Source organism: Argiope bruennichi, chromosome 1 (assembly GCF_947563725.1).
Source record: "Argiope bruennichi chromosome 1, qqArgBrue1.1, whole genome shotgun sequence".
In the NCBI taxonomy this organism is placed as follows: Eukaryota; Metazoa; Arthropoda; class Arachnida; order Araneae; family Araneidae; genus Argiope; species Argiope bruennichi.
This window is the reverse complement of record NC_079151.1, coordinates 90,104,093-90,248,271: the sequence shown is the minus strand read 5'-3', so window position 1 is coordinate 90,248,271 and position 144,179 is coordinate 90,104,093. Positions and strand designations below refer to the sequence as shown.

The 144,179-nt window shown below is 28.4% G+C and overlaps 1 protein-coding gene across 1 annotated transcript; it reads left to right on the top strand.

The window, feature by feature from the left end:
• The first annotated feature begins 45,316 nt into the window (after positions 1–45,316).
• Positions 45,317–120,631, top strand: LOC129965768 (testisin-like). Its single transcript, XM_056079945.1, has 8 exons — positions 45,317–45,650; positions 92,395–92,545; positions 108,614–108,916; positions 110,916–110,992; positions 111,734–111,819; positions 114,502–114,782; positions 115,984–116,141; positions 117,766–120,631. The coding sequence occupies exons 1-8, from the start codon at positions 45,648–45,650 to the stop codon at positions 117,919–117,921; spliced, it is 1,215 nt and encodes a 404-aa protein (XP_055935920.1). The 5' UTR covers positions 45,317–45,647; the 3' UTR covers positions 117,922–120,631.
• Positions 120,632–144,179: the final 23,548 nt, after the last annotated feature.

Below are 144,179 nucleotides of genomic sequence, written 5' to 3'. Positions count from 1 at the left end.
GTGACTAAACATGGGCAGGGCAAACAGTGGCTTACCGACACGTGTAGAGGTAAGAAGATATAAACGAACGAAAACCAAACTTAAAAAATACTATACGCCCTAAGCATTAGTACGTTTATGTATAGGAACAAAATAATACTATGCTCTGAAGCCTTTTTTATTTGCTAAATAACCGGGGATAATAAGGGCACAAATATTATTAAGGCTATCCTAAAGTTAAAACAAGATTTAAATTTGCCACCATTCGTGCAATAAAATGTTGGAAACTATATTAAAATATCATTTGACAGTTGAGCGTTACGCGATAGAACAACGTGTTAATGCAAGATTTAAATTAAATAAAAAAAACATAGTTTAAAAAATGTTATATTCTTATTGAATCGTAAAGCAAACAGGATAAGATTATGTATGGAATAACATATAGGAAAAATGGCTTCCATGGTTTGCTTTCACATATAACTTTTGCCCAAATTTTCCATGACCATTTTCCATAAATGTGGTTGCATTTCGTTGATGCAGCGTTGAATTTCCTCCTTCAATGCACATGTGTTTGTGGGCTTTTTGGCATAGACCTTTGACTTCAAATAATCCTATATGGTGTTAACCCACACGATCTAGGGGGCAAATTCTCAAATTTTCGAACTGTGGCCGCTAGACTTTATTTTTGAAATATTGTTCCATAATGAAAACACGTTATTCTATCGTGTAGCTCTCCTATTTTGCTAACCTAAATTATCAGCTGCCAAATAGTTTTTTTTAATAGGGTTGCCAACACTTTACTGCAAGAATGGGGGCAAATTCAAATCTTACGTTAATTTTGAGACACCCATTATTATGCCTCAGTTGCTGCTTACTTTGCTGCGCCAATGGAAGTGAATAATTTCATTGATAAAAATGTGAATTACCAATCGTAATCGGATACAATGATTGAAAAGTGAATTTAAAAAAATACTAAGATTGAAGAAATCAGTCATCAAAGGAAATATTATTCTTAAAGCATAGTGATTGCGATATCATAAAATATTATGGAGAAAAAATCTTAGAAAATGTAGGATTCAAATAATTTGGAATATTAAAATTAGCCAAAAAATCTACGCTAACATATTTTTTTTAATCCGCATTGAATAAAACCGGATTAATTTTTTTTTTCTCTTACAGTGAGTGAAGTTTCCCTTTGGATGAGATATGTGAATGCAGATTGCCATTACTTACGTTTTGACGCAAAATGCGAAATGAGCGCAAAATGTCAGCGAACGAAATTTTACTTTCTAGTAAGCTATCGACACTTTTTTTTCCCCATTTTACTTTGTCGGATCTCCGTCTCATTTTTCTGTTCTCGTTATAACAAATTGCTTTGTTTCGAAAACGACTGGCGAAATTGAAACGAATTGCTCTTCTGAACAATAGTGGTTCTTGATGGAAGACAAAGAACATGGCTTTGGGAATTGTTTTGAAATTTTGCTTTTTCGATACTAATCACGATGATAACGATGCCATGTGTGACTGCCTGCGAGTTTTGCGACAGGAGTTGCTTCCAAATTATTTATTATACTAACATGCATTCTTTCATTTCAAAGAAATTAATATACTTATCATGTCTGAATTAGCTGCAGAAGAAGGTGATCTGATTTCTAGAGCACCTGTTAATTCTTTGAATCTGTGAGAATATGGCACCCATGACTGCTTAGGAATTCTATGGAAAGAGTTTTTCCAAATTTTATATCGATATATATTCTTTAATTTAAATGAAATTAATGATTTTTAAATCTCTGATTATATCTCAGAATTTAGTTATTGGGTTCCAAGAACATCTGCTAATTCTTATTTGGTTTCAAGAACATCTGCTAATTCCTTAGTCTGTGAGTATTTATGAAATTTTCTATTAGCAATGGAGGTTTTAGATATAGCAATAATTCTTATTAATATCAATTCTCTTGGAATGTAAATGAAATGAATTTGAAGTAAATAGTTGTTATTTGTTTTTCAATCTACCTATGAGGATAATAATGTTGAACGCGTTACTCTTCGTCCAGAAGAGAAAGCAAGGATTTCGAATATTCAGACCGAAACGAATTTTTTTATGAACCTTTCTTTTACGATCAGTTTCATGTCTAATAATATTTACTTTTTCGTATGTAAAACACAGGAACAAATGCATTAAAATCACTAGAAAATTTAAATCGTCAGATCAAAACGAATTTTTTTTTTAAATATTCTATTCTTATGTATGAGTCACAAACAATTAGTTTTGAGCTGATGATTTGAAATATTTGATTTCTCTTTTTGTGTTTTGCATACAAAAGAATAAATATTATTAGGCATGACACTAATCATCAGAGAATGATACACACACACACAAAAAAAAAATTCGTTTTGATCTGACGATTTGAAATGTTTGTTTTCTCTTCTAGTGATTATTACGTATCATTCTATTATGAGAAGTTTCATTCTAATGATATCTATTATTCTTTGAATCATTCTCTCTTCTGTGAATCATTCTCTTATGATTAGTTTCATGCTTAATAATATTTACTCTTTTGTATGCAAAACACAAAAAGAAGGATATTATAATCACCAGAAGAGAAATCAAAGATTTCAAATCGTCAGACGAAAATATATTTTTTTCTAAATCATTCTCTTATGATTGGTTTCGTGTCTAATAATATTTGCTTTTTTGTATGCACAAAAAGAAAAAATAATATAATCTTAAGAAAATTCGATCACAAAATTTGGATGATCACCTGTGTTTCATACCTTAATGTATTAGTTCCCTTCAACCCCCCCCCCCCCCAATTTTGAAATTGCCTGAATGTCGGTCTGCCTTTTATTAACTCGTAAGGAAATAGTAGAATGAAATTTAGTGTATGTTCTACACATCAAATTTAAAATATGCATAGAGTTTGGGCGAAACTATTCACAGAAATTTTTGTATCGTGCATGCATATACGATAACTCAAAATACAATGAATTAAACGAATAAAATTTTATGTATAGTTTTATCACCAGAATGTTAAATATATGTCGAATTTCTTTCGTTCGAATGTGTTTTGCTGAAATTATTTGTTTAAAAAAGAATATTTATATAGCATAAAGGTATAGTAAAAATAGCAAACATATCAATAAAATATTGGTCATGATTTTAGAACTGGCCTTACAATTGTTTCTAATTTTCTTTTGTCATTAGTTTAATTTTTTGAAGTCAAGGTAAACAGGATTCGAAATGAAACACATGCTTTTAATTTTTATGATTAATAATAGTTTTGATTATATGCGAGGCATGCGGAAAGATTCGTATGCTTGATGTTTTAAAAATTGTATACTTTCTTTTAGTACTATTGCAACATGAATTTTTAACATGAAAGAGTATTTTGTAGATTATTTCTCTTCATAATTTCCATTTTGCCGTATATCTATATCCCGTTGGAGAACTCATCTTAGGTATGAGGATGAGAAGTTGCTTTATGAACAAGTAAGTTCTCACTTCCCTAGTGGGTATAGAAATTGTATGGGGATGAGAAGTTGTCATATTAATAAGCAGGTTCTCGCTTCCTTAGTGGGTATAGAAATTGTATGGGGATGAGTGCCTCCATATCAATGTCAGGACGTGCCTATTCGTAGGTGGTGGGCGAAAGAGCTGCAATGAATTGCAAATGGGGGTCATTTTGCTCTTTATTGCCGTGGTCACTTTTCATACTACCCTGGATGTTTTGTGTTTTCGGGGTAGTTTATTTTATGGTTGCCGTTTATCTGTATTTGTATTAAGTAATGTATATTTGTATCATCTATTTATCTACCAGAAAACTTGAAGAAGATATGAAATCTATTATTGTCTCTTATTGTAGAAATTATAAAGCTTTTAATATTTTTCAACAGATAAGTTAATTTAGTATCAAGATTTTTAGTGCCAAAGTTCGTAGCACAACAAATTTACAAATTTATATTTTGATACTTTAACTAGCTTATGCAACCAAATATATGAATCAAGGATACATGATATAATGGAAGTAGGATATCTTCCGTTGTTCAAAGTAAACCTTTAAATGTCTAAGTTTAATATTAAATGGTAGATTATCTCCCGGAAAGATATTCGGTGGAAACTGGCCCACATTCGTATTTCATTTGGAGGAAAACTTTAACAACCAGATTGATCGCAGCAAGTAATTGTTATTGAAGCATATATTAATCAAAGAGTTTTTGCCCTAGTTCAGGACAAAGCCAAAGGACAAAACTCCTCACTTTTCCTTCTTCTTTATGTTTCTCAACCAGACCAAATAAGATATAGTCCGTTTGATTACAATTCAGATTCTATCTGCAAAATATACTTATATTCGCTGAAAGATCTGTACTGCAATTTAAAAGCATCTTTTTGGTTTTATGTTCTTGTAAATATTTTTTGCTTTAAAGCAACCTTTAGAAAATGTAAAAAACAATTTTATTTCAAAATTGCTGCCAAGAATTATGAAGTAAAATAAATAAATTTTTAAGGTCTTTTATTTTATTAATAATTAATTTTTTTCAAATTTTAAATAACTACATTATTAACGGACAAGGAAGGGTTACGCTGAATAACTTCAAAAAGTCTAAAACATGTTCAGTATTGAAAAACCCTGTTTTCTTAGGGATTTAATTTATGATTTAACTTTTTTGTCCTTATTCGACTAAAGAATACATGAATATATTTATTTTGTTTTAGCAAATGCTGTTTTGTTATCATTTATTTTGTTCACATTTGAAATTCCAAACCTTTTCTCTTTACTTTCCATTTGAACGATTTTTCAAACTGTCAAAACATGACAATGGAAGTTATCATTTGTTTTAAGTTCGTTATTTATGATTATCACGAGCCATTTTAGTAGACATTTGAGTTTATTCTAACTAGAAAGAAAAATCACGAATTTCCTTTATTGTTAGTTTCTACTCAATTTTTTCAGTGTTCCCATTTTCTCCTTTAAAGTCTGTTATCGTATAACAAATAGAGAGGATTAGAGAATATGCCTAAGAATAAATTTTGCATTTTATTTTTTTCTGGTAATGTAAAAATGTTTCTTTTTCAATCATACGCATCTACCCATTCTTACAATTCCTTTTGCTGCAAGGAGTATTTTTAAATGCCTTATTTAATGTAGAAAAGTCAAAATGGTCGAAGGGGTGTAACATTCCCCGTTTCCCAGTACTGATAAGACATTTACAGCCAGCTGTGTCGTCGCTGTTAATTACTGAACTCCTCGAGATAGCCAGATGGTGGATCTTTTCACCTGAGTGGTTTCGCATCTGTTCATTAGCGACTACAGTGAAAGACCACATGTGGGAATTCCTCGCCCAAGAGATTTTGATAGTACCTTCAAAGAGAAATGGATGTCCAAACATCGGGATTCTAAATGTTTCACATTGTGAAAGGATTATGACAACTCCGTGTTCCAGAATAGTCAGTTATGAAATGTACATCACTAAAAGTACCTTCCCACCATCAACTGACGCCGCTGAGGGAGCATATTGCTGAACCCCGATTGGCCGAAAGCGAGCTGAAATGACCAATGTAAATTAAGAGACGGAGATTGTTGCCGAAATAAAGTGCGGAGATTTTTTTTTTAGGGAGAGGAGAAGAAACGAAATGCAGGCAGACTGTTGGACTAAGCGCACCAGTTCAGAGTCCGAGAACTACCCCTGGAGTGGTCGTGTTGACTAACAACTTGTTAGTTCCCTGTGGTGTTGTTTCTCCGTATTGATGGAGAACTGAGTTTCAAGATAAACCTTCGACTTCGACTGTTGTGTCTCCTACTACAGGTGTAAATAACTATTTATTTAACCAAGATTAGAACAAGTTGTTCTTTTGTATTTATAGGGCTGTAAAATAAAGAATTGTCTGGAAATTCTGCTTCGTTATTTGATCAGTCTGGATCAAGACATTACAGGGGGGTATCTTTGAATCGGGGACTGAGTGAATAAACTGGAAGATGGTAGAATAGAGGGGGGGGGGAGGAGAGCAAAGAAACATATCATTGAATGTAAAAAGTACATTGGATATCATTTTGTTTTACAAAATGCAATAAATGCATTGTTGAATTTTCGTACTTAAAAATAAAAATACAAATAAGAACTCTGACGAATTTAGCCTGCACCAGGCTTCGATTACTAGATAAAATTATATCTTGAGCCCTCGATTCTGTGGTTATGAATCCGGAACGTTGCAACCAAAAATAGCGCTTATTATTAATTAATCAAATTCATTAAAACTTCGAATCCATTTTATCTAACAATATAAAGGTGTTTTTTTTTAATTTTCTGGTATAAATAGCGTAGAGAAAATATAAAAATCGACAAAAAAATTCGAACTCGAGATTTTGACGAATCTTCCCGTTTTAGACCTCTCTGAGTTCGAAAAACACATTTTTGGAAAATGTCCCTCCGCCTGCCTGTGTTAAAGATAACTCAAAAACGCTTTGAGCTAGATGGTTGAAATTCGGTATACGATCTTTACACCAAATTTGTACATTTCTATCAAATTTTCAGTAAATCTGATCAGAGGATGTTCCAGCTGTTCGAATATTAGTTAGCACGATAATTACAAAACGAAGAGAGCTAGCTAAATAAGATTCGGTATATAGATTTAACATCTACAGTGTAGACACCTATCAAGTTTTGAGCCAAATCCAACAGGGAATTGACCGTCTGTCGATCTGTATTTTCAGAAATATATAAATGCGATAGCTCAAAACTGAAATGACTTAAATATATCAAATTTGGTATGGAAATTTGTGACTACAAGGGCAGCTTTGTGTCAAATTTTTGTTTCAATCGGTTCAGAAAAACATATCTAAAATAAAAATTCGATTTTTGGATACTATTAAGCGTATGATTAATTGCCAAATAACTAGCCAAGGATTCCTTACTACACTTCGCTGAATTTTTTTTTAATGAATTGGAGAATCTTATCAAATAATCTTTCGATATTTTACATAAATCATGAAATATAGTCTGAAGCACATAAAAATCATGAATGCTGAAAAATTATTCTTTTTTTTTTTCTACATATTTTTTAGAAAAATCAAATCTATTAATTGAGATTTAAACTCTTTCAGTTTAAAACTAAACTGCAGATTTTTAGAAAAAATAATGGAGATTACGGGAAGTTAGAGGTATGTGATTGTGTAAGGTTTCTAAAAGATAACAGTTACATAATTATTAAAATTTGAAGCTTAAAAATACTTTATTGGTAAAAACATTAAGCTACGATCAAATGGTTTCAATGAAGTTTTTCGCAATCAATAATCCAGGCGTACGCCAGTCGCCGAAGGCGGCTAGTTACAAATAAAATATATTAAGTCACTTATTACAGATTAATCAAAATAAAAATAACAAAAAAAATAGAATCTCAATTAGTTAATATGTTACAAAATTAGCATAATAAACTGAAAGTTCTTTTTAAGTATCAGCTTAGAGAAACATGATCTACTCCCACACAGTAATTCCAAGATAAGAGATTAAAATGTCATAACTGTATCAGTTAATATTACCTAAAAAATCCCTATGGGGAAACAAAACACGAAATAAAATTCCATCAGACGACTTTAAAAGCACCAGTGTTAATCCTCCTTTGAAAACATCCTCCGGGCAGCAGAAAAAGTGCTTATCACACTCCATCTAGACTCTACACGGTCCACTTGTTATCAAAAGATACAAAAACGGAACTTATCCCGTTCTTTGAATGCGAAATCCAATGAAAAGTTTTAATGGCGAGATTTCAGATTACACATGAAAGGCATCCACGCGATGCTGGCAGAACTCGGAAAGGAAATCGAAAAGAGACATCAGGAAAATGAAAGAAAGCATTCGGAAAACGTCGAATTCCTCAATAAAGACTTCAAAGGAGAGACGGATACGTTCGAAGTGTCTATTAATACCTTGCCCCGGATTTCCTGCGTCAATGGATAGTTTTTTTCCTTATGAGACTTTAATGCAATGGCTTCTTTTCTCATTACAGATTGTTAGAAGTGTTTTCCTCGAGCATGGTTGATACGATTTTTTTAAAAGCTCATGCAAAATAAAATAAAAACTGGAGTGTTCTCTTACTCGCATACTCTCCAATTTAGGATATAAATCTTTGGCGTGAATCTGACGTTTTTACTGAATCCATCGTGCTAATATACATTTTGTAAGCCTTTTTTGTGCCCAAATCAAACCAACCGAATTTCATCGATTCAACTTCACTTATGAGTTCTTATATTTTCTTAAAAATGATTTACATTAATCTCATAAGCCCGGGGGGGCACCTCGAAATGAGGATGAGATGATTCCGGCATGGTGGTTGGACTCGCCACCTTGGAGGCTACACAAATAGGTGGGGGATCTGACTCCTGACGGGGATCTGAAGGATGACGGGGCGTACTTCCTTCGGGGAGGGTTGTACCGTGGCCGGTGATGGCTCTTAGGACTCAACCACAGTTCCCGCCAATGTTGCTGTTGCGGCGGTTCGGTCATTCAGTTTTATGGTTTAAATGCGTGTGCCTTCGTGGCGGGTCGGAGAGTCAGATGGCTGACTTACATTAATCCCATTTATGAGTTATTAGATATTATTTAAAAGTCTCGGCAACAGATGGACGATATGTTAATAAATTTGGTTCACAATTTGATAAGAATCTTTATTTTAGTTGTTTAACTTGTGTACCAATCTTATCTATCTAGCTCTTTGTATTTTGAAATTATCAAGTGCACTTGTAATCATACACTAGAGAGAGACAGATTTTCTCTGAATGAATTTTGTCCAAAATTTGATAGAAAGTTACAAATTTCGTAGTAAGGCAAAAACCTAATTTAATTCATTTAGATTAAAGCATTTTTAGGTTTTCGTGTTAATAGACATGCAGACAGACATAATTCCAAAAATGAGTTTTTGTGCTCAAGGAGGTCTGAAATGTGGAGATTAGTAAAAAAAAAAAAAAAAAAAAATGTCATTTAAAATTTTTGACCACTACAGTACTGTCAAACCTTGCTTAATGTGTTTCTTGTATAACGAGCAAAAAAAAAAAAAAAAAAATGTAAAACAGTTACTCGCTTAGCGAGCGATGTTTCGCAGAACGTGAAGCACGTGCTGACGAGACACTGTGACGTCACATTGGTTTGTATCAATCTATGTTGAGCGTTTGTTTGAAGCAATATCTAATTTTGCACGGAAGAAGCAAACATTTTTGAAGCAATAACAAACAAAAAAAATTCCAATTTTCTGTGACAAAAATTGATCTAGTTATGAAGCTTTGAATACATATATATTTAAATTTTAGGCGATTTTACACTTTTTCAATAGTTATTTCGAGCTAAATTTGCGATCATCGCTCAATGCTTGCTTGAGGTTGCTGTTGATCGGATTGACTATAAAATTCGGGCATCTTGAACTCAGTCAGTTTTAGTCGAAGAAAAATGAAACTATTTTTTAATTTAAAATATTAGTGCGTCAAAAGCATTTTACGAAATCTGACAGGACTGAGATTGCATGCAAATTTGGACATCATAATTTTTTTTCAACAGTACATTTGTTGATTCAAATAATGTTAGACATAATTCCTTACGTCATTTAAAATATTTTTCCAAATAGAAATATGGATCTATTTAGAATGATTTAGAAATTAGCTATTTGATCATGATTAGAGTCATAGGCGTTATATATAAAATGAGAGTAATTATCAATATTTTCTTTTACAACATGTTCATGTTATTGCCATAGAAAATATACAATAAAATTCCTCTGCTATTTAAAATAATTGCAATTTTTTAAATAAATATGATAGATAGAATTTGCAAAAAATTAGGAAGACTTTCTCATGTAGAAATAAGTTTACATATATTTTATCTTTCCGAATTAACATTGATACATGACTTCATTTGAAGCGGAAATAATTTAGATTTTATATTTAGTTAGACTAAAATTTACTTCTGCTGACCATAGAAAGCTTAGAATCTAATATAAGATGGAAAAAAAAACTTATAGAAATTTTATATATAGATGAATTAAAAATTAAAAAAAAAACAATTTTATGAGTAATTTTTAAGATTTTTTTTTCTGTAGAACATATATTTATAAAATGACAGCCATTTAAAACCTTACACTTTATGAACTCACTATATAAAAAATGGAAGATTAATAATTAAAAAATAATAGAATTTAGTACAAATCTGAATTCTTCAATACTTTAGGACAAATAATCTATTGTTTCTCTCTTTTGCATCCAGTTTATTTAAAAGCTATGCTTACTGCAAAATTTCAAAGCATTTTCCTCTTCGTCCAGTAAAATGTGCATTTCCCATTGATCCAGTTGGTATTCCTGTTGCTTTGCGAGTTGAAGTGAAGGAACTGAACTCTAATTCTATGATAACTTTTTCATATTTTATGCCCTTTATTAATTTCGTTTTCAAGCATCGATATGAATTAATTGATTAATTGAATCGATATGATTATTAATTATCATATTTTCTATATTTTCTATGTAAGTTGAGTATGCCTCTATATTTTACTATGCAAGTTGAATATGTCAATACATTTACTATCAAGTTTACTATCAATGTAAAAAAAAATTTCAAAATTTTTTTTTTTTTACACTCTGGGAAAATAATCGAAATTATCCTGGATAATCGAAATAGAATTATCCTGAATATCGACTATTTATTTTCAGTGGCAGAACTTTTGATGATTTTAATTTTGTATTATCTAAGAAGAATCAAAATTGGTACAATTCAGTTTTAACAGCGACCAAAAGGCACCAATAAAAAATTTGACAAAATTATAAAAATATATTCAACGTACAGTTATAAAAATATCCCATGCTATAGATTTTGACCATTGATATCCCCAAATTGGCGATTTTTTTTTGGTGATTTTTTTGGTCGCTGTCACAATCGACAAGTGCCTTAAAATTTAAGATTATTCTGTTTAAACCTAAACCGTCTGAGCCTTTTAATATTGTATTAGTATTGTATCTATGATTTTTTTTATTTTCTTTTTCAAATGATGGTTTAAACGTCGTAAGGTTTACAAAATATTATAGGAAGGCACATTCATTTTAAAAGAATTTTGTAAGAAAGCTTATGCTGCAGAATTATTTATTTGCACAAGTAATTTCACCTTCAAAAATTACTCTTGGTCAAATTGATCGAATAACATTATTTCGAGAAGTCTGAAGCAACACTGATTTAACATGTTTTCAGTCACATACAAACAACAACAACAACTCTTATCAGCGTTTGACTTTTGATTAATGGCAAACAGTACCAAAATTACTTAAAGAATCCAATCATGGCTGTTTGACAAGTTATTTTTACAGTTTCTAAAACACATTTGAGTTATTTTCAAAATAACTCGAGCGATTCGAAAACTACCTGATTTTTGAAGACAACGGAAAATAAACAAAAGTGACCATTCCACATAATGATATGACTTTGATTTTTTATCTATATAATAAAACACAGGGAGCAATTATGAAGAGTAAATGGTCATGCAAAAAGGGGGGGTGTGGAATGTAACGCAGGCGTTTTTGTGGTCAATTTCTCGAGTGAAACACCGAGCTGTTGAATAACACTGGGTAATTTCTTTAAAAAAGTAAATTCGTGTTTTTTTTGCTTGATATTTTTTTATTTGTTAGATAGTAAATTTCCCTTTCGCAACTGGCGTGTGAACAAAACAGGTTCATTGTACGGTTTTCACTTCCGGGATTATGATCCAAAGTCTTTTTCTTGTTCTGTTTTCTTATTCAATTCACAAGTTTTTCTTTTTTTTCCCTTTTGGTTTTTCTGACTGTTTTCTTTTCAGGAAAAATATATACATATATGTTTAAAGAAATAAAATAAATTATTCTGTTTGCGTTGTAAACTGATTATTCTTACTCTATGACTTTTAAAATACGACCTTCACCTTGATAGTTGTACTAAATTCTGAATTGGTTCCTTAATACACCCAAATATGTTTAAGTCGAATTTATTGAGAATAAGAGTTGATTGAATCATTCAAAATTTGGTCTTCATTTCTCTGTAGATATCCTAACTGCTGCCCAATTTGATGCTCTTTAAAGCCAAAATAGGTGCTCCTTTTGAAGAAAATCATTTTAGATTGATAAATGAGCAATGTCCACTGTACTCAAAATAATTCTGAATCTGATTTGAGAAAGTAATTACAGTACAATCCCGAGTATCCGGTCTAATGTGGCGGAAGGGCAGGCCGGATAACAAAAAAAAAGATAGATAGGTCAGAGTTCTATGAATTCATTTCTTTGCCCACCAATGCCAGAAGACAAAGTTTTTAAAATAAAACTCACTGTTATAATAAGAATTTTCTCACTTCTTATTGAGTACTAAGCCCTCTATTTATCTCAATGTGAAAACAGCCACGGCCCGGTGAATAACAGAAGTAGTAGGCGGTAAAGTGTTGAATAAAATAGATAACTGGTAATTTATATATGTTTATATACTGCACTGCACGTTTCAAGAATTTATTAGAAAAAAAGTAATTTAAAGAGTATAAACTGTTCACATTTTAACATAAATTCTGTAATGCCCAACTTAAATGTAGGAAATATAAAGAAAGTATTAACTTAAATCTTAGGCCTAATTCTTAAGAAAATTGGCCCAAACTGATTTTATTTTTCACTGATAAATAATTACACAGATGTGAAAAGGTGACCTTAAAATAAGAGTCAAAACTTACTGTTTTTAGGTTATGAAAAAGTCCTTAATAGATGATTCAATAGACGAATTGCTTTCTTTATTTAATTATGATGAAAGAAAACTATGCCGGATAGTACTGAAGCCGGATTGTCGAAAACCGGACACACGGGAGTGTACTGTATTAACATTTAGTATATCATGAATTGACTACTCCAACCCGACTTGAGATAAACGGAAAATCACCGGACTGACACGACATAAACACTAGCGGGAACTATAGCTGAGTCCTAAGGGCCCTCTTCGACCACAGTACAACCCTTCTAGTGAGAAGTACGTCCCGTATCTATGGGAGGCAGCCAACCCCCACCTTTTCTGTACTCACCAGGGTGATAAGAACCAACCACCATACCGGAAGTCTCCCATCCTCATTTTTGAGCCCCCCCCCCGGTAAGAGAGAGATGATAGATATCATCTACATCTGAAAAATCTATCATATCAATATATAGATGATACAATACAAAAGAAAAATAAATGGGGATATGTAAAATAAAGTATTTTCGCTCTGAATATGACAGTTTAACTTGTTACAATATACGATCGTCGTTTTCTAAGATTTTCCATTATGTTTTCCTATTGGCGAAATTCAGACCTTCAGTTTGTTGAGAATCAGTTAGTAAAAATAGCTTCATGAATTGACTCGCAAGCTAAAAATGATAAGCAAAGGATGATAACTAGTGGGAGTAAAATTTAGTATAAATAATTAAGAACTTTTGTAAATGAAGCATTGTGTTTCATTATTTATTTGTCGCTCATATATATTTACGATAATGGTTTTTCTATCAGTTTGTACTTTCTTGCATAAAGAAAAGGAAAGTATTAAAATCATCAAAAAAATCATATCTTGAAAATTTGATGATTTTTCTCCTTTCTAGAACTTTTTAAATTCGTAAAACCTTTTTTGAAATCATGTCGTAATACAAATGTGAATGTGGATCAAGATATCTGAACTTAAGCAAAAATATTTTCACGAAAAATAAATAAAACCAAAAAATATTTCAAGAAAATAATTTGGCATCTAAGCGAGTGTATATTATCGTGAGGCATCTAAGCATCATTTGTGACATTCAGAGGCATCATTTGGCATCTAAGCGAGTGCATATTATATAAATAACATCGGGAATGTTATTTATTTGCACGTTATCTGAATTTTTAAGCTCATTTAGGTTTAAAATTACCTCTGAATTTAATTGAAAGTGAAAACCATGTATGCAATAAACGCAACTGCCGTGCGAATTTCCAATTTTATCTCCTTTGATGAATAAAGAGTGCTGCTCATTATCAAAATTCTTGAAACTTTTGATCAAATCGTGGGTGATTTCAGAAATGACGACAAATTGTAGGAGGAGTTATTATTTTATAAACAGGTGAATTCGTCAAATTTTTTCCCAACCAATTATTTCCTAGTCAACACCAAATATCACCAGATATATGAAATTAAACATATATCTGAAAATCTCAAATTATCTAATTGAAAATCTTTACAATTAAAACGCGAGTGAGCGTAAGCTGTAATATAATGAATCTTTTGAAAACTTTGCAAAATGATTGCTTAGATTGGTTGATGGAAAAATTAACTCCAGAAAAGCACATCAAAATTCAATTTTACTCCATCCTATTTTATGTATGCCTGAAAGCTTTAATACGTACAAAGGAAAACCTTCACAATTAAAATGCGAGTGAGCATAATCCGTGATATCTCTTTCAAAAATACTGCTTGGCCTGGTTGATGGAAAAATTGCTCTAGAAAATCATTTAAAATTTCATTCCTACACCACCTGATTTTTGTATTTTGGTACTTTCTAATATGAAATGTTTGTCCCCAAAACGAAAATACAAACGTAAGTCAGATTTTAATTAATTGGTAGGAAGATTTCACTAAAATACTATTTTTGTATAATAGATGTAGATAAGTCGACAGTGTGCACACGTGTCTGAATCAAGAGAAAAATAATTTTGCTTTTCAAGAATAAATGAAATAAATCTAAAACTTGAAACAAACATTATAAGTAAATATTAGGACCGTTCATGGCTTCGGGAAGAAGCTATTTTAGTACCCAATAATGAAGATGTTAAGAAAATAGGAGAAGTTATCCTTAAACAGTTACCAAGAAATTCTACTACATACGTTACTATTGACACTATGACCGTTGAAGAATGAGCTGTTTACTATCCTACTGATTTCTTAAATTATTATTCTTCTACTTGGAATGTTACAATATATATTAAATCTGAAAGTTTGTGTGTTATGAAACAAGTTTATGAACTAGCAAACTTATATTCCATAAATTTATTTAACTACTTTTTCAGGTAATTGATAAGGAAGAGAGCTTTTACATTTCGATCATTTTTCTGATACAATTAATAAAGCTGAAGAACAATGTCTTGATTTTGCTAGTATCAGCCAAAAATTCCTTTCTTTTCATGCAGTCAAGTATATATTAAATGTTCTAGAATAGAAACTCCCACAAAACTTTACATATCTTTAAACGAGCAATTCTTGTATATATATATATATATATATATATATATATATATATATATATATATATATATATATATATATATATATATATATATATATATATATATATATATATATATATATATATATATATATATATATATATATATATTTGTAGGTCTCAGGAATGACTACTATTTTAGAATCACGAATATTTAACTACATTTAGGACGGACAATTACATTAATATAAAGGAAATGAACATTAAACAGATTTCGTCGAATACGTCACAGGATTAATTGACATGTTAATATCGCAGTCATTGCATGGCAATATTCGTCGTTTCGTCAGCTGCATTCATCGTCTCACAGCTCTCGTCCAGACCTACATCGCGTCTTTCGTTCAGAGACCCGTCCAATCTGTACTCCGTCTAACAAGCATCACAACTTGTTGGCCAGAAGATGGCGGTCGTCACCAGGCGTTCGTCACTGCATATATATATATATATATATATATATATATATATATATATATATATATATATATATATATATATTATATGATTTGGATCAAATTTTATATTTTGATAAAGTTTAGCATTTTTAGTTTATTTATATAGATATCTCTCCTGAAAAAACGCTATTTTACACATTTTTTTTATAACTAAATACTGACATGTGGCTATACATGAGTTGCGTTAGAGTATTAGCGATGAAGTAGTGGCTTGGGCTTCGGACTCCGTGAATTTTTCTCATGTTCGATCCAGCGTATGCAATTCTATTAAATTTCGCTTGTAACTTTAAATAAGCAGTATAAAAGAATTTTTTTAAATGATTTTAAGGAGAAAAAAATATTCTGAGGGAAGTTTCGTTTCCCAAGTACTTCTTGCGTACAGCCGACCACCCCACCACCAATGAACATAGCAGTATCGACAGGAAGTACCGTTTCCCAAGTACTAACTCTAAATGGCCAGACTAATGCCGCTCAATGTATAGTATATTCAATTGTAATATCCCGAGATTTATAGTTAATTTTAATTAGGCATTATTAATTGGGGACCTTTCAAAAAGTGGACGTTGAAAATTGTATAACGTAAAAGTTTATGCGTTAAACTCTTTTTAAGATTCATATAAAATAGACAAACGCAGGTGAAGCCATGAATACAATGGCAAGAAAATGATAAAATAAACATATCCATGCCGCGTTACGCAAACGAATTTCGTAAAATAACACTGAAATTGATTTGTCGGTAAATATAAACGCACTTCCTGATAATATATCATTCGAATAAAACAGTTTCCGCCATAAGACAATGTTTTCAGGCAGCTTTTGACTGCTTTTGTTTACAATCGATGCGAATAAGTGCTGTAAACAAAATTTCCATAGTATGTTTATTAAACAATCTATTTCTGAATCTCTAGTTACAAACATTTGCAATTGAAAAAATTGACTAATTTTTGCTAGCAGAAAAAAAAAGAATAAAAAAAAATTATTATTTAAACAGAAGTGAACAGAATACGCGAATGCGTTTTTCTGAAGCCCTTTAAAAATATGTAATATAATTAATATTTCCTCTTATTTATAGCTTATGTCATCACATCTTTCAATCATTAAAAAAAACTAAAAATATTTAATAGTTTAAAGAAATTAAGAGATTTATTATGAATGTAACCTAATTAATTAACTAATTAACTATGAGTATAAACGATTAATCCATCTTTGGATTAATCGTTATTATCCGACATAATCGTTATAACAGTTTTTTTGAATAAGTGTTTTTTTTAATATTTTTTACTATAAGGATAAGTATTGTTTCATTTCAAATAAACATAGTTTACTTGCCCGCGTTTAAGCAAGCTGTTATATTCTTTCAAAATATTTCTTAAAATTTTCAAAACACCTAATTAAAAAGCAAAAAAAAAAAAAAAATAGTAATTTTAATTTTTATAACATGTATTGATTTCAAAATTAAGAGAACTGCACAATTTCTTAAATTTCTAATACATAATAGCAAAATATTACATCGAACTTGAAATACAGGACGAGTTTAATCGAATCTACTAAACGAAGTTTAGTTTAGTTTAGTTATATTAACGTCCCGTTTGAAGCAACACTAGGGCTGTATTGGGACGGACCTCGTAATTTTGAACCTCGGTCAGATGACGAGGATGACACCTGAGCTGGCACCCCCCTCTCCACACCACACCACACCTCTACTAAACCCCTCTACTAAGTATGATAGAAGAGTGTGATATAAGAGTCCATGAAGATCATGAAACACTAAAACTGTACAATCTCTCACCATTTGCAAGTTATAGCGGATAAAATGAATATGCTACGAATCAGAAGTAACCCTAATTTTAAAAGCTTTTGACAGACACCTTTAAAAAGCACGTATTTTGATAGAATAGGTGAAGTTCTGTAAGATGACACCATTTTCATCAGGATATCTAGATTTAAAACCTTGATACAAGCGCCGAAGGCTTGACGAAATGCAAAATAGAATTATCGTTATATCCAGCAAATAGCTATAATCTATGAAATTCTCCAAAAAACGTGTGGATTCCATCAGTTTTCTAATAATAAATCATAGTAGTGTTCTATTTCAAGGTAATTTAATCTTGCATTTGCAATATATCAAATCGATGTTTGTCGAATAGTCATATGTTGAAAAATCAACACTAAAAAGATTATGGATAAATGGAATATATATGCAAATCATTCAATCTTAATTCTTATGGATATGTGGATGTTTGTTGATCTGTTTCCATTCAACTGAACTTATAACTTAATAAAAATGCTTCTTTTCTTATTTGGCTTTAACATTTGCTTTCTTAAAACTAACTGAACCAGTTGGTTTAAGTTGGACAAGAGATTAAAACCAAAAGTGACATTGGCATCTAGCCAATTTTCAATTTTGATGAAAGCGGACTTATATGAGCATTTCAAACGAAAAATAAATTTCTTCAGACCTAAAACATCGAAATAGTTATTTAGGCTCATTCGAAAGCTGATGGAATAGTTTTGTATATTTAAAAGATTGTAACTTGAACGGTGTTCAACATCAAGAATTTTGGCGACAATTCGATTTTTCATTTTGCCAAAATGGCGAATCTTGAAGCTCATCTTTAAATTCATATATCCTGATGAAAATGGAGTCATCTTATAATATTTCCCCTTTCCTTTCAAAATAGTGTTTATTTTACATGTAGATATTTCAAAAACTTTGTAAATCAGGATTTTATCACAATTTGTAGCATATTTATTTTATTCGCCAGAACTTGCAAGTGGTAAGAGATAAGATTGTTACAGTGTATTATAATCTTCAAACAAAATGAGACTTTGTGATAAACAACAAACTTCATGCTATCAAACCCCATGTGCAATCTATTCCCTCATTAGCGAACAGTAAACCGATTCTGTTTTAACTTGTTTAAGCATTGGGCACTCTAGATTCATCAATATCCACTTATTTCTAGATGAATAATCATCATTGTGTTAGCAGTGTGATTCTAAAATGTCTGTCCAAGATGTATCGTCAGATTGCCCGTATTTCAATGCTCTGCGTTTGCATTTTTTTCAAAGGTCTATCACTCCATTATCTTTCTTGCCTGATGAGACCATCATATCCACTCTTTACATTTTTATAGTCCATGAAGTTTTAGCCATTTATTTAAGTATTGATTACGCTTTAGAGTTTCTTCTCACATTACCTTCGATGACCATTTTAAAATGATGTAATTTTATCTATTGTTTTGGGCAGCATAGTTAAGATCATGGCCCTTGCGTCTGAAAAATCCAAACAATTTCTTTCACAGATAAATGAGTCATGAAAGTTTTAAAAACATTTTTGAGTGATTAGCAAAAGAAAATATATCTCCACAATATAATGGAATCATTAGAACAGTATTTGATAAATTAAATTTAAAACGCGGACAATATAAATAAGTTTGGAAGGTTATATATCTATAAATAAAAGAAAGCAAAAAAATTGATTACTGCTTGGAAATGTCCAGTAGATTGTTTGGATTTGCTATAAACCGAATGAAAAGAGCAGAGAATAAATTTCATCAACAATAAAATGCCAAAGATAAAAATTATAAACAAAAAGAAGCTTAAGTGATGGAAGAGGCTAAGGTAGATTAACTAATAATAGGATATTTTTGCTGTTTTTTGCGTCAGAATGAATTTATTTCATTATAAAATCGTAGCAGAATAACCATGAAAGAAACCTTGATTTGAAAGCGAATTTTAAAAAAGCGCCTTTGAGATGCACTGATTTTAAGCAAAATATACATAAAATATTTCGAAACCTGGAATAAAATTTAATAAAATAATTCAGTAGCATATGCCACAATGAATGAAAATATGTAAAAAAGTGTAGAATACTCATATCTTTACTTTTATCTAACTTCTAGATGAAATGAAACATGACTTAATTGGAAAATTTTTAATTCTAGCATGTTACTTTGAAATTAAATGAAGAAATGCTGCATTAAATTAGAATACTGCATTTAAAAATTTAAAGATAAAAATTTAGCTTTAAGCTTCAATAAATGAAAATATTTCGAATTTTTATGAAATTTATCTTTTTTGGAATTTAATGAAATTATTTAACTGTAGAAGAATTTTTAATTAATTATACAATGTTAAATACTTTAAGTGCATAGTTAAAAATACCCATGGCTCTAGAATCTCCTGATGGAAAAATACCCATAATAATTTATGTATACTTAATAAATATGACATGCCACATCTAATCCTGAAATTAAAGTTATATCTTGGTTAAGATCATTGAAGGAATCTAATATACGTAAGATATAAAGTATAAAGTCACTTAATATGATCTTTATAATATAATCTTTTTTTACAGAAGAAGAAAAATAAATTATTTAAAAATTAGATCGAGCGAAGAAATTAATTTGACTTATATTTCAACAAATGAAACTAGTGTTGTAAATCGTACCTAAAATTAAAAAGAAATGGTGAAAAAGTGGGCAAAATTGATAAGTAAAATATATAATTCCAACAATGGCCGTTTGAATTTTAATTTAATGATTTTTTTTTTGAGAATTTGAAGTGATAAAAGATCCAACTTCGTGCAAGGTAATATTTTCACGTGTTATAACTAAACCCATTGATATATCGCTTCATTTTGGATTAATTAAAATTAATTCAAATATCGAATAGTCGTTTTGAAGTGCATACTCTCATCTTTCAAAGTATTATATGCGGAAAATTTAAAATTTTCGCCTGTAATAAAAGACAGAAAAACGATGCATTTTCACTTTTAGTTTTTACATTCATAACTGTAAACAAGCATTAAATACAGACTGCTTTTTCATCCGAAAACCTTCATAATTAGTTGTAATAGTTTTTTTTAATTTTAAAGTTTCATTTGAAAATTATTCATGAAATTTTGCATTCTTTGCTTAAGAAATGTTCGATATATAAATAATCTAAAACGGATTTAGATAAGAAATTTGAGCAATTGTATAAAAGTTTTGATATATTTAAGAATATAAAATCAGTATGCATTCTATTAATCACGGGATGAATACGCTTGCTGAAAGCTTCGTTGCTGATGGTCTTGGAAGAACCCTCTGAAATAATTACATCACATAAAATACATTTTTAATTTTCTGATATTACTTTTTAAAATATAATTTCAAATGATTTTTCATATGTTAACCGATTTTTTTAACAATTACCTTTATTTTTCTTATTTATTTTTCATTGTATTATTAATAAATTAAAATTAGTCAAAACATATAATTATTTTGATTAAATATTGATTTAAACTATTTAATTATATTTTTATTAAAAATTGCCTTTATAATTTCTACATTACTTTTTTATAAAGATTTTAATTAATCTGTTTGAATAATTAACATGTATTGACCAGTTACTAAGGCCATATTAGTTGAAAGGCATATGTATCATTGCGTTAGCAAAATGTTATTTGAGAAGGGGGGAGGTGTGTGGGATGCTATTTTGTTATTTGTCCTTGGTGCCATTTTATGTAATTACGCCTCTGCCATCTAAGAACATCTTGGACAAGTTCAATCTGGTTTAGGTCTAGACATCATTCAAATCATTCAGTCAAATTTTTGGAATCAATCGCTGGCATAGTTCTGTGAGGAAAATGCTCAAAAATATTTCATATATTCCCAATTTGGTTTAAATCGGAAATCATTCTGTTCAGTTAATAAGACAATTATCTTTACTTATACGATTAGAGGAACTAAACTTCATGAAAATCAATTGAGTGCCGATTTCGACGGCGAAAAGATGACCAATAAATTGTAAAATATTATCCCTATACTTCTGAACAATTAAAGAAAATCTATGAAATGTAGGAAAAATTCATTTGACACTGTTCGAATATTTGTTGAGCAATGTCAATAACAGGATGATCTGTCAATAATGGTATAGTGAGCAGTTTCATTTGAAATCTTTTATCCACTTCGTAGTAGCGTATTTAAATCTCAAGTCGCTTCAAACTGTTTTTAGTCAAGTCTTTATCATCGTTTTCAAAACTATATTTCGACTTTTCACAAACCTTCCAAACAGCAATATTTTTACAAAACAATATTTTTTCCTCTAGCAACATGAGGAAGAAAGATTTTTTGGTGTTGAATGCTGCAATTTTTAATATTTCTGAAACTGCTTTCTAATTAAAACTTGAAACTTTTTCTAATTTAAGCAAAAGGTATAGCTTCTCGATCGAAATATAATTATTAATTTTCTATTGAACACTTTTCTCCTGATTCCATATAATGAAAAATTCAACGAAATTCTATCTTTCAGAATGAGCTTATATGAGTGCATGTGTTTTATATGAGTATATATATGTCAAACAGAAAAGAAGAATTAGAGAAGAATTTTTAAATCGTTGGTAATGTAAACAGAACTTGACGTAAAATCCAAACTATGACAAAATAATTTCTGCTGCTATTTCAAAGACCGTAACAGGATAGCAATATATGATGTGTCGAGACTTGGTATTTATTTTTAATTCTCACCTAAGACTAAACAATCATGTTTAAAGCTAAGTAATCTCATTTTTTCAGACATGACTTTTAAGTTGTTCTGTTCGATATATTAAAGTAATTTTTGTCTGCACTTTTGAGTTTCCTGGTACGTCCATCGGTAGAAGCAATCCATTTTCTTCTATATCCCTCAGGACATACATACAAGGAAGTTCAAGGGTAAGGAAAAAAAAGTCAACAGGTTGTCTCGATAGCATTTTGGATATCTGCTGTGGTTTAACCAATTCATTTCTCAATAAAACGACAAGATTATTTTCTTATCCTCATTACATATATTGCTGTTTTCTGGAAACATTTTTTTTTTTGTTCAGTAAAAAAATTCCGACGACTTTCACCTTTTTTAAAGCAAATTTATCAAATTCATAAAAAAAAAGAAACGTTAGTACCTATTTAATAACATTTTGCTTATATAATAAATTACTTATTATATAAGTAATACTTACGAATGCTTAATCTAATTTACCCATAAGAATAAATATTAATAATTATAGTAATTACAATTTCAAAAGGAATTATCTAGAATTCATAGTTGAATTTTAATAGTAGAAAAGTTCATGATTAGATCTACGAAATTAATTTTTAATCTAAGAAATAATTTTTTAACCTTTTATTCATAGCATATCCTTTAGAGACATAAACTGATAATATTAACAATTACCCAGGAGAAGCTGTAACGCTTCTAGCTGTCTGACATCTTTCTAACCTTTTTTGGCATCTAATCACTCAAGCAGTTTTTTTACATGTGCAAATAAAACTAAGCATTAACAATTAATTATGGAATCTGCAACCTTCACGTTTTATTTATATTTTTTATTAAATGTCAATAAGTTGAAGTTTGAAATTTTTTCATTACTGTTCTTTCTTGGATTCGAAAACAAACCACGCTTTTACGCATGCGTTAGACTGAGTTTATTTAATCAAAAGAGGGGTGAAAGGAAAGATGGCAGGATGTTTACATTTAACAGTGAGATAAACTCAAATTATACACAAATTTAAGAGGCGTAAAAACTGCAGATAACTCGTAATTTTGTCAGAAAAAGATTTCAATTCACAATAAAATACTTTAGAGCAATTTTTATTTACTATAAGAAGCATATACATTATGTTATGCTGAATAAATGAGAGATTTATGTTCTTAAAATTTGCTCATTAACATTTTTTTACAAAATAATAAAAATATTTTTTTAATGTTAAAACATTTTTTATTTTTATTTTCTATTGAATTTTTCGATAACATTTTAAAACTAACAACGGTAGATAATTTCGATCACATTGAATAACATTATGTCTGGGGGCACGGTAGTGCCCCCGCCAAGTCGAGCAAAAACAAGCGGCACGGCCGTACTATCCTTTTCTCGAAGCAGTTCAGACCATTTTTGAACCTCTATAACTTCGTTGTGGATAAAACTAGAAGCCTGAATTTTCAGTAACCAAGCAGGCATTATATAAACATGGTATATTTCAAATTTCATTAAATTTGAACCAGTAGTTTAAGAATTATAACTAGTCAAAGTTTTTGAATTTTGTCACTGGCTGACTGACTGACAGATCATCAAAACTCTAAGGCACTTCTAGCAGACATAGAAGCTTCAAATTTAAAATACAATTAGAGTTTAGTGTATAAATCAAGGAAAAACTAAAATATTCGTGTAATAATGGACGGATCAATAAATTTCTCGAAGTTTCGAGCATTATCCATTTTGTCGGCAAATTCGACGCCAAGTCGCCAAATGGTCGCCAAGTTTGTCACCAAGCTCTGGCATCACTGGATCGGCATCCGGCAGCATCCAATACAGATTACTATAAAACGGTCTTTCGTATGATGACACTATTCTCGCTGGGAAAAATTAATTAAATCTCAAAGTTACAGGTTTGTAACAATATCTAATTTGAAATAAGTCCATTTGAAGCTGTGGAAGCTGCGAACGCAATGGATGACTTTCAGAGAATCAATCTGGTAGAAGAAGAGCAAACTTATCTTCAAAGTATGATCGCAAAACTTAGTGTCGATCAAAAAAGAGTCTTCGATATGATCACAAATAAAATGGACACAACTGATAATAACGCTGACGTTTTACGATGTTTTGTGAGTGGAACTGGTGGCACTGGAAAGAGCTTTTTAATAAAAACTCTGAAAATTTAGGTTAAGACGTATTTAAACAAAAAAAGTGGCAGTTAGTGCTCCAACAGGAATAGCTGACTATACATAGAATAGATTGACTATACATAGACTATTGCAGCTGCCTGTAGAACACAAGCAACACCGAAGTACAAACCACTTTCTGATGAAGTGCTCCAAGTTCTGAGATCAGATTTGAAAGTAGTAGTGTTGTTTATCATAGACGAAGTGTCGATAATATCCAATGTTACTTTAACATATATCATATATTCATTTACGCTTATCTGAAATATTCAACACAAGAGACGATCAGAATGGGTGGTTTGGAAAAAAACATCTTGTAGTTTCGGAGATCTCTTACAGCTTCCGCCGGTAAGAGAAAAGTCACCTTTTGAAAAACTATCAACTGCTGAAACTAACAAGTTGTTAGGTTCCCTCAGTGTACCGAATCTGTGGACTGAACTGTTCATATACGATGAATTTACAATTAACATGCGACAGCTCAATGATTCTGACTTTATTGAAATGCTAAATAGAATAAGATTAGGTGTGAATACACAAAAAGACCGCGACCTACTCTCGACTAGATTAATAACTCTCAAATCCAATTCAAATGAAAACACATTAATTGAAATAATTGAACAACTCTCGAAACTTCCTGATGATACAGTTTGCTTATTATCTACAAAAAAACATGTGTCAACAATTAAATACTGCAATGCTTAACTCTCTTCCACATCCCAAAATAAAACTTACAGCTGTAGATAGCATACATTTCCTCAGATACCTAACAAAAAGAGCTCATGAATGCATATGACTGCAGGTCTGGAAGAAAACATAATTATAAAAATAGGAGCAAAAGTCATGTTAAGGCGAAATATTGACGTGAGTCTTGGTTTAGTTAATGATTCTATCGGTATAGTGCAAAGAGTAAAGGTTGATCCGGAAAATACAAAAAATAATTAAGAAAATATATATTACATTTAATAAAGAACATGTTCACGAGCTTAGTCCGGTCAAAACTAAATTTGAAATTATTAATAGAGCTTATCTTCATCGCCAACAGTTTCCCATATGTATAGCCTATGCTATAACTATACACAAAAATCAGGGCCTAAGTTTAAATAAAGCACTGATGGATATCGGTTCTGCAGCATTCACATCCGGTCAAGCTTACGTGGCATCTAATCTATCTAATAAATGTCGACTTTGGAAGTATTAAAGCGCAGGAATCCTCAATTTGTGAATACAATAGACTAAGAAGCATTTACCGTCCAGACTTGTAAAAAATTGTAACATCAAAGCTTACGAGAAAAACCCATAGAGACAGGGACTGGGCTTTGAGAAAAACTGTAGCTGAATCTCAAGAAATAGTACCGGAAAAGAAAAAGAGGAAGACTGCATACAAAAATAAGAAAAGGACTATCTACAAAAAGAAATGAGATGCCATCAAAAACGCAACTTGTAAAAAAAACCAAGTCTCGCAACTCAGTTCTTCTATCGTAAAAAGCTGTGAGATCCATGTAATACCAAGTCGGTCAATTTATTCAGTCCCTACCTAAGGGTCCTTCTGTCTTAAGTTATTACGTAATTAGCTAACCTAACAACATCTTATAGTGACCATATCAATATTAAAAAACTTTTATGGTTTAAATAAATAGATTGACTTGGCAATCGCACTAAACAATCTAATTTAATATAATATGTTAATGTAATCTAATTTAATGCAAAGATACATTGTGTTTTCATGCGATGGTCAAGTCAATCTATTTATTTAAACCATAAAAGTTTTTTAATATTGATATGGTCACTATAAGATGTTGTTAGGTTAACTAATTACGTAATAACTTAAGACAGTAGGACCCTTAGGTAGGGACTGAATAAATGGACCGACTTGGTATTACATGGATCTCACAGCTTTTTACGATAGAAGAACTGAGTTGCGAGACTTGGTTTTTTTTACAAGCTGTGTTTTTGATGGCATAAAATATTCTTCATGCCATTTCTGAAAGTTATTTATTTATTTATTTATTGCTGCTTTATTTAGCCATATAAACTATCAATAAGCAAGTTTGAGTTAAAATAATACAGTCAAAACAATATAATACTCACATACACGTGGAAAAAAACTAAGTGAAAAAGTATTTAATGGGGCGAAAATTAAGATCAAAGAATGAACCTTAGTTTCCGAAAATATGATCATATATATATATATATTCTGCAGAACTATTCTTTAGTTAATTTGTGACAATGATAGATTTTAGATTTTTTTTAACATAATAGCAGCCCATCTAGATCGGAGTATCTTCTACTAAACAAATAATGCATTTTTGTCAACTTTTAGATCTTAGATGCAGTGTCAAAGTCAAATCAATGGCAAATCAAAATATAAGTAAGTTAATTTTAAAAATTAAAAAAAGACTTTAGCAATTGGAAAAACTTTTGGCTAAAAATTAATATTGATTTTTCAAAATACTTTGTGTACACCATAAGCGTATTTGCCATTCATTTTTAACTCTATTTTGTGTGATACATTTCATTTTAGTAAATAATACACCAAGATATTTAAATTTTATTATAAGTGACAGCAGGAAATAAATTATTTAAAGAAATAACTTTTATTTTGTAATTTTCAACCATTTCATACATATATATACAAGATTATTCTGTATAATGCAATATATTTTCTGTACGTGTGTCTGTGTACGTGATTAATTAAAAATTCGGTTCAAATATAAAATCATGTCATTTAATCTGAAATGCGGAATCTTTTTCATTGTGTTTGACAGCGAAAAAAAGAAATGCATTTTAACTTTTGACTTTGACTGTGTTTTAATATTCTATTGTTTTTAGTTTTATTTTACTATTTGTATGCATAAAATAAATTTTTTTGCCTTTAAAAAGAAGAATTTTCTGTTCTGCCTTAAGAATTATGGAAGTTGACGTCAGCTTTCAGAAAAGAATCTTTATTTAGAACAATTATAGCCAAAGAAAATAAAGATGATTTAATCTGAATTTTATTTTTAACAATCTACCGCAGTTTGACCTATTTTCCGCATTTCACGCTATTTGGAAGAAATGCAATAAAGCAATTTTTGAACGGCAGTTCTTTGTTATATCTCAACGAACCATTTAGACTTTCACTGTGGAATAAAGATCGAAATCTTCCAGACTGAAATCGGAATTAAAATGAGAATCAACATTTGAAATGCAGCGGAAGAAAGATTTCGAGAAGAATTTTTAAATCCTCATAATCTTCTTTGTAGTAATCCATTTCTTTGTTGATATTTCTCCGATATTTCGAAATTCATTTTAGAATTTTATTGACGCCATCTTTAATGCGAGTTAAGCCTAAAACGACGAAAACAAAATGGAATACAGCACCTACAACTTTCTTTTTCCATCAGATCGCTTGGGTGCTTTTTAAGGCTAATAATAATGCGCCCAGAAACCCTAATTTGAGGGAGAAAGGCATTTTCAAAACAGATTTGTTTAGTATTTATGTTACATTTTGAAGAATTGTTTCCCAGCGCTATTCCTTACACTATATGATTTTCTAGTTCACCTGCATACAACTTGCTTTTGATGTTAACTTCATGCGTCGGAAATTGTTTTATTACTTTTTCCAACATATTTTCTTAACATTATCATGCTTTGTTTCGTCAATTTACGATTTTTTATTATATGTACTTCGACAAAATTATTTTTACAGCAGACGGCTATTTTTTTTAGATTGTAATTTTTGAAATACCTAGCTATAGCTGAGCGAGAATCAGAAATGGCATGCCATGAAATTGAATTAGTATATCTTAGTTTTCGCTCTCAGTGATGCATGTTATATTGATGAAAGAGTAAAAAATACTTATAATTTTATAGTTTCATTTGTTTTAGTGCAAAGTGATTATTTTGTAATTTAACAAATACCTCTTTTTTTAAATAAAAATTCATGAGAAAATATAATGAGCAGACACAAGTTGCATTACATATAACTTATGTCTGCTTCCCTAATTTTTTACAAGACTGCCTTAATTTATTGCATTTTTTTGTGATATTATCTAAAGTATTAACTTTCAACAATATATAATAATAATACAGAAAAATAATTTTGTCATATCATAAAACCAATATACAAATTTTAAAAAATTTAATACTTTAAAATTTTTAACAATAATAATTTATGTATTTACTTTTCACATCAAAAATTTTTGTATTTAAATATTTTTTTTTTATTAGAACAACACATTTATTTTTACTTTTTTAGAAAATCAATAATTATTTTTTTCCAAAAATAAATCTTTAAAATAATTGCCATTTTAGAATTCTAAAAGAGAATTATGCTTACATAATACGTATAAACACACTATTCCCTCTTTAATCAGGCTTTAAAAATCTATATTAATCTATATTAATAATAAAAATGAATGTTGGCGCCCGGCCGCCCAGACCTTTGCCTTACAGCTATCAAATTTGAATCATACATACTTTGAAGAGAGAGAATGTACACTTCGAAATGATTTAGAAAATTTTATTTAAAATCTTAATTAATTAAATTTTAATCTAAATTTTGGCGTTTCTCCATGATAACTTCTGATATCATCACATCAAAGGAAAATTGATTTTTACATCAACTTAAAGTTAAAAAAAATATTTTTTAATGATGCCAAAGTTTTAACCTATAAATGAAATAAACAATAAATTATATGAAATTAATTTTATAAATTTTTAAATAATATTTCAACCATATTTTTCAACAAATGATTTCGCATAAAATAAAAATAAAATTTCATCTGCTGGAGCACCTTACGGGTGAAAAATTATTTTTTATCAACGTTTTGCTATTAGTTTTACAAAAGTTTAAGTTAAACGATTTACTTAATCATTACTATAAACCAAACATAGAAAAGTGTAATTTTCAGCACGTGTTTGCATGAAATAAAATAATATAAAATTGATATTTTCTGAAAAATTAAGGACAAGAAAAAAAATTACGTGTGACCTTTTTAAATACCCATATTATTAATTCAATAATTCATTTTTTAAGGCAATTAGATAGTTTAATGAATATAGGATATTTACTCTCAACAAGCCCAATAGCTAGTTTCTAAAAAACTTAATAGGCTTATACATCTAATAAAAAAGTCCAAATGAAGTAAATAATTATGCTTTACGTAGTTTGAATCAATAAATGTTGAATTACAAATTTTATATTTTTACTCAGATTTTCTGTCCTGTGAGTACTAATTGATAAAAAATATTCTTGAAGCGCTAATATTTTAAATAAAAAAAACTCCACTCTTTTGTGATTAAAACCAACTGATTTATGGAAATTGAAATATCATTATTCTGTAAAAAAGCGATTTTAGACTTCTACATCGACTGTCTTGAAGAAAATAAGTCAGTCAGCGAACAAGGTTTCTCCCAAGTCCGATTTGCATAAAATACTGGTATTCAAAACTTTATAATTCGGTCAGACTTGATCGCAGAAAATTGAAACATTAGATTGTCAAGATTATTTTAATAAATATGATTTACAGAATTAAAGGGCTGTAAAAAATTGTATCTTCATAATTGTTTTCAGAAGTACATTTATTGACTAAAATAAAAAAGAATTATTGCTGGACACATTTAAATTTTTTAAAAGTAAAATTTAATTTTATGATGAAACAGATAATTTTTTATTGAAATTTTTTTGAAATATTGATAAAATTATAAAAGAATATTATGTAGTGCACTTAAAATTTCAATGCTGCAAGATTCGGTTTTCTGCAGTTATATTTTTAGAAAACGCGTTTTGTTTCAGTAAAAATGTTTTTGCATTTTTTGAAGTTAAATCATTTTTACTTCAATTTTAAGTTCACATTTTACTGGAATTGACAGAAAATTAGAGAGATACATAGTGCGCTGAACAATATATCTTAAGACTTCTTTAGTACTATGAGTTACATGACTATCAAAATTTGAAGCTTAAGAATATCTTGCTGAAGAATCTATTAAGAGACCAAGTTACATAAAATATATAATTGAAAATTTTAGGCGAGAATTAATCGTCAGTTGGTCGCCAAAGGCAGCTAGTTTCAAATAAAGTACCCAACCAGTTAGCAAATTTTTATAATATAAATAAGTTATTTTGATTAAATAATGATGCAAATTTATACATAGGAGATTCGCTGTCACAATTTAATTATGTAATCTATTGCTCATTTTCCAAAAGAAAAAAAAAGACTTGATATCATAGCAAAGAGTAGGACAGCGTGCAGCTAGATGCCACATGAACGCATTCAATTTCATGTTAAATGCGTTCATTACTCATAAGAGAATGAAGTAGTCTAAGAAGTAGTCTGAATTAGATTTGATGGAGAGATTTCCACACATTTGCCAAATTGAGTCACATCTTTTAGCAACAGAATTATCTTTACTTCAGTTTGTGAGTTTTATTTCTTTTGATTCATGAATTCTTGAATACATTAGGCTTTTGTATGATTTTTTAAATACTTTAGATTGGTGTTTCTTCTGTTACAAACGCTATTTATTAGATAATGTTCTCTAATTTAATGGTATTTGGGACAAGATAAATGTTTCCTATTTTCTCTCAAATCTAAATTCTTTCTAACTGGAGATCAATTATATATTTTTACGCGTGCAGCAGAAGGGGGAAAAAACTTATCAGACAATGGGTGGCAAACTCACACGAGACCAAAACGTTTTAAAAGTTTTTTTTTTTTTTTTTTTTTTTTTTTTTTTTTTTTTTTTGTCTCATTACTCAACCAAAGCAGAAAATTTCTTTTGAGAAAAGCAAAACAAATACAAACACTTAATTTATCAAGGAAGGTGTTTCAAAGTGTTGAGATTATCTCCGATAGTCCGCGATCTCACGACATATATTTAAGTGCCTTGATTTGAATCTTAATGAGGATTAAAACCATGACTCTGTTTCCACGTTTGCTTACTAAGTTGATTGTAGTTGCCAGTGTGCATTGTCACTGCGCTTATGTGCTTAATTCGTTAAATCTCGATGTTTCCAATTGGTATTCGCACAGTTTAATTAAACGGCATTTCAAGCAACATTACTTTTATGGAATATTGACACATAATCTCGGTGCCAAGCGAATTCTCTTTAAATCCTTATCTTCTCTAACTCAAGTTTATAGTTAAGTGATTTCTGTAAAAATTATGATTTAGTGTTACTAAATAAAAATTATGATTAGTTATTTAGTGCTAACTACCTGTCTCAAATTCCAATTAGTTGCTGAAGACGTCATTTTTACATTCTCGTGTTCGAAAACAAAGCACTGTAATCGTTAAAAATTCAAAATCGGGATTTTGACGAATCTTGAATTCGAAAAGCAGATTTTTCCCATCATGCCTGTCCGTTTGTCTGTTAAACACGATAGCTCAAAAATGATTTGAACTAGATGGGTGAAATTTAGTAAATGGACTTTATGTCAAATTTGTAGATTTCTCTCAGATATTTGAACAAAATCTATTGAGAAGAAATTTGTCTGTCTAAATATTCGAGTGTCAGTGAGAACTATAACTACAAAATGTAAATAATTATATAATTAAATTTCATACACAAGTTTAGCATCTAAAATGTAGATTTTAAGGACATTTTGAATCAAATTTCTCAAAAGGTTCACCGTTGCTATTTTCGTATGCATGCAAATTCAATAACACAAAAGCGAAACGAATTAAATCAATGAAATTTGATATTAATTTTCTGACTAAAATTGTAATTTTGTGTCAAATTTTGGTTTAATCGATCTGAAAAATGGCTTCCAAAATATATATTTGACTTACGGATGTTAATGTATTAAGCATATGCCAGCGATTGCTCTCCAAAGATCGCACAATAGATTCAGTAAAATTGCTAACTTCATACCAAAAATCTATATTTCTCAACTATTGTTCGTCAATGCATTGCAAGGCATTCGCGGCATTATCCAAGATCCATAAATTTTTCTATGGGGGAGGGGGATAGTACCTTAAGTTTTGGGGGGATCATTCCCACTAGATTCTTTAGTTTAGAGATATCGTTCTTGGTTCGGTTCTTCTATTTATCTTACTCGAATTCATCTCATCGATGGGTAGGAACCTATAAGAAATAAAGTAATGTAATAAAGTAAAGTAACGACTTTAGGACATAAAAATCATAAATCGTTAGGCTTTCACTGAGATCAGTAAGTGTCCATTGCATTAACTTTCTCAAACAGCACAAAGAATTCGGGTTCAGACTGCGGATTAATACTGTTCAATGTCTTAAACGACTTTGTTTGTTAAAGTAATCATTTATTTTTTACTCTGCTATAATTAAGAGTCCGATGCCATTCTTTCCAGGAAATATGAATTCAAAGGTATGCAGTCAGTGAAAGCCATTGACACATATAGCATCTAAAATATTTGAATGCGCTTGCTAAAGTATATTTTTAAGAAAATTTGTGTTAGAGACAAGAATAAAATATTTAAAAAAAAACTATTTATTTTTGCTTTATAGTAAAAAGGTATCTTTGTCCCATAATATTTCAGGGAAAAAGCCTTCAGACATATTGTTGTTTCTTATAGCAGTTGCTATGGACAAGACCGCTGTTACGAAGACAGCGATTTAAGCCGGTGGGGGATCGTTTCTTGTTTCTATAGTAGCGCCAACTAGGGCTAAGAGTACGACTTTACTACTCACGCATCACTCATTCCTTTGCACAACCCCTTTTTACAGGAGGGCACATTCACACATCTCCCAGATAGAACAACGGAAGAAGTACCATGCCCGAACCGGGACTCAAACCCAGGAAGCCCAGATCACGGGGAAGACGTGTTACTCCTATGCCAGGACCCCGTCTGATATGACGTCTTGATATCAGAAATATATTATTCCTATGTGAACAAAAGAAAAATATTTACATCTAAGTTGGATTATTCGTTGTGCGGTAATCTAAACAAATTAATCAATGAGAGATGAATACAGTTACTTAACAGTTCGTTGGAAAAGAAGGAAATTTAGTGAAATAACTATTGAGAAAATGTTTTAATATGGAAACGCAGCATTTTATCTGAACAGTATTTAATTTACTATCAATTGTACATCTTCACACAAAAGTGTTTGTACCAAAAAAAGTATGAAAAAGATTTATACACCTGATGAAGACAACGTAATTGTCTTTAATAAAACAAAGTGATTTACAACAACATTTAAAAATTTATATTTACTGCCTACTGCATTTAGCTACATTTCGCAGTATATTTCAAGGAAGTGATATCATCCTCCATTTTTATTTTTTTTTATATTTGAAGTAAACAAAATATTGTAATCTTCAAAAAATTCGAACTCGTGATTTTGACGAACCACCGCCTTCCAGATGTCCTTTAGTTCGAAAAACGAATGCCAGTATGTCTATGTGTCTGCCTGTGTAACTCAAAAATTAATAACTCAACACTGCTTTGAATTTGATGCAAGAAATTTGATACATGAACTTAAGACCAAATATTTTTGTCAAACTTTGAGCAAAATCCACTCAGAGTCTGTCTGTTTGTCTGTATGTCTATATGAGTACAAGTGTACTCGATAATTAAGAAGTGTAAAGAGCTAGATTGAATAAATTTGAAATACAAGTTTAATATCTAAAATGCATATTCTTATCGAATTTTGAAACAAATTTGTCAAAGAGTTCACCGTCTGTCCGTCTGTACGTTCGCATGGGTGTAAATACAATAACTCATCAATGCAGTGAATAAATCAATGAAATTCAGTATAGAATTTTGAATCAAAATTTAGTTTCAATCGGCCAGACTAAAAACATCAAAAACGCATGCCCGATTTTTGAGCATTTGTATATTAACCTTATGCCAGGGATTAATCGCCAAAGATCCATATTTTGTGACTTGATTCGCCAATGTCATGTAAGTCATATGTGACTTTACCCATAGGCGACATTTTATGGAGGGGTGGGAGTGCAACCCTTTCTTGAAGATATTGAGAGAAAATTTCCAGAAGAATACTTCTCTAGTTTGCTCCCTGCTTTTTAAAACGGCGGAGGAACGTAAGTCACATCACTGACTCTCCGACCCGCCCGAAGGCACACATACAAAGAAAACTGAATGACCGGACCGCTGCAACAGCAACATTGGTGGGAACTGTGGTTGAGTCCTAAGGGCCATCACCGGCCACGGTACAACCCTTCCCGAACGGAATACGTCCTGTCATCGATGGGAGGAGCCAGATCCCCCACCTTTTTGTGTACCCTCCAGGATGGCGAGATCTAACTATCATACCGGAAACATCTCATCCTCATTTCGTGGTCCCCCCCCCCCCTTCGGGGGTTAGCTGAGGAGCGTAAAATTTTTTTTGTTTCTATTTGTGCCAACTCATACTCAATTAATATATGGCCACAGAAATTTAAATTAAAAGTCTATTACGTATCTTGCAAAACAATTCAAAAAAGAATATTAAAACATAATGTAAAACAAGGGTATTTTGATGATGATCTATTGTGACTTGAATTCCCACAAATCGATTTCTTTAAATTTAATTGCTTGACTTTCTAAGAGATGCATAACAGAATATCATAAAGAAATGCACATTAAAAGTGACAAATCAATGTTTTATTGAAATGTTTATTATTAAAGTAATATTATTATTATTCCAAAACTTACAATGATACAATATTTTAATAATTTAGAAGTTTGACTATTAACCATTCAAAGACAAAGTGCAAATTCCAAGTACTACATTGTATTACAATTCGAGCATCCGAATATATGACAGTTTATATTACACACAGTATAATTATTTATTGTAATTGAAATTCCTTTTAACATTTTCCTTAACAAAAATATATTAACGTTTCCAAGCAATTGGCGCGATTGGCGATTTTAGTGTTTATCAAAACTCTGAAAATAAATATTGTACTGACCAATAAACATAAAAAAAAATATTGTTTTCCATAAAAATAACAGATTAAGAACTCTATCTTGTTATTATTGCATCTGACCCCAAACGCAACGCATGCAAATCGAAAAAATGTACAAAAATAAATCACTGAGTATCATCTTTTTCCGCGATGCTATGCTACAACAACGACTTGACAATTTTAGCAGCGAATCTTAACTCCAAGTCTCAAGGTTAAAGACATGGAAAGGATGGATCAGCAGATGGAGCGTTGACCGAAAGAAAATAATTATAAAAACTCTTTTTCCATCTCCACTTTGTTAAGCAGTCTTTTTTGCAGAAGAAAACTTTCGTAATCAGAACCATGACGAAAAGTGAAATCATGGAAAACGATTTTATCTGAGAGCATTCTTCGATAAGGAAATACTTGAAACCTAAAACCCAAAATATTGTGCTTCTCTTTAAGTTATGTAATTTTTTTCCTCAATGTCACTAAATTGGTTGATACAGTTTTTGGCTGGATTTTACTAAATTAGGTCTCACGCATTTAGCATTGCTTACGACGGCTAAATTTAAATTTATCTATTTTTTGTTTGGTAAATGATTGGCGCTCATTATAGTCTATTTTCTCAATATTGTTTTTTTCCCATATTGGTAATGATAAAATTGCTTGTGTATAAATAGAATTCTATTTTATTTGTATTAGAAGATTGATATTGAAATTTAGAGGCAAATTTTATGTCTGCGTGTAAAGATGATTGTTTAAGATAAAAAATGAATGCTTAAGGTGGATGTTTACAGTAAACTCAACTAATGAACACGCCCAATATCTTAAACGTCTAAATTGAGGGAAGCTAAAACCATGACTTGTAAATGACATGCCATTTTTTTTCCTAGGGTATCTTTCTTACAAACTGATTATTAAATGATTCCGCGATTTCTTGAGATATGTTTCAATTTAATCAAGTGATTAAAACCAAATTCCCGAAAGCGCCCAAGACGATATTTTTCAATCAAATCTGAAATTTTAAATGAACGCATTTATTGAGCCCATGCGTTCAAATTAAACATGCTTTTTTTTTCTGTGCCATCTGATAATTGCTGTACCATAGAAAATGGGTTGTATTAAAGAATTAGATGGTTGGTTGGGTTTTTTTGGCGCAAAAGCCATTTTTGGCTATGCTGGGCCAAGCATTAAAGAATTAGAAGAATAATTGATGAAACGATGCCTTTTTTCTGTCAATTTGGATAAGTTTTATATCGAATACCACAACGTTGGGGGCCGCGGTGGCCTGATGGTAAGGTCTCGGCTCCTGCTCCGTAGGTTCTCAGGTTCGAGACCCGATTCCGCCGACGAACCGTCGTGTAAGGGGGTCGGTTGCACGTTAAATCCGTCAAAACCAAACGTACTCCCTCTGGCATGGCGTGGCGTGGAGAAGGTGGCGCCAGTTCAGGTGTCGTCCTCATCATTTGACGGCGGTTCAAAATTACGAGGTTCGTCCCAAAATAGCCCTAGTGTTGCTTCAAACGGGACGTTAATATAACTAACCGCAACATTGGATTATTAAAGTTTTAAAATTCAGAAAATTAATCAAGTAAATTAATATCTTTTTCTTTCAAAATTTCAGATTTCAATAATCACTCAAGTGTGAAAATGTTATAATAATGATCAAAATTAAAATGTTTAACATTTTGCGATAAAAGTAACAATAACAATTTTTATCTTTCTGTTTTGAGACAATCGTTGATAAGTAATTAATTGAAATTATGACGATAAATATCAACTATTATTACATAGATTGTAATTGTATGTTTATATTTCAAATGATTTGCATAAATATTGCATCGAAAAAAAAACGAAAGATATTTCTTACACAAACGCTCAATTAATAAATATATTTAAATTAAGAAATTATGTTTTTATAAAAATTTGTGCTCTAAAAAATTTTTAAATAATGTCATATGTTTATCCGAACTTTAATTGTGTAACATATATTATATAAATAATGATTAAATGCTTATAAATAATAAACTAATCCCAATAATTTGTATGAAAATTATATCGCACAATAAAATTATTTTTTTTTTTTTTACTAGCGTTGATTTTTTAATATTTTTAAAATTAAGAGTTGATGTTTTTATATAAATTTACATGACTAATTCTTTAAATTAATAGTTTTTAAAATTATGAAAACTTTATTCAAATTCTAAAACATATATGCAGACTGCGACTGTACTTGAAACTCGTAGGTTATTGGGATTTATAGCTACAATGGCTGTTATCCCCCATTTACAGATGAAGTTTCAGCAAGTAAGCAGTTGCGATGATATGATTTAGTTGATATTCGAGATTCAAAAGTTCCAGTGAAAAGAAGAGGTACAATAAGACGGACAGTTCCCGCAACACGGAATGGTGAATAAAGAAAAGAGACACAAAGAATGTGGTCAGTAAAATTAATAGATGTTGAAGTGCTTCAGTGCTTGAAAAGAAACTTACAGATTGATCTTGTTTGCAATAATTTTACCCAAAACATTTTTGAAGGAGATATCTTGCTAACTGTAGAAAAGTCCACAACTTGTCTTTATAATATGTATACTTTTTGCACGAGAGAATTATGTGTTCAGTATCATTAATACAATTACATTCATGACAAAGGGAATCATTTTGGAGATTAAAAACTGCGACTGTATGTTTATGGTTACTTAAATGATTCTAGTAGTTTGTATAAAAAATTTATCATAAAGACGACATACGAAACATTTGCTTTCACCAGCATTAAACTGTTAATATTTTTAATTAAAAACGGATATCTCTATACAAAATTCTGCTCCAGATAATTTAAAACTATTATTTTTCACTTTCTCGTATACGAAGTATAGAGAAAGTACAAAAATCATCAAAAAATTCGAACTCTAATGTTTTGACAAACGAATCTTCACGTTTTAAAAGTTCCTGATATCGGAAAAACACACTTTTGGAAAATGTCTGTCTGTGACAAAAATAACTAAAAAACGCTTTGAGTCAAATGAGTGGAATTTTGTACAGAGGCTTAAAATCAAATTTGTAGATTTCTGCCAAATTTTGAGTAAAATCCGTTCAGAGGAAATCTGTCTGTTCGCCTGTTCAAATATAAATTAAAACGATAATTGCAAAACGAACATAGCTAGATGGATAAAATTCGGTGTATAAATATCTATATTATAGACGCCAATCAAATTTTCAGCGGATTCCAACAAGGGGTTGACCGTCTATCGGCCTGTACTTTCAAAAACATGTAAAAGCGATAACTCATAATATACTATCAAAATTTATATACATAATAAAATATAATAAAAATATCAAAATTTATATAGGATTTTGAGATTTTAAGTGTAATTTTATGTCAAATTTTCATTTCAATTAGTTGTGGAGAACTAGTCTGGAAAACAAATTGGATTTTTGGATACTTATGACCACATGCGAGAGAATAAATAACCAAAATACGCGACAAGGAACACGGGATAGATTCAGTAAAAATGCTAACTTCACGCCAAAGGTTAATTTCCGTTACTATTGTAGTCAGTTCCATGCAAAGTACTTATCGTGAAAACATCTTTGCGAGAATGTTTTGGAAAAATCCTGCCTCTGGTTTTCAAGGGTTAGCTTCCGTTTATTCTAATTTCAACATCTGCATAGATAATGAATGAATATATATGAATAATGAATTAATTCGTATAAAGATTGTATAACATTACGAAATCAGAGACAATTTTTATTGTTGCCACTGAGTGTTTAACGTTTCTAAATTAAGAAGATTTTTCCGCTGTTTTCTTACAATATTACATGGAATACATTTTTCGCAACGAAAAATTAAGTTTTCTACTGTTTTTGACTTTGACTAAGAACAATTGATTCATTTTACGAAAGTAATGACCAACTTTTAATAGGATAATAATGAGCTGTTAAAGATACCATTAACTGGAAAATGTAATGAAACAATAAAAAAAATGTCATTAAGAATTCATTGCTTTCGCCAACCTATTTGAGGTCTTGATCTACAGTTTGGTTTTGTAGACAGTGTATTACGATGGATTGTGTGAAAATATTTTGCTTTAAATAAGCTCGACTGGATAAACTAGGTTGATCTGAAAAGCCGAGATCAAAACTGTATTATTGGTAAAAAATTCTGTACAACCTAATATTTATTTGAAAGTTCATTTATAAAAAATAATTTTTTTGATATTTAAGCAAATGAATGCTTATTAAGTTGATTTATCTTTAAAAAGATATTAATTAGAATTAAGTCTTCTCAAAAAAATTAGTAGTTAATTTAAAATAAAAAAAAATTAACAGGAAAAATCAGTTTAAAAAAGTTTAAAGACGAGGCTTCTTTATTTTTACTTCAAATTATCTGAAAGTTGATAATATAAAAAATAAAACAACAAAAAAAATCTAAATTTTATCAATATTTCCTTTTTATCATCAAAATTTTTTTATTTATTTTAGTGCTAATTTTTAAAGTTTTTTGTTGTTGTTAATTTTTTAAATGAATAATGTTTGCTTGTTCAGTCTGTATCTATTTTCTTTTAATAGATTTATTTATTACTTAAATTTAAGGAAAGCGAATTTACTAATTACTTCTGGTTTCTTAAATGAATTTCAAATCTTTAAACATATCTGAAACACCTGCAAAAATATCTTTTTGTGATATTCTTTCTTAAAATAAAAGATTATGATAACGTTCAAATCATTTCTACAAAAGAAAAAAAATATGAATTTCCAAAGTAACAAATCTACTTAAATCTTTATACTGCAATTTCTGAAATTTTTAACATAGTAATGTTTATAAGTTGCCATATTATTATTAAATTGTGACATGCAAGATGAGGCATCTATCAATAAAAAGCGTTCAAAACAGGCAGATCAGGGACGAAGCAATACGAAATTTGATAGTAAGTTATTTTTTGTGTAATAAATGCACAATAAGAAAGAGATTTTCCATATTTTAATTAAAATTTTAACTAAAAATCAATCAAAATTTCAAATAGCAAAAATTTAGCATATTTTGGTGTATAGTTTTAGAGCACATTATTGCCCAAAATAATTTTTACACTATTTTAAAATTTACATTTCTAAAAATGGTAATTTAATACTTTTGAAATGTTTTCTTGATTTTCGATAATTATGAAAAAATTATTTTTGTGCAATGTTTCAAGAATATTTTCCATTTTGTTTTAATAACAGCATATATACGCGCACTTTTGTGGCAATATTAAGGAAAATCTGAGCTACTTATCTTGACAATGTTAAAGTTGCCATTTGCGATGTATCTTTTCTCATACTCTGTTATAAATAGAAATTTTTTTAAAAAATGCTCAAGAGCGCATTCTTCTTATATCATACTAAAATAGAATTTTTAAAATTTTGATTTTTTTTTTAATTTTTAAGAAAACATTGTATTTTCTATAGTGAGTTTTTTATTTTTTTGCGGCCCAACATTTTTTTTCCATCTATAAAACAAATTTTTGAAAAAAAAACAACTTTTTTTTAGTATATATTAAGAAGCACTACGAACATGCCACAAACATTTCACATTTATGAAGAATAATTTTCATAAAAAGATAGATCGAGTATAGAAATTCTGATTTTGAGGAAAACATATTATGATTATAAATATATAATCCTCTGCCTGTTTTGCCCCATGCTTAAAATTGTTAAAATTCTTTTCAAATTATCATCTGTCGTCTGTTATTTAAGTCCCTTATCTTTCCTTAATTTTTTTAATTGTTTGTCAATTAGAATAATTCTTAATTTTAATAGAATTTTTTATCTATTATATTATCGATTAAAATTATTATCGTCTCATTTCATTTTTTAAGTCCTATATTTAGTTCATCTCAAAATTTCGATTTTTACTTTTTTGTGCGCGTAGTATACAGAAAGTCTAGTAATCCTCAAAGTATTCAAACTTCATATTATGGCTAATTTCCACGTTTTAGACTTCTCTGAATTCGAAAAACACATTTTTGGAAAATGTCCGTCCGCCCGTCTGTAATAAAGATAACTCAAAAATAATTTAGGCTAGACAGAGGGAATTTGGTACAGGGGCCTTCACATCGAATTTGTAAATTTCTATTAAATTTTGAGCAGAATCCATTAGAGGAAGTTGTTCGAACATGATACTACAAAACAAAGAAAGCTAAATGGATAAAATTTGCCACTGGCATTTGCCATCTATAGTGTAGATATCCATCAAATTTTAAGCCAAATCCAATGACAGGTTGATTGTCTGTCGATTTCAAATTTTCAGAAATGTATAAAAGTGATAACTCAAAAAAGCTCTGAGTTAAATATAAATATGGTATGGATTTAGTGATTATAAGTGTAGCTTTTTAAGAAATGCTTGTTTCATTCAATTGGCAAAAACGTATTTAAAATACACATTCGAATTTTGGAATCGCATGCCAGGGCGTAATTGCCAAATAACTCGCCAAGGATGGCCCAATAGATTCAATAAAAATGCTAAATTCTCGCCAAAGGTTAATATTTCGTAACTTTCGTACACCAGTGGCATGTGAAGCATTTTCTGTTTATAACACCTTTCTTAGAGAGTATGCGAGAAAGTTTTGGAGAAACAAGCCCGATTGGCTTCATGCTGACTATTTATATAGCGACGTAGCTTTGTATAGCCCAAGAAAGAAACTCTACTTGAACAAAATGGTCTTTCGAATACGATTTCTTATTACATTATTTACGTTTTTGATTGGATTTTAAGTAATATCTTGCAAGCAATTTTTCAGAAGCAAATAAACTGCTGAAATTTTGCTCCATGTATACCGCAATACCAGCAGATAGTTTATTTTTATACAGATAAACTTGCCAAGCAATTCTGCCTGTTTACAAACACAAAATATGTATGTACCTGACTATCATATATATTTTTTCTTTGTTTTTAACTTTACAATAGATTGTTGGCAATTCTGATTATTATATATGTTAAAAAAAGATTTTTTATAAAGATAAAATATAGATGAGGTTTCGGATATACATCAATTCATTTTTTTTGTGCACATTATTTTTACTGTAATTAAAAATAAATTTCCAACAAATCAATCCTGAAACATTATCATGCTATGAAGTTGCGACTAAAAGTTGAACGTCCTTTAATATTTTTATTAGAAGTTCATTGTAACTGACAAAAATTATGTATCAACGCTTAAACAACGGTCTAGCGATTCCGCTCTTTAAGAAATCAACTGCCTCAAAAAATAACTTTACAATTAGAGATTTAATTAAATTGAAAATTTCTCTTTCCCTGTGTTTCCCCGATGCGTAAATTAAAAGAAATGTGAATCATTTACCTGTCTAGAGGGAGCAATGACACTTTCGCTTATTGTAAATTCAATAATTGAACAAACAACAGCGATTTTACTTGTTATAATTTTTTTTGTAAACTACTGTTGGGGGGGGGGGTAATCCCACACTAAGAGTTTTAGGGGGGGGGGAACGACAAAGAAGGGTAATTTTAAGGTAACACATTTTTGGCGGTTGTTTGATCTTTTAAGAAAGTTTTTCCGTGTTTCCTATATGAAATAAATTTAAATTTAACAATAATTTTAAGCAAATTTTTTTAAAAAATTGCATAATTACTTAAGAACTATCTAAATACTTAATTGCATTGTTTACTAAAGCTGTCGACTTGTAAATTTATCAGGTAAATACAAATAGAACTGGACTACAACCAATATCTGCAAGCAAATCTGAAAACATAAAAAAAGTTCCGATAGTAATTTTTTCAAGTTTTATTCGTATTTTGTTTCATTATAAATAAGTTAGAGTTAATTGCAAAAAAATTAATTATTCTGTAACTACTGCAAAAAAATGTCGGGGACCTGCAATTCAATCCTAAGTTATTCTTTATTTCAAAACCATATAAAAGTCCCTATCATACAAAACTATATAAAACAATCAACATTTCTTAGCCGCTGGAGGCATATAAGTAGAGCCAAAAGAGTTGTCCGGATAACGTTGTCCAATATTTGATATAGTTGTTATTGTTGCGTCTTATGGCACTTTACAAGCCCGCTGACAATTTTTGTCAGCGATTTAAGCCGAGTGAGCGCCTCTTGCTTTTTCAGTAGTACCAACTAGGGCCAAGAGTGCGACTTAGCAAATCACGCGTCACAACCCTTTTTACGGACAGTCCAAAAGATGTTTGATGTTGGACTATGGTAATAAATTCGATCAAAATATACGGTGGTTTTGAAACATTAAATTATGAGTAAACACTTTAAATTTTAAAACAGCAACAAAATTTGAATTCAAACTTGGCTCAGCTATTTTTAATACTAATGATATTTTACCTGATAATATGCAAAAGCTAGCAACATGATAATAATATGTTTTATGGAAAGGAAGAAGTTGTTCAAACCGCTCTACAAGACAAATAGCTGATTTAGAGTTATCCAATTTTGCACTGGTTAATTTTAGTAATGCAAATACTTACTAAGAAACAGCCTTTCAAAAATTTTAAAACATTTTTATTTGATTAAAAAATGTATCGAAATTTTAATACATTTTTTTAATAATTTCGGTGCAAAAAAATTATACAGCAATAAAATTTACCAAAACATTTGTAGTGGTATTAGTTTTATTTTCATACAATTTTTTTCTGAAGTGCTGATAAATTTCAAAAATGAGTATGTTAAAACACCAATACTTTTAACGTGTTTTTAATTACTGCATTTATATTCATAAATATAGAGGTGATTTTACCTTCACGTGTGTACATGTTATCACTGTTATTTACATTTTAAAATTTATTAAAATTAAACTGAAAATATTGTTGATGTTTGGGACTAGAGGTTTGAACCTCCTTAATTATTATTATTACTTGATAAAATATTTCTTCATGTATATTATTTAAAGTTGGGAATTTTAAAAGTTTTTATACTTAAGAATTACTTTCATTTAAAAAATTCTCTCTATATATTATTTGCTTACGTCGATGTCTAAAACCTTTTTATTAATATAGTGTGAAAAGTTGTGCCAATTCATGTCATTATTACATATATTATCTAAGAATAATTAAAAATTATAAAATCTATCCTAAAATAGCCCTTTTATTAACTTTGAAACTCAAGATCAATGCAATTAAGCAAGGAATTTTCTTGTAATAATGTGAATAATATATAGAGAGAATATAATTTGAATTTGATTTGTAAACTACTATTTAATCTAAGAAAGGAATTCTGTTTTAAAATTCTGAAGTGTTTTTGTACACAGCTTTAGTTTTAAGATTAAAAGCTTCGGAAAGTTCGGAATATTTGAGTTCCCCGCGAAATGTCTTATCAGATATCTCTAAAATCTCATTGTTCTGGTTATGGTAGTTAATAGATTATTGTATTTAATTTTTAACAAATAGAAAAATTAACAATGCCATTTTCTGGGTTTAAGTTTCTAAACATAAATAAAGGCGACTAAACTGACAGATACCAAAATGATACTATTTTTTTATATTAAGAGGCACTTAAAATTTTCTAATTAAATTAATTTATTATATATTTTTAAATATTTGAAATAATTTTCCATCAAAATTCCACATAATGATGGTTTTCTTCGTATAATCGTTTCTTTTCAGAAATGAAAAAAAATGAGAAAAAAAGCATATAATTCTAGAAAATGGAATTTTTATTAATAATTACAGATAGCTTATAGTTCTTAGCCAAAGAGTTACACTATTTTACAAACTCACGAAAAATATTATTACAACTAATCTTGAGTAATTGTTGTAACACTTTTGAATTTTATGTTTAATTCTATGGGAACTGATAGATTAAAAATTAATCCAATTTTTTCACAGCTCATCAATTACATCAACCTATAATTTCTATAACTCATAAAAACGCTGGAGAGAAAAGCGAAGTGTCCCACCACCAGGCCACCCTCCAACGAATGCACCAGTTGGGAATATCGTTTGGTTCCTCGCGATTGGTTCCTCGACGCGCGAAGTAGGCCTCTCACTTCTTAGTTTATTTCATTTGTTCTTTGCGACCACCGATAATTCCGTCAACGAAAAAGGAGGTCAGCCGGGGAGCCGCACAACTCCGCTCGAGCAGTTTGTCTGTAGCACAAAACGATATTCTCCGTCAACATGGACATCCACGTCCGTCTCGGGTGACACAAGGGGGAAAAGAACACCTGCTCTTGTGTTTAAGAATTATTTATTTATCTTTTGGAGAAAATATTCTGCAATCGAATGTTTTCTCTGGTCACCGAATTTGAACTTTTGGATATATTTGGCAAGTGGTTATGAAAAAGAGTAACAGCAGAAGAAGAATACTTCAGCAGTGCGCGGTAATTTTGAAAAAGCGTTTCTAGTGTTTTGGAGAAAGTTCCTTTAGGTTTCATAATTCATTGGAAGAAACGTACGCAAAAATCAGGATCTAATGGTAAGCTTTCGTTTTATAAAAAAATTACTGTAATGTTTTGAGCTGATTATAATAAGTACTTGATTAATTTAATCTAATCATGCATCGAATTAAGAAAAATGTTTGGGTATAATTATATATTTTTTCACGTGATAAGTTAATAAATACTTGAAAAAACATATTAACAAAATATAAAACCTCTGAGATTGATTTAAACTTGAAGTTTTTGATTTAAATTTTGATAAATATATTTTTCAATTTTTTTTAATTACTGAAGACTTGAAACTTTTTAACAATCTGACAAATTTCTTATTTTGCTGAAATTGAAAAAGAAATTTCATTCAGCCTCAATTCAATCCAATAAATTATTTCTGTCATGAAATTCTTTTTCTATATGAATAAAATAAAACAAAGCCTCTAAAGGTTTTTTTTTTTTTTTTTTTTTTTTTTTTTTGTAACAATTTGAGGCAAAAAAACTTTTCCTGAATAACAAAAGTTTTTTTTTCTTACTTCATGTAAACTAAGATTTGCTGAAAGTAAATTTAGTTTTTGTTGAGTGAATTAAAATTAAATTAATTGGTTAATTGGCTTCAATCATGGAGGATTTTTTTTAATGTTTAAGCTTTATTATGAATCTCAGCATGGAAATAGGTTGCACTAAATTTTTGCAGAAGCCACAAATATTTTCTGTAATGCAATTGCCATAAAAATAAGATACATTTAATTTCGGGTAAATAATTAATTACTTCATTTTATAATTTTTTCTTTGAGTAATTTTCCGAATTTGTTCTAAATATAACCTCCTATGCCGCTCATTGTCTTAATTTTACACATAATCTCAAAATGAGTTTTGTTAAAAAAAATAAAAAAAAGAAATTATACTGAATCATTCTTTCCATTAAATATCTAACTTTGTCATAGTTATGTCAAAAATAAAAAGATAGAATATAATTTTATTTAATTAGTTCATTTAAAAGCTTTTTTAAATTAAACAAATTAAAGGAAAATTATTTAATTCATTTCATCATTTAGGCCTCTTCTAACTATCCAGAAATTCTGACACTATATACAAGAAATATAACGCCATTTTTATATTTTACATTTAGTATTTTGATTGATGTGGTTGTTTTGTTAAAAGCAGAGTTAAATCAAATGCCTCTCGATTTTGTAGCAATTGACTGAATGTAAAAGTATGGAAAATATGCATAAAAATGTTTTGCAAAGTTCTAAATTCACTATTTAAGATTCAAAAATTAAATAATGCGTTGACTACGTGTGATTTGTTGCATATGTAATTTAATCAGGTTATCACACAATTCATTTTTAATTATACTTGATATATCTCAGATATTTGTCATATAAGAACTTGAAAATGAAACTTTGAAAATGAAAAAAATGACTGTATTTGATTTCTGATGTCAGAAACGGTTAAAACAAAGTAGTTTAATAGCATTTATCATTTTTTTTTTACTCGCAAGGAAATAATACATAATAATACCGAACAAAAAGCATATCGTGAGGCATATAAATTTAACATGATACTCGCCGCTGTTAAATATGTCTCACAATTTCTTTTCTTGAGAACTTGGCGATGAAGGTTATGCCAAATTGCTTGTCAGAAGCTGAGAAAGAATTACTCATATCTCACTTTCCTGACCATATTTTTCTCTCTCCGAAAGACTGATATTTACGATCCAGCTGCAAAATGTCATTGTTTTCGATGAATTTGATTAAATGCATTTGGTTGCTAACAATTTAGCTGTCTGATATATATGTTTTCAGTAACTATACCTGGCTAACCGATGTTTACAGTTTTGACAGTTGTCTGAAAATCACAGCAAATTTGTTAGTCATTGTTTTGTTTTTATTTAAAATAGATAAATAAAAATAAAACATGACAATAAGAACAATTCAGTGCGTTTTGGCTGTTAAAAAGCCTTTTTTTTGTTTACAGAATATCTTATTATTTATTTTTATATTGAGACCTTAGTCGAACCCTGCTTTATATGAAATTAGATAATCAAAATCCTTAAAAAATACACAAATGGTAAATTCTGTAAGGTTTTCTGCATTAAATTTGTATACCAGTTTACCAGAGAAGCGTAAATAATTTAGAGGATACATATATGTCCTTACTTTTTAATGTTATATTTTTATAAAAATTTAAAAAAGCTAGCTTCCTATTATTCGACATGAATTAGTAACTGACCACAAATATTAAGGTTAAAAAGTACAATTGATTGTTATCAGAATTTCGTCTATTTCGTTAATTTTCTGTTTTATCCTAAATATATTGATCATTGCCATCAACAATTGAATTTTAATTCCTATTGTGTTATATTAACAGACGGCCTAGACATAAAATCAATATTTAAAACCATAATTAAAACTTATATAAAAATTACTTAAAATTACTTACCATTAAAAACTTATATAAAAACTAACTAACATTTCTAAAATATATGCATTTCTATTTATGAAATAATAAATAAATATATATCTGTTTCTTGTGTACTCATTTATATACAAGGCTGTTATAAGGATCTATAACTTTATTTATAATTTTTTTAATATATTGTTCTTTCATTTAAAGTACGAATGCATTTTAAATAAATCATCACACAGTAATTCCACTGAAACAAGTGCTACATTTCCATAAAATAATTTCAAACGCATTCAATATATCTTTTAGAGTATTCTTTGGTAAGCTAATTGTCTTAACGTTTTTGATAAGACACACCAGCTATCCATTAAGACGGATTACTTACATGCGCAAATGATTTTAAGCGTTAACAAGAAAATCACCATTTCGTATGTAGGTTTATGTTCAAGGAAAGTGTGACGAACATGCATCTATTGTGCATGAGCTAAATGAAGGATTATTTTTTTTATGAGCAGCGCTTACTTTTAATTATTCGGTCGGATGTATTCAGGTTTATGTATTTTGTCATGGAATCCAATCTTTTAAAAAAATTCTGCAATTGAAGTTCTCAGTATATTTTCATAAAATTCGAATCGAATCGGTAGGGATATAGATATAAAATTGAATTGAATTATAAAATGGAATATTTTTGTGAACAAGTTTGGATATACTTTCGCATTTTTAAAAGATGTTGGATTTGTATTACGAAAGAATGATTGATTATTGCTAAGTAATATGCTTTAATTTATAGCTGTTGAAATCTGATTTGTAGTATGCGGTTCTAATATTGTAATACTAAAATACACTTTTAATACAGATATGCTAATATAGTATTAATAGACTTTGAATAATATTACCAACAAGCAAGCAATTTTGCTAATTTTTAAACAAACCATTTTCCTTTTTTTAAATTCTAGTTTATTTCATTTTTTGTATGTTAAATGAACCTTTAGAAAACTTAATCATGCTTAAATGTGAGTGTATTTGAGTAAAGAATGTACGCATTCTATCATTCTTTTGATTAAATGAACACTTGTTACTCGCTGAGGTATATAATAAACAATTAATAGTGTGATTGTTTAGTTAAATTAAAGTCATGTCCTGATTTACACGAATGATATCTTGGTACGCCATCGTAATTTTAAACCATGGTAAAAATAAAACAAAACAGAGTACAAAATTAGAGGGTTACTTTAATCCTCAAATTTCCGTGCCACTCCAATGGGGCTTTCAATATCTTAATATAATTATGTTATATTAAATATCCATAAGGTACAAATACTCATTTTTCTGATAGCATAAAGTACAAAAATATTTTTTTGTTATTTTCTGCAACACCACCTTCTGCCGTTTTTCACTATTTAATCTAACCAAATTTTTACTAATTGAAAATTTTCCGAGTAATAAACTTTTCAATTAGTTAGGCTTTAATGAATTCTAATGGTATCCAACTTTCTCATTATAGAGTATAAGTATTCCCATAGATAAATTCCTATAGTTAAAATAAATAATATACTTGGGAAGAGAACGATAAATTTATATTTTGATATAAGGCTCGTTTGGCAAAAATTCTAAAAAATAACATTTAATTCTTATCCAACTTAGAAACTGAATTATTTTCTACGAATAAAGATGAAATATTTAATTGAATGTCGAATTTAGCTTAAGTAGAAAATTAGTAGTGTAATTAGTAGGAATTTAATTTTGATATTAGTTTACAATGAGAATTAATTTAATTTAGTAGAAGATATTTTAAAATGTACAAAGACTTGCAATATCCAGGAACAAGAATTTACACATTTTCCCTGATAGTGGTCAAGAAAATGCATTGGTATAGAATACCAAGAAAGAATCGTAAAGTTGAACAGTGAAAGTGCTTTTTATAGCATAAAATTAGTAGAAATTAACCTGGTAAAGTTATAGGATTTGCACTTTATAGCTTCAGAATATTTAACAGAATGAGCTGTGTTAAGATAATTTCATCTTTATAGATAAATGTTTATCCTTTTATTTGATTATTTTTCATAACATTTCACATGTTTTATATGAATTTAACAATAATTTTTCTTTTATTTTTTTTCAAATTTATTTTATTTCACCTACCAATTTTCTCATTGTTAAGCGTTTTCCTCCAATTTATTAGTATTTTTCTCCCTCGATACAATATTGTGAGGGTTACAGATATATAATTTAAATTTAAAATGTTTTCCATAAATTGCAGATAGCCATCATTTCAATATCTATCAAACTTTCGACTTACTTAAAAGCATAATAATTTGTGGCTTTGATTAAATCATAAACATTTTTATAATTTACGTTTCGAGAAATTTAAATTTGAATTTTAAATATTATTTATATTCTAATGTTAAGAATTTCATATGTAGTTGTATTATAAACTACTTTAGTAATATAAAAAATTGTTAAATTCATTGCAATAATAATTTTAATAAAGGTTATCTATAACGCAATAGTTTACATTATATTTTAATTGTAAATCATTGTATTACATACAACTTTTAATAAAATAAATAATCAAATCAATAATATCAATAATAATAACAATATCGAAAATTAAAATAATAATAATATCAAAAATTAAATGAAAATTATTCATAATACAATGATTTATAGCTTTCCGAAATTCAAATAATTGGTGGTAATAAAAATGTTTCACAATTGACAATGTATTTAACTATTTCTCTCGTAAATATTAGTTGCTGTTGAAGGGAAAATTGTTTTACAGCACTGCATATATCACGGTTTCTTTATGAAATAGTTTTTAGAAAGGAAGAAAATAATGCACCACTATTAAACTATTCCACCGTTTATTAAAACTGGAAATCGAAAAAAAAAAATATTGAGAATTCCTTCAACTTTCTCACATATTTCTTTAAAAGAATGTTACTCATAACATGAAGTAACTTTTTAAATCCAAGATTTATGCAGTCAGAATCTTTCGATAATAAACAGTACAAATAATTCTAAAGTATCTAAAATATCAGCTTCCAATGGATATTTTGCAACAATAATTTTGGAATTTTTTTTTCATTAAAATTAAGTCATCAATCATTACATATTAATATATCATCATCTCATTAATATTAATTTGTATATTGTGCTTTGTTTCTGATCTCCCCAATTAAAAATATTTTAAAGAAATGATTCATTAGCTTACACGCAAAGAAATGCTTGGAACTCTTGTTCTATAAATTAATTGGCAAAGCATGTATAGCTAAGTGTGTCATATCATAATAGTGCAGGAGGTTAATGATATTTCATTGCATGGAGTATCAATGGGAGTGTAAATTAACCTTGTAATTAAAAATTCACATAATGTTTTATGAAAACGAATAATGACAAGCTATTAATAAGATATATGTGAAAATATATTCGTAAATATACCAAAATTTTGAGTATCTCCATATTTTAGTGAAGAATCTATTACGTATTTTGGAAAAATTTCATATTACTGGGCTGATTTGACTCAAAATTCGATTTTCTTTTGCAATTTTGATGCACAGTCCCTTGCTCTTATAAATTACCGTGTTCAGATAACTACAGAAAGATGGATATAATCCCCAAAAGATGCCTTACCTGCATTCTGAGACATATAAAACGCCAACATTTATCAAAATCTCAAAATGGAATTTTTTGAATGGTTATAATACTTTCTCCAGTTTTATACTCATGAATATAAATTAAAAATAAGTGGAAGATAGACATTTTTTTTTGTGTGTGAAGGAACTGTGTCGTAAACAGGAAATTCATTCAAAATGAGCCTGTGAAATATGAAGTCCCGGGTTGTAAACTTACTAAAAGCAAGGCCAGGAATCATAAAGAATTATAATACAATAGTCATAAAATTTCGTAAAATCATTTACTAAATTTAAGAACTGCTTTGCAAAACAACCAAGAACAAACGTGGTAAATGAAATGACGTCCTGGTTTAAAAACCTTTTGCTTAGACTTACTCTACTTTAAGAATGGGACTCCGCAGTATTGTAGGCAATTTTCGCAAGCATGTGACAATTGTTCAGGCTTAAATCAGTCTGTCAGATCATGGTGAGGTTATATTCAATGACAGTAATTACGCTTCCATCTTGAACTTTATTCTGTGATGAAAGAGAAAATTTAATAAACTCAAAAAAATAAATAATTGATCATGATATTTAGATGAATTTCTTCATTACAGTTTCTTTAAAAGAAATGAATTGCACTATTTACACAAAATTTTTCGATATCTATCAAATTTTGAACAAAATTTGTCAGCAGAAGTCTACATGCTATGAATACGTTTATTCGAAATCTAAATGTACTAGATGGATGAAATGTGTATATGATTTTATGGCCGTATTTGTAGATCTGCATCCATTTTTCGGATTTTATATGAAATTAAGGGATCGTCTATCAGTTAAAACAGTTAGATGAATATGAATGCGATCGAAACTCAGAACTCAAATTTGTTATTTGCATAACTATAGGAAATCGTATCAAATTTTGTCTGAAATCCATCAGATACAAATTTGTCTCTTTGTTTGTGTACATGATACACGATAATTTAAAACTACAGCGAATTAGATGGTAGCAAATACGTCGTGTGCCTATAGGATTTTAGATAGCTGTCAAACTTTGTACTAAAACCATCCGATGGTTGATTCTTTGTGACCATTATTATCCGTGCTTATGGTGTTGTTTCTGAGGGCACTTGTCATAAACAAGCCCAATGACTTTAGAAGTCAGTGACTTTAAGCCAAGAGTGAGTTTCTTATTTTTCAGTAGCGCTATCTAGCGCCAAGATTACGACTTAGCTGCACACACGTCACAAGCCTTTTTACGGGGCGGACATTACTCAAGCATTTCATTCACTCATCTACAGATCGTAATTTAGACCTATATCAGAGAACGATTTCCCCTGATTTAGTACCACCAGTGGTATTACTCTCGATACGGAGGACTTTGTGAGCACGATGGATTTTATACGTGCGCAGCCACCACACATACTGAGAGTCTTCGGTCGACGGGGTTCGAAATCGCAACCTAAGAGACGCGAATACAACCAGGTTATCCCGGCCTTTTCCGTGCTTATGCGAATGTGATAATTCAAAAATGAAATTAGATTGATAAATGATGTATCTGCGTGGTTTGATACCAAAATTGTGGATTCCTATCGCATTTTGGATCCAATCGCTTTATGAGAAAAGGTCCAAAATGTATACTCCGCATAAAAACAAATAAATTTGGTAATTGAAGTGCGTTAAAAAGGTTCCGAATCAAAAATTGTATCAAAATTTGGAGCTTAATGAGAGGAGGTCCAAAATGTTTATCTGGCTTAAAAATGCAATTTTTAGTATATGAAATGTTATAAACTGCTTCCAAAATTATAGATCACTATCAGCTTTTGGATATGGCCACTTAAAATCAACAGATATAAGATGCGTATGGTTGGACCTATGTAATTGTGGGAGTTGAGGATATTTCGGTTGATTAAAGCACATCGATTTGAAATTATTTATTTGTTTAGAATTCAAGAAAAATTGTGTGCACTCTTAAATAATCCAAAATATCGATTTTTTTTCTTGCATACATTCATAAAAAACGATACGTCCTGTATTATAGATATATATTTTAAATATGAATGTATATAATAAATGTGTATGTTATGGAACTAATAAAAAACATATTACTGTAATTTAATAGCGTAATAAATGAAATCGTTTCAGCTGATTTTTTATTATTATTTTTTTAAGAATCGCTTAAGATTTGTGACCTGAATTATTTAAGGCCTTTAGAAATTACCAAGAAAAATTCTTAAATGACTAGTCATTCACGGTCTGTCTAACATACTATTACTTCAGAAGCAGTAAAAAATGAATAAGAGCTTAAAATTACAATTTCAACAGTTTAAATTCCCCGTTTATGGCGGAAAACTTTAATTACATCACGTACAAGGACGCTTTTTTTTATTATAAACAGTCCTTCTTTTGCGACCAGTTTGTTTATTTGGAATATTAGTTATGTTCAATTTTAATTTAACCTGTTATGTATAATTTGATCATGATTCATTCAGCAAAATATAGGGTGTTCATTAATTATTGTCGGGGTTTCCGTCGTAAATTACAACTCAAAGAATTTCATTAATGATATTAAAGTGTAAAGCTTGCACAATTTGCACTTTGTAGGCATTCAGCTGAAGGCGATTATGTATTCGTAAATTACAATTCAAAGAATTTCATTAATGATATTAAAGTGTAAAGCTTGCACAATTTGCACTTTGTAGGCATTCAGCAGAAGGCGATTATGTATTCGTAAATTACAACTCAAAGAATTTTATTAATGATATTAAAAAGATTAATGAATTTGCACTTGGCTGCCCTTCGTGGCTCGTAACACATCGTGACGAAATTCGATTTCCCTCCAAGTGTTCTCCAGCATTTGTGGGGTCACATTTTGGATCACAGTAACAATTCTGCGAGTCAGTTCATCAAGGGAGAGCACAGGGGTCTTGTACTCAATGTTCTTGACAAACCCCCATAGAAAGAAGCCCAGCGGTGTTATATCTGGTGATCTCGGAGGCCCTGGGATTGGTCCACCTCTTCGCATTGTTGTCACGTAAAATTCTTTGAGTTGTAATTTACGAATACATAATCGCCTTCAGCTTAATGCCTACAAAGTGCAAATCGTGCAAGCTTTACACTTTAATATCATTAATAAAATTCTTTGAGTTGTAATTTACGAATACGTAATCAGTTTTTGCGTAATATTTTTTATTCGAAAGTTATGAGGTACGGAAACCCCGACAATAATTAATGAACACCCTGTATTTTAAATATATAATTATGATAAACACAAAAGTCATATTATTTGAAAATCATGTTGTTTATTGTGTGCATCAGCCTTTTTAATGGAATCAAGTCCCATTATATTGCTGCTTTTGAAAACATAACTCTCTGAATAATCTATTATCTAACTGAATGTTGTTTTTCTCAATACTGAAAATTCTCCTTCTTCATTAGCAGCTGCTGATGACGAATCAGCTGGTTCACCGAGAATATTGATTGTGTTTAATTTTAATAAATATCTTATACAGACTTTATTATTATTTTAACAGCCTTTCAGCTGTTCTCTCCTTTATATATATAAACCATCCTTTCTATAAAAATATTTCGCAAAAGTATCAAGATTTTCATTGTAATTAAATAATTGATTTTTTTCTGACTGCTACAATAGAATATTGTTATAAATTATTTAAGTATATCGACATTTTTGAGAGTAATTCAAGCAGTATAATAGTAGAGATTAAACTAACTTTTATTATAGAAATGGTTTGATAATTTATGTTAATTGTGAATGTGTAAAATGTTAGCAAAATAAACTAAATGCAAAATGATACTACAAATCTTAATTTTCATAAAAAAACATAATCAATATGAAATTTTTAATTCTGCAAATAATAGGTAGTTTTACTTTTAATTCAAAATTTTTAATTCATTTTTAATGCTTCATAAAAAATATTTTCATTATCTTACAGTTAAATATTATGAAAATAAAAAAAGAAAATTATCAAAGAAAATTATGGAAACAAATTGGAAGCACGATTAAAAAAATTCTAATTATTCATATTAAATCAATTCGAAAATAAATTTTTAGCATAAAGCATAAATTTTAAAAAATAAAATAATTTTAGCATAAAGCATTTAAAGCATTTTTAGCACTTTTGTACATTCGAAAAGGGTAGTACTCCATAATTTTTTCCGATCCCATTCTATGACAGGATTTTTTATAATATATTAAATGCACTACATAGATGCCAAGATTTGGATTTATTTTATAGCTTAAATTTTAATATAAGTTATCCAATACTGATAGTTATTTTCATTAGATATTAAAAATCAAAACAGATGAGCCGTTATAAAAATTCAAAGAAAATTGCAATTGTAATCTGAATTAAAAATTACAGCAAGATATAACTTGGTAAAAAAAAATGAAAGCAGAAAACAATCTTTGAAGTTCTCTACTTTCAGTAAATTTAGTACTATTTTATTCAAAACGCCGTCTTCACGATAAAAAAAACATATAACATTTCGAATTTATTTCATAATTTTAATACAATCTATTAGATATTTGCATCTGCTTTAATAAAACATTAATTTGTCAAAAATTCAAATTGATGAAGCATAAACAGGAATTTGATTAGTAAAAATGTAAATAACTGAAAATGTGTTTTTGAAAAAAATGTCGAATTCGATCCACTTCCTTCTTGCCGAAATGGTCATATGTGTGTGAATTTTTCACGCAACGATGCGCAAGATTGGTGATATTTAAAACCATCGGCCGCCGACACAAAACAACAAAGAGCATGACTTTATTTAACACGGATGGATTCCTCTATTGCTCGCTATCGAGCGTGCATACACTGTAATACAAGAGAAAAGCACGATGTATTTGTCAAAGGCTTAATGTCATGCTCTAGTGTGAATTTCGAAATTTTGACGAATATTATAGAGAATGATATTTATTTAAGTATAGACTCTATAGAATCTATCTAATTATGTACGAGTGCTATACAAGCTATTCTAATTTTGTATGAATACTATATAATATACCTAATTTTATCTGGATGTTACAGAATTTTGAGAGTTTTGTGAAAGTAGGAATCAACATAAATGCATGTGAAGATTTGTTTTATACTTTTCACCAAAATCTACGTTTTTATCATATTGATTACCCTTTGATATAGAAAACAAGCTTTTTTCACGAATTTAATTAGGTGGTATAGAAAAATAATAAAATAGTAAAGACTAAAATTATACAAAAATAAATAAGTAATTTTTTTAATGATATTGTTTTATATGGTATGGTAGAAAACAATTTCCTATGTAAAGAAACATAATAATAACTGTTTAATATCAGGAGCCTAAAAACTTCAGTAAAATGTTCATGTTTTTAAAGATTTTTCAATAAAAAATTATCAAATGACTATTCATTTCCAGTGAATAATGTGTTAAGTAATTATATATATATATATATATATATATATATATATAATAATATATATATATATATATATAATATCTTTTAATTTCCAAAATTACATTACAAGCAATTTTTTTTAACATTATAGCGTTTCTAGGGTGGGTACTGTTTGTAAATTACGAGATGCTGCATACATGATGCAAAAAACATTCTTAACTCTTAACCGAGCAGATGTTTAGACCTAGAACCACTAAATGTGGCAAGTAATTATTACTTTAGTAGGAGATGTTGAATAAGAACGAGCTTTTCGATATTTTATTTAGGTTTTTAATTAAGAAGTAATCAAAATAATCTTTTTGCTCTGTAATTGTGGAGCATTTATTGCACAAAAACTGTTCCGGTTACAACAATTTAAATATAAAAAAATAAATTTTTTTAAGTAATACTAATTTTATTTTTGTAAAATTTATCTATAATTTTAATATTTTTTAAAAAAAAATATTTTTGGGAATATTTGCAATTGTCATTATTTTGGCTATTGGATTTATACTCATGTGTTTCGGGACGAAATTATTTATATTTTTTGTGTCCACATTATCGCTGGTTCTTAAAAGAAAACCTTTAAAATAAATAAAGATATGAATAAAGTTTAAAACATTATCAGGCTAGTATATTTCTGATTAAAGGTTCGATTCTTCTTTATTATATTATTTTCATTTATTTTTGTAAAAACGGAAATATACAAATAAGATTATTTTAAAATTGCTCAATTATGTAGTTAAAAAAATCAATGATTTTGTTCTTCAAAAATGAATTAAAATTTATTTTAACATACATGTTAAAATATGGCTTAGTAACCAATAAAGCTTAAAAAATTAAAACGTATGAAAACAACGGAGTCCCCGTGTTCTCTCTAATAAGTTACGGCAAAGAACGCATTATACTTTAAAAGAATTGCCTGTTATGCACAGTCTGCTATTTTCAATAATCTCATAAAACACGAATCCTTAAAAATGTCCAATGGCCCGAAGGTGTTTCATTATTTTTAATTAATAGACCTCAGAGCTTTTAAAAGATTATAACAAGATTAAACAAAAAGCAGGATCAGAGATCGTGATCTACGAGCGGAAACAAAAAAATATCAGAAAGCAAGCAGACGGAACGCTTTAATCTCGTTATTTTCTGAGATCACACACACATCATCAATTAAGTTTACACTGTTCCGGTACTTAGTTAGATCTTTTTGTAATTCTGTAATGCACTTCCTGACTGACGAACTAGTAGTCAGCGGGTATTGGGCAGCAAAGCTTCGCAGTGTTTCCTTATTGTAGCTGAGACCAAATTTTCCTGAATTTATAATCGTGGAACTCCAAGCTGTACCTTTCTCGAAACGGAAAAAAGTTTCTTTGTTATTTTTTTTTTTTCATTGTTTGTGACACATCTAACTTGTTTCTGAAACTCGTTGAATTTAGAAATTATTAAATTGCTTTATTGTTAATTTAAGAAGTTTATTTTTATCAATCTACAAAGCCATTACACAGTTTGATAGAGGAAGTACAGTTTTCTAAAGTTTGTATTGCAGATAGCATAACTAAACTATTTAATTATGAATAATTCTATCGTCAAATGACGCGGAAGGTTTATTTCTAGATTAAGTTCTATTAAATTTTTACGAATTGTTTCTCGCATTTTAATATGCTTCATTTGTATCGATTATATCTCATTTACCATAACAATAAAGCCAATTTATGTATCATGTTTTAATCTGCGTATTTAAAATAAGTGACAAAACCATACAAATACCAATTTCCGATATCGCCAACTCTTATTTTATTTTAACGGTTAAAAGGTCAGTGGACTTTGAAATAAGCAAAATCGAAGAAAAAACGAAATTTTCTTTCTATTGTTTCAAATACATGTTTATATTCAATTAAAATAACATTATAAAATGTATTGTCCTATAAAATGAATATTTGAAGGATATACAGAAAAGTTGTACGGATTAATGTTTTTTTTCTCAAAACGATGTTCTAATTAGATTTAAATATCTTTGAAATGTTTCTAATGTCTTAATTTTTGAAGATTTAAATAAAATTGACGCTGAAAATTTCCTTTAAACCGTAAAAGAATAGTGAGTAAACATTTTATGTTTCGAGCGGAATCTTTCTTTTTAAGATTTATTTATTTTTGTGCAATAATATTTTTGGAAGTTATTGCGGGAAAATGCCAAATTTTGGCTTAACATTTTACGAAAGAAAATTCTAATTAAAATAGTAGTGGTAGAAAATCTCACAATCAAATATTTAAGGAAACAATGAAAACGGCTTGAATTTCAAGATAAGAATGCAACCTATTGGTGGAAATAAGGTTAAAAAATTTTTTTTCTTTGAAATTGCTAAAATTTAGCAAAAATTCTCATGATTAGTTAATTAGTATCCTTATATAGACAATTTTTTAAAATTTTGAAAAGATGTAAAATTTTTATTTTTATTTCTGTTCACTATTATTCTTGGAAGTTATTGCGGAAAATTGCCAAAATTTGGCTTAGTTTTTAACTAATGAAAATTCTAATTAAAATAACATTCTTATTAAAATAAAAATTGCTCTTATGTGCACATTCCCACTCTCCAAGGTATTTATGTCCTAAATTTGGTAAATGCAGATCAAACATTCTGCCTTGTAGAGCGTCTACACACACAGACACATCATACATTCATCTCTACGATTAATAGAGATAAAGACATCATCAATTGTCAAATTTTGGAGCAACCTTTTAGTTATTAATATGGATTTGGAAATTTTAAAATGATACTTTGTAATTTCTCGCCGTACTGTACTGACATGATGCCGTTTAAGATGTGATGTAATTTAAATATCAGGGGGACTTTGAGTGGACTAATTTTCTTTTAAACTGCTTACTGAGTTAAATATTTATTTGATTGCCAGAACCTATACAATTTATCTCAACCTCAGTGAAAACGGAAAAACTTTGGGAAAATCTCGGAAATTTAGCTACGCTTTTTTATTTTATTTTATTTTTTTATTATTTTTTGCGCAAGTCTAACAAAAGAAGCGGCATAGAATAACGTTTTAAAGTGAGATTTTAAAGATTTGAAATTTTCATTTAAGGGAAGAGTAAAATTTATTTTATTTGCTGGAAGCAAGAAATAAATGACAGAATGAAGGTTTTTGCAGTAACGGAAATGGTAGAGGTTCTTCAAAACTCACTGTATTACTATATAGAATTCATCTTCTAGTTCAATATAATAATACTTGAAAATTAGATGTAATGATCTAGAAGCCATTATCATAATTTGAGAATAATTAAAAGCATAACACTTATTCAACATTCATGGAAAATCTTCTAAAAGGTTGGATTTTGTCTGATAAACATTTCTAAATAAGATATCATTAATTAATAGATATAAGAATTTTGCTTTAATATTCGTTTTTATCCAGAATATTATTATGAATGATTCAACTATAGAATGAAAAGATTAAAATAATATTCTTTTTCTTTATTCTTTTTGATTTAATCACGTGGTAATGTAATGTTTATCTAAACAGAGAGAAACTAGACAGCTGTCTATCGTCATTAGCATAATATGGTAAAAAAAGAACATCAAACTTTTTGCTTATGGAAATTGAATTTTGATGTGCTTTACCGTTGACTCTTATCTAAAACAGGTTGATAATTGCTAAAAAGAGAAAAGTATAAACTTTTATAAGAATACGTTGTCCGAGCAGCAATATTTTTTTATTTTGAAGTATTTAAAATCAAATAAAAGAAGGAATTTTTCCACAAACAAGCAATTTTCAAGTCTATAGTTAGAGATGTGCCGGATTTTAATGCCCGAATGAGTTCGTGCCAGGAGTCATGCAATAACTTTGACAAAATGGCCCCCAGTTGTTGTTCTTTTTCTCATATTAATAACTTCATGGTTGTTAAATAATTGCTTTGGTAAAAAAAAATTATAAAGCATTCACCATTTTAGATCCAGCTACATCAAAATATATTTTCAAAACCTTTATATGAAAATGTGTCTGTACTTTAAATTCATTGACGTGCTTTATGTTTCCTTAACAATATAAAATATTTTTAGGCACCTGATTAAACTATTTTCCTTGAGAAATCTGATGCAGAAAAGCCAGATATTGTATGCTTCGAAAAGTTTAAAAAATGAAAGTTAATGCTGAAAAAGCATATTATTAATTAAAGTACTATTAAGTTTTTGAAAATATTTTATAACTTATATAGATGCTTTTTGATAAACCTTTGTAGAAAAGACCGAAATATGGAAACAGTGGTACTAGATTTCGACTTAAACTAGAAAATTGGAAAAATAACAAGATGGCTGTTCTGTGGTTTGAATAGTTCTACATTAAAAATACTATGAAAATATTTTACTTTTTTCAACATATTTATAAAAAAATATATTGATAAAAAGAAGCTTTTATTTCTATTGTAAAATGATTTGTGTCACTGGGATACAGTTTAATTCACAATGCAACCACCAGAGACACTTTTAATTTTTATAAAAAAAATTCAAAAAAAAAATATTTTTCTCTAATTATAAGTAGTTATTAAAACCACATATATTTCTTTTGTAAAACAATAAAAAGTCATGCATTCTATGTTAAGAACGCAGTTATGATCAAATCTTTTTGTATGCAAAAACTTTTTAATTCCAGAAATTTGAAATTATTCTTTCTTTTCTTTTTATTTGTTAACACCTTTTATTATTTTTTTCACCTTTCATGCCGTGTTTCTTTTGTATATGTCTTGTTATAGTAAATTTCATAACTATAATTGTAACTGTCTATGCCATTTCTTTAAAAATATGATTCATCGACATTAATCTGAAAAAAAAAAGCTTTGAAATGATAATGCATAAAGTGCACAGCTAATTTAAATCTAATTAGTTAGATTTGCATTTAACTTAGAATTTGTCTATTAGATCAATACTTAAATTAGAATTTATTTATAAAATTAACATTCCAGTTAATTCTTTAAATTACTGAAAATCGAATCTCGGAATTTTGAAAAAAGTGAGGCATTAAGAGCTATAATAATCTCGCATTTCGGTTTCAAAATTTCACTTCATACAAATATCAGGGAATTTTTATGTTAAAAATCTAAGATAAACATGCCCAATTGTTGCCACAATCGTATAACGAACTTGTAATCTTCAAATTAACAACCCTAAAGCCCATGCTATCAAGTCAAATTACTGCATCTAGCCTGAAGCCTAAAAGATACTTCAGGTACATAAAATCGATGAAAATGTATATCAAAAGGTAATCTTTATCGATAAGGAAGTGGGTAACTCCAATTTTCTCTGAAAGGCAAACAGTGCTTTTACATATTTGAGCTGATATGAATCGTATAAATTCTGCAACATTGCCAGCTGGTTATGTTAATTCACTTTTAGATTAATGCAAATTCGTTAACTTTCCCAATTTTCTTCAAAAAAATCAAATGCATTTTTAAAATTCCTAAAATTCAAAGCACATAATTGGAGCTTTTTTCAGATTTCATTTTTATATTTCCTTGAAATAATGTTGTTGTAACTGGATAACGACTCCGTCTTCGAAGATGTTTTGCTCTTGTAAGAATTCGAGGCATGACGGGCTCGTTTCGTTTGGCATTGGCTCTAAATATAATTGTTATGAGTAGGAAAAAATTGTTATTTTTTTAAATGTATAAATGATATAAGTGATAAGTTGAGACATTCTTTATGGGGCTTATTTCGTGTCTTTCATAATGCATGCTTTTCAAAAGTTGATTCCTATATTGATTGGGATAATCCTTTACAACAGTATTTGTTTGCTAAAGCAAATTATAACGTATTTAAAATATATCGACCGTCCAGGGTAATTATGGACCAATGCATGATTTCGAAACCATTGGTAGGTAGTTTATTTTATTGATTATATTGTGTGTACCTATAGCGGCATTACTCCGAAATAAGTCCATTGAACAATAATTACAAAGGAAACGAAAAATAAGAAAACTCTTCCCTAAAAATAGGATACAGACACATGCTGATATGATAGTGGTAGGCATGTACCTCCAAATGTAAAAATGCTCTAATTGATATAAAAAATTCTATAAATGTATTGTTTAGAAAGTTAAAATAAATTTTTATACAATCATCCGTTCTTATATTTAATCACATTTAAAACAATTTTATTGGAATTTCTTTCTTGTAACTAAAAACTGACCGAATAATGAAGTTTTGAATCTCATGATTTCAGATCATTTCAAAAGCCACCTCAAGGGAGATTTTCCAGTCAATTAATTCAGCTTCCTTGAAGCGACTTTAATTGGCCCAAAATGAAATTTTGGGCCAAAAATCCTAATTCAACCAGTTTTAGTCACAGTAAGGGAGGAGTTTTCTTTCGTTCAATACATTGCATGCCATATTGTACACATGTATGCGAGGTACCATTTTTTGAGGGTTACATCAAATACATATGTGTGACGGGAATTTTGCGACTCTACAGCGCATTATATATGGATGTATGATATTGTGGTCTAGAGAGGGAGAATTTTTAAGTATGGTTTTGGTAGATTTAAAATAATGAAATACCTGAGCGTCATGTCACTCATGTGAGAGCAAAATTTAAATAAGCTAAAAGTAGTTGATAAAACTAAAACAATTCAAACAAATCATACATAACACAATATGTTTGATATTAAGTGAACGGACTCACACAAAAAAAATGTCGTGGCCCTCTGGGAAATATTACCCATCCGACAGTAGCGGGCAATATGTTAAAATTTTGTATTTCATAAAAATTTTACAGAATAAGACCAGGAAACTATAAAAATTTAAACTTTATTATGTTTATAGCAGTACTTTTATTAGCTGAAACAATGCAAAGTACGTAAGTCAATCAAAAAATTAATAACATTTTTTCGCAAAAATTTTGAATGAAATGCATTTTTAATGAAATAAAGTGGCATCACTCTAGAAATTCATCTGTATCGTGTAAAGAAGCAAGTGACAATTTTAGTTTGTCTGATAATCGGTCGCAAACATATTTCGGCAGCTGCAAGTGGCACCCAAATTGGAAATGCTTGCAATGGGATAGAATGCGTAATTTTATTGAAATCTGTCAGCAAGTGCATGGATTTTATGATGAAAAATCTTGTGTCACGTTAGGTTAATTTTAGGTTAGGTTAGGTTAAGTGGAGCATCATGTTTGAAAATGGACGTACAGATATTAACGTTAATGAGAGCTAGGGTGGACTACCAACTGCAACAAATTCTCAGATCGCTGTTCCCTTGAATGTTGTTAAACGGGATTTCTTTGCAGAAGGTGTGATAAAAGCTTTGTTGTAATTAATTTCTTGATTAATCCTCGTATAATTCTCTACGCCACATATCAAATATACATTTTTGATCTCTACTTTTAGATAGATTAGATCCAAAATTTGACACAAATCTACATTTACGAGCAATCGTGTTCTCATACACGAGAAAATATAGACTGAACAGTCAACCTATGAATTGGTTTGAACCAAAATTTGACTCAAATCTCTCACTTTATTTATAAAACCAAATCAAATTTCTTCTGAAGAACTCATTGCACTTTTATGTTACCGTATTACGAATGAAAGACAGATAGACTTCTCGTAAATATTTATGAGAAGTCATTCCTATTTGTTATCAAAATTTAATTGAAATCTATAATTTTTATGTAATTTCAAAAGGTTTAGAAAACCATATACAAAACATGAATCGAAGGCAAATGAATGTTCATAAATAGGCTAAACACTCTCTGATGAAAATGCAATATAATTTGAATGTCGCCGATGTAACCAAGAGAAGTCACATAGAGCAATTATTATGCATTTAAGACTCTAAACAAAATTATACTTCAGCATTGTATTCAGAATTTATTTTCTTCCTGTCAAAAGAAATTAAAAAATATCTATTCTTGATTGCTGTCGTAATTTTGAATAATCTCAGTATAAAAAAAATACAATCGTGTATAAAAATTTTACTTTTGAAGCTGCAGGAAGTAAAAAAATTAGATTATTAAAAAGCACTTTATTATATCTTAAAGAATTAAATTTGCAAAAATTCCATATAATTATCTGCTGGATACGTTGATACATATCAGATTGTTATAAATTTTGTGATTTTCTTCCTTAGTTTCACAATATTTCCTTTTAGTAATCAAACCCAATTCAGATGCAAACTTGAGAACAGCACTTTATTTCCTATTCATATTTCCTCATTGACGCTAATTACAAGTTAACATTTTTCAAATATTTCTTTTTATCTATTTGCATCCTTGTCACAGCCGCGGTAATTATAAAAATTATCGAGAAGGAATGTATTTCACTGCGCAAAGAGAATTAAGACTTGTAATAAGGAGTACATTAAATGCCATTTCAACATTAATGTACAATAATATACTCGAAATAAGAGGAACAGAGATTTGAACTGCAAATCGTCATCTGAGCGCGGTTCAAAATTACGAGGTCCGTCCTAAAATAATCCTAGTGTTGCTTTAAAACGGGGCTCTAATATAACTAAACTAAACACAAAAAACTCAGAATAAGAAGACAAAATTCCTTCACTCTTATGATGTGAAAATATGAAAAATGGGGTATTAGCTAGCTTATAAACTAACCACGGTTACACGTTTGCCCCAATCTGTTCTTCATACATTTTTAAAACAAGATGTTAATTCATATCAGCTTTACTCAGGATGATAAAGTTTCCTGGAATATATTATAATTATTTTCATTGAAAATAAAAAAATGAGTCGTAGAATTGCGGAAAATAATTTAATTTTAATGCTTTACAGGTGAGGACACTACACCGTTTTTAAAAGTGTAGGAAGTGAAATCAACTCGATTAATCCTTTCTAAGGCCATGTGAAGGATACTTCCCATACAATTAATCAATCTTTAATGAGGCATGTGTTCTCACAAATTTTTCAATTCAAAATCCTAGGTATTTCAGTTTCTTATCTCACACGAAATGCTGTGTCTTGATTTTTTACTTAACTATTAATTAACCAAACTAATTAATAAATCTAATTGAATTTATCTAATATGATAGATGAACGTCTTTTCTTAAGCCAATCTCAACCTAAAAATATTTTAATATACTATGATTAGAAAAAAAATGGCTTTTTAAAAGATAAAAAAATGAAATTACTCATATTTATACTTGTAATTAGTTACCCTAGTAAACTAACAATAAGATATAAATTCAAGTAGTCATTATAAAATATATTTACAATGAAAACGGAAATTGTGGTATTGTTTAGTTTAAATTTTATTTGAATCTTGAATTGTTGAGTCTAAATTAGTCAGTTGAATCTTGAATTGTTGAGTCTAAATTAGTCAGTTGAATCTTTAAAATAAATTAATCTTGTCTGACATTTCCAAATAGACGGTGTGACGCATTGAATGAATATACAAATATCTATGCTCTTACAGAAAAAATTGGTTTAAAAATGCCTTGATGAATTTCACTCAAATAGATAAATTTCATAAAGAAACAAATCTGCCGTCATTTCGGCGTTTTTCTCTTAAACTATTTTGTTTTACAATGGTGAAACAAAACATCCAATATGAGGAAATATATAAATTTGGACACTGATTTCTTTTTTTCTTATCATTGAGACAGATATAGATGTCGGCCATAAAAAATGTTTTATTTTCTATAAAAGTTTGAGGTAGAACAAAAGCAACCCTTCGGAAACAAAGCATCAGAGTTCTGAATAAAAAAAAAGAAACAAAACAACCTGGTAGTAATTTCTCTAAACGTTTAGCCGTCAGTTTATTTCTTCCTTCAGGTAACCACTGATCCATTTTAGGAAGCATCGTTGGCGCGTTTTTGAAAACTTCCTTCCCTATTACGAACCGGAATCGCCGGAAGAATTGATTTTTCTACTAAACGTTTAGTCTAACGAACTAATTTGGTCATACTCTAGAATACTAAATATTGCCATTGTATGTAAATATGGAGAGTAGATATATTGAAGACTTTGGAAGAGTTTTATATTGTTGAAATATTAAATATTTCTGGAAGATAATAGCTAGACTAAAGATCATCTCATTTGTATTAAGCAGAGGATGCTATCTCAGCAACGTGAGTTATTTTAGGACAAAACGTGAAGTCTAACCTAAATAAAAACGTAAACACACGCCTTCAGTTTCTTGTTTGTTCCCGTTGTACGATTCCGTTTTTGTGATTCTAAATAACGTAAAATGTAGCGACTTTACATTATTCCTTATAATATTTCGTTCTGTTTTTTGTTCATTTTTTTTTTTTTTTTTTTTTTTTTTTTTTTGCATTCCTCCGGTGCAACTTTGAAAGTTATAAATCAGGAGAAAGCAGGAGAATGAAGAAAAATATTCCTGTCAATATGCCTGAAGGTCAAAGTCAGATTCTTTTTTGTGAATGTTAAAAAAGTAGATATATTAATGAATCGACATATTAAAGTAAAGGTATACACTACACGATTTACAGTAAAGGTATACACTACACTATTTATAGTAAAGGTATACACTACATTGGATCTGATTGAAATCAAAAACTGAATCTGCAATTCTCCAAAATCGAAGTTCAGACTACTGTGGGGCATCATATCTTCGGAAAATTAGGTAAAACAAAATTAAAAGTACATTACAATGTTTTTAATATGCAAATAGGGTTATGGTCTCTTAACTTCTAAGGAATGGTATATTTCTAACCAAATGAATGTAATATAATAAATATTAAGTTATTCGTCATGTTGAGGCTATTCATCATTAAGTGGAGGTTATTCAATTTCAACAATCTTTCAATATTCAACAATTACCAAATAATAAGAGAGTGAAATCTTCGCCTTTTCACAATCATTTCGCCTCTCTTTTAGTTAGATGTCACCTTCACGAACTTGTCTGAATCTCTCACCCTTTCTACAACATTTTCTTCTCTCATTCATATTGACCAAATTACTTGAGTTAAGTGATTATAAAATAATATGGGCAAAATGCTCTAAATATACACACAGTTTTAAATGAGAAATATACATACGAGAAATATACACACACTTTTAAACGAGAAATGCTTCTGGATTCTAGGATTCTAGAAACTGTTATAGGAGAATAGATACAAAGATTTTAAGGAAGTTTTCCAAAAATAATCAGGATTCATATCCGATTTATATCAGAGAGTTCTTTAAGAAATTTTTTTTGTAATAATAATCAATAATTGTCATGTTAATGTTTTGTCATACCACCAAAAATTGAGCCTAATGCTGGTAAAAACTTGCTCAATTACCTCCTTTTTGAGTTCCTGATTGAAGGAGAAGACACTGATCATCGCACTTACTTAGTTAATATGTTTGGTTTATCGGTTAGACAGCCACAGGATCTTTTCATGACTTAAACTGCAACCAATAAAATGGCTCTATAACTTATGCATAATATAACGCTTATGCATATTTATTTTTATTTTGTGCCACAGATATGAATGATTTTAACAATAAAAAAGGTAAAATCTGTTCAATAAAATAATAAAAGATGTTTCATTCAAGTTCATAGTGAATCTTTTCTTTGGTACAATTTGTTTTAATCCTTCTTTCCTGTTAGAGTAATTAAAGTAGCTGTTTTTATCCTCATTTTCTTACAAAGCGTTGCTGTCATGAAAACAGCCTTTGATTTAATGTACACTTAAATTCATTCATTTGGCGTTTATAGGAAGAATGAATTGAAAATATAATTTGCACCTTCGGCAAAGTCTGTTTATTTCTTTCGTTACCATTTATTTTCGTTCCCAATGTTGTTGTATTCATTTTCTTACAATGCAATTCTTATAAAAATAGGACGTCATTTGATTTCACGTCATCCAGGATCATACAATTTCGCACCATCTTCTATTTTTGGATGAAAATATTTTATTAAACAAAAACAATATAAAAGCATGTAAATGATTCATCGGAACAAGTTCATGGCAATGAGGAAAAAATTTTTTTAACGGAAGCATCAAATACACTTTATTCCAAATTCTTTAAAGTATGCAATAGGTAATATTGAGCCTATGATTTTACAAGTCCTCTTTGAGCACACATATGCCGGTTCACGACATTCGGACTGAGAACAAAGCAAATAAAATGTGAATTTTATGAAACCTTTATATCGTGACGAAGACAGAAGGAGAAAAAAAAATCACGTTTTCAGATGATCCCTGTCGTCTTATTCCTCTCATCATTTTGTTCCACTATTTATAAAACTCAAAAAAGTGGACCATGATCTTAGTGACACCAAATTAGCTAGTGTCATCTGTGAATTTGCAAAAACGCACGGAAACAATGGAAGTTGTTCTTCCACGGGACATAAATGTCTTACACAAATGAGATGATGACATTGCGGTTTCCTTTTCTACTAATTATTTTATTTCTTTGTATTCATAATCTAGTGAACTAGAATCTCTAAAACATTGTTTAGTGTGGTATAGTAACAGAAAAAAATCTATACAGTATTTTTCTTCGGTTAGCTATGCTACTAACCTAGCTATATTCCAGAGAACTAGAATCCCTAAAGCCTTGTTTACGGTGGTTAGTGTGGGATAGTAATATAAGAAAAGCTATACAGATTTCTTCTTCTGTTAACTATACAGTTGTAAGCTTTTCTTAAATTAGTGTTGGATGGTTAGATAGATACTCATTATTAACAAAGTTTGAAGGATCTTCAGATTTTTACCGTATTGATATAGTTTCAATAGATGCATTTTACACATCGAAACAGAAATCTTCCTTATTATCTATTCATGATTGAAAAATCGGAAATCTCATTCAAAATATCTCTCATATAGTTTCAAAACGGGCAGTTGACCAAACTAAGGTAGGTCTTTAATTGTTTTAAAGAAAAGATTACTTCGATGAATTGTTTGAAATTGAAATAATATGTTTTATTTCATTTAATAGAATTTATTTAATTTTACTAAATTTATATTATCAATAGTAATTATACATCTTTTCCTGATGTAAATTTACGTCTGAATAAAATTATAAATTATTAACTCCAATTTGTGAATGAAATACGCTGATATAAACAGAATATTATATTAAATTTAGTACACATAAAAATTTTTAAAATTCTTAAAGACAAATTTTTATCTTTTAAAAATAAATTTTAAGTCAATTATCACCACAAAATCTTACTTCTGTATATTTTGTAAATTAAAAAAATTTTCTTTCACACAGAAGAATATTTCATCTATGCCGACAAACAGTATGTTTATTTAATTCTACTTATAACTTCCTTTCACTTTTTCAGGACTACAATAAAAATATCATATAGCATATATTTCAAAAGCCGAGCTATTTGTTTTAGAATATAAGATGTTTAAAGTATAAAAATTGAAGAGTAATTTTTTTTGAAAAAAAAAACCCTCTAAGCAAATATAATATACAAAGACAGCATGGGTCCACGATAAATCAAAAAAGAAAAAAATCTTAAAAATGAGAATTCTATGAGCAACAACATCAATTAAACAAAGAATAGGAAAAGAAATATGATTCACAACTTATTTTTATTAAGCTTTATATAGAGTTTCATCTTTAATATCTTATTATATTTCTCATTTCATTTAGAAAAAAAAGTTATAACGGTGGCTGTCTTTTTGTGCTTTCGTACCTATTGTATCCGTTCATACTCAGAATTGACGTCATACTATAAAATAAACAAGACGTGTAAAACCAAAGTACAAGACAAAATTCCTTCACTCTTATGATGTGAAAATATGAAGAATGGGGTATTAGCTAGCTTATAAACTAACCACGGTTACACGTTTGCCCCAATCTGTTCTTCATACATTTTTAAAACAAGATGTTAATTCATATCAGCTTTACTCAGGATGATAAAGTTTCCTGGAATATATTATAATTATTTTTATTATATAAAGCCGAGCTATTAATTAAAGCCGAGCTATTTGTTTTAGAATATAAGATGTTTAAAGTATAAAAATTGAAGAGTAATTTTTTTTGAAAAAAAAAAAACCCTCTAAGCAAATATAATATACAAAGACAGCATGGGTCCACAATAAATCAAAAAAGAAAAAAATCTTAAAAATGAGAATTCTATGAGCAACAACATCAATTAAACAAAGAATAGGAAAAGAAATATGATTCACAACTTATTTTTATTAAGCTTTATATAGAGTTTCATCTTTAATATCTTATTATATTTCTCATTTCATTTAGAAAAAAAAGTTATAACGGTGGCTGTCTTTTTGTGCTTTCGTACCTATTGTATCCGTTCATACTCAGAATTGACGTCATACTATAAAATAAACAAGACATGTAAAACCAAAGTACAAACTTTGGGGAAAAACATGTTACCATTTTGTCTACTATCTAAAAATTACATATTTATTTTCTTATTACAGATTAAGTTTAAAAAATGTTATATACATGTAGAAAGTAGGCTTAGATTATTATTGTTCAAGTATACACGCAAAATAATTGCAAAAATATTATCACAATCTTTACATATTTTATTTTGCATCTAACATTTACTGTCACATTTTTTTTTCATTTCTTTATCCATATAAAAAGTGAAACAATTATTTACCTGATTTGATATATGAGATCATTTTCAAAATTTCATATCAGCTTTTGCTATTTTATCAGTAAATATAAAATATCTAAAAATTCGATAAAATATTTAAAATATAACTAACAAACAAAATGACGAATTAAAAAAATTCAAAGCATTTTTAAAATATATTTTTATTTTAAAATATATTTCTTTTTGCAATATATTTTAAGCAAAAATGTGAACATATTTAATAGCATTTTTCAAAAAAAAAATCATCCCAAATATAGTTATATATTTTAATTTCAATTATCAGAAATAAAATAAATTTAAAACAAAAATAATAACATAAACACAATGAGGAGAAAACTAATGAAATAAACAAGTCCATTAGGTTACAGTCTCTTTCATTATTTTAAAATCTTGCTTTTTTTTAAAAAAACAAATCTTTTTCAGTTATTTTTTGGCATTAATAATTCTATGAACAACGAAAATGATAAAAAAAAATATATAAAAGAGGAAAAGGGCAAAAAATGACTCAAAATGTAAGAGAGGTACAGTCTGGGGCTGCATGACAACCACCTTCGGAAACATTAAAATTGGCTGATAGAAGAGAAAACAAAAAGCTGCTTTTCTCCCAATGAGTTTAATGGTGGCTCGGTAAGAATTTTTGCAGCTCAGATTTGACATTCGATCAACTGTTCTCTCATGCCCATGGTTAAATTTGTTCTACCATATTGCTTATTCGTTATCTCTTGCTTGTAGTTTTATTATTATTTCAGTACTGATTTCATACTTCTCCAAAAGAATCATATCTGTTTAATACATGTTCATTTTCATATGTTAAAAATCATTCATCGAGACAATTTAATTTTATTTAATAAAATTCACATGATCACATTTATGTGCTACTCAGAATTAATTTTTTTAAAAATTATAGTATATTTATTTTCTATTTAGATTTTTTTGCAGTAATAATTATTTATCAGCTGACGCATCAGCACTGCATAAATAGGTATCTTAATTTTTTAATTCCATTTACAGATATTTTACATTAATGACTATTTATAAAGTTAATACTATTTTAAATGTTGTATGAATTTTATGATTATTTTTTATACCCAGAGTCTAAAAATATTTTGATTAAAATGCTCAGATAATCATTTAAATAGTGGAATTTAGGCAATTAAAACTTTTTAACTGGAACGATTGGAAAGTGAATAAATTTCATTTCTCTATTTTCCTAAGGCTTCTTCGTTCATTGTTTGGTTATTCCTGCTCTACATACTGAGAATGAAAATTCTACAACAAACAATAGAAAACAAGATTTATTTCCTTGTGTGATGATTAAAATAATTAGACAATTTTTTCAATTCAGTGATTTATTTGATGACGATTTCAAAGGATTTCACTTGTTAGCGGAGGATTTAAAGCGATGGCGCAAGTTGTTTTAAAATTTTTCTATTGTTTTTCTTACAACTGAGTGTAGCACATAGGAAATTACAGAAAATAACTAAGAATCTATGTAAATGAAATTTAAAACTAACAATTGCGAACAATTTAAAAATTTCAGATTTTCTAAAAATGCCCTACTTAACCAAAATGGCAAATATTTTAAAACTCCCTGTAGTTTTTCTGTAGCATTATTTTACGAGACCGATTTATGTTGTTTATGAATTATAACAGTAGAAGAAACCATGATGTTGAATAAGAGTCCTGGAGCAATTTTTATAATAATCTATCTTCAGTTTAAAAATCTGAAATAATATAATTATTTAACTAGCAAGAGAATTATATAGCAACCTTGAAATAATTAATAGCTCGCTTGTTCAGCCGATACATAAAGTGCTTTTTCAAGGGGGTGGGGTTCCTAAGCCATTCAGTTTCCTTCATAAAAGATGTAAATGTATTTCATGAGGCCAAGCCATTGAAATTGACACAATAAGAGTAAACTTTGGAAATAATCAATCTGGCATTTGAATGTTATTGCGAGAGTTAGAGTTGGTGAAGAAACATTTTCTCGCATATTCTCTAATAAAAATAATATTTTCCATCCCTTGCATAAATCTATGGATTTTGGGGAATGTCTAGCATGGCTTTGCCAAACAATAGCTACAAAACATAGATCTTCGGGTTGAATCTAACCATTTTCTAAATCTATCGTGTGATCTTTTGAGATTTTTTTTTTTTTTACTAATAATTCCCTGGTAAGCATTAATACTCAAGTAACAGAAATTAGAATATACAATGTGGACATATCTTTTTCCTTTCGATTGAAATCCAAATGGTGCATAAAACTATAATTGTAGTCACACGATCACACACCGTATTTAAGTCATTGTGGTTTTGAGTTATCACTTTTATATGCATGAGAAAATACAGACGGACAAACAGTCAACCTTTTGGCATATTTGGATCAAAATTTGATATGGATGGATGGACTTTAGATGCTTAAACTGAGCACTGAATTATATTTGTCAAGCTCTTTATTTATTTATATAGTTATTGTGACCACTTACACTCAGACGGCCGAACAGACAGATTTTGCTCAAAATTTGACAGAATCCTACAAATGTAATGCAAAAGATATATACTAAATTTTATCCGTCTAGCTTGAAGTGTTTTATCGTTTTCACAAATAGATAGATATAATTAAAAAAAATGTGGGCTCTTTGCGCTCAGGAACATCTGAAAAGTGGAGAATCATCAAATGTTCCAGTTCTAATTTTTTAACAGTTGCAATAATTTCTCTTTGTTCGCTTTGTGTACAAGAAAGCAAAAGAGGGACGTAAAGACGGAACAATTGACCGTGTCCAGCTTCTTTATTTACATTTGAAGAAACTTTTTTCTTTTGATTGATGAGAATGGTAATTGCTTTAAGCTATTTCTGAAAGCAATTTACAGTATTAAACAATCAAAATATCAGGTTATTGTTTTTTTAGATTTTTGCCTGTTTAGAGTCTAAGAGTGTTATATTAAGACACTGTTCGTTTTGGTAAAACGCTTGAGATACTATTCATTCTGGTAGAGTACTTGAGACAATATTCGTTCTGGAAGAGAAATTTCAAAGTAAATAAATTCTTTATTTACAAAAATAAATAAATAAATAAAATAAAAATAAATAAATTCCTTTTTAAACAGATGCCAACCTCAGAATTTTGTAGAAAACATAAAACTATTGTGGAAATACCTATATTCATAATCATTGATCAATAAAGAGGATATACAGGTATATAGTATTTATTAACATCCCTACATTGCATATTTCATGCTGTATGAAAAATGCACAATAGAAAGTCTTTATGTGGTAATTCTAAAATTTATTAAGATGATTTTTGTTTCTAAAAGATATAATAAAAATGACCGCAATTAATATTTATACAAAAATTAAAAAATAATAATTTAAATAAAAAACTATTAATGATTACATAATAAGATCATTTACTCTTATTCTGATCAAATTTCTTCATAATAAAGAGGTTCTTTACTTAATCATGTAACGGATGCAATTTTTTTTAGATACTTATTTAACATTTCAATTTTTCTTTCTTATAGCTTACATTTTTCTGTAAAATATTCCTGTTTTAACTTTAATTTGAATAAACTTGATTGAAAATGTAGATATTCTGACAGATTCCTTAAAAAACGGATAAAAATTCCTTATCCTGTTCAACTTAAGAAATATTTTTAACAAAGCCGAGTATTAAATTGATAAAAATATTATCAGATTCCTTTTAAAAAATCCTTTAACCTACTCAACTAAATTTTATATTTGTAACAAACTCTGTAACGGTTATAGAAGCGAAATAATCAACTTAGACTCAGAAACGAAACTTAATAATCTTCGATTCCCCCAGGGTATGGTTCGAATAAATAACATTGAAAATTTAAAAAAAAAAAAGAATTTTAGTTCTATATATGCCTCCAAGACACAAAAAAGTAGTCGGATGACTATTATAACTGTTTTAAATGAAACCAGTTCGGTTTTTCAACTTTACTTTAGGAAGAGTTTATCTTTCTCTCTGTCCCTGTGGGAAAAATAGGGCACCAACCCCAACCTAAGTAGGTCAGAATGCGTCGGCAGTCGTTTTCCCCGACCTTGGCATTGAGGGCAAACGCCCGCAACGCCAGAAATAACGACCAACTACCAAAATAGCGAACTGAATCATGTTCCGTTTTTAATGATCGGGTAGCGGAGAACTTTTTCTGGATATGAAAATTAATTTATTCATAAATAAATTTCTTACGTTCAGAGAAGAACTGCATTTGGGATGGACTGATTGCGATTCAGGAATTAGGATGAAATAATTAAAATAAAATTCTTTCATTCTCTTTTTACAGGATTTTATTAACAGCATATTTTATCGGTTAGCACTCAGATTGAAGTACGCGTGCTCTGATTTTTAAAGTTATTTAGCAGGTAATTAGTGTACACTTTGCAGGAATTACGGAAACTTAAGGATATTTTTTATTGATTAGATTTTTTTTGAAAGAATACTGTTATATGTACAGCATGTAAAAGAGCAAATAAAAAATAATAAGTATCTACTAAAATATAATCTTGTTTCTATAAATGTGGTTAAATATTTGTTCAATTAAAAATACCTTTTTTAAGTTTATATGAAAAATATCCAAAATACATTGAAAAAAATTGCTATCCTATAAAGAGAAGACCTAGTAAACGAGTAGTTAAAAAAAAATCATATAGTTTCAATATCGTAGGATTAAATTCCGTGATTAGATTTTTTTAAGAGAATACTGTTATATCTATATCATGTAAAAGAGCAAATGAAAAAATAAAAAACATGTATCTAATAAATATAGATTCTTATATTTATAAATTTTGATTGTCTAAAAATTTGTTGAATTAAATATACCTATTCAAGTTTATATGAAAAATATCCAACACCATTGGGGAAAAAAATTGCTGTTCTGTACAGTAAACGAGTCGTTAAAAAAACTAATTTTAATTTCGTAGAATTAAATGCATCATAGAAAACAATGTATAAAAGTAGAAATAACCCACATATACCTCATTGTTGGCAATTAACATGGAAAAGAGTTAGTATTGTTAAGAATCAAGGCTATTCTTCCCACGGAGGTTTGCATATAAGTTAGCTTTCGTAACCGGGCTCCTTCTTCATTTAAACACTTCCATTAAAATTTCATACATATTTGAAATTTTTTATGTCAGTACCATACACTCAATTTCAAACGTGTAGCTTGTTACGTTTTTCAGTTATTGCATTCGTACTTACTCAAATAGAAGAAGTGAACCTTTTGATGAAACTGGTCCAAATTTTAATATACGTTTTCAAGACTAATAGAAAATACTGTATTTCATCCTTCTAGCGAGTTGCATTTTTAAATTATCGAGTCACAGGCTTATGGGTGGGTAATCAGATAAATAATACACTCATGTCCATAAATGAAGGATAATGCAAGTTCAGCAAAAGAAAGAATCATAAACAAAACAAATGTGAATTATTTGTAAAGCTTATTCATTAAACAAAAGGTAAAGAGCAAAAAAGATGCTATATGTTTGATATCATTAAAAAACACCTATTTACAAATACCAATATTACATGATTGGTATGATGGTTAATACATAGTATGTCTCCCAGACGATGCAATACAATCTGTACAACGCCTAGGCATGCTGATATAAAATTATCAATCTGATCTTTGGGAATATCCCACCACTCATCAAGCAATGCTCTCCGAAGTTCCGGTAGACATGTAGGAGGTGGTTGACGGGCTGTAACTCGTTGGCCAAGAATGTCCCACACATGCTCTACTGGATTCAAGTACGGTGAGAATGCTGAACAGTCCATACGAGTGATATCCTCGTATCGAAGGCATTCGTTCACGATGTCTGCATGGTAAGAACTGGCATTGTCATCCATAAACACGAATTCTAAGCCCAAAGCACCCCGAAACAAACGTACATGTTGTTCCAGAATGACGTCCCGATTGATTTGGTCTGTCATGGTTCCAGTTTGAACTTGCAGGTCAGTTCTGGAACCCAGAATAATTCCTCCACAATCGAGCAATCCTGCACCACCGTAACGGTGTCGTTCAATGAAGTTCTCTTGGTGGTAACGGGTACTTGACGCTCTCCATATGAAAGTCCGGCGAGAATTAGACTGCAAGCTAAATCTGGATTCGTCGGAAAACCTCACACAAGCCACTATTGTGGTGTCCACAATGCATGCTCTCTACTCCAGGCTAACCGCAGGCGACAGTGAGTTGCAGTAAAGCCGCGGTCCAACGGTCGGATGGTCTTCACAGATGTGGTCATAAAACTGTCACCCTTCCTTCGTGGTGCCACCCCCGCCTGTGGCAGCGGACCCACGACCAGAGAAATCTTCAGACGGCACACGTTCCCCTTTCGACCGCTCAAAACCCTCAGTTTCTTTGACTCCCTTCCCCCCCATAGCCCAAACAAATTTTCCGGCTCTTTGATGTTTATCCATCTACCGACATTTTACGGGAAACTACAGGCGTACTACAGGCGTACCGCGGGCGACGAGGGAGTGTGGTCCCCTAGTGGGTTGGATGTCAGATTTATGACCAAATCCGTGAGGTCGCAGGTCGTTGGACCGCCGCTTAAGTGGAACACATCTGACAGGCCTACGAGCATATAGACCAATCTGCCCTAAGCGTCTGTACACGGTCTGAATTGCTGTAACGTTTACTCACATTACCATCATCTTGGAATCGTTGCCAAAGCCTGGAGATGACACTATGGATGATTCCAAGTTCCTCGGATATTTCCAGCTGAGTACGCCCACATTTCAGACGGTCGATAATTCTACCACGTAAAAAATCATCCAAATGCACCCTTTGTGCCATAACTATGCGGTTACTGCACTGAAAGGCTTATAAAGCGCTTGCGAACAATTTTATTTCTTTGCCAGTATTCCTTATACACCACTCTCTTACACTCTCGTCATTGTGACGTATTATCGGTGTCATCTGGTGGCTTCCTGCAATTTGCATATGATTTTTGAAGATGTGGGTAGTCATTTTACGGGTGATATATGCATTTTAGATTTCGATTTCCGCGTGACTCTGAATTATCCTTAATTTATGGACATGAGTGTAGCACTTTTGATGGGTTTTGTCAAAATTTAATAGAAATTTGTAATTTTTACTCAAAATTTGCATGTTGAATTTCATCCGTTTATGTGTTTAGTTTATTTTTGTGTAATCATGTTCACGGACAAACAAATAAACAGATCATTTCCAAAAGCGTTTTTTTTTCACTGACTCATCGTGATTTAAAATTTAAAATTAATCACACGCGTAAAATCCCTTTTTTTTTTTTACGATTGCAATATTTTCTCTTTGTTTCTTTAGACATAATGAAATAAAAATAATAAAGTGTGGTGTGATTGTTGCATTTTTGTCAGTAGTATTTTGTCAGTCATATTAGTAGAATTTCTGAGCATGATTTATGGAAAATGGTTAAGACTAATTATCTTAGCAGCAGGCAAGAGTGACTTCATCTTCTTGTTGTCTGACATTCTGATTGTACAATGCGCTCGTTTTTATGCTATTGTATAGAAAACTCTATTCATAGTTAAATACCAGAACATCAGCCGAAATGGAGCACATAACGTAACATCGCGAAATTAAGCTACAACAATGCTAAATTATCATTGTTAGTTATAACCGTAAACAAGTGTGTTAAGCGGATTATTGATAATTAGCTGAATCCGGAAAGCATCACTGATATATAATTACTGTCCACAAACTGTTAATACATGAAACACTAATTGCTCTTCTATTAAGAAGCCATTAATGATGACTTCCTTTTTTTCTTTAAGAAAGAAATAAGAGAAAACAATCCGAAGCTAAGCAATCCTTAAAAATATTGCTACTCCTTCAGAATTTTTATTGAAATTGAATTATATACAAAATAAATGCATTTGTAATAATAATTAGTCTATTTTTTTTTCTTTAATTATTTTTTTTATTTAAAAAAAAAGACACAAAATTATGCAGAACTAAAATTTAAAAATTACTTTTTTTAAAAATGGAAGTTGAAAAATTATAGGACCTACACTTTATTAATATTTATCCTTAAAAATATCATTTTGTAATTCTTATAACAAAATTTTATATTTTAATATTTAAATTACAAAAATATGAGCGTCATTTTTATATTAATTACGAAGTTGATATAAAAATATTTATTTTTTAAATGGTTTCTTATTTTATTTTCCTTACCGATTTTTAATTTGATATAATAATATAGACACATCATTAATTCAGCATTTCATCTTTCATTTGAGATATGGATCAATATAAAAATGAAATTATTTTAAGCAATTAATTGCAAGTAAAATGCAATTAATTTTTTGTAGATTTATATTGCCCATCGATTTGTGTATTTATTAAATAATACATGAAATTCTGAAATAATTTGTAGCTTATTTTTTAAATTGCATCTAGCGGAAAAGAAAAAATGATTTACCTGAAAAATTGTTTATCTGATCATTATTCGACACTAGTAATTTAACTGCAAAATTTATTATATATTTTTTGCTTTGATATCGAAAATTTTTTATTTAAAAGAACCAGATGACAATATTTCTTATTAAATAAATAATTATTTGAAATTCTTCATGAAGCTTTAGATTTTAAGTGAAATTTATTTATGTATATTACAAACATTAACGAATATTTTCACACTTGATTTGTTTTCATTCTGATATTTTTCTTTAATTTTTTTTTTTCCTTTTTTTGATAAATTGGATGCATTAATATTCGAGTAAAACATAATTGATACTATGAAATTCTTCGATTTCATTTTGGATATATGTGTTTAGAGTTTCCTCGTGTATAACTAATAAAGTAAGAAATTACATTTCAAAATATAATATTAGTTTCGTTATTTTTATATCGCTAATATTTATAAAGATTATTGTTGAAAAAAATTCACATAACCGCACTGAATGATCACATAGAATTAGAAATATTTTATTTTGGTTTTAGTTGTATTTTTCAATCGTATGTTTTGTAAATATAAAATTGTAATTTATTCAATTTGTACCCGATTTATATTGTCAATTTGATATTGAAATATTCTATAAAATAATAATTTCGAAAGAATGTAAGCAATCATTTATTTAATCTGGTACAACTTAAATGCATTCATTCTAAAGATTTTTAAAATAAATTATTAACGATTTATGTTTATTTAATAAGAATAATATAAAAGAAAATGTTTTAAATGTATGTAAACATTGTTATTATCATAATTATACGCCATAATTGCATTAAAAGTTAGTATAGGAATCGATTGCTCTAGCTACAAAATTTATTCGAGAAATATTTGTTAAAAGTTGGTAAAAGTGTATTTAAAACTCATAAGAATTTTTTCAAAACTCAATAAGTAGGAATTTTAAAATAAATTTTTTGATACTACATCAACTATTTTGAAAAGAATTAGTAAAACACATTACTCGCTATTTAAATCAAAGGCAACAAAAAAAAACACATATGTCCCCTTTTTCTACAATCGTTATTTACAAATCATTAACACTTCAATATTTCCTTTAATGTTTGTTTGTTTGTTTCTTATGGCACTTGCCACTGACAAGCCCGCTGTTACGAAGACAGCGATTTAAGCCTGAGGGGAACGTCTCTTATTTTTTATAGCAGCGCCAACTAGGGCCAAGAGTACGACTTTGCTACTCACGCATCACTCATTCGCTTGCACAACCCCTTTTTACAGGAGGGCACATTCACACATCTCACAGATAGAACAACCATGCCCAAACCGGGACTCGAACCCGGGACGCCCAGATCACGGGGAAGACGCGCTAGCCCTATGCCAGGACGCCGGCTCCTTTAATGTAATAAACTGATAGATGAATTGCTTTCACATTGCCAACTTAATATTTCAAATCAAAACATTGCTCTGAAAAAATCCTCCGTCAGACAATGAAAACTATTTCTTTGATATCTATATCTATTTCTTTAGATTTGTCAAAATATTTTGTAGGAAAACTGGAGTTCTATATGTCATAACTATGTCACAATAATAATTAGTTTAATTTTGATGCGTAAGAGCTGGATAAAATCAAATCATTTCTGGCAATGCGAAATGTATGGCCAGAAAAAATGTAAAAAAAATGGCATTCGATAAATATTAAGACAATGCGAAATGTACAAAAATTTTACATCAATGAATCGAATTCGCTGCTGATTTTGCGCATTAAACCTAGAAACGTGAAAACCCCAAGTCTTTTGCCAGACACAAAATAGTGTTTTTTAAATCGACAAGTACATGTAAGCATTCTAAAAACTACACAAATATTTCTAATATTTATAGACATCAAAAAGATTGTCAGTACACTGATTATGCAAAAATACAAAAAAACAAATCTGACCCCTTGAAAATTTATTAATGCAATGTTAATACACTTTTATCATTATATGTTTTATGCTAGATTTTAAATATTCCATTTCTAGAATTTCATTTCTGAATGTTATCTTGAAAACCAGACAAATATTGCTACCTTTTATAGACAGTAAAAAGATTGTCAGTACAATATACTAAATATGCAAAAATACAAAAACAAATCTAAATCCTTAAAAATTTATTAATCCAATGATAATATACTGTTATCATTAGTTATTGTGCTAGATTTCATATATTCCATTTCTAAAATTTCATTCCTGAAAGTTATCTTGAAAACAAGACAAATATTGCTACTTTTCATAAAGAGTAAAAAGATTATCGGTACAAGACAATGAATACGAAAATTGCACGAAAAAAATCTAAACCCTTAAAAATTTATTATTGCAATGATAATACACTGTTATCATTGCATGCTTGATTTTAAGTATTCTATTTCTAGAATTTCATTCCTGAACATTATCTTGAAAACCAGACAAATATTGCTACCTTTCATAAACAGTAAAAAGGTTATCGGTACGAGACAGTGATTAGGTAAAAATACATGAACAAATCTAAATCATTAAAAATTTATAAATCCAAAATTAAGACACTGTTATCACTATCTATTATTTTTCTAGATTTCATGTATTCCAATTCTAGAATTTCATTTCAAAACGTTATCTTAAAAATAACCTGAAATCTAATGCAAACTTCTTCATTTAGTTGAAAATGTAAAATTCAGTGACCAGCAGAAAGGTAGCACAATGAAATAAGTATCTTCCCTTATATTCCACACACCTGTTGCTCTTGGCAGTGAAATGCTAAACGAAAGGTCAATAACAGGATTCAGAGACTAAAGAGTCGATTTCTATAATACGGTTACGTCTGAAACGAGTTCATATGCCCCACAGCCTCCGGCTTGGAAAACGAATCAGCCCAATTGCATCTTCTTTATGATTCTAAATCTTCTAAGCCAGTGGGTTTCATTATCTATAGAAAGTGATCCAATCACACAACTTGTTTTTCATACTGCTTACTATTTGCCTTCGGGGTTAGTTTTGATGTCTAAACCATTTATCATGGTTAAAATAACACATACAAGGATTAAATCTGTGAATCTGTGAATCATGACAAGTCATTTGAAAGTCTATCTATCTAACTATACAGATCTATTTATCTAATTTATACTATAATATATATATATATCTAATATACATATCTATCTATCTATGTAACTTATAGAAATAATCCAATACTTGATCAAAATAGTTCCTACTATGACTAAATAGACGGATACGATATCGGATTATAGACTTTAATCGCTACGGCTCCTTTTAACAATATTTCAAATCTAACTGTCACAAGTTAACTAATAAATTTTGTAGTAGAAGATACCGTTCACTTTTGTTGAGTGGTAAACAAAACCATAAAAAAAACAGAATATTATTCGTTGCACACTTTAGATGTAAATATATTACAACATTAAAAGTTTTGTGTTCTTGCAGTAGGAGTGTTCCCTATTTATAATGCTCACGAGCACTCAAATCAAAATTAATGATTAAAATCGAGTTAAAACAAATAATGGTCAATAAACAAAAAACATTTGCATAAAATAAAATTAGAAAAAAAAACGTTGAAAGGAAATATTAGCAATAACCTTAAGTTTGGACCGTGGAAGAAGAATGTAATCAATTAGAAAATAACAAAAATTAAGACCTCAGCTCATTGACTTTTGTTACTTATTCGTGGATAAGTTTATTCATAGACTGATAAATCAGTAAATTTAAATATAAAAATCTTAATTGGTAGACGCCAAAATGAAGTTGGGATTTTTCATTTGTTAATGACGTAGATATGAATGATGGGAATATTTTTAATTCTGCTCGAAGTTACAGATGACTGTGCACAATTATATATACTTATGAGATGTATAGTTCACTTTATCAAGAAATATTGAAAGCTCAAATTAAGAAGTTGTGGTAAAATAAATTTATTTTAAGGAATAGTATAATATTTTTATATGTATCATATCATATAGTGTAAATATACTTTTATATCATAGTGGTTTGGTAGTAGAGACACAAATTGAGACTGGATTCCGTTGAAGATTAACCGTGAATGACTCTATGACATCGTCACCATCTGGCAGATGACGTCATGTTAGATGGCGGATTTCCGAACAGACAGAAATTTGTGGCCACTGAGTTGAGAGAACCGCAGACAAGTCGATTAAAAAGATATTATTAACCTAGTTGTGAAAAAAAATCTTAAAAATACAAATTCTATGAATTATAAATTATTAGGAAAACATTAACACTTTGCCAATCATAATTACTCTCTAAATCATGAGTCATTATAAACTTAAAAATAAAAACTAGCACATTTCAACATTACTAAAATAAACATTTATAGTAGATTTTCGTACATTAATCATTAATATGTTGATGTGTGAAACAAAACTAACCAGCTTATTAAAAGAGCTGTTTCACACTATTCACTGCATAGGACCGTAAAATGCCAAACCAAGCATTGATCATCTTATTTATAATTAATCTAAATTATAGAATTTAATTCATATTTATGAATTTAATGAGAATTTCAACTTTTTTCATGAATTTCTACAGTAACTTACAAATTCGAAATACTCAGAATTTTTCTGTAAGTGGTTAATATAAATAAAATTTTAAAGTGAATTTTATTTAAAGATGATTTCTCTTCGTTTCATTTTCTTTTTCAAAATTATTTATAATTTTTTCAGATTTTCATGTTTAGTTATAAACAGAATGAGAAAATGTCTTGTTAATTCTCCCAATAAATCTCAGAATTACTTACTTTAAATACAGTGAAATAAGTAAGAACTAAAATAAAAGTAATAAAAATATACGTATTGCTTTTAAAGAAGGAAATTTTATAGATATATTTATTTTTGAAGAGCATTAAACTATACAACAAAAGCATAAATCCACATATCTTGTAAGTTTCTGTTTTTGTTCTTTGAATCTCATGCATAACATACTAACAAATAAGAATTCAAAATAATATTTATTTCTTTAAAAATGTATACTTATATAGCAAAGAAAAAACTATAATTAAATTTCATAGAAAATATAAATTTTTCTGAAAAATTATATTTAATAATATAAAATTCTAATTGCAGCATAAAAGCAAAAATTTTTTTAAATCATTTTTTGCTAAATATTTAGTATTTGAAATTTTCTTTTACTATTAAAATATGATGCAAAATTGCCTTACTAAAGAAAGAATTGATATGCAAATCTAAAATTCGAATAAAATCCTGCTATTAAACTAAAAGTTTGAAAATTTTTATATAATTATATAATGGAAATTAAATTTAATTATTCTTTTAAAAACATTATTGTTAAAACATTAATATTATCTTTCAGATAAATAGCATATGCTGTTTAGTCAAGGATGACTCTTTATCCCCCCCCCCAAAAAAAAAAAAATTCCCCAAAATCAAACTATTTTGAAATAATACAACAATGATTTCTGAAATTTCATTTTTACGAAACAAAGTCCAAATTTCCTAACTTTGAACAATCGCCATGTTTAAGTCCGCGGTTTTCAATTTATCAAACAAGTTAATTCGTACTCGTACACCAATTCATGAGTAATTCTGCAGTGAAAGCTTAGCCATCACGCGAAAAAATGCTTAAAATTTCATTATTTTTTTTCTCTTGCGTGCTTCCAATTCTATAATTTACAATGGCATACAAATTTATTGCGCACTTTTTTCTCTTTTCATGACATACCGCGGCGTCATTTGTTGTGTCTTTGTATCACTCTTTCTAGTAGAGAGGTCAACAAATTTCAAAATATATGGAAATGGTGCAGAAAGGATGACGACTTTTTGAGTGTCGAAAGACACATTGTGAACGCGTTCCGTGAAAGTGAACTGCATCAGCAATTTACCGCTCAATTTAACGGAACGTTTTCCAATTCGAAAGAAATGATATTTAAACAATCAAAGACCTCGTCCATAAACTTATAAGTAGAAGAAAAAAGAAGTATAATTTTTGCGGTATCTACTGGTACCTCTGCCCATAAATTAACAAGAACAAGGAACATGCGAATTGTAACATTTTCCTTCTTTTTTTTAATGTATTATTGAATCCTGTAATTGTGTTTGCGCTTGAGTAGGGAAGAGGTCTTGAGCATTATGTTTTGTAATAGTTCTTAGAGCTTTAGTCAAGCTTCAGTAAACACGTTCTTATAAATGGTGTGGGCGTAATATTGAATTCCATCAATATATCAACGAATTTTTATTTTACTTAACAAACTGGATATTTTAAAAAAATGAGTTCAGGGCTCGTTTTTATTTAATTGCCAAAAGGCCTTAATCGTTTGTAATTCTTTTGAACATAATCTTAATAAATTATCGAATATTTTCTGCAAATGTGAAATTGAATTGAAAAAAAATGTGAAAAATCTGTTAATATGCTCCTTGAAAGAGTATGAAATTATAAGATTATTTAGAAATTTGATACTGGCACAAGACTGATTTGTTTATGAATTTTGTTTTATTTACAGGTAAAGATCTACTGTATCAGATGTTATTCTAAAGAATTTCAAAATATAAAATTATTGTTACTAGAAATTCATGAAAAATTAATTGATTTTTTTAAATTTAATAAATAATTTGAAATTGTGAACATCTTAAAATAACTATAAATGCACAAGATGATATTTAAAAGTACTTGCTCATTCATTTCCAAAATTTAACTGATCTAAGTAGTAACTCTTAGCAGTTGTGTTTAGGTGAATTACGTTTGCTTAAAAATCTTGTGTTTCTTTTATAAACATTATGAGTTCTAAAGCAAGAAAAGAAATATATATTAAATACATATTGACCTCTTATAAATTATTTGGAACTGGTAAAAGAAATTTTTGCATATTCATTGCATAGTGATGTCCTGTAACAAATTTTATATGTTTCATGAAGAAAAACTATTCTAACGAAAATTAATTTATTTTACACTAATACTAGTTTTCTAGTTGAAAACTACTTTATTAATATTAAAATAACATGTACAAACCAACAATAAGTTTCTTTCTCATAATATCTTTATGTTATGAAATTTTTTTCAAGATATATCGTTTTTCTTGTATCATTGAACTTTTTCAGATACAGAGGAATAAGAGAATATATTACAGAATTTATATTGGCAAATAGCTTTAGTCATTTTAATTCACACGAGTAAAAGATTTTAAGGCAATGACAATTTTAGAGCGAGACTCATAGGCTTAAAAAATTAAAATTAATAAATATCATGAAATGGAGACTGAATTCCATTTTTTAAGCTCCAAAAATATTTCAAAATTTTCCTAGTGTTTATTAAATGTTTGTAGTAATTTTTTATCATTCAAATGATTATTTTTGAATTATTTCCGTTATAGACAATAAATTGATTATTTCTCATTTATGAGTTGCTAAGAATACATAAAACAAATCAAATATATTTCTTTGTTATAAATGCTGAAATATTATTTTTCTTGCAAAAAATATTGATTAAAAATAATACAGCTTATCGCTTTTTATTTCATTTTTTACTATTAACGCCTTTTATTTAAAAAATTACTAAATCTAGCTAAGTAAATAACGTATATGCGTTCTAAAATAAGTGCTTTTCTTTATTTGTATGATTTAAAAATAATTACATAAAGGAAGTTCATTGATAACTGACTGCCAGATTGACTGATAAAGTGATATCAGTCAATCTGGAATCAATAAATCAGTGAAACATACAAGAACAATTTTGGACATGCTGTTTTTTTTTTTCTTCAAGTACTTTAAATCAATGAAATTATTTTAAATCCACTTTCTCTCTCATATAAACATGTCACTTTTTATATACCAAGACACATAATTTGTTGATCAGAGCGTCCAAATTTTTCCGACCATTCAACCCTGTCGAAATTTTGAATATGTCAGTCAATTCACAGAAGCAGTCTGAATTCATTTTATCCTTTTTTAAAGTCCATTTCAGAAGGAAAAGTGAATCAATTCTCGCGAGTCCGATTCAAAAAAACTGATTGAAGTTCTCTGTTAGAGTGGCAAATAGAGCGAGAAGAGAGTTTTGCTTGTCAACGTCGGTCCTTCACTGACGTGCATAACAATGCGAATTACCGGAGAAAATTTGCCCTCTTTTGTCTAAAAGAGGATCACTTCGTGAAGTTTCTTGGAAAATAAAACTCGGAAATGAGCTTTTGAGGAAAAGAGTCAAAAGTGAGCCGGTGGGTTTTAGAAGAATACTGAGAGCTTCCTTGTTTTCTGATGATTGAAAAGTCTGTTCAAAGGATGTTGGCGGGGATGTAAAATCTGAGATATTTCGGCAAGAAACTGGGACATGTGAGAAAGAAAGACATAAGAAGGTTCGTATAGCAAACAATGCTAAAATATTTGAAACAAATTCGCATTGGTGGAACTAGAGTCTTAATTCCTTCTTACATCGAGGCTTAACAGAGACACAATATATTATATAAAGATTACCAAAAAATGGATCTTATGAAATTTCAAATGTTTGTGAAATCAGAAGTATTATTTTCATTTGCTGACACCTACGCAAATAACGCATGATATTATAAAAATCACTTTCTGAAATGTTATTAAATATGGTTCCAAATGGGAATAGTCAACAGGGAAAGAAAGGCATAAGGGGAAAAAATGTTCATTTAGCAAACAATGCTAAAATATTTGAAGTAAATTTAATTTGGGGGAATCGGAATCGTAACTGCCCTCTTACATCAATGCTTAACAGAGATATAGTTTATTATCTGGACATTGTCGAAAAGAAATGAAATTTCAAATGATTGTGAAATCAGAAGTGTTATTTTCACTTGTTTCCACCAATGAAAATAATTCAGGATATTCCAAAAATCATTATCTGAAATGCTATTAAATATAGTTCCTATGATAATAGTCAACACCACACTTTATGTCTTATAACAAGCTCATATTATAAATAACATTTTTGAATTGGTCCTAAAATGTTTATGATCAATCAGGTCTATATGCAGGGAAAAGACTTTATTAGAGAACATATTTTACGACAATAGAAAAGTTTTCTTGATGTTTAAATCATTTCCCCTGGTTAAAATAACACATATAAGGATTAAAGGTTAAATCTGTGATTTTTGGAGTTTGAAAGTAAGAATTAAAAAACTGCCGTAAAATAAATTATTTTTAAAGAATAACTTAATATTTGTATTCGCATAATGATATCACCTCTCCTTGCTAGATTATTCTTGCATATAATTGATATAAATAATCCAATACTTAGTCAAAATATCGCCTACTATGACGGAACAGAAGAATACGACTATTGAATAATATATTTTAATGACTACAGATCCTTTTAACAGTATCTCAGATCTAATGTTCACTAAGCGGAAACATAACTGCCTTCTCTTACATCGACGCTTAACAAAGACATAGTTTATTATCTGGAGATTGTAGAAAAAAAAGGATATTATGAAATTTCAAATGATTGTGAAGTCAGAAGTATTATTTTCAATTGCTTCCACTAATGAAAATAACGCATGATATTTCGAAAATCACGGTCTGAAGTGTTATTGAATACGGGTCCTATGGTAGCCAACATCAAACTTTATGTCTTATCACATATTCATATTATAAGTAACATTTTCGAGCTCGTCCTAAAAATGTTTATGATCAATCAGGTCTATATGCAGGGAAAAGACCTGATTAGAGAACATACTTTGCCACGACAGAAAATTTTTCTTTTTGGAGCATTTTGTTGTCAACAGAATGTATTTTGAATCTTAATTTTACGACATCTGCTCTGAAAAAGTAATGGCTGAGATATTTCGGAAAGTTAAACTTCACAGTGTGGTTCATGACATCAGCAAGAAAACTGATACAAATATAAAATGCTACATAAAATTTTTAACAACAGACTTCGATGTGTATTTTTCTTTTATAATTTTGTAAAATTACCTAATTAGAATAATTTTATTCTAATTACAAACCATAACAATGAATTCATTTATTTGTAAGAGCCTTAGTTTATTTTCCTTCTTTTTACTTTCTGATTGATAGATGGCTATGCGGATTTTCTCATACTTCAAATAATTTTATTAACATGCATTTTGTTGTGATATCAGTATTTTGGCATCTACAAAATCTTAAATCTTATTTTGATAGGGTCTTTCGATTTGGTTTTTAGAAATATACTTCATACTTTTAAGTATTTTCATATTTATACCAAAAAGTTTCGTCAATTATGATATATTACTTCTTATACTTGAAAATAGAATTTATTTACCGAATTAAAACAAAGAAAATGGTTTTTATCTGCAAAATCTAGCGAAACCATGATAATGATCAGAAATAATTGTTTAGATCTACCTTCATAATCGGGTTAGTTTACAGTGAGTGCTGTTTTGCATATTCATTTGTTGCATCATTTCGATTAACTTAATTCATCTAATGTATTTAGGATAAATAACTCGAGTCATTACGTGTTAAATCGCGCATGTAAAAGTATTACAGATTTGATTTCACACAAACAATTTGTTTTCATGCAGATTAGTTTATCAATTTTGTAAGAAAGTTTAAAGTTAATTTTTTTTATCATTAAAATAAGATAAATTGAAATTATGAAAACAATGCAATTTTGCTGTTGGTATGCCATGGGACGGTGTTGTAATTATTTTGAACTTTAGAAGTTATGCTTAGATAAACAAAATAATAGTGAAATACTTGATATTTGTTAAAGAATGTTGAATCTGAAAAAAAGTAATTATGTTTATTGAATAATTTTTCAACATTTTGATTTTTAATGGAACTTGTTTTCTGGTAATCAACTTTTTAAAATGAGATGAATATATCTGCCAATGATATATATTTCCTATGCAACTTGTAATCTAACTCATTATGTTACATTATCATTAAAAAACGCATATTTATAAAAGATAGAAATATTAAAACTGTTTCAGATTTTATAGTTCAGCGTCATTTATTCTTTTTAAATAAATAAGTTAGTTTATTTATTTTTCAAATATTTGACTTCAATCATTGCAAACTTTTGTAAGAACAGATAATTCGCTTATTAGAACATTTGACGATTTTATTTATTCCATAATACTGTTTATATAAAAATGTATTATTTTGGAAGACATGAAATATATTGAAGAACCCGATAGATAACTGTAAATTGTATGTAATATATTGAACTGCATATAACTGTAACTGCCATAATTACAAAGGTTTCTTCTTTTACTTTTATAACCTCTTAAATGTTTGGTTTTTAAGAACAGAAAATGTTGGCAGCATTAAAACATCTTTTAACAAAAAATTAAAAGATATATATATATATATATATATAAAATAAAATAAAAAGAAAAGAAAAGAAAAATAAATTGAAAAAAAAGTATTTCTGAATACAAATATTTATTATTGCATATAACTTATAGAAGTTTTGTCATTTGGTATTTAAAAAAGAAAAGAAAGAAATTACAGGAACATAATTTAAATGTATGCAATTAATTCTAAATTTGCTTGCCTCCCCATCACACTCGTCGTGTTATTTTGATATTGAAAATATGATTAAATTTCTCAGATAAGAAGCGTTCTTCCATATTCCTTTTGGAAACATGTTAGGATATATTTCAAGGAAAAGCTTTTAGGGAAAATTAGCTTGAGTCATATTTAAATACGAATATTCCGTTCCAAAAAAGTCATTTGATAACTGAAATACTATTGAAGCTGTAATTCTGCGGATGAAAGCAAAATAAAAAATCAATATTTCTCTATAAGAGACTGGTTATTTTATTAAAAAAATTTAAAATTGCAAAAGGAGTTCTTGCTTTCTTTATAAATATCATCAACCTTAAACGGTGATTTCTTTTAGAAAATTTATTTTTTGCTTTCAACTGGTACATCGAGTGTTATTCGAAGCATTGTAGTCCATATAAATAATACCTATTCTTTAAATTTCCTTTTGAGTGGAAAAAAAAGAACGTCTTACTTGATTTTACATTTTTTAGAATTCATAGAATTTGTTTTAACAAGAATTACTTAGCAAAAAAAGATGCATTATTAGTCATATTTTTATTAAATATACCCAACTTTTAAAATACACACACGGACAGAAATAAACCTTTCTTATCTGATCTAATGGCACTACAGTTATTTAAATTTAAAGTTTTTTATAATGAGCATTCCAATTTTTTCTTTCAAAACTAGTACATTTCTTATAAAGTATTATTAATTAAAAAAGTTTAAATAATATTGTTTAAATTCATAGAATTCTAAATAGCAAATAAAATAAGCTGTTCATGAATGGAATGTTTTGGAAGAAAATGATATCATTTACATTTTAAATTATAATTCTTAATGAATGAATTTTTTTCGTTACAGCCCCAAGATTCCCCATGCTCATACCAAAGGATCACGATGCCTTTGACTCTGCTGTTATTGGTGGTTGGTCTGCTTACTCTGCAGTGTTGTTCAGCTCAATCTCAAGGACACCAAAACATCACCAAACGATCTGACAGGAGGTTTTATGACGGTGAGGTTTTGATGAAATAAATATAAAACAAGAAATATTTTCATTCTGTCGACTGTTATACGAAATATTGTAATGAATACAAACAATACCTATTCTATATTGCTATAATATGAGAAATACATGAGTAATTTATGAGAAAGTTGAAAAATTCTTTATTGGGTCACTTTTCTCAACTTTGAAAATTAGTTTGGCACATTTAATTACTTTGCATAGTTTCGTTTCTTTAGCCATAACCCACAACTTGCATAGAGTACTCAACAATCAAGGAGCGATTTAGTCGTGAACGATCGATATTTCTCTAATAATTACATATCACGAAGGAAATCAAGAATGTAAACTAAACTATAAGCTTCTAGACTCTATTTGATGATTGTAAAATTGACTTAAACAAAAATGAAAGCAAAAATATTGTTCCTTACATGGAAAATAAAGGGGAATGTAGTATTTAAATACCAAGCTATCAAAAATATTCAAAATGTTATATATATATATATATATATATATATATATATATATATATATATATATATATATATATATATATATATATATATATATATATATATATATATATATATATATATATATATATATATAAATGAAAAATATTTAAAAAATAATGCAAATCTATTAATCTAAGAATAAAGGCTTAAAATTAAAGATTATAGGTATTAAAAATATTTATAAAATGAGATACTGAACATTATAATAGCTTAATTAGTTCAGGAGTAAATTTTAAAAGGTAAAAAATTGAATTTTTTTTTCTTCATTTTTTAAAAAAAAATTTAGACGAGTTTCTGAGAAGTTGAGGTGCGTGTTTATAGAAGGGAATTTAAGACCAATATCTGTATTAATTTTTGGAAAACTCGACTTAGTTGCAAAACAAAGGTCGTCCAAAAATATATAAGTATATTTTTATCAATCGGAATTTGCAGGGCGAAAAATAGCTTTTTTTTTTCTAGAAGGGTTATTTTCTAATTTTAGATAATATTTTAATCGATTTTAAAAAACGAAAGAAACAAAAGGTATAGCAATTCAATTTCAAAAAGAAAACAAATCTTATTTTTAGTGTTTTAAAAACGCGGTTAATAATAATTCGTGAGTGAAATGGTCATCTGGAAATGTGGAAATATTTTCAGGCTTAATAATTAAGAGAAAATTTTCACTTCAGGCCCAATTTTCATTTCCTTCCTCTGGAAACAACCATTATGAAACATTCAAAATCAAAGAACAACATATATAGAATAAGATTATTTTTCTTTTTGCAAATTTTGATGGATAGAAAAGTATTTTCAAGCCTTTTTTAATAACTGCTTTTTTTTTAACGAAGTTGAATTTTTCAAAAAAATAATACAAATATAAGTCTTTAATTTTTATTATTAATTATCTTCTATAGATACGTATTAAAGTAAAATTCCAGAAATTTCTGTTCAATTTAAAAAAAAAAATGAAAATTTTCTTCTGAACCTAATTAACCAATGATAAAGTTCAATGTATCATCTTATATATCTTTACTATACCTATGACTTTTAAATACAATTTTTTTAACGGAATTAATAGCTTTTTATTTAAATGTAAAAAACCGACATTTGAACTTCCACTTCCTCTTCCAGAACTTATCCAGATGTAAATTTAGAGGCTTGTTTTGGTTTGAAATCTCATACATTTTTTCCCCACAAACTGATTTTTTTTCATGATAATTTGACTAAACTACATTGCCACTCTTTTTGTCAACCTTTAATTTTTTTATTAGTAGTAGTTCGATTAAGTAAGCAACTTAATTGATATTAGCAAGCAAGTATTTTCGATATTAAATAAATTACTATTAACTGCCTTAATAAATATTCACTCAAAAATTAATTGCAGAACAAAACATTTCTTGATTTGCGGTAATTAATGATTCACGCATTTGATCTTTTCCCTAAATCTTGAATATTACAATACATTTGATAAATGTTACCAAAATTGAACTCCTTTTAATCTACAGATTATATTAAAAGCTATATAAAAATTTAATAAACAATACTATTCCAAATTAGATTTTTCTTAGCCGGCGTCCTGGCATAGGGGTAGCGCGTCTTCCCCGTGATCTGGGCGTCCCGGGTTCGAGTCCCGGTTTGGGCATGGTTGTTGTTCTATCTGTGAGATGTGTGAATGTGCCCTCCTGTAAAAAGGGGTTGTGCAAGCGAATGAGTGATGCGTGAGTGGCAAAGTCGTACTCTTGGCCCTAGTTGGCGCTGCTATAAAAAATAAGAGACGTTCCCCCTCAGGCTTAAATCGCTGTCTTCGTAACAGTGGGCTTGTCAGTGGCAAGTGCCATAAGAAACAAACAAGATTTTTCTTAGAGTAACTGAAAAGTATAATTTTTAAAAATTATTTTCTATATATTAGTCTTTAATTTGTACCTCATTATTACTATAAACTTTATGGAATCACAAAGTCAATTTTATCTCCTATTCAATTTTGAATAGTTCCATCCTTTTTGATAAAATTATTTCATTAAATAACAAATTTTTAAAATATCAAAGTAGTGCGCTGTGTTAAATAATATGCTAGCATATAAAATTTTAAAAGTCAGGTACACCAAGGAGTGAGTGAAAACTCCAATATAAAATTTCATCCTTACAAATATAAAATAGAGATAATTAAATACATATAAAAAATACATCAATATTCTTTCCGCATCATTGCATCATTATTTTTTGTCATTTGACCATTGATGAATATATCTTGAAGCAACATCTCTTTAAGCGTGATGATTGCCTCAAAGAAAATTACAATACTTATGCTAATCATTATATTTAGCGATTTCTTAGAATTATCGTTAAATTAAAGCGATAATAATCACAGACAGTTTAGTTTCTTCAAGTCCTTAGATGTCATTTTATGAACCCTCCAAACACTAAGTTAGTAAGTACATTAGCGAGGACAATTATTACATTTGCTAATGATGCTATCTCTGATTCTTACATAAGGTTTTATGACGACCTTTTCATATAATTAACCTATTAATATTTCGAAGCATACAGCACATTGCTCTTAAATTGATAGGCGCATACAAAAGGGAGAAGGCAAGGGAGGAAAACAGCGGCTCTTCATGAGAATAATTACCGGAATTTGTTTTATAATGTATTGTTATTCACCCTAAGCTTAATTTATTATTTATTAGAATTATTTGGAAAAACTTTTAAAAATAAATAAGTATAAAAATTGACAATTCTTCTAAACATTTTTTATAGAATTAATTAATGAAAAGAGTGTAGGTTTGTTTAACAAGAAATTTGCAGTAAATATTTATTGACTGAAGAAAAAAAATGAGAATTTCCATAATTTATTATTTATTCCAATAATAATAAATTCTATTTAATGATGAATCATATTAATGAAAACTTTAAATAATGAACTTACAATTAATTCATTATTAAAATGAAATAATTTTAATAATGAATTGAAATTATTTCATTTAATGAAAACTTTTATCTTCTATTGTTTTTGTGATTTTAAAATAAACTATTTTAAAGTGTCACATCAGTATTATAATATTATATCATTAAATGTTATTCACACTTTCAATGAAATTCTCTTCTATAAGACAATAATTATAAGTTTTTTGTGAAATATACTAAGAGAAGGCATCTTTCTTTCTTTCTTGAATTCTTACGCATATTTTATTTATTCATGAATTAAATAAAAATTTTATTAACTTATAATTTTTAAATCATTTTTTTTAGAAATTTAATTTATATGTTCCCAATATTTTAAATCATGCGTTAACATTCATGTTTATTATTATCTATTTATTAAATTTTTTTAAAAAAAAATTACTAAGAGAAAGCGGCCTTTTTTTTTCTTGATTTCTTATACATATTTTATTTATTAATGAATTAAATATAAATTTTATTACATTATTATTTTTTAAATCAATCTTTTAGAGATTAATTTAAATGTGCTTAATATTTTAAAATATGCGTTAACGTTCATATTTATTGTTATTTTTCATACCATTGCAAATCTTTAATTATAAAATAGAATAAATGTGAAAAGAAAGACATTATTAATTTTTTTAAATGACAGTCAGTTTTGTATTTGCTGTAACATTACCTTCTATGAAGTTTAAATTATTAATTTGCTAATAGCTAAAAAAAGAGCCCCCACTTATTTTTTACTTCTACCATGAATTATTAAAATTCAGTGTTTCATTCTTTCTTGACTAATTTATCGAAAGATGCTCAGTGTGGAATATACCTATTGAACTTTGAACGAAAAGAGATTCCCAGACATCAAGTTGAACTTTCTCATGGTATATTCATTAATAACTTTCGACATAATGCTTCCATGGCAGCATAGTATCTCGTAAAGAAAAAAAATCGTGCGACGTCAAGGTCAAAGCCACCTCACATCTCGATCTCTCCTCATGACCGCATTGAAAATTAGAGAACTCGAAGACGGCATGTGCTTAACCCGTATTTCGACATAAAGCTTCCTCATCCGGGTCAAGCGATGACAGTTCCTGATAATGGAAACTCCCTTCATCGATGATGAAAGTCGATAGGATTCCCCCTTTCAGTTCATCTGCTACTACAATGAGAGTCGTGATGTGCAAGTCCAATCATGATCTTTGTCTCCGGCTTGCGCTTGACACTGCATTGGTAAACAATAAAAGGTGTTTCGAAGTACTGAATGAATGCCTCGAAATGTTAGGAAATCAATACATTTGACTACATGAGCCGAATGACCGAGAATTCAATGGAAATTATAGAACTTCATCAATGGCGGATTTCCGAGTAGGTAGTTGTCTAGGGCCTTTAGACTGAAAAGGATAAATTAAAATTATTTTTCGCCTAGTTACCATACACATTAACGTGTAAAAAAATACCCATTTTATGAATTATAAAGTATTATGACAGTAATGTATGTTTATATTAATGCAATTATTAAGTAAGTTAAAGTGTGAATTATCATTAAAAAAATATTGGAATATCATTTATTCATTTATTGATTACGTTATTTTTTTTTAACTTAATAGGTCTGGTAACAAATTATAATTTGATAATAATGATAATAAATAATTTAATAATAATGATAATAAATAATTTAATAATAATAATAAATAATAATAATTTTATTTGAAATTTTTTATTTATTCTTTCAAAATAAATACTTTTCATAATTTTTTATCTGGTAGTAAGATAATCATCAATTAATAATTGCGGCTATTTTTTCAGAAATTTTATTGTCATGCTTATAAATAAGCAATTTTTAATTAAAATGAATAAAAACATTTATATTTCCAATAAGTTACTAATATAAAAAATTAATATTAAGTTTCAATATGTTGATTAAATTAAACATGTATTGAAATGTGAAATTTAATTGACCATTTATTAAAAGAGAGACCTCAGGATGTGTATTGCTTAGAGATGCGAAATGCTTAGCTTCAGAATTTGATGTAAATGCATTTGGAACCTTTTCAGCGGGAAGCCAACTAGTTTATACAAATATAATGGAGTCAGTTCACGCGATATCGTAGTAATGTGACAAACATAAAAGAAATGAAACATACAATTTCATATCAAGCAGTACTTTTTCATACTGTATGCTGTTGCTTTACAGCCGCCTGTTTTTGATAGAGGTGTCCCCTCGAGGAAGTCTTGATTTTGGGGCCAGATGATCAGTCACTAATTTTAGGCAGTACAAATTTTTTTCCTCTCTTTTGCACGCTTTCCATAAGCAGATGTTTTTTATCAATTTTATTTTTTCCTCTAAGCAAATTATTTTAAAGATAAAATTATAATGAACTCCCGAAATAATAAAGCATTCAAATATAGTAACTTTCAAGTAAATTAGAGTATCTTGCATACAAAAAGGAAATTAAATTTTAATATGTTTAATATAGAGTTTGCTAGATTTATTGACTTCTTTCAGAAAAAAAGTGAAATATAATAATTTGCAAATACGAAAAAAGAAAATCTTTGAAATAATGTTCTGCAATTTAAACGATATTTGGTTTTGCTTTGAATGAATATGGGTAGATGATTTGCCAATTACATGAAAGCACAAAATTAAACTATTAAAAAAAAAGCGTAATAAAAAAGATATATCGGTGTCTAACAAAGTAGCTGTTCCTTTAAGCAATCAGTTCGGTTAGTTGAAAATCCAATTCTTCAGAGTATTATGAGTTCAAGAGTTGATTCTCCAGATGGTGAGTTATTTATTCTAGCTTGAAACGTGTTGAATCATTTGAGGGTCAAACGAACAACCACTGATTCGTCAAGAAAATCTGGAGGGAAGGAGCTGCCACCAGTTCTGATGGCTTCGTTGGAAGTTCGTCACCAGTTCTGATAGTTCAGCATTATATGACGAATCCTACTGTAAATGTATGAATAACTGTATGATAAACTGTAAATGTGTGAAATAACCAATGGGATGTTCTCCGCGAAACTTTTTCGTATATTCTCCAATAAATTTTTTATTCTCCTCCCCGGCATAAAATTGTGGACCTTAGGTAAGGCCGCTATTTATTGCCTTAGAATTTTTACTGAATGCATTATGTGAATATATATTTTGAATGCATTTTCCTATCATTCGAAACGACATTTATTAAATTTAATCGATTTAAATTATTACGTTTCTGAGTTATGGCGTTTACATGCATTCGAAAGTATAGACTACTGACATACGACCACCCCTTTGAAATGTTTGATACAAAATTTGATAAGAGTTTGCATTTGATATGCTAAATCCATGTTCCAAATTTCATCTTTATACCTTAACGTTTTGAAATTATCGAGTTCACTTTATTCGAACAGCCATCCAGCCAGACTTCCTGTGAATGGTTTTTGTTCAAAATATGACAGAAGTCTACAAATTTAATAATAAATCTGTATACAAAATGTGGCCGATATTGCTGTATTCTTACTCGAGTATCATTTGGAAATTTAAAAAAAAAAGCAGCAAGGATTTATTTTTGATATTTAGCAATTTAGTAGATCTGGCACAGTTTATAAAGGCAGAATAAATAATTTTATTTAATAAATTCGTAATAATGATAGTTAAAAAGTTTTTAAGGATTTTAAAATAATAATCTCAAAAATAAGAACTTTAATAAACAAACATTCTCTATTATTTAGAATTCCAGAATTGTATAACTTGAAAATTGACAGTAATGTCTACATCTAAAGTGTTCAAAGTTTTAAAAGAAATAAGAAATTAAATTTTTTTAAATATAATATTTTATACAACCGTGAAGTTCTCAAATAAATTAGGAAGTTTAAGAATTATTTTTTGTGAACACTGAATAACAAAATGTATAAACGTATTTCACTGAATAAGACATTGCAAAAATTGAAATTAAAAAAAAAGTTAGCTTTTCAGTTTGATTTTATTAAAATAGATTAAAATTACAGACGATGTAATAAGGCTATGTTAATATTTAATATTATGAGAAATTAGAAAAAAAATTTAACTCGTTCATATTAACTAAGTTCTACTGTGTTTTCTTTTTTACTACTTACATATTACCTTTTTTCCTCTTAAATTCCTTTTTTAAAACGTTTTTTTTTTTTTTGCTTTATAGCGAAATATGGCTTTTTGATTACCTTAAACTATCGCATGAGTGATTCCTTTCAGAAACAGATAATAGTTATCCAGTTACTTAATTTTTATTTTAAGAATAAATTCACAAAATTGCAATGAGAATTACATTAAAACGCCATTTGTTTCTTTTCTAATATCATTGCATCACAAAAATAGTTAACTAATCATCGACAACTAAAAAAAGGAAAAAGACGTAAACTTTCAAAAAAGGTTAATGTTCTTTTGAAACGAAAACGAATTATCTAGCAATACTTAATCCCCTGAAAGCATTAACAGAGAGAAAAATAATCCAAGTTGAATGTATTAAATTTTTCCAGCGCATTCTTTGATTGACACAGATTCACAAATTTCACTTACGACGAAAATCCTCAGCGGTATCGGGATTAGTTTCTGAGAAAAAATGGATTTTTAACTCTTGCTTTCAATTTGTGAAACAGAGCGACTCTAATCACCTACATTTAATGAAGTGCAATGCATTTCGTACCTTGCTCTTCGCTTACATCTTATAAGATTCCCAGTACTTACCACAGCTGATCTCCGACCTATTACTAAATAGGGCGTTGCATCGAGTGATACTCTAACATTCTCTTTTCACTGAAAATTTATAATGATATGTAGTGAAAATAGTTTTTTTTTTCAAATGTTTAATTAGAGATATTTAGATCCGTGTGAAATGTCCTAAAATTTTTCTAACACTTATTACTTTATCATTTTAAATCACAGCTTTGTATCAGAAATGATATCAACTGGTAAAGACGCCTCATTTTATAAGGAAATATGTGGGACGGAAAACGTACAAGTTGATTGTCAAATGAAGTTAATGTTACATAAATAGCCTTTTAAATTGTTTTCCATCATGTTCCTCTGGTATTGCTTAAAAAATCTCGCGGCACCATTTCTTTGTTTTAATGCCACTCTCAAACACTTTTGTCGTGTAAAAAAAATTCTTCATGGCACTATTTTTGTCTGAAAAATTCCATTCTCAACCATTTTTGTTGTGCAAATAATTCTTCTTGGTGTCATGTTTGTCAGAAAAATTCCACACTCAAGCAATTTTATTATGTAAAAATATTTTCGCGGCACTATTTTTGTCAGAAAAATTCCACTATCAGTCACTTTTGTTGCGGAAAATATCTTTACAAGACCATTTTTTTTTTTGAGAAAAAGCATTTCGAGTTTTTAAAATTTGAAAATAAAAAGAAGGCATTATTTAATTATAACTGAAAGAAAAAGAATTCAGTTGGTTATTTTATAATTTTGAATGAAATCTTTTATATTGAGTTGTTTTTACAAGTTTTTATTGTTTTTTTCGGAATTTTGTATTAAATTTATCACTCATTTTTTGATGTGGTAAAGTTTTCAAATTTTATAGAATTACATATTAACATTACATTATAACTCAAATCACAGAGTTATAAAAGAAAGAGTTATAAGAAGACATTGTTTTGGTAGAAAAATGTTTGAAATGTGAGATGTGTGATGCCTAAATGGCCACAGATATCATTTAAAATCTTTTTTCGCTTGGGACCATTTTATCATAAAAAATGGCCAATATCAATAGCGGAAAAAATCATCACCATTTTTATAAAAAAAAATGTTTCTAGCTCATAGAGTTTGAAAATAAGTGAGGAAAAAAGCTTTAATTAATTATAATTAAAAATAAAATAAAGTAAAATAGTTGTTTTGTAATTTTAAATGATTTATTTTACGTTGATAGTATTCTTTTATTTGACTTCTTATTTGTAAAGACGCTATTCTGTAAGCGATTTTTTTACTCATTTTCTAATGTGGTTGAGTTTTCAAATTGTATAGACTTACTTGTTTTCCTTGTATTTATTATTTTTATCATTTCATCTTAAATATTAGAACTGTAAAAGAAATAAAACCGAATGATAAGAATGATTATTTTGTAAAAAAAACGAGTGGCAAAATGTGAAAGTCGATGTCCAAATGAAGCCAGTTTTATACAAATGCCATTTAAAATCTTTTCGTTCTCAAATATTTTGTTGTTAAAAAATTCTTAATGGCTCCATTTTTATATAAAAAAATTCTTGTTTCAAGAGATTGAAATTAAATGAAAAAAAAGCTCTAATTAATCATAATTAAAACGAAAAGAAATTAGAAGGATTTTTTCGTAATTTAAATTAAAATATTTTATTTTGAGTTGATGGGAAAATTTCGAGATAATAATTACTTAACTATGTTAATTCAGTTAATATATAGAGAACAACCTGTCCTTTAAGACATTTTTATCGATGCCAAATTTGTAAAGATACAATAATAAATAACAAAATTACAAAGTTTTTTTTTTTTTTTTTTTTTTTTTTGTAGACGACTGTTTACTTTTTTTCGATTTCTTCTTTTTAAAGAAGGAATTTTGTAAGCAAATTTTCACCCATTTTCTAATGTGCTTAGGAATTCAAATTTTGTACGCTTGCAAATATTCGAGGATGATTAAATATTTAGATATTTTCAGAAGCTGATTTTTAATTCGTTATCTATTGGTTCGATTAAATTTTAACATAATATAGATTACTCCATCTGATTGTGAATTTAAGAAAAAATAATTACAGGACACAATAATATTTATTATAAACTATTTATAAAAATCATTAAATAAAAAAATTGTACTGTTTGGTATAATAATTAAAGTGTGATTTTTTAAAAATTGTTTTACCTTAGCGTCTTTAACAATTCGAAAAGTGAAATTTTGGATATCGATTTTTTTTACTCAATTCAAGTTTTACTAGAATTCTGAATCTTTGTATATTTGTGTGTTCTCGATTACAACAGGCATACTTTAATATTTTCAGACGTACTTTTAATCGATTCATTGTAGGTAAATGTTCATTCTATATGTGTTTGTCATATGGTAAAAAATATTAAAAACAGGATTTATTGAAATGTTTTTAATATTAATAATAATGACCAGGAAATATATTTAATAGTAATACTATAAAAGAAAAAAGAAAAACGAAGTATTATAAAATAATAATAAGGAGAAGGACGCAGGATTTAAAAATATACGAAAAGGAACAATGATTTTTTTTTATCAAAATCTGAATAACAGGTTAAAAAAAATCTGAGGTAAAAACTGAAAACATGAGATACAAAAAATAATCCTATGAAGATGTTAATTTTAAAGAATAGAATAAGAAAGATAATTTCTAAATATTTGTTAAAAACGAAAATATATTTTAAAAATGATTAAACTCTAATTCATTTAGAATATTCCTATAAGACGCTATTAGGATTGAGTTTTCAGCTCCAGAATTTTAATTCGTTAATCGATTGGTTCAAAATATAATTCTCAATTATTTTTTTTCTCGCATATACTAAAGAATTCGAAAGAAAAAACTTTTTGGGGATTTTCTTTATTCCAACACATTATAATGCAACATTGCGTAAATATGCGATCCACAGCTTAAAAAGCTTCCAGTACAAAAAGCTAAAATAATATATTTTCGATGTCAAAATATCGTATGTTAAAAACTACCCATTATTAAATTTACGAAATTTTGCTGACTGATAAAAATAATTGAACTATTAGCTAACATGTAACATATTCTTATCGGCATATTTTTCATAAGACATTTTGATGCAATAGCGACAAGACGTATTATCAACGAAAATAATAACGTTGGTTTATTAGATATTGTCTAAAAACACAAGATCTAGATTTGTCCAAATTGTTAATCACTGTATGAGAGATATGTAGTATTCCTAAATATGTCGCATATATGAGATTTCATAATTTTCAATTTACGAGATTAAATTCAGAATTCACAAAAATTCGTGAAATGAAAACATCTGATAGATGTAAAAATGTTAAAATAGTACGATTCACCTTAGATTAGAATTCCATATGATTAGAATATGATAGAACAAGTAGATAAGTAATTTGTGCATGGCACATGAATGTATTATTTCGTAACATGCTTAACGGGAAGTTTGCTTATATGGTAGACAAATCAAGACTGATACTGAATATACTAATTATTTAAGTGCAAAATAAATTTAAACAAAATACGAAATCTCACTACATTCATTTCACTTGTATTTTGTAATAAAATATGTTGTAATAATATAAATTTTGCAATAAAAAAACAAAAGTTATAGGGCATTTATTTTTCTAAGACGTTTCAAAATTATGCAAAACAAAGTCTTAGACTTTACAAAATAAAGAACAATGATCTCACAGTGCTTTATAATATTATATAATATGGTGGTATTGAGAAATATCACAAAAAAAAAAGGAAAATAATTCTTCGTTACTTGAATTTTCAAATACAAAACAGTGGAGTGGTGTTCCCGAAATTTTCTCGCTTACTTTCTAATAAAAATTTTATCTCCCCCCCCACATAAAATTATAAATTTCAGATAAGGTTAAATGTAGCAATATAAACGAAATATAGAGCATTGGATAGAGATATTTTTTCTTCATGGATTTCTTTCAAAATTTGATAGAAATTTACAAATTTGATGTCTGTGTTATTTGAACTCATATACAAATCTCATTCTTCCAACTCAAAGCATTTTAAGGCAACGTATTCACAGACAGACAGGAATAATACTAAAAATGTGTTTTTTGAACTCAGGTAGTTCTGAAACATGGAGATTCCTCAAAATCTCGAGTTCGAATTTTTTATTAATATAATACTTTATATTCTGTGTACAAGGAAGTAAAAAAGATTAATGTTGTTAATAATAAGTTAACTAATACAATAATTAGTTAATAATTATTGTATTATTTAACTAATTATATTCTTAAGTTATATTCTGTGTACAAGGAAGTAAAAAAGATTAACGTTGTTAATAATAAGTTAAATAATACAATAATTAGTTAATAATTATTGTCTTATTTAACTAATTATATTCTTAAGTTATATTCTGTGTACAAGGAAGTAAAAAAGATTAATGTTGTTAATAATAAGTTAACTAATACAATAATTAGTTAATAATTATTGTATTATTTAACTAATTATATTCTTAAGTTATATTCTGTGTACAAGGAAGTAAAAAAGATTAACGTTGTTAATAATAAGTTAAATAATACAATAATTAGTTAATAATTATTGTATTATTTAACTAATTATATTCTTAAGTTATATTCTGTGTACAAGGAAGTAAAAAAGATTAATGTTGTTAATAATAAGTTAAATAATACAATAATTAGTTAATAAATGCAGTCATATTATAATTCAAATATTTTCATTTTTTCTATACACAAAGTGCAAAGAAAACATATCATTTATATGAACTATATTTTTATCCATTATGAAAATGAAAAAATATAGAGTGTTTTGTACCCAATGAAGTTAATAATTGGATTCTTATATTCAATTATTAAAAAAATATTCGACGACTGATTCTCTAAAAATGTTAAGATTTAATAAGGACAATTATTATTGTATTTTGGTTAAGCGTAATTCTGCTTTAAATTATAATGATTATGCATTACTCTAATAATTATAAGGTACAAATTTTAAACATAAATAACGTTAAAAACTGCCGATGCTTCGTTAAATTTTTAATTAATCAAAAATTTTTAAATGTCGCTCCAAAGTGTGCATTTTTGAACTCCAAATGATATATGTGCCAAATTTAACAGCTTTTGAGCAAACGATCTGGCTATGAAGTATCAACACACACACACACACACACCACACGCCATTATTAGAGAGTACACATCAGTTGTATTTTCTTTCAATGCAATTTTGATTTTTCCGCAAATGGAAGTCTTATTTAAAATCAGAAAAAGTTATTAACCGAGTTACTTTGTTCATTATTGCTATCGCATTCTTTTGTGACATGTCAATAAAAATATATAATCAACAAAAGAAGCAGAAAATCATAAAATAAGAAAGGACGAAGGAGATCATCCGGTTTCTTGTTTGTGTGTGTCAGTTGGACATTATCCTCATTTTGGATGAACCATGTCATTTGATGCAGCCGAGCGTGTTATTCGATTTAATTAAGGCCTTCCCCTTCACTTTTTATGATTCATAAAGTCCGTTTCTGATTTTAATATTGATTTATTCACGAGGAAAATGCAAGTTCAGAGAGTTGTGAGTCATTACAGAGCTCGTAAGCAGAGACTTATGCTCACGTAAGGTAAATAAGCAAGCTCGATATTGTTTCGTTCCAGTGACATTCATTTCTTTTTTAAAAATTTTTACCTGTTCTATAATAAAAGTTAGGAAGAATTTTATGATTGTAGTTTACTTTTCAATGTTTTTCACTTTTATGTTTCTTGCGAATATTGTATATATATATAATGGATAAATTACTAAAGCCTGTAGTTCTGAATATTATTTAGGGGTTTTTTTTTTTTGTTTATATGATCACGAAATTCAGGGGCATTCTCTTAGCATTGTTCGTGATTTTTTTTTACTACTAAAGCCAAATTCGTTGCCATTGTCAAAGAAAATACATTGAAACTTCGAAGTTAATTCGAGCTGTCAAGACCACAGATAAAATTCAATTTAGACAAAAATTCTGATGGAGAAAAATTAGGTCAAAATATAAATAAAGAGTGTGAAAAACAATTTATTAAGCTAAAAAGGATAGTAAAGATTTATATTTAATATTGCTAATTTTAGCAAAAATAATATATAATTGATAAATAAATAGCGAATTATTTTACAAAATAAATGGTAATTACAATTGAAAAGGTTAAATAATTTCAGTAAATAAGTAATTTAATAAACAAAGATAAGTAAAACTTTAAATACAACAATCATGCACTAAAAGTTCAAAATAAATAGTAAAGTTCATATTTTATTGGCAAAAAGTTTCTTCAAAATTGAAAATGTGACTTTTTCTAAATATATTTCGTATCAATAAAGTGAATTAAGGTACTTATAAAGTATCCGCAAGGATAAAAGGTATGAGATATTTAATTAATGAAGTAAATTAATTGCTTCTTACAATTTTTATTTTAGATTTTGTAACAATCGAAGTGAATTCGAACTGTGGTAAAGATTTTCACTTTATTTTATAGTAAATTCAACATTACTGAGAAACAAATTCCTAAGAAGGTGGATAAAAAATGTTCGGATTTAGTAATTTCCATTATATTTGCTAAAATCCCCACCTTACTGTTCAAAAACCCTGTTAAAGTAACATTAGCAATGACAGAAGATAGAGTTCATTCTAACAACCAGTATCAGATGTTTAACATAATTGCCGTGATTTAGAGAAATAAAAATTATTTCTTCTTATGTACAACCATATATGGTTATGCAAGTACAAGGTTTATCTCGTCAATGCAAGTAAAATGCTTATGTAATGTTAGTATGTACTAACATCATGCAGCTTCTATTTATTTCTGTCGCACTGCTTTCAATTTCTTTAAATAATTATAATTAAATAAATCATAATTATTTCTATAAAATGTATTGTTGATTATGATATTTTTAACTGTTTTTATACTATTTTTAGTTTTTGTAACTATTTTCTAAAAGAATAACAAAAAAATTAATGAAATAGGATTTTAAAAAACTTATACTTAAAAACAGAACTCTGCTTTTGTTTGTAAATCATATTAGTCCTTTTGCTTTCGTAGCCTACTTTTATTTAAGAAGGAGGGGACGGAAAACTTTGTGTGCCTTGTAATTATTAAGTCTTCTTCTTTAATTCATTTCAGTCCTATTTATAAGGTTTATCTTAAGTTTGAATTCACATAAATATTTGTAAGATTTCTTTAAGTTTTAAACAACTTTAAGAAAGCTATCAACTCATTTCAAACAAAGCATTAAATTGATTGCCAAACACATGAATCCAGAAATTTAAAACATCAAACATAGATATTCAACAGTATCCTAATATTTAAATTTTTTTAATCAAGGTTCTGTCGATTGCACGCATAACTGAAAGTTCAATAAATTTTCACCATAGTCTGTCTTCATTATTTTGATTATTCGAGAGTCACGAATTTCATTTGAAATTTACAAGTTGAAACGTGTGTTGATTTAACCAATGTTTCTGTGTTTTGAAAATAGAAATTAAACCGTGAGTAAATATTTTTCTTCTAAAGTAGATTTTCTGATTAAATTTAAATATTTATATTATTAAATGAGTGCTAATAAAATAGCTGATTTCAAAGGGTTTTTTTCACCCACACAATGTTATATAAATGACCAATGTTATAAAATTCGAAAATGAATAAGTACTGAGAAAAGTAAGCATTTTCTTAAGAGTTAACAAAAAGCCTTTTTTTTTTTTTTTTTTTTTGCGAAAGTCTATTTATTAGATTGTCTCAATGGAAGCAGCATAATAAATACATTTTCTTTCATGAAAATATTTTTATGACCTACATATATTTGTAATATATTTAGGAAACTAGATTTTAAGGAAGAGCAAATTTTTAACGATGTAATTTACATTATATTTTATAAATATCATCTTACAAAACACAACGAACGTAATTTTTTTAACTTTGTCATTTATTTCTACTCTTTTCTGCCACAGGCGCCATCTATATTCACCCACCATATGATTCTTCCTCTTCTTTTCATCCGAAATTCCGCAACGAGAGACATTTCAGCAGAGGCCAAAATTCTTTCTTTCCCCAAACTCAGTCTCGACAAAATGGTTTCTCATATTGCAACGGAGGGGGAAAGTGTCAGTTCTTCCTCTACTGCTGGCTCTCAGGGGGTAGTTTAGGACCCTCATGTGGACCCCTTTTCTCATGCTGCATCACAGGAAATGAGCCCCAAAGTAAAGCTGCTGCGCCTGCTCAGAGAAGTTACGGACCGGTAAAGAATGACCCTTGTAAGTATATGGATTTTTTTTTATTAAACGGTTTAGCGATTATTAACAATTTTATTAAACGATTAAGTTATATATTTGAGAAGACTGGAACTATAAAACGTGTCTGCTCTAATCGTGACTAAACCTTAACCTAAACTAAGCTCTAAATCGTAAGATATAGAGCTCCAATTGGGAAAAAAGATGCTTTAAATGATGCAAAGAATTTATTACGCTACTTCAATAAATGTATTGCTGAAATAATTTTACATCCTTTGGTTCAATTGTTCATGTTTAATAACAATAGAGCCAAAACAAGAAAATATTTCATGCATCCGACTAAAATTAACCAAGTTATGATACCATACATATCACTGTTTTAGATATGTACCAACAAAGGCGGTTTCAGCAGCAGCCTCCTGAGAGATCTGTCAACCAACAAATGACAATAATAGCTTAAAATATTTAAATTTTAAACTTCATATACAGTTTAATCACAGAAGAGTTGAAATATTTTAATAAATATGATTTACAGAACTCGAAGATTGCATAAAAATTGCGACTTCCTAATTTTCTCAATCGTACATTTTTTAATCCAAACGATGTAAATTAAGATTCTTTATGTTAATTAAAACTTTTATCTAATTAGAGGTATATCTTATCTATAGCTGTCTAGAAATTAGTTAAGTGGCCTGATTCCATTAATGATTTATTGAACATAAATAATCCAAACGATGTAAATTATGATTCTTTATGTTAATTAAAACCGTTACCTAATTAGAAGTATATGCCTTTCTATAACCGTCTAGAAATTAGTTAATTAGCCATGATTAGAATAGACATTATGTTAGACGTATGTTATTATTTATATTTGTTTTATATTCTGTGTCTCATTGTCATCAGGAAATTATCTTCTGTATTTACTATGCTTTCCAGAAATAAAAATTAATTATTTTTATTTCTAATAAAAGCATGTTAATTCCTCTACTACGTGAATTTAATAATATAACTTTATAGTTAAAATAATAACTGAGAACAGGAGAACAAAAAAAAATGCCAATAAAACTGCTGAACAAAAACATAAACAATGAAATAAGAATAAAAAAAATTGCACACAAAAAATTAGTACTGCAATTTTTAAAAATATTTCAATCGATAAAATAACCCTCAAATTTTTAATAAATTCACTCTTCATATCCAAAGCCATATTCTAATTTATTTATTCATATTTAAACTGATAATAGTAGATTGCTATTAATATAAGGATAACGCATTCAAACGATAAAGGATAAAAGTATGAGATTCCAGACACTTCTACACAATTATAAGAAAAAAATATCGATATTTTTGCAAGAAGATAATTTTTATTTATACATATCTGAGATGGTCCTATTTGGTCATAATACCAGATAATTGGCTTTTAAATGCATTGAAAACGGAAACAACAGAAAACTAAATGAAATAGTTACAAAATATTTGGCTATGTTATAGTACAAGATGCATTTATCAAATTGTTTTTCTTATATTTGTGAGATTGTTCGATTTAGTTTAATGTTGTTTATTTCTCAAACAAAATTTAGATTACAAAAATTTTAAACGAAAATAAAGAAACAAATAAATAATAAAACTTGTTTTTAAAAACTTTGCAGCAAGTATCGTTTTATGGGAAATAAAAACTATTATTCCTTCATCTTAAATTACATTCCAGAAAATAATTAGAAACAAATAATCGCTATATTCCAAATGTTAAAGTGATACAATAACGTATCCATCAATCACATAATGTGTCTAATAAATGCATGATTTCATTATTTTAACGTAATTTTCAAATTTAGATTTAATATAGATTCTATATTAAGAAATTCACATTAGAAGTGTTTAGATCTTTGACTACATAAGAAACTATTAAAAATCGTGAATATAGAAATTAGTAGTTATCCTGAAATTGAGCACCCTTTTTTGCTCACTTTTAATGTTAAACCTGAGAAATAATGCGTTTTGCGCTGCTTTGTTTCATGGCAAGACTGTGGAAGGAGCGCTACCAGGACAAGTCGTATTGTTGGCGGTAATGATGCTTATTTCGGACAATTCCCATGGCAGGTAAGTTCTGTGTTTCAGAAAGAATTGAATATTTTCAACTCAACCATAAGCAAATTTTTTTATTTGCGTCTAAATAGTTCTAGGAGATTTTTTTTTCTTACAAAATTAAAACTCTTATACTCTAATCTGATGATATGGTAATTTGATTCATTATAAAGAAGAAAAAATACTTATTGCTGTACTTTTTGTGGCTAGTTTCCCCCTCTTAAAGCTGTAATAAAGAAGAGAAAAAAATTACTTCATTTTATGAACATAATTCTGTTACTATGATGAAGATCATTCTTTCAAAAATAGAATGAAATGTGGGATCAATAACAATAAATATAAAAGTTTAATTCTTAATGATCGCCGCCAAATACAAAATTTGTCAATGTCTATAGTTTTTGTAACTTTTGTATAATTTGTAATATCGTCGCGAGGGGTTCTGTAAACTGTTTTAATAAATTAGCATTTTGAATTTACCATAGGTACATGCCATTTCCCTGGCTATACGAAACGCCGTTTCGAATTTTAAGAGCTTAAAAGGACTTTTCTGATCACCCTATATAATACATTTTTAAATGTGTATCAAAAATAAAATTTAATAAATTAATGAACAAAGGAATTTAAAGTATTAATTCATTAAATGAAATTTAATTTATAATGTCATTTAAATTATTTATAATGTCATTAAAAAATTTGACACAAATGTTTTACCCTCTAGCAATTTATTGATAATTTTATTTTTTACTGTTGTACTAGGCTGTTATTCAAGTTGGCGGCAGTAGATGTGGCGGTGCACTCGTAGGTCGCAGGTTTGTTGTCACTGCAGGACATTGTGTTGCCAGGTAAGCATTTAAATAACAACTGTAGGTATTAAATATTTTTACAAATTTTTTGTATTATTGTTGATATTGACATCAATTTTTAAGTTACTTTTCGGAAAAAAAAAAATCCAAACACTATCCGAGATACTATTTTTAGCATTAATGATGCTGATATTAATTTTTATATTATTATTGGAAAGAAAATCCAAGATTTATCTGAGGTGTTGTTTTGTATTATTAATGAGGCTGACATTAGATTAAATTATTTTTAGGAGAAAAATCGTTTCATTTCATCTTGTCAAATGAATATGTGATTGCATAATAAGATTGAAACAATTAGGAAAATCTAGAAAATGGATGTAAAATTCTCAATTTATTTTTTGAATTTGATTAATTAACTATGTTTCTTAATCTTGTTAATTAATTATTTTTATAAAAGTTTAACAATGAAAATTTTGAAAAGACTTTAACCAGTCATTTTCAAAGAATAAGATTAGATGTAATGCGTTTACTGGAATTGGAAATATATTGTTTGGGGCATATTATTCAATTATATGCTACTTAATGGATTTAAAATGTAAAGTTGCAGTTGCATTAAAATTGTAAAAACTATGAAAATAAATCAGTAAAAAAATTTTCCTTTTGTTTCATGTTCTTAATTTTCACTTTTATAAAATTTCTGCACTTTATGATAGTGAGAATACCAAATATTATTGAAATCTTGTACAAGCCTGTCCGATTATTTGATCTTGTTTAGTAAATTAATCTAATATTACATGGAAAAGATATAAGTAACTGTTATTAAGTCTGAATGAAAATTACGTCCTTCAAGAACATGAGAAAATGATAAATACTGCTTAAATGTATATAAAGAATAAAGAGAAAGAGGCAGATTCTTCTAAAAATAGATATGAGATAATACAATCGTAGCGTTAATTTATTTGCTGATATGACAATGATGACGTTTTTACTTCTTCATACACAAAGTATTTGTACCGACTATACCAAGACTATGGATCTGTACCAAAGTTTTAGTACCGTCTGTATTTCGTGTACAAAGTACCGTCAAGAAATTCGAATTTGAGATTTTGTAGAATCTCCACATTTCACACAGAATCTCAGATTCATATCAACTTGTGAACCAAATCTGTTAATAGTTATAACTGTCTACTTTCAGATGCATATAAGCGCAATTAGACTAAACGCAATGACTTAAATCAATGAAATTCGATATATGACATTGTGACTAAAACTATTGTTGAATGTCAAATTTTGCTTTCAAACGGTTGGAAAAAAGATAGCTAAAATACGTATTCCCATCTTGTAAAAATGTTAGATGCGGCGGAAGGTCTTATTTTGTAATTAGGCATTGCCAGGCATTCAATAGGCATGCTAGGCAGCTTACCAAAAGTCCGCAATTTTTTTCGAGAGGAGGAGGGAGGGGATAAGACCTTTAGTGGAGAGTATACTGGAAAGATAAGTCAACCATCTAACTCTTCGACCTGCCACGAAGGCACACGGATTTAAACCATAAAACTGAATGACCGGACCGCAGCAACAACAACATTGGAGGGAACTGTGTTTGAGTCCTAAGGGCCTTCACCGGCCACGGTACAACCCTCCACGAAGGAAGTACATCCCGTCATCGATGGGAGGAGTCAGATCTCCCACCTATTAGTGTACCCTCCAGGGTGGCGAGATCCAACCACCATGCCAGAAGCATCTCATCCTCATTTCAAGGTGCCCCCCGGGGGTCATACTGGAAAGATAAGGGGCGATCACTCCCGTTGGTGTATTAATCACATCTCAGCAATTAATTGCAAAAGAAAATTGCAAAAAATCATACTCTAATAATACACAATTACATTTTTATTAGAAAGTATGGGAGAAAGTTTCGAAGAGACCTCACTCATTGGTTTTACTAGAGTAATGATTTTTTTTTAATCATCAAAACAGGAGATTTTTTTAATCAAAATTTTCAAATGGAACTTTTTTTAATCATCAAAAGAATATGACATGAAATGCTTATTACTTTGTAAATTAAATATTTCAATCTCAAAAAAAAAATGACTTCGTATTAAATGAAAGCCTATCCAAATAAACTTATATTATTTAAACAAATCGACCCATCAAATCATTTTTCTTTAATTTATGCTTCTTTTTATTTTACTTCCAATCTTTATCCATTTTTGCAAATAAAAAGATGAAAAACAGTTTGAGTTAAGCTCAAATCTAAAGAAAAAAAATTAAGTTCTAATAGTAAGTCACGCATAATTTTTACATTCATATTTCACTGCAGTGAAAAGAAATCAAAGAGGACACAATATATTATACTTAAAAATCTTCTAAACTTATGTTATTGAATAAAATATTAAATGCAATTTCGAGAAATAAAAGTTCCATTAGTAAAACACATACATTTGAATCTTTTTCGGATTTTCTGCATTATTAATCATCAAATTCTTTTTTTATGAATATATTTTAAACAAGGTAATGCGAGAATATGCTTAGAAGTATTTTAACTTTTCTGTAAAAGTCTATTTTCTTTTGCTTTATTGCTTCTGTTAAAACGTCATGTTCTTCTGATTACTTTCATTTAAAAATGAATGGTAAATAATGCACGTACTTTTTGTTTTAAAATTAGACTATATTACTTAAAGCATTATTTCTTACTTCATTAAGAAACTATAAATTTTATCATAGATCCCAGCACAAACCCCACAACATCCGAGTGACTCTAGGCGATTACGTGCTTCACTCGAACGTGGAGAGTCTACCAGCCGAAGTGTTCGGAGTGTCGGAGGTCCGTCTGCACCCTAATTTCCGTTTTACGCCTCAGGCTGACCGTTATGACGTAGCTGTGGTAGTCCTAGATCGCCCTGTACCTTATCGGGAGAATATTCGTCCAATTTGTATACCAAGGAAAGGAGCGGACTTCTTAGGAAGGACAGCGTATGCTGCTGGTTGGGGTGCTCTGGAACCTGGTGAGTGAAAATAATTATGGTTTGCAGCGTGCACCATGGTACCATGGTTTATGTTTGGTAAAAGTCATGTTATTTTGGGATATATACAATGCATATCAATTGCTTGATATCGATATTGCAATTGCGATACAATATCAATGCAAATCAATTGCTTGATACTGTGTGAAAATAATTATGGTTTGCAGCATGCGCCATGGTACCATGATTATGTTTGAAAAAAGTCATGTTATTTTGTGATATAATTTTCTCATTTAAATTAACTTAATGACAAATTTCTTGTATCGATACAATATCAATGCAAATCGATTGTTTGGTAGCCAAATTCAGAACACATTCTTTCTCTAACCTGCAGTTATTTGGTTGCAAATTGTCTCCATACTGTAAGGAATGGACACGTGGTTTCTTTAGTTTCAGTTCATAACTTGAGTTTAGGTTCTAATTGGTGTTTCACCTAGCAGTTCTTGGCTGGTATGGTTTCATCAACTAGAAATTCATCATCGAGGTAAAGTTATTAATAGTTTTTAAGTCCATGAAAAAGTTTCTTATCTCTGCCATATTTAAGATGGAAAATCGGGCAACAGATATTGGTTTTCCATTGGCATCGAGTGATGATGTGTTTTCAAATTAATAGAAAATTTTCAAGAAATTCCCTGGAAATTAATAATTTTTCCTTTTTTGATATACTAACAAATTGCAGGAAAGTTTTTCTCACTTTTTTCGTTTATTACAGGGTAATATATTACCATTATAATTCTCTATTCCATTTTTATTTAAATGCATAAACTTTATATGGTCGAAGTTTAAACAAGTAAAGAATGTTCTAGAAATGGCATATAATGGCCTTCTATATTAAATTTAAAATACCAGCCTTATAGGGAATCAAATTGGGCACCTTGCAGTTACAATTCCTTGTGATAGTTGCTTTAATAAAGGAGTAGCAAAAGTCAGATATTGATTAATAAATTCGACCATTGGATCTTTCATGTAATTTATCTGTCTTCAATGAGACCATTAATGAAATCAATCTGTCTCCAATGGGCCCATCACTGAAATTGATTTGTCTTAAATATAACCATCATAAAAGTGATAAATCTTGGATGGTCCATCAATCAAAATGTTCTGTCTTTGTAAATATATCCATTAGAGCTTATTGCCGGTACAACCTACCTATTGCCTACTTTGAAATCTGTTCTCTTTACAGGCTCCAAACTCCGTCCAAAGGTTCTTCAATTCGTATCTGTTCCTGTGATAAACAATAAGATTTGCGAAAACTGGCACCGGAAACAAGGTATCAACATTCGCATACATGATGAGATGATGTGTGCAGGTTACGAGTTCGGAGGGAAGGATGCCTGCCAGGTGAATTGTCTTATAACTATTTTATTTTAACTATAATATTCAATAAATTTAGACAACCGGTAAAAATATTTCCACAAATCACAATGGGACAATTATTCATACAGTCGTTCCAGAATTATATATATAGAGAGAGTAATAGAAATCTACAAATATCTCAACGTATCTTTTTCCTTACAATGATTATAATAAAGAAAATGTGAATTTTGATGTCAGTAGGGTTTGAAACAAACTTGTAGTTGTAACTGAAAAGTACAATTTGTGGTTGTAATTGAAAAGTACAACTTGCAGTTGTGCTTTTCAATACAAGACATATAGCATCAATAAATAATTGTATTCATTTAAATATCATTTAGTAGAATAAGAAGAAAATGAGAATATTTTGTGAATAAAATTTTTTTCTTATTAATGAAGAATTTATATAAAAATTTTAATGCTGCTTGTGGATCTAAACAATGTCAGGTAATTATAATAAAATAAATCCTGTAATACGCCACGGAATGCAAGGTTATTTTATATAAATATGATTGGTCTCAAATATACATGACACGAATGATAATCGATCAGTTTAAAGTTTTATATGCATTATCATCAGAATGATCATTGATTAGGTATTTTTGAAATGACGATTCTCGATTAACTATATTAGAAATTTCAGCATAGAAGAAATCATTTGTCTATAATAAAATAAAAAAACAAAGAGAAAACTGGCACTGCAAAAAATTCGCCACGAAAATATTCACACGATATATTTTGGAAATGCATATGTTTTGCAATGGGAAACTAATTTTCTTTTGAAAAATTACATTTATTATTTTTTTATTTCAGATATCAATAGACTTTTATTTTTATACGAAATTTTTAATTTAAAGAAAATTTCTTTAAAATTAAGACGAAATCTTCGTAAATTGGCTAGATGTTGAAATACAGTTCATCACAATTTAAGTATTAGCTTGTAATAGAGGCAACTATACGAAAAATGCCACGTCAGATGTATAAATGTTTCAGGAGTTATATTAATATACATAAAATTTTTATCCTTGTAATGAATCTAAATCTTCGCACTGATATGATTTATCCATCAAATTAAAATTGAATTTAATTGATATATGATTTATCATTATTTTCTTTTAATAGCTCTACGTACTTTATAACAGTATCCTTACGAAGGTAATTTCTTAAAAATTTCTCAATAAAATAATTATTTCTTTTGACAGTAATCACTTTATTTTATAATCCTTTATGGATTTTTCATTAAATCAGAGGGCAGAACATAGACAGTTTCGCTTTATGTTACGAATTTCTCTACCTATCACTGAAATTTGAGTATCATCGCCATCTTGTATCTAAGAAGTTTGACCCCCTTCAAATCCATCATAGTTATTAAGATATTTAAATTCAAACAAATATTTTCTTCCCTTCTATTCGTTTAGGGCACAGAGGTGATGATTATATAAATATATGATAAATATATGATAAATTTTTCATAATTATCTTGCAATTTTGTAAAGGATTTTAATGTCTATAAAATAAGCGGTAATTCAAAAGTAACTAAATAAAATCAGAATGATTGTAACTACTTAATTAACAAAATGTCATTTCACTTACAAATCATTTGATTTTACAGGGTGATTCTGGCGGTCCCTTGATGATGGAAGAGAACAACGTGTGGTTTCTCATCGGAATCGTTTCGGCTGGTTATTCTTGTGCAAAGCAGTATCAACCCGGCATCTACCATAAAGTGTCCAGTTCCGCGGATTGGGTCTCTTCCGCGATGCACTGAAATATAAGTAATCAAGAAAAAAAAAGTGTTGGCTAGTCATTCATCGGAAGAAGAAAGCCCTCTCATTCGATGCATCAGTTGCATCCTCCCAAGTCTACATTACTTTACAATGACCGGAGTTCAGATACATACTTTCAACCCCTGAACTGTGAAATGAACATGAAGGATATTTCCTAATGTTGATGGATTATTAAGAGGCTTTAAGTGATGTAACAAGTCAAAAGTCATAGTCAATGGATGACACTTGAGAAATTACCATAGAAGCCCATGGAAAGATGACCTTGTGTTCATATACCATATTGTTGTCTGTAATTTTTTGATTCACAATGTTGTATATGGAGAAACACGATATTGTAAATGGAAAATGTAGCAAATTGGATATTTATACAGATGATTATTTATTCTCAGCTTGGAAGGCTGGTGAAAAGAATTGTAGGAAAGGGAGCTTAATCTTGTGAAAGACGTGAAAAAAAATAAGGGGGAAGAAAGGAATCGTTTGAAGTATTTCTAAGGATTGTAGTGATAATAGAATATTTTTTCTTAGAAAAGATGTTGACGACTATAAAAATAATTTTATTATATACTAGATTTTGAATTAATAATTTCAGATTTATATCTTGAAAATGAATTCTTTTAATTATTAACAATATGGGTACACATAAATAAAAATAAAAGGATGCTGTGAAACCTTTTTTGCTGTAAAAGAAGTCGATTTGAAGTTAAAAATGATCTTTTCTCATTAATTTAATTTGCAACTAAATTTCTATTTGTCCCATTTTGATCTCAAAATACAGGTTGTTTTATAAACAAGAAAGGTTTGCAAGGTTATTATAAAAGTATACAAAGAAAGAATACACCACTTTATTGTTCATAGAAAATAAAAAATAACAGTTAAAAGCAAGTTTTAATATGAACCCTTCAGAAATATATTATATATTAGGGCAATGTGATAACTCGAGCCCACTTTTTTATGCTTGTCTAGATGGGGAGGGGGTGAGTTGTATATATAAGTGTATGGCAAGAGACGATTTTTTTTTAGAACTTGAATACTTATAACTGTGTAAGTACTCACAGCACTAAGTAATCGCTAAATTTAAACTTTCAACTATTATTTTTGATTTTCGGTAATCAACAAAGTGCTACTTTGTTTTTTCTTTGATTAGCCCCGAAAAACTGAATAATCAGTTATGAACACCCTGTATATTAGCGTCTATCATAAATGAAAAGAAAACAAAACAAAAAACTGATATATTAAAGTGCTACAAAAATAATATATGATAAAGAACTATATATCAGAACACAACAAATATATCTGTAAACTAACAATCACAGGCACATAGATCATCTATCTGCATTTGATTAAGAAAAAAAAATCGATATAATTTAATTATAGCACATAGTGGTATAATATGGATTATTGTTATCCGGGACATAATTGTATCACTTTTCCCTGTTTTATTTGTCGATTTCTGCACTATCTCAGTTTTCACAGCGCTCTTCCTCTAATATTGACGACAGAAGCTCAAACACCTCTCTTGACAACCAATTGCTATGCTTCAAACCGCAGAAAACCTTTTTATAGGGAAAGGATGTTGTTTCCTGAAAAACACTGCCACTCTTAGTATTTACTTATGAAGAGCAAAATAATGCATCCATAATAGTTTTTCTTTAAAACTATCTATTTTTCTGAAGATTTTTCTTAGAATAAAAGAACTGTTTTTAATTATGGGAGAATCACCATTGAATACTTTACGTAAATTCTGCTGAGTTAAAAGCGGAAATTTACTAATTAAACTTCCGTATCTGGTCTCTTAGAAACCCACCCAAGTGTCTTCATTTGAAGAAATCTTTGCATAGTTGTTTGCGCATTATTGTTGCAATGTTCATTTTATAACGCAACTTCATCCAATACTCTTAATATAGTCAAAACTCAATACTTCTTCATGTCTATTTATCGCCAAAAGATTAGCACTAAAATATTTCAAAACTTTATAATATTGTCAAGTGAATCTAAGTACTAAAAGTCAATTTAAGATAATTTAAATCGGTACTTTTCCGTTAGCCGTGCGCAAATGTAGCCAATTGTGAACCCAACGCGAATTTGGCGTAAGAAATTTGGCGGAATTCTACATTATTTGGCGATCTTGCGTCTGGCTAACGGAAAAGTACCTTATAAATCTTACATTAAAAACTACTTAAAAGACATCTGTTTTTTTAATAAAAATATTAACATGAGGGCTAAAATTTTAAACAAAAAAAAAAAATAAATAAACTGTCCATTATCAAATATTTTTAGCAAGAGACTTCTATGACATGTATGTATTGAGATTTGGCTTTACATTTTATATGCTGATGCTTTTTTTATATTTTAAACAAGAAGAACAAACTTTTTTGATCTTCAAAAATGCTTCAAAGTAGAATTGGCGTCCTACTGGAAATTTTTTTAATGGGGATTTTTCAAAATGAATCAGTGAAGATGGTGTTGGTTCCTTTTGGATGGTTCTTAGGTTAATTACAGAAAAAAGGGGGTATATGTAAATCAGCTGAAAATGCTTTCTTTGTTGATTTGTTTATTTGTGGGTTTGAATGAAATACAATGTGATTTTCATTTAATCATAGAATAAACATTTTATTTTATTAAAATTGTATTTAAATGCTTGCGAAGAAAATTAGTTGGTGAGTTTAAAAAATATTCTTATTTTTAGAAATGCTTTTAAAATATTGATTTCATCAATTTAGATTCTTGCATTTTAGAAAATGTTTGTGTTGTATTTTTTGTTAAAATTTTTGTTTTGCTCTGTGATTTTGGATGATTTCTTTCTGATATGGATTGTCCAAATATTAATGTTATTTAGTGGCTGAATTTTAAATATATATATATTTGTTTTTTATCAGATAAAGTGTATCATGTTTTCCATATTAAATTATTTCACAACGCAAAGTTCGTTTTGTTTTGATTTCTTTTCTTGAATTGTAATCTTATTTCTCGAACATATTTTTTTCTCCGAATATATACTTTAATAATACGAATTAATTTTCTTAAATTTAATATTACAGAACATTCAACAAATCTTGATCTAAAATATCGCTTATTTTATATAAAAGCACTTGAAACTTCATTTCTTCACTAATGCAGACAAATCTGTGAAAACAAAAGTGTCATTCATTGATAAGACAGGTGTTTAATTTTACATTCTATAATAATTCCAAAACAGCAGTATAAAATGTACAGGAAATGAATAGAAAAAAAAAAGATTTTTTTCCCAATGATATCCTTAATTTTTTAATCGAGTGCAATAAACACATATCAAATTTATGTTTTATTACTGATAGTTGTAATGAGATGCATTAATTTCTTATATATGACAATCAATCGTCAGAATCAATATATCAATACTTAATAAGTGAAAAAGTAACACAATTTGTTCTTCCTACATTTTTTCAAAAATTCATTAATTTCTGATAGTAATATTAAATAAAAAAAATTATATTAAAACAAAAATACTAAGAAAATGAAAGAAGGTAAAACTAAAGAACTTAAAATGATAGGTTAAGAAATAATGGCACGTTCACAGTTTTTGCAAAGCATGCTCTTGCAAAATAAGTCAATAAAGAATATTTTACAATTGTAAAAAAATTTCTTATAAATCATTAACCGGCTTTAATGACCAATTTGCCGGGGAATATGGATTATATTTATTTCAATTAAATCTTTTATACATAGCTCGGTGTGCATAGTGCCTTCAACATGTTATTTTGAAATTTTAAATTTTGACAAACATATACTATATACACGAACTTATCCAATGATGTTAGATCACAAAAACTCATAGTTAGAAGGTAAAGCAACCGTCCACATCATCTGACATCCAATAACACATACTCTCAAGCAGAAAATTCCTTTTCTTTCCTTTTTCTTTCTTTTTTTTCATGTACAAAATGTACCATTGATTCCAGCATTAATATCAAAGGAAGTTATCTCAACCATCTCTTATATTCTCTAATAAAGGTGTTATTATAACCTCCCCAGCATGATACTGGGGAATTTGGATTTGGAAGTGAACCCAAGATTTTTTTTTTTTTTTTTTTGGATTCTTTCATATTAAAATTGTGTGCTTCATAATGTAAAAAAGAAAACAGAATATGAATTTTGTATGCCTTATTTGATAGATTGAAATTAAAATTTAACACAGGTACAAGTTTAGTAAAAAGATCTCATACCAAATTTATTTACATTAGTACTTCTACCTCTTCATTATAACGTTTGCATGCAGGCGGGTGTACAGACTGACAAACAGTCAACTCTTTGATATATTTAATTCAAAATTTAATAAAATCCATACGTTCAGTTGCAAAAAAAATTATATATAAAATTTTATTTACCCAAGTCGCTGCTCTTTTGAATTATTACGTTTATATATATACTCAAGTACAGATGTACAGATGATCAACCCCTAGATTCAAACTCAGATCTACACTTCAATAGCTAACAAAGGCACCAAATTTTATCCAACTAGCTTTTTATGTTTCGCTGCTATAGTATTCACTTTAACTCGGACAACCAGACAGATAGACTTTTTGTCCAAAGATTTCCTTTAAAATTTGATAAAAATTAATAAAATTAATGAAAACACCATTAAACAATATTTCATCTGTCTAGCTCAAAGAGTTTTTGAATTATCTTGTTCTAAGACAGACAAAGACAAAGAGAGGCAGACTAACAAACATAATTCCATAAATATGTTTTTTCGAACAAGGGAGTCAAAAATGTGGAGATTCATAAAATTTCCAATTGAAATATTTTGATGACTAAAATAGTTAATTTTTGCATAGTTTTTTTTACAAGGGGGTATTCATAAGAGTATATTATACTTGTTCTTTTAGTGCAGAAATTAACAATTATATGACAGAGAATCACAGAAAATTACATAGATTGAAACAATCTAAAAAGGAAATTAAAGAGCAATAAATATAATCCTACAGAATACTGAATAAATTGCATAATATTTTAGAGTTTTATTAATAGGTTACAAAAAAAAACTTATTGTCATTGTGTATGAAAAATAAAAACTTTTTAATTACATACTTTTCAATAACTGTAGAAAACCAAAACCAAAATAACAAGCGGTTTCAACTTTGCAGAAGAAATGAAAGTGGATTTAATCTTCTACCAAAATAAAAATGATGTTGTAAGCATTGCATAAAAATATTTCTAAAAATTACTCAAAATTGGGATAAAAATCTGATGAAAATTAAGTAAAATTTGGCAATGCATTTGTGTGTGTGTGTACAAATATTCTAGAAATTTATCACCAAACGAAAAACGTATACTTTTTTCTAATTCGTTTCTAATTAAAAAATTTTATAAATCGCTTTGAAGTGCGTGCATATTATCATATTTTTCCACATTTGATAATTATATTTCAACGTAAAACGTCTACAAGCATTCGCTTTTATTATTAAAATAGACAATGCGACAAATGTAATAGAAAAAATGTTCACAACAGACTTCAAAACACAATTCCGTGCCAAATTTAATTAAATCATCACCATTAAAAATTTTCAAGGAAATTAATTATTGCTGACTATTTATTATTTTTTTAAAGAATTGAACAACAGAAGTGTTAATTTACAATGTTACAAATGCAAAATAAACATTAAGCAAACAAACGAGGAGAGGTATTTAACCTCTTGAAAAAGCGTTTTTTCACATTATTTGAAATATTTGGGGAAAATAATTTGGAATTGCAATGAAAAGATATTTTTCAGTCTTTCTCATTACCGTTTTTATGAATATTAGCTTGATTCTAACATCCATAGATACTCTAGTTTAAAAAAAAGGATTCCGCATAATATGGACATAATGATTAAAGAATTTTAAACAATATTTAATTATAAAAGAACAATTACTTCTGACAATAAAAGAAATTTTTAATTCAAAAATGATCTTGTACTGAATTTTTTGAATTGCCAATCAAACAAAAGATGTTATATTGTTTCAATTTGAATTTTCTTAAAATATTATCTGAAAATATCCAAATACTTTTTCAAATTATGAATTAGGAATAGTAAAAGGAAGCCTAAATAGTCTAAGAAAGCCACTCTTCATAACAAAACCATAAAAATAATATAAGAAAGTTCTTATATAAGTCCGTGCAAATTCTAAGATACTGCGGATCTAGATCCTTTTTTAAAATATATGAAATTCTTGCAGAATATTCCAAAAAAATCTCTCAGATATATTTACAATATTGTGTTTAGCACTTATTTGAATCAATAAACTGGTACTGTGACTTCTGAAAGAAGAATGAAAATAACTTATTGTTTCGTTCGTGAAACATTATTTTCTTAAAGGTAAATAGCTCAAGAGACCAAAGAATGGCTTGCTTATGGAGTCACTACATCTTCAATTAGATCGGTTTATAAAAAGTTTCATAGCTTTCAAAGTAGCCATATGAGTCTCACGGTCGTCTTTTTGATACTATTATTATAAAAATTTACTAAAAAACGATGGGAAAGGTCTATCCGAAGCTTACTCTACTCTCTAATTAAGATATCGCTTCCTTTCTCACATTCATAAAAATTATGGACCTTAGGCAAGGTCGTGAACGTCATGAGTGCTCAGATTTTTATTTTCAAAGTACAGCAGATAAACGTTCCATACAGATCTGTAATTCAAAAGTTAAAACTGAGTACCAAATTTCATTCATTTAGTTTCTTTTTCTTTTTAGCTATTGCATTTTTCTCTTTATGGACAGACTAAACGTTTTGTGATTTTCATGGGAAAATTTATAGAAATCTTTAAATTTGTTGTAAAGATTACACATCAAGTTTTATATGTTTCTCTCAAAGGGGTTTTGCGTTATCGTTTTTGCGATAGACAGATGTAGTTCTAAAAATGCACTTATCAGTATCTGAGCCAGGAAATTAGTTAAAATCCTAATTTGAATTTGTTTGAGAATTAAAATTTTTTCTCTTTATATATTTGATGTACATTTTTATAAAGTAAAAAATTAATCATAAAAATTCATTATATAGTGTGTGACACAAATGTGAGAAAACGTGCAATTACCATGAAAATCTCAAATGAATGTTTGCAATATTTGGTGTGATCATTTTACAAACAAGAAAATTACAAATACTCTTTTAAGATAGATGATTTTAGTGTTAACTTTGTATCAAAGAGGTGTTGCTAGCAAAGTTAGAAGGTATTTTAATAGCATTTAAAAGATTGTTTTCGTTATTTTATAACGGGGAATAAAATTATTATATTCATTACTAGTCTTAGACAAAAAAAAAGAAAAAAAAAGGGTCAAAACTATAAGTTTCTAGCGATGAATTTGAACCCTGGGGCATAAAAAAAATTTAATTATTAAAGCGAAAATATAAATAATGAATAAAAATAATAAACGGTTTTTATACAAAAGGAAATTTTATGGTCATTGTTTTTTGAAATGCCGGCCTTATAATCTAAATAGACTTTTTGATATAGGGCAAAACGCTTACTTAAAAATAATTATTGGATCATTTCAAAAAAGGAAAAAAATAATCTCATATTGTAAGATGGGTTCTTTTTATTGCACCAGAATATAATTTACACTTTCTGCATTCTTACACTTTTTTTTAACCTGCTCCATTTACGTTATAAAATTATTCCTGATTTCTAATTATTTACAAACTTATAGAAATGTTAATAATAAAGAAATTTTCATCGAACTCGAGATGATTGTATATTTAGAAGAGTTGGAAAACTCACATTACTTATTTTTTATTCATATTATTTATTATTTTACTTATTTTATCATATAACAACTTTTTTATATTACTCGATTTTTTTAAAAAAAACATCCTACAAGGGTGTAGTATTTTTTTTAAAAATCGAGCATCATTAAGTAACGTAATTTGTATTTTATTTCTTTTTGCTTGACATTATTGAAAAAACTCATGAAAACACCATCCATAAAGGATTTTGAAGAATTGGATGAATTCTTTGTATTTTAGATTGATGATCCAGCTATATTTCTCATTGTAAGAAAAGTCAAAAATTAAGCTAAATTTACTAAGAAAACAACTCTATATATTTATAATATTAGAAAAATCAAATATATATTTTTTATAATTTTTCCTTTGCGGATTGAATAAATTGCATTATACAACAGCATGAGAATTATATAGAACAAATTAATATATTAATATTTCATTACACATAATGTTTTTCTTTTCATAACAATAATTTTATCAATCCAGCCTGCCATCTGAATGTGGTAGTGACATCTAACGGGATTCTTGTAAACTAACAGAATAAATGTTCTTGCTATTAGCTCTCATTTTTTTTATTAGTTTGAACTATATATCTCAGCGATAGATGGCAGCACTATTCATATTTCACAAAAATATTATTTTCATAATTAATTAAATACTAAATAAACTGATTATTAATGAACAATGGAACAAGCTAAATAGATCGATATGTTTATTTTTTCATTAGTCTGATTTAAATAATTTATTTATGAGAATTTCACGTATATGAACAAAAAGATTACATTTTTACCTAGACTTAGACATAAGTTCTACAGAAATTCTTATAAAATTTAATTGCCAATATCTTACGAACCAAAACTGAAAAATGGCATGTACACTTTAATTCTTAAGAACATATTATTTATCGTGAATTTTAAATACAGCATTTAGAAAAAAATAATTTTTAATATATCTTCAAATATTGAATTAATTATTTATATATATTTAAGCATCAATAATTTTTTCTATGAATCGCAGTGATATCATTTTGTAAACAAAAATGTAAGAATTATTTTTAGTTTTCTTTAAATAAAAGATTTTTAAGGTTGGTGAATGATCTGCAATTTTTTAATAATATTATTGAATTATTACTTTTAATATATGAATAATTAAGGAACGAATTTCTATATTGCAGTATGTGTTATGAAGTGTTTTTAATTATGTATGTAAAATGCTTTCTCTGCAAGACAATTTGTTGGATCTGGAGATGCTGAATTTTGTTCGTAATTAAACCGTACGTAATAGATACTCATTCAGAAAATATTCTTTTTTATATATAAAACTCCATTTTTAAAAAAATAAATCGGAATTCTTAAATTTTTGATCCATTATTTTAGAGAATATTATAGTATAAAATCCATCACGATACATTTTTTAAAATAAAAAAGTAAGCTTCTTTATGATGCAAATTTTATTTCCATACATTGTTTTCAAAATTGTAAGAACTTTTTTAAATAATTTTTATGAATATTGAGCTATATGTCTGATCGATAGGTGGCAGTACCATCCATATTTTACTGAAATAAGATTTTTTTTTTTTTTCATTACAAAATACTTTTCATTATTCTAATTTTATTTATACTTAATAACTTTGCATTTACAAGCTACTTTACGAATTTTATTTATATTTACTACTTTTGCTTTATACCTGCGTGCGTTCTGAATAAAAAGCATTTTTTTAGTACTTATTATCGATTCTATATGGTTAAAAGAGATTTTAAAGCAAGCAAAGATAGGCGAATCAAATTTAAAAACTTAAACTATTTTGTTTCGGATCAAAGTCTCTTATCTTCCTTAATTCACTTGTTCTACTTGTATACTTCAGTTATTTTGATGCAAAATTTTCCCAAGTGTATTCTCAGAAAGTTTTTTACTTTTTAAATCCAAAATCAAATTGTTTTCAGTATCATGAATTGATAAAAATACTGTTATTAACTAGAGCATAGTAATATTTCATAACAGAAATATTCATTTTATAACAAAAAATATAGAAGATAATAAATTATGAAAAATCATTAGTACAGTATTTAAATTTATATCAAGATTTTCCCCAATGTGAATATATAATATAAAGTTTTTTATTCTTTATTAATCGTGGCAATGAATATATTTTATAACCGAAAAATATTGACAAATACATACGCAATTTAAAATGACATTTGCAATTTAAAGAGTATTTAAAATTTGAAAAGAAAGGGGGGATTTAGTTTTAAAATGAACAACTTTACAGATAAAACATTGAAATTTAATTCATCCGTTGTGGTATAAAATGAAAACGCCGAGCTGTTTCAGAAGATAAAATCAAGTACAGGTTACAAAGACAGAGCCGAGACGCAACAAAGACGGCACATGCAGAAATTCTCAGTCAAAGCAAAATGCAGAATGCTAATTTGAAAACAATAAGAGCTCTCAGTGTGTACATGTAGAGTTTGATCTGCATTCATAGCTCCAGGGAGATAATTGACACCATGTGAGCACCTTCGCTCATATAGTCTCCATGATAATAAGTGGAAATTTCTTGAAGGATCTGAAGATTGGTTCATAATAGAAATACACCCGAAATTCTTGCATTTTCCTGGGTTTTTTTTTAGTTTTAGTTTTAGTTAGTTTAACGTTCCGTTGTAAAGCAACATTAGGGTTATTTTTGGGACGGACCTCGTAATTTTGAACCGCAGTCAAATGAAGAGAACCACACGTGAGCTGGCACCCCACTCTCTACACCAGCGGGAGGACTACATTTCCCTGAATCTTCATTTCTGTCGTCAGAGTTAGGGTCATTGACCAGGTATCATGCAGCAACCGTTAAAAATCCTTAAAAGTATCTTTCAATTTCTATAAAATTAATATGGCAAAAAACTGTATTAAAGATTTGTAACAGAGCATTTACTACTTGCATTTGTTTAAGTGAAGTCAAAATGTTCAGGTAAAAATACAGTAAAAGTGTTTTAAGGTTAGCATTCAGATTTTTAACGTACTTTGCAGTTTAATTTTTCTCTACCGAAAAATATATTAAAAAAATTAATTAAGTAAAAATTTCAAATTTTAACCATACAGGCGTGTATGATATATGCTCAAAATATAAAAGAAAAAAGGCAAGAAATTCCTTTTTTTTTATATTTTATCTTTGATAATTATTTCAAACAAGAAAAACAAAATAATGCTTCAAGAAAATGTACATGACAACAAAACTCAGCGAACTTTGTCTCTACTTAAAAGATAAACTATGAATAATGGCAAAGAATTAAAATTAATTTATTTATTTTATCAAGAGCATCAATAAAAATTACCAATCTCTAATAAAAAAAAAGAATGCAACTGACACATGCAATACCTGTAATCAATAAATAAAAACACTCTACATATGGTAAACTTATGGTATCTTTGTGAGCAAAACTGTGCACCTGGGATCGATTTGCAATTTTTTTGCAATAAATTTTGAAATTTTTATCCCACATAAATGATTTTAACAGAATTTTCTCATTCAAAAATTATCTTTTTATTAACACCAATTTAACTGTAATTATTTTTAATAAAAATTATCTTTTTCCAGAATTTAAAGCAGATTATTTTCATTATTCCAATGAAATCCAACTTGTCATTGTTTCGTCAAATATTTAATCCTCTGATTTCCTTCATTGATGAAAGAAAATAAAGAAAAATTCTATTTAATATCTGTGCAGCTTATATGAGTAGAACGAAAAAAAAAAACACAGTGAAAGACACCTTACAACTAGAAAATAGATTATTCACACTGTTTTGCTTTTAATTGCCCTGTGATAATAATTGCTTTGCTTTTAATGATTATATGATTACGAATGTCTTGCTTTTTAATGGCACTACTGGCGCCTTTTACAATTCTCTGTTTAAAAATATTTTGTGAAAAAAGAAAATTTATTATATTAACGTCCCGATTTAAAACAACACTAGGGCTATTTTGGGACGATCCTCGTGATTCAGTCAGATGAAAAGGACGACACCTGAGAAGGCACCCACTTCTCCAAACTTCCAGCGTTTATTTCATTTGTTTTATGACATTACAGCAACAACAGTGTCAATCTATATAAAGGGAGAAAACCATCTAATAAAAGAAAAAAGAAGATAATTATTGAAATTCAAGGAGATCATAAAATAACTTTTCTCGTTTAGAGGTATCTGCAGTTAAAAATGATAAATAGAATGATATCAAATTTGATACAGAGACTGCAGTCTGAAACCAAATAAAAAATTAGCTATAAAAGTTACTTATTGGTACGATATTGACGTTTATTTTGAATGAAACGGGTCAATACTGAATGCACAGAAAATGCATAAAACAAAATTTGTTTAATATTGAAGTAATAAAAAATTTGTACACAAAAATAAATGACATACAGTATAATACTTATAGGAAATAGTCATTTATTAGTCAATATTAAGTTTTTCTGGCCCAGTAGCAGCATTTTCAATGTATTTTCCTATAAGATACTGCGTAAGCGCAATCTGTTTTGTTCCTTTATTTTTATGTACTTTTATTCAGTAAGATATCAATGTATTAAGTGTTTTAACTACTATTTTAAACATTTGCATTATGTTATAACAACAAATAATATTTAGAATATTTGTAGTTAATATTTATATATAATTCAAGATTTAAAATTTATATATAATTTATATATAATTCAAGATTATTTATATATAAGAATTCAAGGTTAAATATTTACATATAATTCAAAAGAGTGAATCACTTTTGCATTTCTAGGAAAAAAGGAAATTGGCGAATGGCGAATTCTAAAATATGCTAGTTTAGAATATGTGATAATGTAGGTTTTTTTTTTTGTTTGTTTGTTTGTTGTTTTGTTGTTGTTGTAAAGAATAACAACTAAAAAAGTCTGCGCTGTAATAAGATTTTAATTTTATTAAATTTTGAACTTTCTTTCTTTTGTGATTATTTCATTTTTTAAATGTTCAATTTTTCCTGTTTTTTCATTTCTTGCTTTTATTTTGAATAATTACTGTTTTTATCAAAAAACATATAATTTCAATGCAAAATTTCAGGAATAACATATTTCAGATAATTCAATAAATCAATAAATAGAAGTTAACCATGAACTCAGTTAAAAAAAATCTGCTGGCTGATAACAGTTAATATTTATCCTTGAACATACAATTCATAAACCTTGATATTTTTAATAATTCTTTAGTATATAAACCAGTATGTTTTACATATTTTTACTATTTATAAAAAGTGGATTACTGTTGTACATGAAGTGTCTTTAAGAACATTTTGTGTAAAATAAATTGATGTCGATTATAGTTCCAAGACGATTAATATTTGAAATTTTGAAAAAGATGCTTGATTTTGATTTAACTTTATTTCTCTTTTAAAATTAATAATATACATTAACTAAGAATAAAATAAAAGATTTATTGAGGATATTTTCATACAAGTAAAATAAATTTAGAGTAATTCGTTATTTCAAAATTGGTTCATTGTTTAAATCTTGCTTGCATATTTTCATATTTTCGAGAAGTTTGTAATCATCCTTTTAATATTAATGTTAAAATAAATTTAAAGTAATTTTCATTTCAAAATTGGTTCACTATTTAAATCTTGCTTGCAAACTTTTATATTTTCGAGAAGTTTGTAACATTCATCAATAATTTTAACATTAATGTTAAAATAAATTTAGAGTTATGTTTTATTTCAAAATTGGCTCACTGTTTATGTATTGCCTAATATTTTCATATCTTCGAAATGTTTGTAATTTTCATCAATAGTTTTAAAATTAATGTTAAAATAAATTTAGAGTAATTATTTCAAAACTGGTCCACTATTTAATTCTTGTTCCCATATTTTCATATCTCCTAAAAGTTTGTAATGTTCATTAATCATTTTAACATTAATGTTAAAATAAGTTTAGAGTAATTCTTAATTTCAAAATTAGTTCATTATTTAAATTTTGCTTGCATGTTTTCGTATCTTAGAAAAATTTGTTATCTTCATTATTCATTTTAACATTAATATTCATTAATGTTAAAATAAATTTAAAGTAAGACTTTATTCAAAATTTTCTAACTGTTTAAGGCTTGCTTGCATATTTTCATATTTCAGGAAAATTTGTAATGATCATTAATCATTACAAATGATTAATGATCATTAATTAACCTTAATTAATATTAATATTTATTAATGTTAAAATGAATTTAAGTAAGACTTTATTCAAAATTTGTTAATTGCTTAAGGCTTGCTTGCATATATTCATATTTCAGTAAAATTTCAAATGATTATTAATCATTACAAATGATTAATGACCATTAATTAACATTAATGAACATTAATATTCATTAATGTTAAAATAAATTTAAAGTAATATTTTGTTTCAAAATTGGTTCACTGTTTAAATCTTGCTTGCATATTTTTATGTCTTCTTAAAGTTTGTAATGTACTATATTTTCTTAAAGTTTGTAATGTTTGTAAAGTTTGTAATACTTATTACCCTAGTGATAATTATTCATTGAAAATCTGAAAATACCTGGAATAAATGAATAAATACCCGCGGCTTTAACTTTTGTAATTCATTTAGTTACGAAATTTAAAAGAAGAATCAGTGTTTTATTATTGTTTGCATTAATTTTATACCAGTATTCTTTCACGTATATTTCCAGTTTTCATCACGGATCTCAATTATCGTTAATGGTTTATATTAATGTTACTTCCTGCATAATAATTGTTTACGACTTCTTCTCGTCGATGATGCATTTTTTAAAAAACATTGTGGCTTACGGTTTAATGATTTCGTCATCAAACTTTCCAAAAGCAGTGTACAAAACAAAATTAAATAAATAATGTACCCAATTTAAATATTAGAAAAGGAAGTAGAGCCATAATGCCATTCATTTGCAAGATTTTTCCAGAATCTCAAAAGCAGCCGATATCGATCTAGATTTCAAAATATCACCATTAATCTCTGGAATCTTCAGAAATAGTTTCAAAAAGTTGCTTGAAAGAAAAGGAACCAGATTTTTTAACTATTCGAAATTGCATCAATGTAATTAGATATAAACACTTTTTTTTTTTGCTCAGATGTTGAACCCATTTGATCCAGATGAAGAAGTCCAAATTCAGTGCTGGATTTTTTTCGTACTACGACGAAACTAAACACAAAATACGTTATATTAATTTAAGCATGTGAAGAAGTAGAGGTAAGAGAATTTTCCTTAATATGAGATAGTTTATTAAATTGCAATTAATGTCCGCTCTAATTTATAATTTATTTTTTGCATAATGTTTGCATTTAATTTTGAGTTTGTTTCCATATCAATTTATATTTAAATAACGATTATATTGTTATGATAGGTATAAAATAGCTTAATTTTAATTTAAAAAAGATTCTTTAACAGTTTTAAGATGATTTTGTTGTTAAGTAAAAACAGATGATTATGTGAAAAAAAAATAGATTTTTGACGAAATCATTAATTATTTTCTTATTTAATGTTCTTAACCTGTGAGTAATTTTCGCTGTAAAATATTTCAATTTTGTTTCGGCGTTTATTCTTTGAAAGATTATATTGATTTCTGTAATTGCATAGTTTACAATTTAATGTTATTTACATCTTTAAATCCTATTTACTCAAATTAAATATTGGCAAAACCTTTTTAAGAAAAACCTCTTAAATTAAACAAAAAAACTTGAATTTTACTTAATGATTTGTCAATATATTCTGTAATCCAGAACAACAGAATAAGCAATCTCCATTTGAAAATATTTTGCTGTTGGTTTAATATTTTAGATTGGGGAAAATGTGGAATATTATGTTATTTGACAGTCGAACTCCATTATTTAAAATTTACTTATAAATACACACTATTTCACAGTTCATGTGTGGTAATAATTTATGTAGTACTAAATAATTCATTTAAGCTATCTGTTGAATTTTGAATAAAATAGTTTATAAACTTACAAAATTGAATGTTTTTTGCCTCATATATCTTTCTCTTATTAAAATTTTTCCTTTAATTTTCAAAACACTGATTCTAAGCTTTGTTTTAAACTGATATATATTTATTTCTTAGATTATTATTCTTTTTTTTTATGCAAACTTTTAAAAATATAAATGTGTTACTTTATTTTGCAACAGATATTCAACTCAAACATAATTATACACTCTGAACGAATGATTTAGCAATGAGATTCCCAAATTTAATTCAAACTTAAACATCAAAAAACAATTTTGAATTTATCACAATTTATAGCTATTTTTAAGAGGCTGTGTTTAAAATAAAAAATTCAAATCTGCCGAGAGAATTTCTGTTATATGGTATAATGATCTTCTAATGCAAAATAATTGCATTTGAAATATCCAATATTACAAGAATAAATTATTTCCACACTTTAATGTGGCATTTAAAAAACTTTTTCCGACGAATATAACATTTTAAACATTGCTTTCTATAGCTCATTTATCGACTGGAAAGTTGCAAATATGGCAGGAAGCTATTAACGATTTGGAACAAGGAATCTATTTTAAAAAAATTGCTCCAAATGCAAATAATGTGACGATTACATAAGACGCAAGTAAAATTTCAAAATATACTGTAATGATATGAGAAAAGCTTTACCATTGTAAAGTGTTAGCTTAATCAATGTATACATAAGCGACTCCTTTTGTAAGACAGAGTCTCGTCAGACAATGGTATATCGGTACAGCAAAAAGTAGTAGATCATTATTTGCTATATAGTTCCACTCTTCCCCCACATACGAATCTAACTTGATGGAACCAGTTAAATTCGTATTCCTGCGGTATTATTTAAACTCCAGCACCAATCTTAATGGGTTTTGGTTTGGTTTTGGTTTAGTTTTATGGCGCAAGAGCCATCTTTGGCCATACCCAATCTTATTGGGATCTAGATATTTGCGCCTAGCTGGATTTGAATGTTTGATGAATATTTCGATGAATGTTTTGATGAATATTTCGATGAATGTTTTGATGAATATTTCTGAAGATTTTTTCATTTGCGAGAATGTCGTATTCAATGTTCAATGTGGGACCACGTTAAAGGTGGTCACAAATAAAAAAAAGATTTTCTCGCCAAGAAAGCAAATTTTTTAAAATAAAGTGTGACTCGCTATTGAAATTTTATCTTTGTTATTCTTTTATGTGTTCATTGAAAAACATTTAAATGATTTTGCATTTTAAAATATTAGTGGCGTTTTATACAAGTAAAGTCACATTTCCTTATGTCAATAGGGTCAGGAACTGGATTTTTCAAACATGTTAATGTTAAAAGCTATATGCAATAGTGTAATGGTGTATTAATGGTGCAGGATTTGAAATTCTGTAAAATGCTCATCAAAACGGATTGTTGAACCTAGGACTAACAAATTTGGCTGGTAGTTACTTCTTTGGTGGTAGGTTCTCGTTAAGAAAAAATGTTTCATGATTTTAATAAAGAATTCGGTTGAATATAAATCCAATTTTAATGTTAGTTTTCAATAATTTCGAGATATATGATTGCATAAAAATCATATTTATACCATTTTAAAATCGAAAAAAAAAATAAAAAAAGATTTTCTGTGATATATTTTATTTCCGTACAATCTTTTTTCTAATTTTAATAATTTTTCTCAAAATTTATTTAATTGCATTTATACATAGGCCAGTTGCATTGTTATTAAATAGATTTTTAATGTGCACATTATTGTTGTTATTATTAAGAAAAAATTTAGAAAAAAAACTAATATATAGACGTAAGAAACAAATTTAAAATATTATTATTCTGTGAAGAATCGAACTTTCGGTTCAAATCTGAATTAATTTCTTTCCACGGAATACTTTCTCAAATCATTATTTATGTCTTCACAATATTAGAAGGCATTCCGATTGAGATCAATAAACTGATTTTAGTTGTTTTTAACACATTTTTTAAGATTTATTACGTTTTTTGTCATATCATAAAAAAATGCTAATCATTACTTGTTACGATTTTTTTTACTATACAAAGTGTGTTCACAGATTAAAAATACTCTCTCTTTTGAATTTGATTGATGCTTTCTTTTTTTAACTTATATTTTTGATGTGTAAAAGTCTTTCAATGTTTATTCATCCTTATCAAAATCAACACTGAAATTTTAAAAATGTTATTGCACAAAAATTATTTTTGCAGCATTTTCTTATTTAAAAATTATGTTTTTTATAATTATTTCCCATATATAATTATTTATATCTGCACTATATTGGTAGGAATTTTGACTGAGATCATAAGAAGATATCAGTTTTCATTAAAGAACATATTTTAAAAATTATTGTGTTTTTGTCATATTACAAAAAAAAAAAATAAGGCTCTTCATTTTATAATAAGATTTTTTTCCGATACAAAGTATGGCCACAGATTTAAAAATATTCATTCGCTCTTCTGAATTGGAATGATGCTTCCTTTTTTATCTTACATTTTTTAAGTATAAAAGACTTTCAGCATAAATAAATATTATATTTCCAATGGTCATCCATCTTTATAAAAATCCAAATTGAAATTTCGAAAATGTCATTGCACAAAAATAATTTTTGCAGCATTTTCTAATTAAACATATATATATATATATATATATATATATATATATATATATATATATATATATATATATATATATAATACTTTTCGAATCCTGTCGGCTTTTTAATATGTATAATATTATTTTATGCGAAGTAGGATGCAGTTGTGACCAGCAGTGAAGAGACCTTTTAATATTTTAAAAATTCTTTTTAATATCCATCGGGAAAGCATAATTATTTACAAGCAGAGACGCGGACAAGACGTCCGCCGCAGCGCAGACAAAAGCCGAAGTGGGGGGAAGAAGGGCCGAAATAAATTATCCCTCGCCTTATATAACCTTAGATTTTGATAGGAAAAATATTTCTTCATTGTGCTAATATATTAATAAGATTCTGATAGGGATTTCTGATGCATGTCAATCACATGTAAGGGAAACACAGGGATCTTTTAAGAAAGAATGTGCTTACTGGACATTTTTACCCCTTCACGCTGAGCGTGTGAAAGTATCGGCGTTTAGCTGACTAAGCAATTTTATAAAGCTTCTCTTGAATTAATTAAGTAGAGAAAATGGAATTGGATCACGAAATAAGAGAATATTTTAGAATGAAATTACTATGGGCTAAATTAAGATGAAGTTATTATGAAAATTAATTAAACTGAAATTAGAGTTAAAATATCATTACATATATATATATATATATATATATATATATATATATATATATATATATATATATATATATATATATATATATATATATATATATATATATATATATATATATATATATATATATATATTAATATCAATTGCCATGGAATATTTCCCCCGTATACTTAATTATATCTACCCTATATTGGGAGGCACTGAGATCAACAAATGGTTTTCAGTTCTTTAAGAGCATTTTTTAAGATTTATTGTGTGTTTGTCATGACACAAAATATGCTCCTCATTATTTACTACGATTTTTTTCCGATATAAAGTATGATCACAGATTTAAAAATATTAATAATAAACATTTTAATTATAACTGTTAATAATAATATTCTTAATAACAAATATCTTCTGAATTAGAATTATTCATTCTTTTTTTTATCTTACATATTTTATGTATAAGAGTTTTTAACAGTAATAAATATTATATTTTCAAAGTTCATTTATACTTATCAAAATCTAAATCAAATTTAAAAATATTAATAATAAATATCTTTAATTATAATGATTAAAAGTGAAATTTTAATAATAAATATCTTCTAAATTAGAATCATTCTTTCTTTTTTATCTTATATTTTTTAAGTATAAAGGTTTTTCAACAGCAATAAAATTTATATTTTCAAAGTTTATTTATCCTTATCAAAATCTAAATCTTGGTTTTTTTAAAAAACTTGTTCTTAAAGTTGATATCAAAAATAAAACAAATTTATATTAATCAAGCACAATTAAATGACACGAATACATTTAACAACAATTCTAAAAAGGAAGGTGAAAAATATCTTGATTACAATAGTAAAACTTCCTGAATCAAATGAAGAAAAACTTGTAGATCTGAAGGTCAAAATAGAAGAACAATAAAAAAAAGCGACCTGTCTTTATTTAATGTGGCTAGCTAATTGCTGAATTTCAATGCACTATGAATAGAAATTCTGAAAATACATTAATTTGTTTTCATTTTATTGTTCATTCAACGAAATTTGCATATCTTTCAGGTTTTATTAACCGTGAATAAACAAATCTATGTAAATAAGTAAATATTTCATTAAATTTCTATTTTATTTATCATTTATTTTTACTTAATTTATATTTACTTCAGATAATAACTAAGCTTTGGTGCATAATATAGAAAATACATTACACAAACAACAGATAAAGAAGTAAATATAGAGGCTTACGAAAAATCTTTTTTTTTTTTTGAAAAAACCAACTATAATAAGCATTCTTCAGCAAATTTTTAGTTTGCTTTTTGTTATTTGTTTAATAATCAATAAAAATCATAAAAACCTGTGAAAACTTACGTTAATAAATCCTAGGAATTTCCTTCCCACATAAGACATCCAACGTGTCACGTGTTTTTCAGTGTTGAAATATAACTGTCTTTGAAAATAAACACTGATTAATAAATAAAGTGTAAAATAATTGCAGTATTGGAGGAAAATTTTCTTCATTTCGCTGGAAAGGATGTTCGGTAACGGATGAATAATGCGCTGCAATTTTATACATATGAAGTATGCGATTGAAAGTGAGTAATAAAATATTTTACTTCCTCTCTAATAATAAAGATGAATATATGTATATGTGTGTGTGTCTCTATGCGTACGTATGTGTCTAAGTAAATGTGTATATGTCTCCCTCTCTCTTTGTCTTGTGCGTGTGTGTATTTGTGTATTGTCGCTATGCATACTACACCGTTTGACCTAAAGCTACCAAACATGGTGCATATATACTTTAGAGAAAAGAAGTTTACACCTAGGAGCAATTTGTTTTTTGAATTCCATTAGGATTTTTATTCATTAGAAATGAAGCAAAAGTTCGGAATTCTTCGGTAATAACTTTTGAAAATATTACAGCACAAAAATGATTTTTACGCAATTTCAAAATTAAAAAATATATCTTTTCAATTATACTAATTTTTAATATATAAATTAATTTTTTAACTAATTTATGTAATATAATTTATATGTTTATTTTAATCAATTTTTAAAAAATTGATTAATTAATTTTTTTTAAAAAATATTTTAAGTGTAATATCTAACAATTTATCTCACACAAAATAAAAATAAAATTTAACCGGCACGAGCACGCGACGCTTACAGAGAAAAAATTAGCTCTTACCTAGTTCTTATCGTCATATTTATAAAAACTCAAATTAAAAATCAATTCTCATTATAAATCTAGAATGCAATTTTCAGCAAGTGTCTATACGAAATGAAATAAATATGAAGCATGATATTTTCTAGCAAAATATCTAAGAAAAAGGTTTCTGCGATTTTTAAAATATCTGCTTTATTTATTCAATAATTTAAAGCTATTTAAAGCGGGCATGAATTAATATATCGATATCCTTGTTAATAGGGTCTCAGTATCTAATTTTTGAATCGTTAATAACGGACATCCTATCTGATAAGAAAAAAGGTCAAAATGAAGTAAATATTCACTTTTATTTAGTTTAAATCTATTAATGTTCTGACGAATTACGGAATTTAAAAAAATGCATACAGATTCTTAGTCCCTTCAATCATATTAAACAAAATATTAATGAGATACTAACATTTTAAATAAAAAATTCACACTTTTGTGACATACGTGACAAGTTATGAATGATAATAATATGTGATAAGTTATGTAAATTTGAATATCAATTTTATATAAGTGCGCAAATTTATACCACTCTATTGACCATCTCAAAAGAGTGGCTAAATAACGAAAATTTAGCGCAATGGCTAAAATAACGAAATTGTTGATTGTCTTAAAATAATGATATTTCTCACTATTTGGTGAGATTTCGTCGAATAAGATTAAAATGCTTTTAGATTTAACAATCAAAGATTTTTTTTTTTTTTTTTTTTGCTGAATATGGTTTAACGGATCGATTGATTGTATAAAATTTAACTTACACTTGCCGTCCTGTTATTTAAGTGTTTGGCAATCTTGGCCAATGTCTGGTTTGGTTTATTTTTGCCAGAAGGGCGATATATCGATTATCAATTGCCATCCGTTTTCGTTCGCCATATACTTACAAAGTTTCTGACAGTTGTATCTATACTTTGGAAAACGGTTCCCAAGCGCAGGATAGTTAGTTCGCTATATTAACGTCCCGTTTAAAATAACACTAGGGCTATAACACTGGGACGGACTTCGTAATTTTGAACCTCCGTCAGATGATGAGAACGACACTTGAGCTGGCACCCCCCCCCTCTCTACACCACACCAAAGGGAGGACGTTTGGCCCTGACGGATTTATCGTGTAACAGACTCCCTTACACGTCGGTTCTTCAGTAGAATGGAGTCTCGAACCTGAAACCCTACAGCTCACAAGCCGAGACGTTACCACCAGGCCACCACGGCCTTCCCAAGCGCGGGCCTTCCCAACACTTTTGTCAATAACAAATTCCTGGGCAACTCTAATTAAACTACATCTTTTCCAGTCTTCTGATCATATAAAGATTTCTTGTAGCCATTTTGGACTAACAATATCAGCTTCATTTGTAAAAAAACATGTCTAATAGTACGATTTTCTTCTTCTTTTAAGTTTCCTTGCATTGTGCTTGTAGACTGCACACGTTTTGTGTGCCCTCACCTGTAACATCATGGTCATGATATTTGCACATGCATCTCCTTCTGCTAAGTTGGCCTTTCATTTAATAATCACAAAGAGCGCTTGTTTACAATTTCATAACTGCATTATGAAAAATTGCTTAACATTTGTGCAATAATGTATAAAAAACTAACGCGCATAGTAGAGAAGTCACTCTTCGTATTTATTGTTAAAAGGTAATAATCAAAAGAAAACAAGGACCGTACGGATGTTTCAGAAATTTTTTACAATTGTGCTTAAATGATCGTTTTGCATATCTAATTTATGGAACGGTTAAATATTATAAAAAATGCCCAAAATAAAGTTACCTAAATATAAATTCTGTTGGAGGAAAGTAAATGAGAAATTAAGCAACATGATAGTAGTAGGCATCTAACTGAAGTTCTGTTCGAGCTCGAAACTAGATGTCTGTCATGATGTCTAACATGATGTCTGTCACGTAATTCACCTGCGGATCTCACCAGCCGTCTAATTGTACTGAATCATCTGTTTCATTAAGATAAATTCTTTTGTGCTATTTTTTAACTTAAACAGAAAAGAGGTAATTTAAATAGATAGATGGTCCTAATATAAGGAGTGGAAATATTTAGCGTCTCCAGATTGGTAAGTCAGGCATCTGACTCTCCGACCCGCCACGAAGGCACGTGGATTTAAACCATAAAACTGAATGACCGGACCGCCGCAACAGCAACACTGGCGGGAACTGTGGTTGAGACCTAAGGGCCATCACCGGCCACGGTACAACCCTCCCCGAAGGAAGTACGTCCCGTCATCGATGGGAGGAGTCAGATCCCCCACCTATTTGTGTACCCTCCAGGGTGGTGAGATCCAACCACCATGCCGGAAGCATCTCATCCTCATTTCGCGGTGCGCCCCCGGGAATTTCTCCAGATTGGTAATCGTTATTTCTTGCCTATGGAAAGCGATATTCAAATCTTCCAAAACTATTATCTCACAAAAAGGATTTTTACATTATATTAAATCTCAGAACGTTGCCTGATTAATCACATTAGTTTCATTTCTACGTAATTTCTTTCTTTGCTTTCAATTATTTTCTTAATTTAATTTGTTACGTAACGCGTAGAAATGTTTTTACTGTTATTGTGAAATTCAAACTCATACACCAAAACACTCTATCGCATGTTTTTGTCATTAATAAAGTTAAGATTTTAAAAAAGTAATGCTTTCTTTGAACATTGACTTAACGTAAGTAGGATTTGCATTTTCTCTTTTAGTTTGTAGTATATATACTTATTAATTTGAACAATATTTTATAAATAAACATGAATTCGAAAACAATCAAATTCATGTTTTCAGCCTTATCAAATAACAAGATGATATTTTTAAAAAATGTATTCCATATTAATAATTTAACATCCTAAAAATTTATTAAAATTGAAAATCAAGCTAATCGGCTAGTTGATCAATAAAATTTTAGATGCTCATTAGAAGTAATTTAAGGTTATAGGTTTCTTTCCAGATTTTTTATGAAATCAGTAACCAAATTATAATTTCTTGCTCGGACGAACAGCTGGTCCACCGGGAAAATTGGTTGTGTTTAATCTACATTAAATCTTTTATGTATAACTTCATGCTCGTGATTCCCTCAACAAAGATGATCCGCCTAATGCAGACGACGCAATGTCAATTAAAATGTCATTAAAAATTTAACTATCCGGTTAATTGCACATTGCATTTTGAGATAAAGTAATTTCTCTTTCTGGCTTCTCGTGTAATTCGCTTTTATAATTTATGAAATCTTACTTTTTCCTTAGTTTTCAACTACAGAAAAAATGTAAGAGATTAAATATTTGAAACAATGAAAGCAGTATAAATTTCTTTGCGATAATGAAACTTATTGTTTAAAATCAAATAAAAAGCTTCTCTTCAAAAAAATTTTAAATTTATAAAAAGAGGTCATCACAATTAAATTAGCATCATTAAAGCAATTTTTAAAATTGAAAGTGACTCAAAAAATAAAATTTTTCTCTAATTTTTCATTTGATTTAGTGAAGTTCAATTTAGTTACATTAAACGCCCCATTTTGGGGTGGACCTCATAATTTTGAACCTTGGTCAAATGATGAGAACGACACCTCTCCAAACTTCTTACCCAACACCAGTGGGAGGATATTTAGCCCCAAAAGATTTAACTTGCACCAGACCTGCTTATATGACATTTCTTCTGTACAATTAGGTCTCGAACCTGGACTCCTTTGGTCAGCTGTCTGTTGCTATAGTGGAAAAGCATAAAAATTGGGTTTTACTTTTAAATCGCACAACATTATCAACGAATTGCACATTCACGCTCTCCAGGATATGTTTGTACCAAATTTAGTTTCTCTAGTTCAAATGATCTTTCATTAAGAATGCCAACGCACATATTCATCTTTACGGATAATTACATGCCAGTATTACAATTTAGAAGCAACTTTAGGGCTATATAGAGATACAACATGTAATTTTGAAGCTTGGTCAGATGTGGGAGTGAAACCTGACCTACCAACTCCTATTCAAGCTTTCATATCGTACTAATGCAAAAAAAAAGATTTAAAAAAATAATGATATTAGACGAATTGGTAGCCTTAGGCACAAGTACGTTGAGAATCCTTGGTAGAATTGAGTTCCGAACCTAAAACCCTCGATTTCCAAAATCAAGAATCTATCACTAGTCAAGGAACACGAGGTTTGTCCACAACTAACTTAAAATAGGATATTAATCTATAAATCATCAATCCAAATCTGCCGTGGATTCAGATTGATAGTGAGTGAAATATCTCTGATTAATATGATTAGAACGGTATGGCTTCGATAGATTGATATACATTGATGATATAGGCACAAGTATGTTGAAGATCTTTAGCGAAATTGAGTTTCTAAAATCTTATATTCCATAAGCGCAGACTCTGCTACAAGGCCAATGGGTTATGAGGTCCACTCCAAAATAAGTTTATGTGGTTTAAGTAGAACCTTAATAATCAATAAAAAATCATTAACCCAGGCCCTGTTTGCATTCAGAGTGCTAGTGTATTAAATTTCTTTAGACTATTAGAATACGATATCATAGAATAATAGGATGCGCTTTAAACGGTAGATTTCATCATCTTCAAAATTTATATGTCTGAAAATGACAAAAGAAAAGCATACAATACTTTCTGAAATAGTCACTGACAGACATTAAAATATATGAGCTAAAGTTGTTTAAAATAATGAAAAACAACAGAGAAATTTTGGATAGTTTTGGAATTTTATTTTCATGTTGCCTAAATTATTTGGCTTCCCTACATAAATCTACAACAACTCTTATTCGAAAGGTAATGTATGAAAAAATTATTTCATAATATTTAAAATTTTTTTCTTATGGGGAGATCATAGAAATGTTCAATTTACCTTTAAATTACAAATTATTTTCATGAAGATACAAAGAAGATTATCCGATTTTACGAAAAGGATGCGGTCATTTGATACTTTTCATGCATTGGCAGTTCTTGCATTGTAACTTTTCATACTACATACTGACATAATTCCAATTTTGTATTTGTTAATATATTTTGAATAATTTAATTATTCAATTTTTGACTTACGCATATAAATTTTATTAAAGGAGCTGTAAC

Excerpts from the sequence above, each read along its gene's own strand:
- LOC129965768 (XM_056079945.1), top strand. Across the intron at positions 111,820-114,501 it reads GCAGGACATTGTGTTGCCAG|ATCCCAGCACAAACCCCACA; the intron begins GTAAGCATTTAA and ends ATTTTATCATAG. Across the intron at positions 116,142-117,765 it reads GAGGGAAGGATGCCTGCCAG|GGTGATTCTGGCGGTCCCTT; the intron begins GTGAATTGTCTT and ends TTGATTTTACAG.